This window comes from the organism of the source record quoted next, unplaced genomic scaffold (assembly GCF_019419815.1).
Source record: "Pyrus x bretschneideri cultivar Hongxiangsu unplaced genomic scaffold, Pyrus_bretschneideri_v1 Contig17, whole genome shotgun sequence".
In the NCBI taxonomy this organism is placed as follows: Eukaryota; Viridiplantae; Streptophyta; class Magnoliopsida; order Rosales; family Rosaceae; genus Pyrus; species Pyrus x bretschneideri.
The window spans coordinates 3,025,765-3,169,943 of NW_025999468.1; the positions used below are offsets into that span (position 1 = coordinate 3,025,765).

Below are 144,179 nucleotides of genomic sequence, written 5' to 3' on the forward strand. Positions count from 1 at the left end.
CGAGATCGCCAGAAAATGGGCGATGGTGCTAGTTCCTAGATTCGAGGGACGTAGAGTGAGATGAGGAAGAGAAAATCATGGTAGTAGGTGACGTGAAATTACCAAAATGCCCTTCATGTTTGTAGTTTCGTAATATCTCCATCGTAACTCCAAATTTGAATCTGCTTGCGCCCACACATTCATACCATTGTGTAATTCGAGAACGATAAAATAATAGCTCATACGCGTCACGAAACGATGGTCAATGAAAGTCATCAATCTCGCATCCAGGGGCATTTTCATCAATTCACTCTTTTAAATCAATAAAACGGAAAATTAGGGACCGATTGTTACACGTTATGGGAGTGGAAGCATTACACTAACCAAGATGCACAAGCACCACAACAGTAGCTATTTTATTTAGCTGTTATGGACGAATAAAATATTTTCTTAGTATGTAAGCGGATTACAATAATATATTATTTAACAGTTATGGACGCCTAAAATAGGTTCTTAATTTGTATCCAGATTAAATATTTACTTTAAGAATTTATTTGCTTAATTTGATCTATCTTATATGGACGTTTTAAACATCATCTTTAAATATTTTCTTAGTATGTAAGCGGATTACAATAATATATTATTTAACAGTTATGGACGCTTTAAATATTTTCTTAATTTGTATCCGGATTAAATATTTACTTTAAGTATTTATTTGCTTAATTTGATCTACCTTATATGGACGTTTTAAATATCTTCTTTAAATATTTTATTTTCTTACTTTAATAAAAAAAAAAATAGTCAATAATTTTTATTTTTATTTTTTTAAATTACACAGATACACTCGACGAAGGTTGTTTGTCGCAGAAAGAGTCTTTATGCAACAAACTACCCATTTGTCACGCAAAGAGCCTTTACATATTGAACTACACATTTGTCTCGCAAAGCTTCTTTACGCGTCGAGCACTTTGACTGTCACATCCCGACCCGGGGCGGATCACTTCCCGGGCTCGCTTCCACTACCGTAGCACGATATTGTCCGCTTTGGGCTTACCATTCCCTCACGGTTTTGTTTTTGGGAACTCACGAGCAACTTCCCAGAGGGTCACCCATCCTGGGAGTGCTCTAGCCCTCTACTCGCTTAACTTTGGAGTTCCTACGGAACCCGAAGCCAGTGAGCTCCCAAAAGGCCTCGTGCTAGGTAGGATGGGAATATACATTTAAGGATCAGTCCCCTGGGCGATGTGGGATATTACAATCCACCCTCCTTAGGGGCCCGACGTCCTCGTCGGCACACACGCGACCAGGGTTAGGCTCTGATACCAATGTCACATCCCGACCCGGGGCGGATCACTTCCCGGGCTCGCTTCCACTACCGTAGCACGATATTGTCCGCTTTGGGCTTACCATTCCCTCACGGTTTTGTTTTTGGGAACTCACGAGCAACTTCCCAGAGGGTCACCCATCCTGGGAGTGCTCTAGCCCTCTACTCGCTTAACTTTGGAGTTCCTACGGAACCCGAAGCCAGTGAGCTCCCAAAAGGCCTCGTGCTAGGTAGGATGGGAATATACATTTAAGGATCAGTCCCCTGGGCGATGTGGGATATTACATCGACGCCTAAATGCAATTAGGGTTATGTTTGGTATAGTCGACGCCAATTACCTTAGGCAACAAAGGCTTCATCGCACAAAGGTTTCATGATTATAATCAGAATACCCATCCATGAGAGGCGAAATTGCAAGCTTCATACTTTGCAGCTGCTGTCTCTCCCAATCTTTCTCCATCTTCTTCATATGTGTTCATATCTCTGTTTCCATCTCCCTTTCTTTTTATCCCCTCTCCCTCTCACATCAAGTTTGTCCATCCCCATTTTCTTTAGGAATTTCAACTCCAACTCCATCTTCATCTCCATATCATCTCTTTATCTATCCCTCTCTATACTGCAAGCAATTTGATTGTGTAAATTATTATTGGGTAAATTATATTTTACCGCCTCAAATTTGGAATCAATTACAGCTTCATACACCTTTACAATATTTCAAATAATACATTTACTTATTATTTATTTCAAATTCATTACTTATTATTTATTTAAATTTCATATATATGTTAGAAAATTTGTTAAGTTAACTATTAAGTCGTGACGTGGAAAATATAGGATCTACATTTGTACTGATGTTAAGTCCAAGTCCAAACGATAGATGCACTAATATTCTGATCTGCCTTATTTTGGTTCAAGAAAATTCATGGTCCCAGTATCCGATTTCTTGATATTCTAACCAACCATAAGTTAATTTTAGCTGGCTGGACAGGGGATGAAGTTCTGAGCCGACATGATGTTCTTCCTTCAATCTTCGGACATTCAGTTGTTATCTCCAATTTAATGAGTTCGACACTTCTAAATGATCAAGCCATGTTGTACAGTAATAGTGCGTGGGATTTATGTCCTTTATCAAGACACATACTTCCTTTGTGGTTCATAAAGGTCAGGTCGACTCTCGGGCTTCTTTTGGGATACTTAGGCTATCTTCAACCAATGGCTGGCCAGAGGGCTCGTTTTAGCCCTCTGGCCCTTCAAGATTCTCCAAGATATTAATATTTTAATAAACAGTACAGGGCCATATTTGCCTCCGTCTCCAACCGAGGGCAAGAGGGCTCGTTTTAGCCCAGCCACAAAAAACCGTCTCCAACCGAGGCCTAAAGGGCCATAGGGCCAAACATAATTTATTATTTAAAAACTACAACTTAAATTCAAATCCAACGGCTAAGTGACGTTAGCATTACGTCAGCTAGTTGTTGGATTTGAATTTTTCTGTTGCTATAAATAGGGTGGATATTGGGCTATAATTCACACAACTTTGAATTCAATCTCTTTCAATTCAAGTTTGCAATGAATTCCAACTTTGGATCTTTTTTGGATTCCAACTGGGTCCTCATCCAATTCCAAATTGGAAGCAAAATGGGCGCAAACGAGACGAGAAGATGAGGAGTGTGATGAAGAAGTTCAAGTAAGGTGCAACAAACAAAACATGGTTGCGGCCATGGTGTATCAGCCTACTGAGGAACAACCTCAATGGGGTGGCTCTATTGCTAGTCGCTTTTACAAACCACGAAACAGAGCGATGTCGCATGCCAATCTGATGAACCACTACTTCAACCTCAACTCGGTGTACACAGAAGAGGATTTCAGACGTCGCTTCCGGATGTGGCGTCACGTCTTCGAGCGTTTACTTCGTGATATCCAGCAAGTCAATCCATACTTTCGACAGAAGCTAGACAGAGCAGGCCACCCTAGTTTCTCACCTCATCAGAAGGTTACTGTTGCACTTTGAATGATGGCTTATGGCTCCCCAGTTGATTCGATGGATGAAACCCATGGTATGTCTGAGTCTACATGCCTTGATACTCTTCAACAATTCTGTGACACAATTGTTCAAGTTCACAAAGACGAGTACCTCCACGAGCCAAATCAAGAAGATCTGAATCGGCTCATTCGCAAAGCTGAAGACCGTGGGTTTCAGGGCATGATAGGGTCATTAGACTGCATGCATTGGGATTGGAAGAACTATCCCACCAGATGGCAATGAGGCTTTAGCGGAAGGTCGAGAAAGCCAACTATTGTGTTAGAGGCGGTTGCCTCATATAACACATGGATTTGGCATCCTTTCTTTGGAGTCCCTGGATCCCAAAATGACATTACAGTTCTTAGGCATTCACCCATCTTCAATAACTTGATGGAAGGTAAAACACCTCAACTTCACTACTACATCAACAACCGTCAATACAATATAGGGTATTACTTGGCAGATGGCATCTACCCAAAGTGGGCGACACTTGTCCAAGCAATTCCAAACCCTAGGAATGATGCAGAAAAGTTGTTTACCTTACACCAAGAGGCATACCGGAAAGATGTTGAGAGAGCTTTCGGTATTCTACAAGCACGGTGGAAGATTATTAGCGAACCGGCAAAAGGGTGTAGTCGAGAAAATTTGGACTCCATCATGATGTCTTACATCATATTACACAATATGATAGTGAAGGATGAGCGAGATGAGTATATTGATGGAGAGTCCGATGACGACCAAGAAGATCCAAATAGGTTAAGAGGGGCTTGTGCAAAAATATATGACGGGCCTAATTTGCCCTTCAATCCAAGAACATGTAGTATCTCTATAAATGAGTACATGAGGCGCTATAGAATGATATGTTCTCGTGCCACAAACAAGTACTTACAACATGATCTTGTTGCACATCTTTGGGCCAAAAGAAGCATGGAGTAGGCGTTTAAGTTTTATGTTATTAAATGTTTTTTAAAATGTTGTTTAAGTTTCATGTTGTTAAATGTTTTTTTTTATGTTGTATAATTTGTATGTTGGTTAATGTTATTTAATGTTATTTCATATTGTTTAATGTTGTTTCATGTTACTTAATTTAATTTAATGTTGTATAATGGCTTAGGAAGTTATAGGAAAAAAATATAATTTATAAAAAAATATGAAACAAATTTTGTGAAATAGAAGTTATAGGATAAAAATAGAATTTAAAATAAAACAAAAGCAACTATGTGAAATAGAAGTTACAGGAAAAAATGGAATTTAAAAAAAAATGAAACAAATTTTGTAAAATAAAAGTTATAGGAAAAAATAGAATTTAAAAAAAATATTAAAAATAGAAGTTATAGGAAAAATTTTGTAAATAAAAAATAATAATTCAAATGCAACGGCTAGCTGACGTCAGCTAGCCATTGCATTTGAATTTTTTTCTTAAGCATTCATGTCGGTTATAACTGACAGGAAAATTGAATTTTCTGGCCAGCTCTCTAGCCCTCTCCGATTCCGTGGGGCCCTCTCAGATTCCAGAGCCTTTTGGCCTAGCTCTCGGTTAGAGACGGTTTTTGGGCTATTTTCGATCCTCTGGCCCTCTGGACCCTTCGCTTGGAGATGGCCTTAAGGCCATCTCCAACCGAGGGCTAGCACAGTACAGGCCATATTTGCCCCCGTCTTCAGCTTTATAAGAAAAAAAAAATAGAATTTTTAAGAATTTGAAAAAAAAAATTGGGCCAAAAAACCAAAAAAAAAAAAAATTTTGCCGTTGTATTCAAATTTTTTTTAAGCAATCCTGTCGGTTATAACCGACATGCAAGCTATATTTTCTGGCTAGCTGCTTGCAGCCAGCCTTCCAGCTCTCTATCCCTCTCCGATTCTGTGGGGCCCTCTCAGATTCCATAGCCCTCTGGCCTAGTCCTCGGTTGGAGACGGTTTTCGGGCTATTTTCGGCCCTCTGGCCCTCTGGACCCTTCAGTTGGAGATGGCCTAAGGCTGGTTTGGTTTTGCTGTGCTTTGAAAAAAAACTGCTTCTGCTATGCTGTGAGAATAAACAGCTGTGAAATAAAGCAGCAAAATGTTTGTTAATCTTTTTTGTAAATGTGATTTTGGAAAAAAAAAAAAAAAAAAAAAAAAAGCAGTATCATAGTATTTGGTAAACTTTTATGTAAAACAACGGTGACGGTGTAAAATGACTAAAAAAAATATAATATTATATGTACCATTATTTTAATTTTCTTAACAAATAAATGATAGGAAATATAATTCAATATCTAATATAACTTATTTTATTCATTTATAATTTTTTATTTTAATCTCTCTTTAGAATTCTAGAAGCATCAGACTCTCTGTTTATAATCTAACCCATCCTCTCCATCATTTTCACCATCCGATTCTCATGCAACCTCTGCTCCCTCAATGTCTCCGTCCTCACTTCCATTTTCTCCATCACCACCTCCACAACTGCCACCCAGTCGCCACAACCGCCTCAATTTCTCTCCTTGGTTTCTTTCATTTTACCATTCTGCTGTAAAAGATTGAAGATTTAAGATTTAAGATTGAAGCTTGAAGGTCTGAAGGGAGCTGAGCCCAATTTGCAGATAATCCATGCCTATAATTCAAACCCCCACACTGCCAAATAGAGCACGCCATTAACGGATTCAATACCCACCAGCCCAGTTGCACCAACCAATTCTGGGTAGCTCAGAATTTGCTCCGAGCTCCCTCCTCATCAATTTCGTCAATGGGGTGTGACTGGCTTGGGGTGGATGGGTGTGGCAGATGGGTGGAGGGGGCGATTCTCACTCGGATTCTGGACTGGTTATTGCTCGGATTCTAGGTTGATTCTCACTCGGATTCTAGGATTCGATCCAATTGCCAAATTTTCAAAAATGGTTTCTCAAAAAGATTGAATCTTTTTCTTATTTGTGTATTTGGAGGATCTGTAAGGAGAATAGGGATGAATGTTGGTGCAGTGGTGGTGGTCAGTGTTGGGCAAGGTAGAGAAATGTGACGCGAGGGGTGAGGGTAGGATCGCCATTTGAAAACTTTCATTAAAGTCACTGTTCACCCATGTTGCTGTGGTAAAAAGCCGGTTTTTGAAAGCGGCAAATAGCTGCTTCCACTTTCTAGCTGTTTTTCACTGCAATTTTGGAAATAAGTGTTTTGTTGCTGAGTTTCCAAACACAATATTGAGCTTAACCTTTTTTCATCTTAGCTTTTAAAACAATTTAAGCAATATCAAACCAGAACTTAGCCAACATGTAGTCTTCCAGATCTGGCCTTGTTAACTCCAAATAGCGGTAAGTTAACAAAGGACCTTGATGATTATTAACGTGTGAGATGAGTGAGATGGACAGTAAAATGAACACGGTGCTATTGCTTCCCCCTAATAGGGGGGGGGGGGGGAGAAGAATGATTGTGTAAGAAATTAAAAAAAATATGCATATGTTATAGGTATAATTTATTGAATAATTATGAAGGCTTTAAGGGGTGTAGTAATAGTAGAGAGAAAGAGAGAGATGTGTAATTGTGAGGTGTGTTCTATTCCGCTCCATTGTGTCTTTATTTATAATAGTAGGGAAGGTTAATTCCTTACTTTTTTAGGATTACAACTCTAATAGGATATTAACTACTAAATGGAATATTCAAAGATATCTTTAGATACACTAGGATTTACACAATTACGTTTCTATTCTAATAGGACTGCAACAGCATAAACTATTTCCCCTTATGCAACCATTTTTTTCTTTTATATGCATTTTTTAGGTGCTTTTAAGAGCATCTTCAAATGAGATGTTAAATTTTAAACTTCAAAAGATATAATTTAGTATTACGGTGTAGTGGTATACCTTTTCACTAGTAAATAAGAGATCTTAAATTTAATTCTCACCAAAAGCGAATTTAAACCACATTATATTTGATAGTTTATATGGCACTTTGACATTTTGTACAATTTTTTGCTCCACTCGATTGTTAAATAATAATGTCATCCTATAATTTTTTTCATCTCTTTATGTGGTCCAATTATGGAGACAACAAATCATATACTTGGAACACACAAGAACAATTATTATATATTGCGCCATATCTATTAAAAAAAATCTTTATTTGATAGTAAAAGACTTTGCCTTCAATTGTCTCAGTGTCACGTAAGAAACTGAAGACTCGGTTGGAGAGATTTTACTGCTATTTTTTACTGTTGTATGTCTATGTATCAGTTTTAACATATTATTTAGAAATGCTCTTAAAAAATTATGATGACACTGACCTCGAAGTTAATGCCTGACCTTATAATAACAAAAACTACTTGCTTCTAAGCACACCCATACATACATATGTTGCTAATATTATTAATAATAACAACAATCTTACGATCTATATATCTATCGTTATTTTTTATTATCTCAGCAATATTAATTACCGAGATAATTTACCACGTTGCATATATAGTGATTTAACTCTACATAGATGTGTAATTTGTCACCTTCCAGCTATCTTGTATTGTCTACCAAATGATCCGGAAAGTCATCTTGAATAGACACGCCTGACATTCCAAATTTTGCAATCTTATTCCATTTGAATACAAGTTGATCAAAGCCCATGATGCAGGTCGTTGTTATCTTTCATATATCTAATATAGCCAAACCAGGAGATCGTTATGGCTGCCTGCAATGAGATAAGGAAACAGGAAAAGAAAAATATAAGAAAATACAAAACAAAGAGGACTCATAAAAAAGAGGACTCAGAAGATGTCCCGTCATTATCACATCTCGTTCAATAATGTAATATTATAATAAATATTTTTTCATGTAACAATGAATCTGTTTCATGTAAATTGTTTTTTTGATTTTTGTGTAGTTGTTTTTATGCATTTAATTTAGTGATGTATCCAATCTTATTCATTTTAGAACGAAAATTTCTTAGTACTGAATATGCGTTCTAATGGTTAATTCGAGAACAATATGTGTAATATTAATTTTTTAGAACAAAAATTGTACTTAAGGGTAAGAGGCTACTTTCCGAAAGAAAAAAAAAAAAAGATGACAAGTTAGTTAATAACTATCCCACTTAATTCTGATTCTTTGTTTAATTGTATTTCTTTGTGCATGATTTACTTACTTTTCTTATGACCGAAAAGATGAGTAAATTATATTTTAACTCCTCAAGTTTAATTGCCATTGTAACTTTAAACAATATTTTTATTTCTCATTTTGCAAAAAACAAACATATATATATATATATATATATATATATGTAAGAGGCTACTTTCCAAAAAAAAATAGATGACAAGTTAGTTAATAACTATCCCACTTAATTCAGATTCTTTGTTTAATTGTATTTCTTTGTGCATGATTTACTTACTTTTCTTATGACCGAAAAGATGAGTAAATTATATTTTAACTCCTCAAGTTTAATTGCCATTGTAACTTTAAACAATATTTTTATTTCTCATTTTGCAAAAAAAAACATATATATATATATATATATATATGTAAGAGGCTACTTTCCAAAAAAAAATAGATGACAAGTTAGTTAATAACTATCCCACTTAATTCAGATTCTTTGTTTAATTGTATTTCTTTGTGCATGATTTACTTACTTTTCTTATGACCGAAAAGATGAGTAAATTATCTTTTAACTCCTCAAGTTTAATTGCCATTGTAATTTTAAACAATATTTTTATTTCTCACTTTGCAAAAAACAAACATATATATATATATATATATATATATATATGCGCTCTCGCGCAATACAAGAGATAAAGAGTGAGAAAAATGATTTTTAAACAAAAACTCGGACGAGCAAAAACACATCATTTATTGGAATAGATTCACACTGTGGTACTCGCCTGATTTGCTGACAAAGGAAGCTTTTCAATGTATGGAAGTGTGTGCAAAGATGATAATATCTAGATGAGACGATCTAAATCATCTAATTATATGTTCCTCTTGTACCGTATTTTGGTTGAAGTTGAGATGCTGCACATTGTCTTAATTGCTTACATTAGTCAGCAATGCATGACAACAACATACATCCAGAACAAATTGCAGAGAGTTTGAATATTCAGTAATCTCGTCCAATTTAAATATTACAATATACATCCATTGCTTTAACTCTTTCTTTTGTCACATCTATTAACTTTGTTATTTCAACAAAGACAGGCAAGCCGTTTGGTCTCTAGATAGCTGTAATATTCGATATTTTTATAAAAACATATCCATCATTGTAAGTCTCGTTTCTACATTTGACTCATGTATTTGTAAACCATTGAAAGATTTGGTAAGAACTGATATGCAGAAAGAGAAGAAGAAGATTGGGAGAGTTTAGAGAGAGAAGAAATCTTTGGAAATGTATTGATCTTTCTTGTTAGTTACAAATGTTTATTACAAGTTATATATAATAGCTATTGGAAATGTATTGATCTTTCTTGTTAGTTACAACTGTTTAGTACAAACTATATATAATAGCTATATTAGCTTGCACTCTAAGTTACAATCACAACAAACTTAACTAACTTCTTAATCTCCTGACACATGTCAATTTCATAGTCATAGGATCTTAATACTCCTAACATCCCCCCTCAAGCTTAGGAGCAGAGAAATTGAGCCTGAAATTGGCACAATGTGTCTGAAATAGTGGTGCAGAGAGTCATTTTGTAAGTATATTAGCAAATTGTTCATTCGAAGACATGAAATGCACCTGCAATTGCTGTTTTGCTACCCCTTCTTGAACAAAATGCACATTAATCTCAATGTGCTTAGTGCATTGATGTTGAATTGGATTGCAAGTAAGAGATATTGCAGATAAGTTATCACAAAAGAGGAGTGGTTTATCAGAAAATGGAACATGCAAAAAAAAACCAACAGTTGTTTGATCCAATTGATTTCAGCTGCTGTAGTTGACCAAGCCCGATATTTAGCTTCAGTTGATGATCGAGAAACACAACCATTCCATTGGTTGATCTTCTATCATTAGGGTCCCCTGCCCAATCTGCATCACTATATGCAGTGACATCCAGTGAACCTTTGAGATAATGATTACCACAACCTTGAGTAGTTCTTAAGTATATGAGAATTCTTTTAGCAGCCATGAAATGTGACTCCATAGGGTTTTGCATAAATTAACATACCTGATGCACTGTAAAAGCAATGTCAGGCTTAGTGAATGTTAAGTATTGGAGGGCATCAACCAAACTTCTATATAGTGCAGGGTTATTGTAAGGCTTTCCATCATCTTTGAGCAATATGTTGTAGGGCAAGCATGAAGTAGCACATGGTTTAGACATCAACATTTCAGACTTGGTTAACAAATATGTGACATGATTGTTTTGAGATGGGAATAAACCATCCTTCTTCTGCATAATTTGGATCCCTAAAAAGTAGTGAAGTGGTCCCAAGTCTTTTATATCAAATTCCTGAGTAAGAGATTGAATAACCTCAGTGATTGCTTGTGTTGCATTTCCTGTTATAATGATGCCATCAACATATAATAGCAAAATTACCACAGAACTGCAACAGTTTTCACAAACAATGATGAATATGCATATATGGATTTGAACCCCACAGATGGTAGAAAACTAGTGAATCTCTCATTCCAGACCCTTGGTGTTTGTTTCAATCCATATAAGGATTTATGTAATATGCAAACATAGTCTCCATGTTTGGTATCAACAAATCCAAGTGGTTGTGCCATGTACACCTCTTCTTGCAAGATGCCATGTAGAAAGACATTTTTCACATCCAGTTGTCTCAATGTCCAACCAAAGTGTGTAGATTAGGCTAGAACTAATCTCACAGTTGTAGGTTTAACAACTGGGATAAAAGTCTCTCCATAGTCAATACCTTCTTCTAGATTAAACCCTTTAGCCACCAATCTTGCTTTATATCTCCTAATCTAGATCTTAAAGACCCATTTACGACCTTCTAAATTCTTATGCTGTGGAAGAGCAACCAATGACCATGTATCTTGGTTATGTAAAGCTGAAATCTCATCTTTCATAGACTCATACCATATTGGGAATTTTAATGCAGACTTATATGTTGTAGGTTCAACTTGATTCAAATCAACTCCTCCATTTTCATGTATAGCAGCAAGTAGAGCAATTTTCTTTGAGATGCCACTTTCTGACCTTCTCTGCATAGGGTAAAGATTGATTGGAGTAATAGATAGAACCACTTGTAGTTAGAGTGTAAAAGACAAGGGCTGTGTTGTTGGTGCAGCAATGGATTGACTGGAACTTGAATCTTTTGAATTTGAACTTAAAACTATAACTGAAATTGAAGTGGAGTCTTATGAAGCTTGATTGATAACAGTATTTTCCATGGAACTAGGTATATGAGCTGAACCTAATTGTGTGGGACCTGGTGAGGAACTCAATGTGGAGTGATTTTGTGGTTTTGGCAAAACAAGGACATTATTGTGATCTGGTATTGGAATTGGTGTTTGTATGAGTGATGGTGGTGGTCTAGTAGTGACATAGTGATGTTTGGGAACCAAAAATTGGTAAGAAAACTCTATCTCATCAAATATTACATGTCTAGAGATATAAATTTTCTTTCTAGATACATCATAGCAGAGATACCCTTTATACTTGGATGCATACCGCAAAAAGACACACTTTGTTGTTCTGGGTTCTAATTTGGTGTTGTTGTATGGTCTTAACCAAGGGTAACAAGAACAACCAAATACTTTCAAATGTTGGATCTCAGGTATTGAATTATGTAGCAATTCAAATGGTGATTTATTGTCTAATATAGGGGATGACATTCTATTGATTAAGTATACTGAAGTTTGACAAGCAAAAGACCAAAACAAGGATGGTAATGAAGCAGATTGTAACAAAGTGATGGATGTTTCAATAATATGTCTATGTTTTCTCTTTGCTATCCCATTTTGTTTTGGTGTATGAGGACATGACATTTGATGGTTCGTTTCTTTATCAGAAAGAAAACTTTTGAAATGCTTTACTTATATATTCACCACCACCATCACTTTGGAGAGTTTTTATGGATGTATGAAACTGGTTTAAAATGAAATTGTAAAAGAAAACAAATGTTGCAGAAATATCACTTTTATTGCATATGGGGAAAATCCAACAATACTTGGTGCAATGATCAATGAAGGTCACATAGTATTTGAATCCTTCTAAAGACACAAAAGAAGTAAGGCCCCACACATCACTATGTACAATATCAAAAGGTTTTACACACTTTGCAACTGAAGGAGAAAATGGCGGTTTACTAAATTTACCCTTTAAACATATTTGACATAGTGAAGGTATACTATCAGCAACATATGAGACATTTGAAGTTCTTAAAACTTGAGAGACTATTGAATTAGAAGGATGATCTAGTCTCTTATGACAAATGTTGATTGTAACTTGTATCCCAAGAAAAGCTACAGGTTGCCCTTTATTGATGACTACATGAGATGATGATGTACAATCCATTGTTACACAGCCCTTTGTAGAATATTCTCCCTGTTGCCTTGTCTTAAATCCAAAACGAAAATGCATCGAAAATCAACCAATAGTTAATCCAAATAGATCCTATGCACTGACAATAGGCTTTGAGACAGTTTTGGTACATAAAGAATAGAATTAAGCTTAATATGTTTCATTGGAGTTGTGGGGAGAGATGAACCAATGTGAGAGATAGCTAAACCTTCACCATTAGCTATCTGGATTGTCTCATTTGATGGATATGGGGTTGCCAATGAAATATTACTCAATTCTGAAGTCATGTGACTATTGGCATCTGAATCAGTAAGCCAAATATTTTGCTGTGATGGTGCAGATGACATTGAGAATTGAGAGTAATGACCATTAGGTTGGCAGTATGCATAACATTCATTAGAGAAGTAGAAGTCTTCTGAAAACATGTTTCTACACTGTGATAGGGATTCCCACATATTTGACAACCTGAAGAAACATCTGTATTTCTGTATCTGCAAGTATCAGCAAGATGGTTGTTCTTGCCACAAATTTGATATCCCTACGATGATTTGTATTCCTAAATCGACAAGTAGAGGCTAGATGATTGTTTTTCCCACAAATTTGGCAAGTTTTAGTCTGAAAGTTGTAGTTTTGTTATCTTGGTGGTGATACCAAGAATTCCAGGAGCAGGATTTGACTGAAAATTTTTGTTGTTGCCAAATTTCGAATTGAAATTTGAATTGAACTGATTTCTGCCAGTGTTGCAGTTGTTGAAAGACTTGTATGCATTAGAGTTAGGACTAACATGGTTGCCACCAGAGTTGGAAAAAGATTGATTCTTGGAAGTAAAACCATTGTTTTATGCCATGAGTGCAGATAACACATGTGATTTAGTTACATTTTCAAGCAAAGTTTCTTTAGCAAGTAGTTGAGATCGAAAATCTTTCAATGATATAACAGTTTCACGACCCCTAATCACATATATTATTGTATTGAAGTCAGCATGCAAACTATTTAGTGTAAGAATCACAATATCATCATCCTCAAAGAATACACTAGTAGCAGTCAAGAAATTTCTTGCTTCTTTAATTTTCTGCAAATATAGTGTGATGGAATCATTGCCCTTCTTTATAGTCTAAAGCTTGAATTTGAGTTGAAAAATGCTTGTTCTTGTGATTGTAGAGAACTATTCTTTAAGCTGAGTCCACAAATCTTTGGAACTGGTACTGCCAATTGCACAAGAAATTGCAGCAGGAGACAAAGTTGCAGTGATTAACTGCATTAATGCTTGGTCATGCATCTTCCAAATCTTGTATTCATTTGATGGTACCCTTGTGGAGGAATCACCAGATAAGAGTGCAGAGTTATCAGAAGATTCTTGACTAAACTGGGCAGGACAGGGTGTTGAGCCATCAACAAACCCAATGATGCTATGACCTTCTAGAAGTAATTGCATCTGGAAATGCTAGGCCAAATAATTCATATCATCCAATTTCATGTTTACCAAGCTGGAAACAGATGAAATCATTGAAGTGATTGGAGATTAGAGAATCTATAATTGAGAAGTTGTCAACAGTGTTCCATATTGCGACGAAATCATGAAGTAATCTTGACATAGTACAAACCAAAAACGCTTGGTGTGTACACTTTGTAGAATGCAAAATCAAAAGAAAAGGTGAAGACGAAGCATCCAAATTTACCAGAAAGAATCACAATATTACAGAGGAAACTTGAGATGCAGTAAAAGTAGATGAAACCAAGATCGAAGAACCGTCAAGCTTCTATGTTTGTTCCAGCGATGATACCATGTAGAAAGAGAAGAAGAAGGATTTGGTAAGAACCGTTATGTAGAAAGAGAAGAAGAAGATTGAGAGCGTTTAGAGAGAGAAGAAATCTTTGAAAAGGTATTGATCTTTCTTGTTAGTTACAACTATTTATTACAAGCTATATATAATAGCTATAGTAGCTTGCACTCTAAGCTACAATCACAACAAACTTAACTAACTTCTTAACTCTTGACACATGTCAATTCCATAGCCATATGATCTTAATACTCTTAACAGTATTATCATCCTAAATATTTTACTTAGGTGAGGACTAGTCAAAAGGAAAAATTCATGGATTTGGATTCAAGATTCTCTTTGTAAGTCTCGTTCCTGATATTCTATCCATTCATCATACATTCTGCAGTCATAAATTATTTTGAATTTTTTATTTAAAATTAAACACAAATAGTACCTGACGAAAATTGGTCACATGATGTATGATGAACGGATAGGATGTGAAGATCCAATGAATCCTCATAAAGAGAATCCAAAGAGGATCTTCATCCAAAATTCACCACAGACATAAAATATTAGGGTTTTTTATGAACAAAATTACGACGAAAATCTCCTTAAATTTTCTAAAGATAGCTACAATCAATTAACACTTAACATTATAAGAGGGAAACGTTGAAGACAAAATTTTAGTGTTTGTGATCCAATGTTGACCCTTACTAGCAAGATTTTCTCATTTCTACACTAGGATATCAACCTAAATATTAGAGCTTGTTTAGGTGAGGACTAGTAGTCAAAAGCTAAATTACACAATATAGAATATTAGCTTTTTCTCCAACTAGAAGAAAAATATGTATACCAATAATTTCTTCCCATTTCTTTTGAAATTTTATAAAAGTATAAGGATTAGTCTACAATACCTTATAATAATAAGGCTTTTTAGCTAAAATGGTCCATGAGATTGGCATAACTTTTCACTTTGGTCCTTGAGATTTGAAATCGACAGAAGTAATCCTTGAGTTTGTCCACCATCAATCATTTTGGTCATTCCATGAAAAATCTCCATTAAATAACGATAAATGATAAAACTACTCTCATATTTTGTCAAATCATTTTGGCCCATTGTTTATTGAGTTAAGGGTATTTTTGTCATTATGGTCCTTATTTAACAAAATATTTCACAAAATGATCAAAATGATTAATGGTGGACAAACTCAAAGACAACCTTTATTGATTTCAAATCTTAGGGACCAAAGTGAGAAGTTATGCCAATCTCAAGACCATTTTGGCTAAAAAACCTAATAATAATAGGGTATCGGGACATTTTTTTTTTTTTTTTTGAACAAACAATGATATCCACACTAGTGGGTGGGGAAGTGGGTTAAGCCTCACAATAGTATAGCAATAATGTGGTTCAAATTTTCCTTTAGTAAGAATCGAATCTAAAACCTCTCGCTTACAAGTAAAGAGGAATACCACTAGACCATAGTACTAAGTGAATTTGATTTTGATGTAATGCAATCAAGGACGAACCTAGAGATTTGTATGGACTATGGATGGGTTCATCCTACATAAATATCAATGTTCTAAAAGACGCTAGGCGTTAGTCGGGCGGCAGGCTGGGGCCTAGCGCCTAGGCAGATGAGGCAGATTTACCTGAATCTAATATATTTCGTGTAATAAGTGTCTGTTTATACTTAAAATATATAAATTTCATCATAAACTACAAAATAAATGACATATATATTATGTAGTATTAGAGCATAATGAAAACATGGAGAACAAGCATATAATGTATGTTCTTTTAAGTATTTAACAAGTCTCTTACAATTTACTAAAAAAATAAAATGCAAAATGAAAGTTATCTATTTTCTGTCTAAGTGAGATGCTATCTAGGCGGGTGCCTAGGCAGGTTTGGGTGGGTTAGGCGGGTGCCTAGGCGGTCTAGCTGGGCGCCTCAACAAGTCTAGGCGCTTTTTTTTTTTTTTTCCAAACACCTAGGTAGTAATTGGGCCATGGCCAGCCACCTAACACCTAGGCAGCGCTACGTGGGGATTTTTAGAATACTGATATATATTAATCCCATTATAGGTTTTTCATACATGTTACAATACCACACGATGCGTTCTTATATTTTGAAAGCGTTACATGACAATTTCATAACCATTACCATCAAATACCTTTCTTTATAAAAAATAACCATGTTATCATTCATCCATTGATCATCCCATTTCTCACTTGATTCTTCGTAAATTTCATGACAAAAAAATGCTTTTTCAACGATGATAGTAACAACTGAAAGAGTTAATGCTATTGTTGTGTCTATCACGTGGGTTTGCATATGCAATATGTATATTTTTTCCAAATAAAAAAAACATTGTGAGGGCAAAGGTATTTCCGTGATTGAATGCACTTACGTACACGTATAATCTATATTATATCTACAATATAATTTGACGTTCACAATGTAAAGGTCAATTTTGTTATAGTAATATCAATATCATTGTGTGTAATTAATTATGCTATTACGATGCTGTGTAACTTTTGTAATTCACACGTTTAATCTGATATAACACTATTGTACGTTAATGCAAATAGATCATAAGTGAACTACGATCAGGATTTTAAGAATTAATTCCTTGTATCGTCTCAATTGCTCACACTTATAGTAAATAAAGGCTGGAAACCAAGATTGACCTTTATTTCCTAAGAATATTAGAAACGTCCACATTTTCATGATCCCAAATTAATGAGTCAAATACAAAATCTCTCTTTAACTTTGATAGTTAAAATTGAGTAATGAAAATTACACAAATGAGAACCAATTTTCAATACGATTGTTAAAGATGTATATGTATGCCATTGACTATTCAATAATCTTGTGGTATTCGAATTTCGTGAATGACAAATTCGATAACAAATTAGACTGTTCATTATGTGGTTTAATCAAACTCACCCTTCTTTTAATATAAAAATATTGTTGTATTAAAAAAAAATTAAATAAAAATAATCATAATCGTACGCCTCATGATGATGGCCACCTCCACTACCCTTGGTGTAAACGTTGCTAGACGCGGTCACACTCTCTGTGTCACTACCCATGGCATATTTGCTAATTGCTACTCTATTTTAAATGCAACTATGTCGATGTGTATAAAATCAAAACACTTCGTCTAACTCTTTCTTTTGTCGCAACCATCTACAATATATATAGATTACTCTTAACTCTTTGCGACCATCTACAATATATATAGATTACTCTAACTCTTTCTTTTGTCGCAACTATCTACGTTGTTATTTCACTACAAAGACAAACTAGCTAGCCGTTTGGTCTCCTAGATAGCTGTAATAGTCAATATCCTTATAAAAACGTACCCATCATTATATTATTGGATAAAGTACAAAAGACTACCTCAACTATTGGTGTCATGACATTTTCATATCTCATCTTTTAAAATTGACAATGTCATACCTTATCTTTAGAATTTAGTCCAATATTATACCTTTCGTTACTTGGCCGTTTACTTTTCAGTTAAATGCTGACGTGGCTTGATTCAGAACCCACTTTCTATTAAAAAATCATTAAAATATTATTAAAATAATAATTAAAAAAAAATAGCAACCCTCAGTTCGTCCCTCTCCCTCCCTCCCCCTCCTCTCTCTTCTCCCAATCTTCATCTTCTTCCCCCCACTTGCAACCCCCCAAAAAAAAAAAAAAAATCTAATTTGTCTTCCCCCCGCACCCAACCTCAGTTTGTCTCCCCCCCCCCCAACCCCTCTTCTCCCTCCTACAACCCAAAAAAAACCCCAGATCCCGTCGGCGAGAAGATGGGTGCGCCGAGAAGGTGGAGGATGGGTGCGGAAGAGGATGTGGAGAATGGATGTGGTGGATTTGGGGTTGGCAAGGGGTTGAGTTTGGGAGGGGGCACGGACTGGGTTCGCTTTGGATTTGTTTTTTTTTTTTTCTTTTTCTTCCCCTTCTCCTTCTTCTTTTTCTTTCTAGGTTGCACCCGCGGGGTGGGGGTGGACGAACTGGGTTGGGTTGGATTTTTTATTTTTTATTTTTTCTTCCTTTTCTTCTTCTTCCTCCTTCTCATTTTTTTCCTCTTATTCTTCTTCTTCCGCGGGGGGATTTTTGGGGGGGGGGGGGGGGGGGGGCGGGGGTAGGAAGGGACGAACGAGGGATTTTTTTAATATTTTTCTTTTCTTTATTATTTTAAAAAATATTAAATATTTTTTTTAGTTTTTAATACTATTTTATTAATTTTTTAATAAAAAGTGGGTCCCGAATCAAGCCACGTCAACATTTAACTGAAAAGCAAACGGCCAAGTAACGGAAGGTATAACATTGGACCAAATTCTAAAGATGAGGTATGACATTGTCAATTTTAAAAGATGAGGTATCAAAGTGTCGTGACACCAATAATTGAGGTAGTTTTTTGTACTTTACCTTATATTATTTTTGTAAGCCTCGTTTCTACATTAGACTCCAATATTACCAATCCAAACTTACTTAGGTGAGTACTGATCCAATAGCAAAATTCACCAATGACAAATTAAATTAAATATTTGGTGGTTTTTTTTTTTTTTTTTGAACAAAATTACAATGAAAATCTCCTTAAGATTTCTAAGGAGAGCTGTAATCAAAGTACACTCAACAATATCAAAGGGAAGTTTTGAAGACACATTTCTAGTGTTTGTCAAAGTCTTTATTATTCTTTTATTTTCTCATTAGTGAAAATCTTTAGTATATTTTTCTAGTTATGAATATGGTTTGTTAAAATTTCAAAGAGACGAGGTTCACATCGATATTGTTCTTAATTTACTTAATTACATGTGCAATCCAATATGTGTGTAGTTTCTTCACAGATTCACAGCCAATGATGCAATTAGAAGGGAAAACACTTGATACAAGTTGTAAATTTTGTTTTGAAGTCCCCATTATAAAATGTTTGAATTGTTGGGTGGATGTGTTGTTTTTGTTGTTATATTGTCCGCAAGTTTTAGGAAATGTTATAGTTTTAGGGGACGTTCTGCCAAATTTTCGGTAGAAAATAGAATTTGTCTAATGTTTGCTTTGTTTATTTGGTAGTTCAAAAAATAAAAAGTAAAAAAAAAAACCCAAGAGCCCACTCAGACTTCGAAAGATGTCATAGACCACTTGCACCACCACCATTATGTGGGATCCTCGACATCGTGCGGCTGCAACAAAGAAGCAGCACAGTGCATTGGGCAGCGACATTGGCTCGGTTATTAGGAATCATTGCCCCCTCCTATGGGAGTCATAGAAAGCTGTCCCACCAGAAGTCAAAGAAGTCATTCTTCATGAATTATCAGCAAGTATTTTAAACCTCAAATACTAATTTTTATTAAAGTATACAAATATAAAAAAATTTAACTACTATTTATTTGTTGAGTTTTGTAGCATCATTATGAGCTCACGAACCTCGATGCCAATCAAAACCAGTACATCAACGAGCTTTGCGCCAGTAGGTTCACTCAATGGAAGAGAGACCTCCACAAGTATTATGAGAAATATGATGGTGCAGAGGTCACTCTAGCAGTTGGGTGCCCTATAGAGTTGGTGGACCGCTAGGATGAATGGGAGTGGCTCTACAGCTATTTTTAATACGAGAAACACCTCATAAGTGTAATATATATTTCAATAATATTTAATCAAAATTTTTTATATTTTTTAATAATATTTTAATATTTTCATTAATTTGTTATAAATATCTAAACTAATATATTTTATTTTAATTTAGCAGAAAAAAGTGAAGGCAAACTCGATCAATCGGTCGAAGAAGAAACTTCTTCACCGCTCTGGCTCACGATGTTTCTCTTATAGGTTGGAGGAGCGACGTAAGGTAACCGTATATTTATTTTAAGTTTTGATTTTTTTACTCTCTATTACACAATTGCTAATCTATGTGTTAATATTTTTTTTATTTAGAGGGTCAAAGTTTCCTGAGATTGACATGTTCAAGGAGGTGTACGTTCAGCTCGAGCATGAGTTGACGGAGCAGCTTTGTGACATCCCACATTGCCCAGAGGTGTGATCCTTATATGTATATTCCCATCCCTACCTAGCACGAGGCCTTTTGGGAGCTCACTGGCTTTGGGTTCCGTAGGAACTTCGAAGTTAAGCGAGAAGGGGGCTAGAGCAATCCCATGATGGGTGACCCACTGGGAAGTTGCTCGTGAGTTCCCAAAAACAAAACCGTGAGGAAATGGTAAGCCCAAAGTGGACAATATCGTGCTACGATGGTGGAGTGGGCCCGGGAAGTGATCTGCCCCGAGTCCGGATGCGACAATTTGGTATCAGAGCCTAACCCTGATCGTGGTGTGCCGACGAGGACGTCGGGCCCCTATGGAGGGTGGATTATGACATCCCACATTGCCCAGTGATGTGATCCTTATATGTATATTCCCATCCCTACCTAGTATGAGGCATTTTGGGAGCTCACTGGCTTCGGGTTTCGTAGGAACTCCGAAGTTAAGCAAGAAGGGGGCTAGAGCAATCCCATGATGGGTGACCCACTGGGAAGTTGCTCGTGAGTTCCCAAAAACAAAACCGTGAGGGAATGGTAAGCCCAAAGCGGACAATATCGTGCTATGGTGGTGGAGCGGGCCCGGAAAGTGATCTGCCCCGACCCGGGATGTGATAAGCTTCATGTAAGTTATTTCAATTTTTTAATATTCAATTACTATTAATATTAATTACATGTATATTAAAATTAATTTGTTTGTTTTCATTTTTCTAGTCCACCATGGTGGAGAAAAGCCAGACCGTTCTAAAGGAGGTGGCTTCCTAACTTCCCCCAAAGACACTGATCGAGGAGGTGTTTCCCCCTAAGGAGGCGAGTTTTCAGATAATGACGGACACACTCAATCAGACCCTCAGTCGTAGGCAGAATAATGTTCACCGGGGGCTTGGGAAAGCCCACCCTTAGCACCCGTTTGCCTTATCCTTCAGGCAGAGAACAGAAGTGGTCGAATCACTGACATCTGAAGTGGTAGACCTAAAGGAGTAGATTGCCACTTAGCAGTCTCAGCTTGCGGCCCAAAGCAGTTTGATGAACCAAATTCGTCTCGCCCTTCAAATCTCTAACATTCGGTTCTCTGACGTTGAACCACTTCTAGCTCCCCCGCCGCAGCAGCTACGACCTCCCAGCTTCCCCAACGCAGCAGCAACACCACTAGCAGGCGATTGTGACGTAGACAACTACATATTCTAGTTTTTTTTTTAAATTATTTTTAAATAATAAAATATTTCTTTTCGTTGTATATACACTTTCAATAATTTTTTAATTCAATATTCTTCTTTACATTTGCTGTTTTTTATTTCATTAAATTAATTTATACATAAAACAATATTATCAACATTTAAAAGGAAATAATAAATAATAAATAAATAAATAAAAATTATTTAAAAAAATTAATTTTAAATCATATTGCGATGCCTTATTTCCGTCGCATAAGGTTTTAGAGGTCAAACCCTATTTTCGTCGCTCGAAGTATCATGTGCAACAACCACCAATTTCGTCGCACAACATTTATTTCGCACGACGAAGCACTTTCCTCCATCACGCAATGTCTGACGTCACACTAGTGCAAAAAATACTTTGGGTGATGTAGGTCCTTCGTCGCGCAAAGTCAAAAAAACGTCGCGCAAAAATTTGCGTGACGAACCTTCGTCGCGCTACAGGCGTCGCGCCACGCCTGTGAAAGAAGGTTTTGCGCGACGAAGAAGTTACATGCGTCACACAAAGTGTCTTTGCGTGACGTAGTAACATGCGTCACACAAAGTGTCTTTGCGTGACGTAGTAACATGCGTCACGCAAAGTGGGTTTGCGTGACGTAGGTGTGCGTCACGCAAAGTGGGCTTGCCAAGTAGTCTTCTAGGTTTGAAAACTACTGGGTATCGGGTAGGTGAGGTGGCTGGGAGGTCGAAGGTGGAGTAAGATCAGGTGCTGGCAGCTGGATTTGGAGACCGGACACCGCTAAGGCCTGTACAATCATACTCATCTGGGCCCTCATCTGTTCGTTCTCAGCTCTCATCTGCTCGTTCTCCGCCTTTATATGCTCACTCTGGGCCCTCATCTGCTCACTTTGGGCCTTTATCTGCTCGTCCTGGGCTGCAAGCTGACCTTTAAGGGTTGTCACTTCCTCCTTCAGGGCGTTGGCCTCTCCTGTGGTCGATTTGGAAGAAGAGGCACCCGTCTCACGAACCCGCGCCTTCCCTATACCCCGAACAACCTTGCCATGACGACGACCGTACTTTTGATCCAGGACCTCAGTCATGATCTGAAAACCTACATCCTCGGGTAAAGTGACGTCCTCCATCGGGGTTTCCAAGGGAAGTTGCGATGTTGCTTCTTGGAGAACAGCATCGCCCTTTTCCACCATAGTAGCCTGTAATAATAAAGAAAAAACGTATAATGGTTAATAACAAAATATAAATAATACTTGAACGATTCATAAATATAAGAATAATAACAATTACATCTACTTACATGAAGCTGCTCAGCGATCTCATTGCCAGGTCGAACGTAAACGTCCTTGAACACGTCGATCTCTGGGAACTTAGAACCCTCCTAAAAAAAAAAAACCATTAGGAAAATTTTATTAATCAATAATAAAAATTAAATTGTATAAAATTTCAAAATTAATATACTTTTACCTGACGTCGTGTCTCAAGGTTATACGAAAAGGGCTTCGAACCGGAATGGTGGAGAAGTGTCTTAGAGTCCCGAGCTATCTTGCCAGCAACAGATTTCTTCTGTTAAACACACAATATACATGTTAGTGCGACTATTTGAAAGAAATTATTTTAAAAAGCTTAAAAAAATAACTAAAACTTTAATGAATTATTATTAAAATATTAAGTACATACCACAAATTTTGAGTCCGTAAAATGGTTGCAGAGCCATTCCCAATCCTCTGGCCGATGCTCCAACTCGGATGGGCAACCCTCTAGGCGAGCAACCTCTGGATCATTAAATTTCTTAAAATGCGCATGAAGATCGCTCTTCCAATTTTTGTACCGATTTGCGAAGGTCTCGTCTAAGTAGGTGATGACCTCAGGGGATATGTCCTTAAAATCAAAATTGACCTACAAATAAAACAACAAAATAATAGTAAGAAATTTAATAATATTAAGATAATATACTTTGGTTTATAATATTTGTAAACATAATTAAAAAAATGATAAAAGGCCAAAAATTAATATACTAACCGACAACTTGTCTCGCACCAGTATCTTCGTCTCCTGAGGAATTTGTGCCCAAGTCTCCCACTGCATAGGACAACAATTCCAAATAACACAACCACAGCTAGTAGCGACGATGCTATGTTGCTGTGAGGTAGCCGCTCCACGATGTCGCGAGTCATATGCAATCTTGATCAAGGAGGCAGACAGACGTACATTCTGTGCCGTCTTCAGCATTCGATTAGGCCCCCTGGTTTTTTTTTTAGCTATCCAAAAAAACTTAAATGGTGAAAATCCTAAGCTTAAATTTCTATAGAAAATTTTGCAAAGCCTCCCCTAATAGTATATCATTTCCCAAAACCTTAAAAAAGTAAAATAACAGTAATTCACAACCCGCAACAAATTTTCACAATCATAAAAATAATAGTTTTAAAATGAAAAAAAAATACAACGTAGTGAGAATTAGGAAAAAAAAACTACCTGGCTGGGAGCCCCCATCCTCAACTCTGGATGATGAGGAAGTATGAACAGAAGGCTCCAAATCGCGGCGGTGCCGATGAGGCCGCCGCGCACTGAGCGACTGAACCGACACTGATGACGTCGATGATACAGGCACCTGGGATGCCGTAGCAGTAGCCTCAGTAAGGGGTGTAGTCTCCCCAATCAATGGAGCACTCACGGATGGAGCAGTAAATGGTGATAATGCGGGAGGCGCATTGGTCACACTCCTACGACGAGCGATCAACTTCGACATCTATACACTTTTTGAATAAAGCATTCAACTCAACATCATTTGACAGACAAACTTATTAGTAAGAAATTTAACAAAATAATAGAAAACAAAAGGCGAAAGCATAAATCTTTTCTCGCTAAAAAGAAGGTAAAAGGCTTAAAAGCATGCCACACAAAATGCTGAAAGAATACCTTTTCAGCTTTTATAATATTTGCTTAATGGAATATAGGATTTCAAGGTTCAACCACCAAGTTCTTGATGAGAAATACCGGCAAACCACCACAAATGGTAGAATCATATCATCTCCCTTTAGTTTTCTTTAAGCCAATAGCACAAACTAAACAGGAATTGGACCCACTCACCCTCAAACCTTATAAGGAGGTGGTGTTATCAGACCCAAAATATCACACATATCTTATTATCCTTGGTACTTACTGTTTTTAGATTGTCATGAATTTAGCACAAAAAGTTATCAGCTTGCGCCTCTTTTTCTATCACATACAAATAATGAGGGTATACAAGTATGAAATATTTGGTTCCACTTTAATCAACAACCAAATTAGGATTACAAAAGGTTAGAATATAAAGGTCAGACATCATATGTTCGTAAAAGCCAGGTTAAGCACCCATAAGTTCCTTTTACAATTGAATGATTTTATTGAAACAGTGCCTAAGGGGCACAACTGGTTAACTCAAGGCAAAAGATGATGCTTAACTTGTAAAGCTTATTGTCATCTGTTCGAGAGCAAATAAAGAGTCAACTAATGGATTGGGAAGTTGTAAAGCAGAATAGCTAGGCTCATAGCATGCAAAGGTCTAATTAAACCAATGTCATAACAATGGAACGAAAAGTTTCACATGCCGAAACTGAAACACACACTACACTGCTACAACTTAGAAATTAAAAAAATAATTTGCTTTTACCAATTGTGCAAAGATCTATATCATGAAATAATAAAATAAAAAATAAAAAAAAAAAAAGGTGCACGAATACCTTTCTCGGCTAGTGTTGAAGTGTTATTTTTCTTCTGGTTGGAAAAGTTGAATTGTTGTTAAGTCCAGAGGGATTGAAATGTCCTTCTCTCGACCTAGAACCTGAGGAAATAAAAAGTGAGATGTCAAAGTAATTCTTGTCAACCAAGAATGCCATATTTCAATGAAAAAAAACTATGCCTGCGCAAACAACAAGAATGAAATGAAAAGAATAAAGCATTACCTTAACTTCCCGGTAGTGGACGAGAACTATGTGTTGCAGAGCCCTGCAGCAATGACCAAGTAAGTCAGACGTGAAAAGAAAATTTCACAATAAATTACTTGAATCATTAGCATGTGAGACTAAATGTTAATTGCATTTGGGTTTTCTTTAATTTTATTAGACAGGTATTAAAATGAACAGGCAGCCGTGGGTGCCTGCTTGTACTTGCAAACACATCCACAAACACTGCTAAGGCTTTTGAACAAAAATCTTTGATAGATTTGTAGCATATAACTCACTCTTCAAGCATCCAATAACTGCGCCTTTGGAAATTTTCATTTTCTTCTCCATGTGCATAATAGCAGTGCAGCACATCAACGCTTCCAGCCTGAAAGGATGTTCAATTATTATTCAACCACTTTGATTGAAAACAAAGGCTTTGTCAACAAATTAACTCTTGACACAAGCCACAAAAACTTGAGAAATAAAGTTTGATTCTTTCTACTGCACAAAGGCACTTCACCCATAAAATTGTAAATTGAAAGATATCAGGAAACCGAAAAACCAATGTTTGAATTCATCCGTATCGAATCAGCGTAATAACAATTCCTCACCAACCCATCAACAATCGAGTGTGCGTGCAGCAAAATCACAAAGTGAAACCCTACACTGAACTGCAATTTCACCCTAATCCCTAAATAACAAAAACCCATCGCAAATCACAAACCCTTACCTTGATTTTGGGACTTGATTCCCGTTGGCTTCGACATTCGTGTGGCTACCCGTCGTTTAGAACGAGAAGGAAGAGAGAAGTCTATGGGAAAGAGAGAGGAAGACCGAGAGGAAGAGGATAAGAGGAAGAGGAAGAGGTCTGCAATTTAAGCAAAACCGAAAGTCTGCAATCTCCAACCAAAACCGAAAGTCTGCAATTTAAGCAAAACCGAGAGGAAGAGGATAAGAGGAAGAGGAAGAGGTCTGAAAAGAGGTCTACGGAAAGAAAAACCGAGAGGGAAAGAAGATAGGATATATGGTTGGAAAACTTGGAAAAATTGAAAAAAAGCGCCTATTTTTCGCTAAGGACCGCCAAAATTATCAATTTGCGCGACGCAAGTGCACGTACGTCGCGCAAAGATGTTTTGCGTGACGCCACATACGTCACACAAAGATGTTTTGCGCGACGTACGTGCACTTGCGTCGCGCAAAGCTGTTTTGCGCGACTCATGTAGCCCTGCGTCACGCAAAGTCAACAGAAAAAGCGGTAAACCTTACTTGGTTTAGCGCCAAAATCTTGCGGGACGCACAAAACGTTGCGCAAATGGCCTTTGCGCGACTGCACTTTGCGCGACGAAGATTGGCATCGCGCAATACCGTTTTGCGCGACGTAGGTACCCTTACGTCACGCAAAATGGTATTGCGCGACGCCAATCTTCGTCGCGCAAAGGCCATTTGCGCGACGTTTTTTGTTTAGCGTCACGCAAACATACTTTGCGCGACGCAATTAGCTGCGTCGCGCAAACATGTTTTTGTACTAGTGTCATCAGTTTTGCACAACAGAATTTGCCGACATCCTCTTCGCTGTCCAATATTTCCAGCAACCGTATTTGCCTTTGCGCGACGGTTGTCCTTTCGTCGCCCAAGCAATTATGCTTAGTAGTGAATACAACAAGTTAAAGATGTCTATGTATACCATTGACTATTAAATAATCTTACGCGTCTTGGTTGGCACCTCCACTACTCTTGATGTAAATGTTACTTGACGCCCTTTCTTTTGTCACACCCTCGGCGTCGCTATCGATTACTCCATTATTTCACTCTGACATAGCTGGTTCATTTCTTGCTCTCTCCTACCCTACAACACTTAACGTAACAGTGAAACACATATTCATTACCGGGCCGGTCCTGTGATTTCAGCATTTGTGTGAAAACCTCCCGTGGATGCAAATGGAAACCGATCATGCTGAAAAACGTAATGCTGCCATGAAAAAGCTCATTCTCATTATAAGCTGCATACTTTTATTTATAGGCACATGTGAAGGTCCATTGGTTATGCACCTCTACTTCATCCATGGAGGCAAACGTGTGTGGCTTTTGAGCTGGCTTGAAACTGGCAACTGGCCAATCATCTTCATCCTCTTAGTCATGGCTTATTACCACTATTGCAAGACTGAAGGCTTATTAACAAAAACATTTTCATGAAGCTCCCACTCTTTATAGCCTCTACCATCAATGGCATCCTCACCGCCCTGGATGACGAAAATTTGATTTCTATTCCAAGCCAAAATACTGATGCCACCACCATACTGTGTCATTAGACTTTTACCTTTCTTCACCATGCATAATACTTTATGCAGTTGAATGGTATTATGTATGACATTGAGAAATAATGATAATATTCAATAATTTAATAGAAAAGAAGATTTGCGACTAGCTTTGTTATTTAAGTCTCCATGCTTTTATCATGCTAACTAAACTACTAAGGTTGCTACAAAACTACATACAAGTCATCAGTTCAACCCCTTCTCGACCTTTGTGCATAATCAGTTGGTATAATTTTAGTAATCAGTTTGTACATTTTCAATAAAACTACATATGTTCCATCGGTCCAACCCGTTCTCGATCATTTTTGCAAAATTAGTGTCAAAAACATGTAGAATCAGTTTTGTATCCATTGTTTTCCTGGAAGCATGAAGTCCATCGTACTCGAGATGAGAGGGAAAAAAAGAGTAATTTAACATTGCCTGGTCTAAAGCCTGCCTACTTGCTAACTCGGATTCACAGATTCATCAAGAAGAACACTAAAACCTTGTTTCATTTTTTAATACTAGATGGCAGAAACATACATTTGATGCAAAAGATCAAACTAGCTTGGACTTGTGACGCAATTATAGACTTCTGAAACTAACTTAGACCATTCAAATGGGATGCGAGTAAGAGAAAAACGAAAATAATAAGAGAACGAATGACATTATCCCCCCACATTCACAACATTCAAATTGAGTTATTAAATTATGAACAGGTTATTGGTGGCTACAAATTAATGAGCTTTGAGTTGTCTCATAGAGTGAATAAGAGATAGGTTAATTTGTTGACTTAAACATCAGATTGGGGATTTCAAGAAGCCTTTTTTTTTTTTTTTTTACTCTTAATTAACAATTTAATATATTGTAAGATATAATAAAATTAAAATAAAATAAGAAACAGGTTGATATACATTTGAGAAAAAATGGCAAACATTGTATACAGATAAGAAAACTAGGTGTGTCGAATTTTGGGAACCCTAAAAGTTACGTTTCTAAAATTTCCTTACTTCCATTGCAAACTCAACGATGATCTCTTGCTTGTGGCTGCTCGGCTTTCTTCTGATCTCCCAAGACAAAAACTTGTTTCTCTGCCTAATCTTTCCTTTGTTCAGCCAACCGAATCTGGTGAATAAGGTATGAGTGTGAAAAGAGAAAGAAGGGAGCACAGTGTGAAAAGGCTTCACAACTATAAAGGGTATCTTCGTAACTTAAACTCCAGAAAAAAAGAAGGCAATGATGTCATCTTCCAGATGTATAATTTTATCCCTCCTTAAAATGTTTAAAAAGTGTTATCTCAATATAAAATTAAGTATTAAAAGTATACTCTAGTGTAATTTTTCCTTTTCCTTATGGATCCATTTCCTTACCTACTCTATGGTTAAGAATTTCAAATTAGTTGGACTGAAAAACCTTAATTGTTTACAATTTGGTTTTCTTTGAATTTAGACGATGGAGATAAGAATTTTGAATTTCCATGATTACATTGAATCCAGGCAATTAATGTAATATCCCACATCGCCCAAGGGAGTGGATCTTGTAAGCCTTATATGTATATTCCCATCTCTACTTACCACAAGGCCATTTGGGAGCTCACTAGCTTCGAGTTTCATAGGAACTCCGAAGTTAAGCAAGTTCGTGCGAGAGAAATCCCAGGATGGGTGACCCACTGGGAAGCTCTCGTGTGAGTTCCTAGAAACAAAACGGTGAGGGTGTGGTCAGGGCAAAGCAGACAATATCGTGCTACGGCGGAGTCGAGCCCAGGATGTGGTGGGGGCCCAAGCCAGGATGTGACAATTTGGTATCAAAGCCAATCCCTGGTTGGAAGTGTGCTGACGAGGACATTGGGCCCCTAAGGGGGGTGGATTGTAACATCCCACATCGCCCAGGGAACTGGATCTTGTAAGTCTTATAGGTATATTCCCATCTCTACCTAGCACGAGACTTTTTGGGAGCTCACTGGTTTCGGATTCCATAAAAACTCCGAAGTTAAGCGAGTTCACGCGAGAGCAATTCCAGGATGAGTGACCCACTAGGAAGTTCTCGTATGAGTTCCCATAAATAAAACCATGAGGGCGTGGTCGGGGCACAAAGCGGACAATATCGTACTACGGCGGAGTCGAGTCTGGGATGTGGTGGGGATCCGGGCCGGGATGTGACAATTAATATGCCAATTAAGTGAGAAAATTAATTATCTTGAAAGTTCAGCTTTTTTTATTTAAAAAAATGAAAAAATTGACATGGAAATCTATTAATACTAATTTATGAAAAGTTGAAAACCAATAAAATTTCAATCAAAGAATATTAGTGGCTACGAATCGCATCCAAAGTCTCCCCATAATATATTAGTTTTTTTCAAATAGAAAAACAAATATAAATTCCAGAAGTTCCAACCAAATGAATAATTTCTTCCTATTTCTTTTGAATTTTCATAAAAGTATAAGGATTAGTCTACAGTACCTTTTAATAACAATAGGGTAAAGGTCCATTTTGTCATAGTAATATCAACGTCATTATATAAGTAATTAATTATAATATATGCTATTGTGTAACCTTTAATTGTAAATTTGAAAAATTATAATACATATATTTTTGTAATTGATATGTTTAATTTTAACGTCATATTGTAATATCATTATACGTTAACATACATAAATCATAACTGAACTACAACTAAAATGTTAAGAATAATACTTTGTATCATCTCAATTGCTCACACTTCTAATAAATAAAGGCTGGAAACCAAGATTGACCTTTATTTCACAAGAACGTTAGAATCGTCCACATTTCCATGATCCCGAATTGATGGATCAAATACAAAATCTCTCTTTAACTTTCATAGTTAAAATTGAGGAAAAAAATTACACAAATGAGAACCAATTTTCAATACGACAAGTTAAAGATGTCTATGTATACCATTGACCATTCAATAATCTTACACTTCATGATTGGCACCTCCACTACTCTTGATGTAAACGTTGCTCGACGCCATTTCTTTTGTCATACCCTCGGTGTCGCTGTCCACTGCTCCATTATTTCACTCCGACACAGCCGGTTCATTTCTTGCTCTCTCCTGCCCTACGACACTTAACATCGCAGAGAAACACATATTCATTACCGGGCCGGTCCTGAGATTTCGGCCCTCACGTAGATACCAATGGAAACCGATCATGTTGAAAAACGTAACACTGCCATGAAAAAGCTCCTTCTCATTATAAGCTGCATACTTTTATCCATAGGCACAGCTGGAGGTCCATTGGTTATGCGCCTCTACTTCATCCATGGAGGCAAACGCGTCTGGCTTTCGAGCTGGCTCGAAACCGGGGGCTGGCCGATCATCTTCATCCCCTTAGTCATGGCTTATTACCGCCGCCGCAAGACTGAAGGGCCATCAACAAAAATCATCTTCATGAAGCTCCCACTCTTTATAGCCTCTGCCGTCATCGGCGTCCTCACCGGCCTGGATGACTACCTTTACGCCTACGGCGTTGCCCGACTTCCGGTCTCCACGTCAGCCCTAATCATCGCTGGCCAGCTAGCCTTCACTGCCCTTTTTGCCTTTATTCTTGTGAAGCAGAAGTTCACCTCATTCTCCATAAACGCCGTCGTGCTGTTGACTATTGGTGCGGCTGTTTTGGGGTTGAACACCAGCTCTGATCGACCAGAGGGGGAATCGAATAAGGAGTATATTGCCGGGTTTTTGATGACGGTGGCGGCGGCTGCTTTGTATGGATTTGTGCTGCCGTTGATAGAGTTGACATACAAGAAGGCCAAGCAGACCATTACATATGCTTTGGTTATGGAGATTCAATTGGTTATGTGTTTGTTTGCTACTCTGTTTTGCACTGTGGGAATGTTTATCGACAACGACTTCAAGGTTAGTTGTATCCGGCCTCTGCTTAATTATCATCATCCAATTCTACTTCACATGTTACTGGTATCTTGCTTGTTAATTAGTCACATATGCTTCTCTTGTGTGAGTTTTTAGACCCCAAATTTTCACAACAACCTACTTAACAGTCGTACAAATAGACAGTCTAACAAGAAATATTATTTTCGACCGAAAAAAAAAAAAAACAAGTGCTAATGTAATTTCCAGATATGGATAAAGAGTTGGCAGGTAACGTTTCTCTCTTCACTAGCTATCTGGACCCCGTTTATTTGGGGTAGATCACTCCTATGTGAGACCAACTTGTAACAAAACGATGATCAATACAATATAATAAGAAGAATGCTAGTTATTTTTGCGGAACCTAGTAGTTTAGGAATACAGTTGCGTAAATTATATTGTGTTTGAAATATCCTTGTAGTTTTTATCATATTTTTTAAATTAGATATTATCATATTAGAATTGTAATTTTATTAAAGATAAAGAATTTATTATAAATAAATGCAGATGTCACACATTTTATAATTACATGTCTCTCTTTGTCTCTACTGTTGTGCACATCTTCTCTCTTTGTTTTTATATTATTCAGTAAATCAAACATACTTTCTACTGATCTTTTCTTCATCTTTTATTTTTAAGATTCTACGTGATGATTTGAACTGCCTTCTTAGTCACTTTTGAATCTTTATCTTTAAAAAAAATTAGTTACACTTTCTGTAAAGATAAAGACTTGATGATTTGAACTGTCTATAAAAAGAGATCATCCGAGTAAAGTTGTAGAATCTTAAAAATGTAAAAGAAAAGCGACACGTATTAATTAGTTAATATATAAAGTGGCTTTTATTTAGAATTTCGAGGAGATAAACTTTGGCTGGCCAGCTTTCATGTTTATGAAGTCCAGAAAATCCACCAGGTTTTTTTACTTTTCCTAGGCCTATATCCTCAGTCGGTGTATTCAATTGGGGATTTTAAATTATTTTAATTTTTTTAATGAATTTAGATATATTTGATTAGAATTTTAACCAATTATTAAAATTTAATATGTATTCATTTAGAAGTTTAAGATAATTTATTAAAATTTTTAAAAATCAGGATGTATTCAATTAGGATAACATTTTATATGTATTCAATTAAAATTTGATTTTAAAGAATTTTAGAAAGTTAAGGAATTAGAAAGAATTTGAGAGATTTTATGTGTATTTTAAGTATCTACAAATCTCACATCTCTCTATAAGATTTCGAGGGAATTGAATCAAAATTTTATGTGAAGTCTCTCAAATTATTAATTGAATACACCCCTAAAGCTTGATCACTTCATGATTTGAATTAATCTAAAAAGTTACTGTACCAACTACCAACTAATATAATAAGTGTGACTTTATTCTACTTTATTGGTTCATATGTATTGATTTCGCACTAGATACCATATATTTTCAACGAACTGTAGCATCAGCCATGTCATAAAATTGTGAAATTTTGGTATTTTTAATTATTTTATCATTATTTATAAAAGATTTTTGTTGCACATGAGATCTTACTTACGTTTTTGTACAATTTAATCTCATAAAAAGAAAATTAATAAAGGGATGAATGAGCGTAGAAAATCAGTGGTATATAAAACAGATATTTGCTTGGTAAATGGTCTAATTTATTTACCACTTTTTTCAGGTTATTCCAAGAGAAGCAAGAAACTTCGGTCTGGGGGAAACCAGTTACTATGTGGTGCTGGTATTTAGTGCTATAGTGTGGCAAGGTTTTTTTCTGGGAGCCGTAGGAGTCATCTTCTGCGCCTCATCTTTGCTTTCTGGAATTATAATTGCCGTTTTGCTCCCCGTAACTGAGGTCCTAGCAGTTATTTTTTACCAAGAAAAATTCCAAGCAGTAAAGGGAGTCTCTCTTGCACTCTCTCTCTGGGGATTTGTCTCTTACTTCTATGGTGAGATAAAACACAGCAAGCAAGAGGAAAAGGGAAAGGAAGCCGAAATTTCAGAGAAAAAGAAAGACACACCAGAAGCAACACAGGTTCCTCATCAACTGGAACCCTAGCTTGAACCCTAGCTAGTCTGTAGTCACAAACCCTAGTTGGAGTTTGAGAACGCGGGAAAGGCCACCTCTGCCGTTTGGCATTTACAAATTCGCCTATATTTCGCTTTGTTTGAATCATTTTCCTACAGTGGTGTTTATATATTAGTTGATTGTAAATAAAACTGTTATTAGCATTCTAAAAATCTCATTATCTACTTTTTACAAGTATATTTTTCTTTCGAATTATAAAAAATTTAGAATGTAAAATAAGATTTTTAAAATACCAATAATAATTCTCATTATAAATTATAAATTATTAGTGAGCGTTGCATGCGTTAAAGAACATGGAAAACTGTCAACTTTTTAAGCTTTACTTATGTGTACAAGTTTTGATTAATTATGAAAAAAATATAAAAATTTTCTTTGCCGGCCGTATCCTCATTAATTTCTCAAAAGAGTAATGCCATGTTTCGATTCTTTATCTTTTTCATTTACTTTTCCTCTCTAATCTTACGATGACCGAGGTCAAGTCTTCAAATTGCTCAAGACATTTATTTAAGTTAGCTACCAAATCAGTAGTTAGTATTTTAGTTTAGTGATAACAATTTTATAAAAAAAATTTGACAAACGATAGGATGTACCACTAAATAGATCTGAAATAGGCCCTATATTCTAAGTTAAGATCCAGCCAGCTATAGTCGCTGAAGGATCACTTCTAGGTTTTAATATAACTAATACAAAAAGCATAGATCCCCATCTCCCATACAATAATGTATTAGTTCGGGCAAAGATTTCTCCGGAGATGGCTCCTCGGCACTCAACACAACTCCCTAAGGGATTGGCACTTTAGATGTGTAGTCGAGCTCTTGCCTACTAATGTGTTGCAAGAGGAGGACAAACTTATTTTTGAAAGGTGCCCTTGTGGGGCCTTAGGTGTAAGCCTTAAGACTCACAATCAAAACCAACTAAGTGCTAGGTATGCCACTACTATCTCAATATAGCAAATGTAGAACAAGATTGTGTTTAGTCGATCACTTGCGCCCCAAGTTACTCAGACTTCTTGTTATCAAAAGATTGTCGTGGATGAGTTAAGTCCACATTAAGTTCTTTTTCTTGTCTTGTGACCAAGGACTTTCAATTCATAGTCTTGTATATTCGAATGAGGGCAGTCCAAATCCCTTAAGTCATTTGTTTGGTTCTAGATTGGTTTTAAATGAAAGCATATCCATTAAACTGACCAGATCCCGATATAAATAAGACTTTTAAAGTAGGAAACAGGCAGATATGACTTGAATACATACTGTAGAATGAATTAAGTAATAGATCTACAAATTCAGAAAGCAAACAAAGAGCTTCGGGCAAGATTTCACCTTGTCTGGCAAGGTTGAACCTTTTGCAATCACTTCTCTTTGGGTTTATAGAGGTTTCTATGATAAAAATGGATGAATGGTAAACCAATTTACACAAGGGAATCGATACTACGCCACTAGGGGTGATAGCAGAGCTTTTAAACAAGACAAAAGATAGCTTTTGTGAGGGAGATATCCTGAAAAATGACTGAGATTTGGGCTGATTACAGCTTTTAGATGCAAATATGGCTTGAGAGTAAAGTTTGTATGTTTGTTTGTTTGATTGGTTGAGTGTCCTTGTCTTTGGGCCCTTTTCCTCCTTTTATAGGCAAATTAGCCCGACTGCAGTGACTTTACTCTTGCCCAAAAGCACTTGGAGGGTAGTGAGTCATCAGCTTTTTACTTGTATTGCCACTGAAAAGTACCTTTTGGCTGATTGTGAGTTAGTCCCCATCACTTGACATTTAAATCATAGGCATATGGCCTATGCATTAATGAGAAGGCGCCAATTTGTCTCTGGGCTTGATGCTTGGGCTTGAGACAAGTCTTTCTTTTAATTGGCATTTTTGGACTTCCACACACTTATAACTCAATGTTCAAATATTAACCCAAACAGTATTAATGCATACCAATACAACGCCAGAAAGGATTCAATCTCGTAATTTGAACCGTTCATTTTTCATATTAATGTTTGTCACTGTTGTCCAAGTATTAACGGTCAATGATACAATGATACATAGATATCTACAATGAGCACTAGTCTCTTTGTTTTTTCTCTCCGTGTTCTTTTTTTTTTCGGTCGAATAGGGAGGTTTGTCTAAAACATAAAACTGATTTTTTACAATGCCCTAAAGTTTAAGTGATGGGCGTCTTGCAAAGAGACTATTTCAAGTTTTAGTATCATTTTGTTGTGCATCTAGAAATGGCGTTTATGAGCATGTATTTCTTACATAAGCATTCCCAAACGGGTTCTTCGAAGCTACAATCAATGGCAAAATAAACACATGCACCACTCTTATTCAATAACTTTTTTTTTTGTCAAGGGCTCATATATACTGCCCGAACTTGTGTAAACGTATGTTAAACATTTAAAACAGGGCATATCGTTTTTCAATTATAGGTCATCAAAATATTTTGCAATATACATTTCCTTTACGTAAATCCTCAACAACTCCTTTACGTAATCCTCAACAACTCCAATTAACTTGTACGAACTTTCATCCTGCAAAAAGAGAAAGAAAAAGGAAAGAAAGCAAGTTAACGATCAACTTAACTGCTTTCATAATCACCCAGCCCAATCCGACCGTGAGCTCTCACTACGACGAAGATACTAAGTCGAAGCTAGCCTTTTTAACACGTTTTCACGACGTTGATGACACAAGTCACCAATACACCACTGCGAAAGTGGCTGACATGTCAGCCACAGAAAGCTGCTACACAAGTAGTAATAATAATGACTACAAATACTAATCTTCAGTAAACATGGAAACACTTCAACATCAATGAAAGTTCAACATATTTTAACCTGTAAGACCTATACGAACATATTTTAACCTGCATAATTGGCTAAAGGGAATTGGTAGGACAAAGAAGCACTTCAACAAATGGTGAAAGCATACATACCAGGGCCCGTTTGATAATGAAGACACCACCTAAGTAAATTACTTAGCCTCATTGGCATAGGAGAGACTGGTTCAAAAACCTAATTTTAAGCTAAGGGCCCATTTGATAACCATTTCGTTCATAGTTTTTGGTTTTCACTTTTTCTACTTGAGATATGGGGTAAGAAGAAGGGATGGACGAAGAATGATGGGAGAGAGGGGAAGAAAAAGGAAGAGTGAAAGAAAATAAATCAGTGAAAAGTAAGAACAACTTAAAATAGTTTTTGGTTTTTGATTTCTAGTGTTCGTTTTCTGTGCCTTTCCTTGTTCATTTCTTCTACATCTCTACCACCATCCTTTATTCCATTCTTCTTTATCCCTGCTTATCCCCATGTAGCTCCCCTCTATCACTAACACAAAAAGTGAAAACCAAAAACGAAATGGTTAACAAAAGGGCCTGAAGCTTACTACCAATATCAACACCAAAGTATCTTAAATGCTTGTTACCAATCTCAATAGCTCCTTATCTGGCTTGATAATTATCTAACCACTAATAAAAATGTTATATATACAATAAAAGTGACCACTAAAAGAAAAAAATTCAGTGTGAAGATTGAAAAGAAGTAAAGCCAATAATTAGACAACTAGAAGTAGCACTTCTATACAACCAATTGAGAAGTAAGATTAAAAAGGAAAGCAGTAAAAGGGTGGGGAATATATTTACTAGTCGTGAGAAGATTGGTACCTTTAATTAACAGAACTCTGAAGAATGGGAAAGACAGCATTCTCCATATCACTGTAAAGCGGTCTATGTGTCTCGATCAAAATTGCCTGGGGCCAGCATTCAGCCCATGGATTTGTTCAGCAACAAAAGGATCAATACGAATATCGAGAGTTGAAGCATTAACCTAGGCTCCGAAATACGTTCAAGGATTCTCTGAAACCTGTAAGTTCAACCAGTAGATAGCTGCTGATAAAGCCTGTTATCCAGTTAAAGATAATCATCATTATCAGAAAGTGACTAAAAGATTCACCAAGACTTAGCCCGTATTTCAGTTAATTGATGTATGCTCATTTGACTTCACCAAGCCGTTTTGAACATAAAATTCACATGTTGAGCATTTTACAATGCCTTCCACCAGTCACATTTAACGAACATGAATATAGGATTCCGATTGACACAAATTAAGGACATGAGGTTAAAATTCTTCATATTAGAGAAGCAGGAATTTTGAAACGGTTAAGAAACTAAGGGGGTGATAAGTGTATCTTACCCTAGAATCTTATACGTGGCTTAAACACTATCACATTACACAAGCAACCAAGTACTGTTATAGATGTTTATGTTTCTGAGAGGGAAAAAAAAGCATCACATAACAAGCATTTTATGAGTAAATGGCCTACCAATCTCTTTTGTTGGAATTGGAAGTACCATCTCCATCAATAATTTCCTCCTCCGCAAAGTCTTCTAATATAGCATTTTGCCGTTCGTTGATTTCACATTGTAAAAAATCTAAAAAAAGATGAATGGGATAAAAGCATTCTTGTAGCTCACAAATGTAGAACTAACTGCAATGTCAAAAAACCATTAAACCTAGAACCGCAGTTCGTTAAAGTACAGTAATATAGAACATGATATCAGTCTTAAAAGGTAATCATCATGCAACAATAGGGCTTCCTCTACATGTCTGTAAAGACTATGTATACAGCTGTGTAGAAATTAATCTAGAAGCCCTACGACAGCCAACACCAGGAAAAGAAATTGACTGAAAAACTGTGTACAAGTTCCAGTGAGGCCTTAGCCTGTGGGCCAGTAAGATTTTGAAATTAAAAACTTAAATTTGTAATATATCAGTTACAAGTTTAACCAAGAGTATGCTAGTCATTGACAAAAAAAAAGAGAGTATGCTAGTCAGTCGTCTCTATCAGATAATAACACAAATCATTCACAGAGCAAACCAGCGTTGGTTGTTAACTTTAGTTCAACTTAGGTTTCTGAGCACGGGGGTAAACCAGCAAGTAGAACAGTTTTCACTTGATCAGACCAACGCGCATTTTCATAATTTTAAACAGTTCTTTAGGGGAAAAAAAGGACAACTCCAAGTATAAACAAACACCAATTAAAACAAATGTTTGGTCTAAATGATCTAAAGGACTCAAGTAATAATCATATTACAATGTAATATGTGAGTAAACAGTGCCAAAAACAAATGTGCAAACAACAAAAAAGGAAAGTAGTAAGACATAAACGTATGATATACATAATTATAAAGACAGCTTACGTGGGAAATTGAACCCGGAATCGCACATATTGATCTCCATGCTTAACTAGAAAACCATGTTTTGGCAGTCCTGCAACAACCCTCTGGCTAAGCAAATTTCAATAAAAAAAGGGTACTAAATTTTAAGCATTAAAAAGAATGATATAGTTACCTTTGCCTCTGAGTACCAGATGTTGTCCAGGCTGAACCCCCTTTGGCATCTAACAGGTCCATAATTACAAGGAAGAGTCAATTCGATGTAGGATCAAGAAGAAAGTGGAACAGAGAGAAATATGAAGACAAGCAGAATTGAAAGAGAAAAGTACTCAATAGGCAAAACTGAAATCTAATCACAAGAAGGAGCCAATCTATATGGTAAGTCAGCTAATAAAGTCTTATTAGGAAGCACCAATAACTAACTCACTAAAATAAATATTCAGCCTAATTCACACTCAATCATCTGCCCTAAACAAATAAGAATGTCACCATAATGAACGTCATCATAGTGGGAACTGGGCGGTGGTAATATTAGGCAATGCATGGATGATCAGTTTCCCGATTTAACTACATTTGTTTCTTTTAACATACAGCATATTGAGTTTTACTCTCATTCTTTAGTATTTGTTTTAGTACTTCAATCCTCATATAAAATTCAATAAACGCCCCTACTGAAGAAGCAAAGAACATAAAAAGCTGCCGAGACTGACATACAACACATTAGATTCCTGACCTTAACAATATTTTATTTTATTTTCAAATCAGCAGGATGGAGAGACTTCAGCTATGCTGCACGGACACTCCGAAACCCCGAAGTGTCAGACACCCCAACATGGTCAAGACATGGCAGGGGTTTTTTTGTAAATGTCAAAAACATTTTCGGGCAGTTTTGTAAATATTGAAACTTCTAAAACCTAAAGTTTGCCGACCTCCTCTTCAGTCCTCTTTCTCTCCAATTAGAGGCCATGATCTTTAGTAATGACGACAATGAAGTTCACGAGAAAATTGAAGGAGAGACTTGAAGATCATTGAGACTTGAATCCTGTGTTGTTTAATTATTATGTTTGTGTTGTTTTAATTATTATGTTTGTGTTTTAATTATTATGTCTGGTGAATAAATTTGATGAACACAAGTACTTTGTTATCTATGAATTCGAAGCATTGTTTTTAATATATGTAATATTTTTACTATATTTTAATCGCCTTGTCCTAGCCATATCCGTTCCTTACTTTTTGAGATTTGCCAGGTCGCCGTATCCGTGTCCTTGTCTGTGCAACATAGGACTACAGAGCTATACTGCATCTTATACTTAGCTTATACCATATCGTACTTGATAAAGTAGTCAAGATCCCTGAACCCCAAACTCATGCCATGTAGTTGAGCGTACTTCATAAACTATGCAAGTTGCCTAACAGAACTAACAAAGACCACTTATTCGAGTGGCTACACAGAGAAGTATTCGCAACAAAGTTTCAAGTTAATTAGATACTGGAGGCTTAAAATAAAGAGAAAACTCTTACATTTACTTCTATCTTCCCAGATAAAGCTGGTACCTCAACCGTACCACCAAGAATAGCCTGAAATATTAAAACATTCACCATCAAAAGTAATATTTAATGCCTGTAAAAAAAAAATTATTTACACGGGACAACCGGACAACGAAATTTGCCTTCAATGCCTACTGGAAAATAACTTGCATCAGATACTTTATCCATTATTTTTTTTTGAAGTACAACTAAAATAATTAGAGCAAACATGGAAGTCCCCAAAAGAAACAGATAGTACTAAGTTTTAGAAAGACAAAAAGAAAACAATAATGAGGATGCTAAAAGAATGTTGGAAAAGATAAAGACAGAGATGATGTCATATGGTACAGAAAGGAAAGCACCAGACATTGCCAAAAGAAAATATCTCATGATGTAGAGTAGAAACAAGGTGGCTATTAGTCATATGAATGCAAGGAATCATCCTCACTTGTGTAAAGCTAATATTCGAGTCCACATAAAGATCTGCACTGTCTCTAGCAAAGATAGGATCTTCGTCAACCTACACCAAAGAGAAACAGAATTTGACAGGGCATATCAGGATACGCATTCACAACCATACTAGCTTCTATACAATGAGTCACTTGAATGCAATTGGGTCAAGTTTAAATTATCATATGCTGTGAAAAAATTCCAGAAGCTTGACACAATTCCAGTTTGTCCTCTTTTTAAGGGTGAGCAAAGGATTAAGTCCTCCACAACACTTAGATTATTAGAACATGCTATAAAAGAAAGAGTAAGTTGTGCCTTTAGTTTAATGTATAGCCAGCCTGCCACGCTTCCTCGTGCCCCACTATTCCCAACCTCTGGAACACTGATTGTATCTCCACACCTTTTGAGAGAGAGAGAGAGAGAACTAAGGTAAATAATGAAAGTTCAATTTGAAATCACAACATATGATAATATCTGAACAGTAAAGCGAGAGAAGCTTCTTGTAATGACTCGAAAGTACAATACATAAGGGCAAACAAGCATAGCAAAGTAGCTTCTTTCGTAAAAACTCTTGACAAGATTGTCATGTTTTCTGAACTTGTATTCAATTGACCTTTTAACTCTGTCTACCTATATAAATATACAATACAAGTTTTCTAGAGCCAAATTTTATTTATGTAACACAAATAGGAGAGTATACTGATCAGAAAACCCATTGTTCAACCCCCATTAATCAATTCAAACAATCTATTACCAACCTGCTGGTATGGAAACTTCAACTTGTCTAACACCTTCAATAATCCCTAATCCTCTGCATGACAAGCAATATTCCTGCAACAGGTAGATAAATTAAACACCAACAGTATTACTTGCATCCATCTATTAACCAAAATAGTTTTCTCATTGGGAATCAAGTTAAACCTTGATTATTTGGCCCGATCCTTTACACGTACTGCATGTTGATGTGAATGGAGGAACTGTAACCTGGTAGGAGATTAAAATTCAGAACAGACTATTGTAGTTAATAATTTGTCACACTTGTAGAATGACAAATATAAAATAACATAAAAATCATCTGCTCAAACTGACTCCTTTTGAGAAGAAATATTTCCATAATCATCATTAGCGTAGATCTTTAAGACTTACTCTCCCAATACCTCTGCAAGTAGGACAAACTTTGGTCTTGGCATTTAGTGGATACCCACGCCCATCTGCATTATGAAATATAAGGTACTAGAGAAATTACTTATAAAAGGGGACAAATTGTTACATGGAAATCATGAAAACGAACAATGCAAAATAATGAATCCAAAATGTGTGTAAACTTTTCGACAATAATCTTGTTTGAACTATTGTTTCTCATTGGGATTATAGAGTGGAGTTATTCATCACTCTCCTGACAGCAGGGTTTTGCTTAATGCCATCCAAATACAATTCTTTGTCATAATGGTTCTAATCTACAGTCATTTCTTCTTTCACTCATGTTCTTTTCTGTCCTAAGTGATAGCATGCTGCTAGCGTACTTTGTTTGGGAACTTATCAGATTTGTGATTTGGGGAGGGAACCTTAAAATGGATTCTAGAGTCCAAAATCTTGGTGTTAATCCGGAATCAAAGATAATAGAACTTCAAAAGCCAGAACCTTGAACTCTGACCAGACCCAACCTTGGACTCTGACCAGGCCCAAACAGTACTTCAGATACAAACCCCGACGTCCAGCCACAGACCCCTGAACTGGAACACATATTCTAAACCCCGTAACCTGGACCCTAACAAGAACGAGAAATTCCACAATTCCCAACGTGAAATATCATAGTCACACATAATGAAAAAATCAGAGTCCAAAAAGTGGTTCCTTATACGACTAACCAACAGAATTTATACTAAACATTAGTCATGATTCTTAATTTCTATACAACCAAATTATATAAAATAAAATAAAAAAAGAGTATAAAAAGAAATTCATTGTCATATAAAAGAGAAAATAAATAGATAGTCATCTATATTATGGTCAAAGGTTTCCAAAACACACAATAGTTTTAATTTTTTAGATATATGTTATATTTAAGAGATTTCCTATTAAAAACCACAATCGGATCTTCAAACATTTAATCTACTCACAGCACAAATCACAGGGAACATGTGAAATGACAGAGAGATGCTTTGTGCATCCTTTAGCAGCTTCAGTGAAAGAAAGTGATAACTCCACCTACGAAACACATTAAAAACATTAATCCTTTCAGCTTGGAAGTACAGAACACGAACCACATGATAAATGTAACCATAAGCGAACGAAGTTTACCTGGATATTTGATCCAGCTTGATCGAACTCATGTTCAAAGATCTGCAGTATCAGATGTCTATCAGAGTAAAGATTAAATTGATTAATGATTTCAACAAGCTGCAGTAACAAGCTGCGTTAAGTTTTATGATAGAACAGGCACTGAAATGCCTCTTGAAATATTTTATGAAATGAACTGGAAAAATTAGTTTCAAAACCATATCTAAACCCCCAGCACTACCGTGACTTTGATTCTCATTTCTAAACCCCTCTGCACCTCCAGCAGTATATCCTACATTTTCTGATCCACTTGAGCGCACCTTCATTGAACAAAAAGAACAACTGAGTCAGATTAAAAAACAGTATATGTGATTAAGGATTTTTGATTGCAAAGAAACTATTAAACTTTTGATGGCACAAGTAGAACATGCACACCACATTCTTCCAAGTAGAAGCAAAATAAAAAGTGAAAAAGGGAGTAATCACAACTGAGTACTTACCAAATAGATTCAACTTTTAAACTACAAAAACTAGCTAAAACAATGTGGAGGTGTTTGCGTGTGTACGAGAGAGAGAGAGAGAGAGAGTGAAACCGAGTTTTACCCTGTCATATTGTGCCCTCTTTTCAGGATCTTGCAAAGTCTGGAATTAACAAAGAAAAAAAAGAAGATTAACGCAAACCCTACACACCAAAATTTATGATTGCTTGGCGACAGCTCCCTTAAAATTCATACAGAAATAGAAGTTTGGTAAAATGTGACCCGGCCACAAGTCAAACCTCATAGGCATCTCTTATCTCTTGAAATTTTCTTCTAGAAGAAGGATTGTCCCTATTTGCATCTGGATGGTATTTCTTGGCAAGCTGCATTCATAACAGTGTCAAAAATTACCGTACTGTTTATTATGGAGAATCCCTCAACAAGTTACTCTATAATCAGATACGAGGGCAAAGAAACACGAATAGGGAAAGGACATGACCAGCATTATTGCACATTTCACATTCCAACTTAATACTTCCTACAATATTCATTCGCATTGAAAAAGTTCCTCTCACAGTCCACAACCAACCAGAAATTTTTCTTTCAAACAAGCAAACTCATTTTAAACTGAACCAGACGCTGAACCAACATATTAAGTTTCATTGTATATGGTGAATCCTATATGCAATGCAATAGCCTTAGCCACAACATTCTTTCTATACAAACTAGACCTCAAAATCACACCCAAAATCCTTCATACATGCAACTGAAAATCCGAAAACTGACCGTGCGAAAAGCATTTTTAATCTCTTCTCCGCTTGCATTTTTCGAAACACCGAGAGTCTCGTAATAATCTCGTTCAGGTGCGCGGCAAAACCCTGCAAAGATAAGAACTTTAAGCCATAAACCCACAAAATTCTGGTTGCCACCACTCCAGAGCTCGAACCAACAGACCTATAACGTGTGAAAACCTGAGGCATGGAAATAACGATTTCCCAATGAGGTAGCCAAACCAGCCACCGCACCGCCAGAGCTCGAACCTAAGTTCAAACACTATAGAAATTAAGAACGGTTCCAACTTCTCCTACAATACCTACAAAACAGTCAGGCACGAGCAGTGAAAGCAGCAGCAAATAAGCTCACCAGGTGTTGGATACAATGCCTTATTGAACGAGGAGAGGCCCCTATGCCAATCAGCTTGAACAATAGGCGACTCTGCCGCCACCGCCACCGATGACACCAAACGCCTCCGCAGCTGCATTCCAATACATAAATTCTATGAATAAAGCAAAATTCATGAAGAAAACAGAATCAGTCTTCGAGCTTCGCGTCGCTCACCAGGCCGAGGAAGCTCCATTTTCGCATGTTTTTTTACAGAGGTGTTTGATTCGGCTACTGTGATCGATGACGCTCCAGAAGTAGCAATCCGGTAATTTCACCGCCGCCGACTGGGTTTTGTTTCAGTACTTTGCGTGCCCCGGGGGTTTAAGTCTTTAACGAGCACAAACGGTGCCGTTTTAGTGTTACAATTCATTTCAGATATTCTGGGACTGGGACCCACCAGTTACACTACTGGATCTTCCTTAAATCCTGCTGTGAACTCCGCCGTCCTGGACTTCCATGGCTTGGCCGTGTACTCGTCGCCGGCCTGAGATGGTGGTCCCGCATTTCGCAAGCTCGGCAAGGCGGAGGCATCTGTCATCTCTCTGCTCTTGAAATGATGGTCGCAGGGACGACGAGCTTCAGAGCAAGGTTTTGGGGCTGAGAAAACGGGTTTGCAGCGCGACCACCGTAATTCAGAATTGGGTCGACGGAGGTCGCAAGGTCTGCGTTTTCTAACTCCGCGGCGTCTCCGTTCAGCTCTTGAAGTCTAAACGCTTCGGCCACGCTCTCCAGGTTTCAATTCTTGTTCTGTTTGCTCAAAAATGTTCTTAAAATTTGTAAATTAGGACATTCTGCAGAGTTTTTTTTTTTTAGATTAAAGTTCTCAATTTCAAATAAAAGTTTGGAAATTTAGTGAATTTAGAAAGAGAGGGGTAATAGATTGCTCATCTCCGTAATGCAATGGTTGATGGGGTTAGTTTTGAATTTGTAGATTGTTCTGTTGATATCAGGTGCTAACATGGATGGAAACCCGAAGCGATTTTTGAACATCGCCAGGTGATCATGCAATGAGGTTGCAGTCAACCATAAATGTGAATGGTATGTTGGAAGCTGAAGAGTATTTTGAGCAACTTTGCACTGCTTTAAAAAAAGCTGCTTGTCTCCCTCTTCGTTGTGGCTATGTTGTGGGGAGGGACACAGAGAAAGCTGAGGCGCTTATGCTGAAGCTTGGCGGTTTGGGGCTCATTGTGAACCCTAACTCGTATAATGAGATGATGAACCTGTATATGTCCACATCTGAATTTGGGAATGTGCCCCTTGTTGTACAGCAGATGAAGAAAAACAAGATACCCTTAACTGGTTTATCCTATAACCTTTGGATGAATGCGAATGCCAAGCTATCCTGGTTTGGTTTGGTTTGGTGGAGATGGTTTGTAAAGAAATGTTGAATGATAAGAATGTCAAGGTTGGATGGAGCACTTTGTCTACTTTAGCTGGTATCTATACGAAAGCAGGCCTTGTTGAGAAAGGCAGTTTCACCCTGAGAATTGCTGATAAAACCGTGTAATTGCATTCGCCTTGGTTGTTTTTTCCTCATTACACAATATGCGTCTGTAATGAGTAAAGAGGACATTCTGCGACTTTGGAAAGCTAGTAAAGCGGTTGCTGGGAGAATTCCGTATACCAATTACATGCAGATACTGTTGTGCTTGGCGAAGTTAGGTGATATTGTAGAAGCCGAGAGGATTTTTATGGAGTGGGAACCCAATTGCTTTAGGTATGATATTCGAGTCTCCAGTGTCCTTCTTGGTGCATATATGCGGAATGGAATGACTGAGAAAGCTGAGGCCTTGCATCTGCACACATTGGAGAAAGGCGGTCAACCAAATTATAAGACATGGGAGATCCTTATGGAAGGAAGGTTGAAAAGCAACATGGACAAAGCCGTTGAAGCGATGAAAAAAGGGTTTAGTGTGTTGCAAGATTGTCGTTGGAGGCCATCAGATGATACTGTAATCACCTTTGCTGGTTATTTCGAAAAGCATAGGAACATTGAGGATGCAAATTGGTATATCAGAGTTATCCATTTATTTGGTTTTGCAAGTTTGACATTATACAAATCACTGCTTAGAATGCGCCTTTCTGCTCAGAGATCAGCCTCTGACATCCTGAAGATGATGGAGGAGGACAAAGTCGAGATAGTTGAAGATACTTATGCCCTGGTTCAAGCCTTCAAGGTGTGACTAATTAATTGTAATTTTAATATTTATTGATTTAACGTATTCATTTATGTTATTTTATTCAAAAATATGGTAAAAATACGGGTAGAATGCATGAATTTTATATGTATTTTTGAAAAATGTTTGTAAATGGCGTGTTTTAAACATGAAAAGCATGTGCTTACCTGTATCGTACATTAGAGTTTTAAAAATTGTACAACTTAACGAATCATTAATACGTTTATGGAAGACGGCATTTTTTTTTTTTAATTCATACAAGTGCTTGTATAATACGCATAGTATACGCGATTTACTAACTATGGAACTGTTGTGCATGGTAACTTAGGCTTCCTATGAAGGCTCACAGGACAGGTTAATGCTTCTCTGACTGTTGGTTGGTGAATCAATGACTCGAAGGAGCAATTGTTCATGAAAGATATAGGTCCACTGATTCAGGGAAGTTGCTTCTTTGTTACTTAAAGTGGGAGAGAAATATTTATCCAATAGTCTCTCCTCCTCCAGTTTTCTAATCCATACAGTAAGGGACGCAGCACCTGTGTCAGTGTGTAGATTGTTATGGAAGATCGCTGCATCTTGGGTCATTTTCCTTCACTGCGACCGAGCAATCAACAGATGAAATGTTTGGTCATGATTTTTAAGGTATTATTTTCCCTGATATTATTTCTTTAAAGCGCTGCTGAAATGCAAACATTTTAATTGTATTTTACCAATTTATTGATCTATGATATCATGAATTGAGCTGATGCTCACTTTATTCCTCGTACACAACCATTTTTGTGAATAAAATGATGATAAAAATATGCAGGGACCATCGAGAGATGGCACCGAACACTTCAACTTGATGCTGCTGTCAAAATCTTGTGAAACCCTCTGTTGTGCTCCAGCAATTTATCTCGAGGGGGCACGCATTCTTTGAGAACAGGAGCCTCGAGAACTCTTCCAAACCAAGCGTTGAGCAGAGGCATGGTCTCGGCATCAGTCAGGTTTACGTCTGCTATCTCCTCGACGATTCTAGCCCACAATCCAATCAACCCAGCAGCTATGTCCACAAAGCCAACGGTTTCTCCTCCGAAGAAGTCCTTTCCCCCAAGTGCACTTTCCAACGTCTTAAGGTTCTCTCGCGCTTCTTTTGCCGCCTTCTCTTTCTCCTCCCCTTGGTTGGTGAATGCACTCATAATTGCCGGCACGCACTGAAACAAACAACAAAAAATGGTCCGTTTGAATGCTAATTCACCCAGTTGGTGCTTGTGAATATTATGAATGAAAGATTCCTTGATCAAGATAGCTCATTCGATTACCTTTTCATCGATGAATCTGGCCCAGAAGCGTGCCTGTGCCCTTTCGTAGGGATCTTGCGGCAGGATCGGATTGTGCTTCCACGTCTCATCGATGTATTCGAGTATAATGAGCGATTCTGCGACCGGCTTCCCGTCGTGCACAAGAACGGGTACTTTTTTGTGCACGGGGTTGTAACGGAGGAGCAAGGGGCTCTTGTTTGGGAGGTCCTCTTCAACATACTGGTACTCAATCTCCTTGATTTTCAAGGCCCATTTTACTCTGAGAGCGAAAGGACTTGCCCAGTACCCAAGCAATTTCACTGATTCTCCAGACATTGTTCGAGTTTTATGGCATCATTTTCCCAATTCCGCATGCCAATTTATAGACAGAATTCAATGATGACGTCATTGCTGATGTCACGGAAGCCAATGCTTGACTTTTCTTTATTGTTTTTTTTTTTATTTTTTACATTTTCCTTCTTTTTTGACCAGACGAATTTTCTTGCAGTTAGAACTTTGAGTTTGACCTGCAACGTTTGAGATGGAGACGGCTTTGACTTGTCGTAAGCGACTTTTGTCTTCTAGCTTCTTCTATTATGTTCTTCGGATATATTATTATTGCAGTGGTCCCGTTTATGTAGATAGATGTCTTTTGGTCGTTGGTTATTGTGGAATCAATGTTACATCAGTCAAAATTTTAGTATGATTGTTAGATGGTTGAATGAGTTGTATTCTTCTGTATGTAACGTAATTCAACTTATAAGTATAAGTTGTCGTTTTCCTTAAATTTACAGGACTTTCGTTTTTCCCAAAAAAAAATCTCTCTCTAGTTCTTCATTTTCCTCCATCTTGTCTGTTCTTTAATTCTTCTCAATGTAGTTAACAGTTCAATAGGGTAGTGATGTTTTAAATTTACTCACATATCATTGTGTTATTAAAGCAGGGCGCTACCATCGGAGTATATGCGGTCCATAAAAATCCTTGTTCTTTCAGATTTAATTTTACTTATTTGTCATTGTGTTATATAAAACACAATGATACAATAAAAGTATATGTGGTCCTTCAAAGTCCTCGTTCTTCCGGCTTTAATTTGAATGCCCCAACTCTCCTATGCAATTTTTCATACATGAGTCGTAGATTGGTTTCCCATGTAAGTCTAGCAGGTCAAGATATTCATTTTGAAAAGAAAAAAAAATTACTTATTTACTAATATATGGCATATGTTTAAAACTATTTTCACACTCCTTTATGTCCTGTTTCATTTTTTTTGTTTGTTATTGTCTCGATTCACCGTTGAATTGTATGATTTAATGGCTAAAAAAACAAGAGGATAAAGACGGAATATTCAAATCATTTTCCCATATGTTTAGAATTAGTGCTTTTTACGCATCATTTTTACCTTTCACGCATTCATTATTTACCTCTCACATGCTCTTATTAATTTTTTGTCGTTAATTATTTTTAATTCATTCAATCTGACAACAGAAAATTGATAGAAGTGTATAAAAGTAAAAATATGTACTTCAAAACTAAAGCAAGGGAACAAACGCAATTAATAGTTGATGCATCTACTTTAAATGACATTTCTATAAGAGGGAAGGGAGTAAGATGTATACCATTGGTGGAGAGCAACGCAACGTGGAAGTTGCAGATGTTGCCTGGAGTGTTTAATTTTAATTTTAATTTTTTTTATTTTATTTAGCATTGATCTTTTCATATTTCTTAAAATAAACATGGTTTTTAATAATTCAAAATGAAATATTTAACAGTAAAATAACGAAATTGACCACATTGGCTAACAGTAACACAAGGACAAATCTGCCAAATTGAAAACTTAGGAACTAAATTGACCAAACACGTAAAACACAAGGACCATTTTGACATTTAAGCCTTTGTTTTTGGACATTCTCTCTCAAATTGGATATGAACATGCTTATTTCTTTAGAAAAACTAACCAAAAGGGCTTCAAAATTTTAAATTTTAACCAAAAACCATATACAAACTTTATTTAACGATAAGGACGAAAAATAAAAAATAATCCAACCCAACCGCGCGTAAGCACGCGCCAACCAATTCAAATATCAAATCAAGCCTTTGCTGTAACTGTGAGTAGATAGAACTGATAAGAAGACTAACGTGCAGTGCAAAATAAGTAGTGGGAGTAGTACAATGAATGATGAGATGAAATGGATGAATGAAATAAATTATTTTTAAAACATTTCATTGGGAAGGAAAACGTGAGAGTGAAGCTTCAATGACTCTTTTTTCTTTTAGAGAGGGAGAGAGAAATCTGTTTATGTACAGAAAGAAAGAAAAGAAAAGTGGTAATTTTCAACAAAAAATCAACGGTGCAAAAGCAACACCCAAATTACTTTTTAAATATTTCATCGGGAAGGAAGAGAGGGAGTGTGTAAGGAACAACCAAATCCTTTCAAACTGACATCAACAAACTCTAAAAAAATTTAAAAAGAGATAGAAATTTGAGATAAAAAAATATATTGCTGACATCAATACATGACAGTAATTTGTAAGGAAATAGCTTAAAAAATAGTGATAGTGCTAGTGTTCGATTTTAAGAAATAGTCAGTGTTTAGTTTACGAAATAGTTAGCTTTTTGTTTAAGAAATAGTCAGTGCTTAGTTTACGAAATAGTGACAGTACTAGTTTACGAAACAGTGATAATACTAGTGTTTGGTTTGAAAAATAGTCAGTGTTTAGTTTACGAAATAGTGATAGTACTATTACTTGGTTTAATATATATATATATATATATATATAGTCTATTGTGTTCGGTTTAAGAAATAGTCAGTGTTTAGTTTACGAAATAGTAATAGTACTAGCGTTCAGTTTAAGAAATAGTCAGTATTCAGTTTACAAAATAGTCAGTGTTTAGTTCAAGAAGTAATGATAGTATTAGTGTTCCGTTTAAGATATAGTTAGTGTTTAGTTTAAGAAATACTGTTCAGTTTAAGAAGTAGTCAATGTTTAGTTTACAAAATAGTGTTTGGTTTAAGAAGTAGTCAATGTTCAGTTTAAGAAGTAGTCAATATTTTGTTTAAGAAATTGTCACAGTATTAATGTTCATAAACTAAATAATGAAATTTTTCTTTATTTTTAATTTTGTAATATTATTACTTACTTTGTTCTAAAACAATTGAAAGAATAATCAAATAAACAAATAATAAAATAAAAATAAAATGTTTATGGAGTGAGGTGAAAGGAAAGAGAAGAGTGGGGAGAGGTGAAAAAATAAAAAATAAAAGTGAAAAAGTTGATGTGGATGGATGAGGCGAAAGGAGAGAAAAAAATGGATGTGAACATACAAAGAGGGAGAGAGAGAACGAAGTTACATGGTTAAGTGGGTAAGAGAGTGTGTGTGTGATGTGACGCGCGATCCTGCGCATTAGTATATGTTTTTTTTTTTTTTTTCTGTTTTGTTGTTATGTAAAACTTTTGTCATTTTCATTAAAATTTGAGTCATTTTTATTAAAGTTTAAGTCTTTTTTATTAAATAAAGTTAGTATATGGTTTTTGGTTAATTAAAAGTTTTGAGAAGCATTTTTCATTAAAATTCCTTATTTCTTTCCCAAACTTGATATGAACACAAGTTTTATAGGCAATAAGTTCCTAATCCATCCATTTATAGGATTCATTTTTTGTTATTGAACAATGTACAGATGCATAACGTCAACTCTGTACGGTCAGAAAAACAAAGGTTAATTTGGTAGTGAAGACTAACGGATGAAATTTTAGAGAATAAAACATAAACTAGACCATAGCGTCCATAAAAAAGGGATCAACTTATATGGAACAGGTTCACCGTCACTTAGCATGCCGATCCAATAATACAATGTCATGTGTTAAAAATCTTACACCCATCATTGTTTTAAAAGTAAATAAAATTTCATATCCTTTCAAATAATAGTTATAAGCACACCATCAGGCATCTGCCGATGTAATGTGGTCTGATTACATTTGCACGCAAGCACACTTTAAGCAAAATGGCAGCTTAAAACGCTTTTGGCTTAATTATACCAAGTACCACCTAACCTGGTGTTGCATACAAGCCACTGTTTAAACACCTAACCTAGAGACAATATCCCAAAAACAGCACAACAAACTGCATTCCAATCATTTCGGATGCTTTCCTCTTTCCGGTGGAAAGGAAGGGTTAACTAAATTCCAGCATAAAATTTGTGCTTCACAGTACAAAGTTATCGAGTCAGAGATGACAGCGCCTGTGCAACATTGCGTGATATCCGATCATGTATTGGCTCCTGAATGAAAAAGCAGAAAATTATGTTACAACAATCTCTACACAATACTCTCAATATGTCAATGACGTATTTTTATCTCTAAGTCTTACCTCCGTGGAGGGCAGCTTGAATTTTGATTTTGTTATTGTCTCGTACAGGAAAATGTATCTGTCATCAAAGAATAATCTCAGTCCAAGTAGTGGTAGATACAAAAATCTTCAAACTTGGTCGCTTCTGTACGGATCTTATCAAACAATAACACGTTAAGGGCAAGGGTAGTTCTATTTAGATACATGGGGAAGCCAGATAGGGGAGAGGAGGGGGAGGGGGAACCCAGGAAAGCGAGGGAGGAGGGAATGAAGGATGAGTTGTCATCAGCGAAATATTCCTAATCACAATATGAACCGGGGGAAATGAAGGATGGAAAGACACATTAACATTGCATCTCCAGATACCCCATTCCCATGTTTTGCTTTAGACAGAATATCCTAACAAACCGCATCATAACCAAGGCGGTAAAGCCAGATGTCTTTCAAATATGATATTCCATCATAAAACGCACTACCAAGTACAAATTTCTAACAAGTCAATTAGCAGTTTATAATCAAGTATTTAGGTTTCGAGCAGCTCAAAATGCGCCTACGGTGACCCGCCCCTGACCTGCTGAGTCGGGTGGCCAGGTTAACACTCCTTGTTTACATCCATGAAGCATGTTGAAGGCATTATAATATAGTATACAATAAATTATGTAAGGCACAGTAAAGAAGTGGCATACCGCCAAGCTAGTTCACAAACGAGTTCCTCAGGAGCATCAGGGAGGACCTAACAGTTTTAAGCATCAGAGTGAGATTTGAAGTTTATACATGCTCAAACGCAAAAAAGAAAATATATTGAACTTCATGTGAACTACCTCATCTTTGTAAGGATTGCAGTGATCTTTGAACCACAACCTCAAGAACTCCTAAGAATTAAAGATATAAATGTCAGATAAAACGTAATTTGTCTATAAGATCATAAGATTAAAAGGGCGAAAAGAACATAACAGTATAAATGCATTGCATACTTTATCAACATTTTCGGGTTCAAGACCATTCTGAAATCGCTCCTCATAAGTATGTGCAATCCAATATCTGCTTGAATCAGGTGTATGCACCTGGAATGGAAAGGAGTGGAAATCAACTCTCATTACATTATTTGAAAAAGTGTATTATTATGAGTCAGAAAGAACTATTAAATTTTTACAGATGAGAATGCTAAACCTCATCAATCAAAAGAATGGAACCATCCTGGCCCTTTCCAAATTCATATTTTGTGTCTACCAATATCAAGCCATGTTCCAAAGCCACACACTGCAACATGAAAGAAATGGTAAAACTGGTAAGTTTGGGTGATGGTTACTATTTAAATAAGAAGTTGATTCGGTCAGTACCCGAACTCAAGTCAATTATGATAATCTCCCCACAAACATATACAGCTGGTTACGTTGGCAAATATATTTATTTGGATTGCTCAACTATGTATGCTCGATAAGCTTATACACACACAAATCCTTGGTCGTGTCCAGGTATACAAAGTTAATGTCCAAGATCAAAGCATTTGACACAGTTTTCAACCGTTCAAAAGAATTTGTTCAGGCTTTTCCAACTTTTCATCATTGTAGCCTTTCTTATATTCCACTTTTATGCTAAAATAGTAATCTCATTCAGAAGCCTATATATTTATCAAGTAGTCCCAATTTCCCAATATGTTTTCAGATAATTACATTTTAAAATGTTCATTGCAATAAGACAATAAGAATAAAGTCAAGTTACCTGTCCATACTCAAACAAGCTCAGTGCTTTCCTGCTTACTTCATCATACTCGGCTTGAGTCATTAGTCCACGTTCAATTATCTGCGAGAAAATTGCATGAAGCAATATTAATACATTCCAACCCACTAGGAAATCCAGCACAACGTAATGACCTAATTCCGTCTACAACACAGACTGATTATCGCTACCCTTTTCTCCTTCCCTATTTTTCCCCTGTTAGGTAGCAAATGACATCAAATTTAGCAAACCTCGTCTGGGGTAACAGGAACATCATGATCTGCAGCCTTAGTTGTTGGTGTGAGTATATTTGCAGGAAGCTTTTGGCTTTTTACCAAGCCTAGAACATGAATAGACCATTAGACAAAAATTGGTTTGACTTTTAAAAATGGTTTACAAAACCAACTTATTAATTAGAAAGCACACCATCTGGGAGTACATTGCCACAGTAATTTCGAACACCATTTTTGTAGACCGTCCATAATGATGTATCAGTGCTTCCCGTCACAAAACCTCTGACTACAAAATGAGCAGCAAAAGTAGCGTAAAGACTTTATACTTAATGAACTTATGAATGCTGCAAGTACCCTCATTCAAATAAACCATTATCTTCGAAGATAAAATTCCATCTTTTACAACAAGAAATACGATGGACAATGAAAATATTAAATACTGTGGACTATGAAATTTTTTTACTCAACAACTACTGACTTTCCGTGATCAGGAAAGAAAAGAGAGCAAGCCAATAAACTCATGAAAAGATGGATTGTAACATTAGGTTTCATAATTTACTCTGCCTTTCTGTCATACGCTTATTATGAAATCTTCATGGTTAAAATTTTATCTACAGTACCAGTTAATCTACTTTCCTTCATGAATATGAGAAGAAGAAAATAAAAAGATTTAAGCTATCATACTTTTCCTCCATGATTATGAGAAGAAAATATAGGATACCTCTCTATATAATTGTTTCCTCTCAAAACTTCCATTTGCATAATATACAGCTACGTTATCCTCTCAAAAGACCAGGTAGATGCATAAATATCTAATTTTTCTTAAACGAAGAAACAGTGTAGGTAACAGCAAAACAAGCTACCAAAACATAAATTCTTTAAGTAAAATGGAGGCTTCCAACGCCAAAATTCAGAAAATAAGAAAAATGTGGGTGAATAATTTCTTTTACAGAAAGTTGAATCCATGAACCAACGCCCCAAGTACAATGCTGGAACATTAAGCAATTGCTCGCTAGGATACAAAATGAATATATCAGAAAGTCCATCTTCCACCAGTTCTTTTTATTGTTTTCGACCATTGCGTTGATTATGAAAAAAAAAAAATTAAGACAAAAGTTATTTCTTTTACTAAACCTCGTAACATCTTCCCTTACTCAAAATTGAAAGATTATGAATTACAATGAAAACTCTAAGAAACATGAATCACATTGACAGTGAAATAACTCACTAGCCAGTTAAAGAAAAATGCTAAACACAATTAATGGAATCTCTTACCCACAAACTCAACGGGAAAAACAGAGCATTTCTTTGCAATTGTTACATTTTCATCCGGAGCCGAAACAACTGCATTTGAAGTTATATGTCGAGTTTTGTCAAACCACCATAAACTTGTCTCATTAAGGACCTAAATATCATAGAAACAATGATCATGATTTCAGATACTACTACTAATTATCCATCAACCATGTAATGAATACTGTATTTTTTCGATATCGTGATTTGTGACCGTTCTTTTTCTATTTTTAGTAAGAAATTCAACTAAACACAATACAGAAAACTGATATTAAGAAATTTACTTCCTTTGGGGTAAGAACTGAGGACAAACCTGGCCTTTGAAGGGAATAGACGCAAGAATTCTGTCAAATGCACTCTGCCTATCCGTCGTAACCATAACTAGATAATCCCCACTGTCGTAAACATCTCTAACCTGCAAAACACAGAAAATTGCAAGTCCTTCTCCAGTCAAATTAAAAACCCACAAGTGGTTTCTTGAGAAAAAAGCTCCAACTTGGTTGTCAATCAAAATTTACCAAACGTATTGGGAAAAAAAAATTAATTAAAACCCAAAATAATAACGTGTTCTTTTTTCATTTGGGTTTCATACCTTGCCTCTGGTTTTGGATTTGAGGCCAGGAACTGTCAGGTGGAGGTTGGTTTCGGAAAGGCAGTGCGACGACGAACTCTTGATAACTCCAAGCACCTCTTCTTTGCGATCACTGTTGATCAGAGCTTCCAAGGATGGCGGTTGCTGGTGGTGCTGCTGGTTTTGGGCCGCCGTGACCGAAATGGAGAATTTTGGGAAGTTTATGGATTTGGGTTTTGGGATTGTGAAGGTAGAGAATGAAGAGAACGAGGGATTAGGATTTGAGAGCTTGGGGATTAGGGTTTTGGGAGGGTTTAAGGTTGGTGTATACTGGGCCATTTGCGGCGGTTGAAATTGGAGCCTCACGGTGGCCGCTGATTCAGCTGTTGGCGCCTTTATATACTGTCGTTGGTTTTTTACTTTTTAATTGCGTGAAACATCAGCCGTTCGTATTCAACGGTTAGATTTGCATGTTTTGATCTAACGGATCAGAAAATTTGGAGGAAAAAACCGAATAAATTCCATTGAAAAAGCTTGCCACGTGGTGCAATCTGCATATCCACGAGGCACAATCTGGTGCATCCACATGACGCGATCTGGCACATTCAACTCTTATAATTTCCAAAATCAAATGTCATAATTAATACAACGATAAAAAAAATACCGAAACTAAAAATTACAAAGTCCTATAAATCGTTAACTATTTTCTTCATTCCTCAATCATCTTACAAAGTTCACATTAAACAAAATTTATAAAGTTCACCACTTAAACAATTTTACAAAGTTAACACACTAACAAACTTACAAAGTTCAACACGGTTAAAAAAAAATTGAAACACACTACAGAGCATACTTCAACATAATACGTATCTTTGTCATTTATTGAAAGCATAAGAATGAGCTTCAGTTATTTTGAGCAAGTTTCAACACCCACAATTGCTCAATCAAGTGACGGTGACGTTCTTTGTAGATGTAAGTCGAATGTACAGTCTACAGATGCCCCATAAGCGGCATCCACAAGGCAACCGTGATTTTTTGCTCATAGCATTCTCAACATCCTTCTTTTGAACAAAGTAATTATCACGATTTCAAATAACAAGATGATTTTATTGAACAAATGTCATCGCATTCTAAATCCTCTACGAAAATAATTTGCCGCGTACAAACTATATGGAATAAGGTGATCTTCCAATAGGACCTCACATTGGTTTCCCCTACGTAGTTTGAGGTTAGATGCACAACCGGTGCTTGAACCAACTTCTTCTTTGTTGTGTTGATTGATTGATGCAACCTCTTGCACCACTTGATGAATTGGTGCTTCTCTTCCTATGATGTTAGACACACCTCTTTCTTTGTTGTTCATCTTCTCACTCGTTTCTCGCCTTTCTTGTCCTTGCAATTGCGTCAGGTTATCCATTGTTGAAAGAACTTTCTTTTCTAAAAATATATGAATTGTAATGTGCAGGGAAGATGGAAGAGGCTTGGTGTGAGTAGATGTGGTGGTTTAAAGAGTTTTTTTATGGAGAAATATGAGGAAATCAGAAGATTGGATAAGGGCTCATGAAACTGCATGAATGGCTGCGAATCTTATAAAAATATGTGCATATATTATTAATCAATAATGACACGTGGTGCAATGAGAGTGGTTAAAAATTTCATCGAAAAGCTAAGGCGATAGTTATAATGGACGATAAGGGAATTGGATCCACTCCAGACCTTAGTGTCCGGAACCTAAAGATCAATCCATCTGGGTTGCTGATTGGTGTGTAAAAGAAATCAGAGTTGTTGGTTTGTGTGTGATGAACCAGGAAAATGAGTTTATGGAAACCGTTAGATTCAATTTGTGTGGCCCAGATTAATTGATCCTTAGGCTCCAGACACTAAAGTCCGAAGCAAATCCAATTCTGAGGATAAGGCCAAGAAAACATTAAAAAAAAAAAAGAAATTCAGATTTGTAAATAGTAATCGCCTTACTCTTCTTCTTTTCAAACGAGTAAACTTGCATATAGACAAGCACAATTTAGAGTTAACTAGTAAATTTTACCCGCATGTTGTTGCGGGAGCGAAAATATAACCATATATTATATTTTTGACATATAAATATGCAAAGAGTGAGATAAAATTAAGCAAAAAATGGAGCAAATATTTTTACAAAGCTATCTAAGTTTATATAACTTACGGAAAGACATTATCAAATGCCTTATCATTGATATACAAAAATGGGTAGCCTAGTATTCCCCTTGACAATCATCCTTGTCCTCCATTGGTATGGCTACTTGAACATAAAATATCCAAAAGAGCACATTGTTTATATACACAAAAAGAATGGGGAATTCATGTTAGGATCAACTATTTACATACACAAAATATTAACCAACACTTGTCTGTTTTGGATAACACATGACAACATCCCTTAACAAATGAGCAAAAGTTTTTTCCTTGAAGCAATTTGGATAATTAGAAAAAAAGAAGGAAGTTAAAACTGAAAGAAAATGTTAATACACTTGTAATAAATTTTGGAGATAAAAAGATTTATAGTATGGAATAACCAGTAATAAACCAGAGTTATCTATTTTTTTTTTTTTTGTCCGGAGCAAGGTCTATTTTTGAGCTGGTTAGCCAAGATTTTCTTTTCAACAACTGATCGAAACCTGATCAGGATCTTGTGTATCTGTTTCAAATATTTCTTCGCGTTCACTATGTCAAAGATATTAAAAACATTGAAAACATAAATTTAGATTAGATTGAGATCAATTTGTGATGGAATTAAAAATATTGTATACAAAGTACAACCTTTTTTTTTCAGATGGTATAAAAAGGGCTCTTCTAACTGATTCTCTCTTTCTTTTATGCGATTCCTTAGTTGTGTCAACAGGGGTAGTGGAAGATGAAACTGTTGTAGAAGAGACTGTAATTTCTCTATCAAAGATTGTGGAGTTGCTAGCTAAATAGTCAGGTCCTTAGAAACGTTGTGGATGAGAAAATCATTCGAGTTCAATGAATTTCTCTTGTTTCCAAATCGAAGGTTAAAATTTTTTTTTCTGCCCTATAAGCCTAAGAACTTGGCAACTGTTTTTGATCTGCTGATTTCTGATTGAAAACCAAGTCTTTAGGGGGCATGCCAAAAACTTTTTCACCTGATTTGCCAATAATGAGAGCATTGGTCTCGTTTGTTTCATCTTCAAGGACGAAGAACACTTTGTACCTTCATTTAAAAACATACTGCATAAATTAGAAACCACGAATTGTTTAATGAGTTTAAAGCTTGATTCGTATTAAATTTTTAAATGTTGTACTTTAATGTTAAGATTAATCATATGATAAAATTGAAGTATACTATGATTCTTTATTTCAGTGTCCTCATTATATCTAATTCTTTTTTACTACCTTTTCTTTCACGAAGGTATAATCATTACATTATTTTTTAACATAAAATGTACATCAAATAGACATTTAAAAAAGTTCTCATCTATGAAAGTGCCTGACAATACAATAATCCTTTAAACAATCACCATCTATCAAAGTAATAAACAACAGCGAATTATTTTCCAACATTGTATATATAAGAAAGTTTGGATTTAATATAATCTAAGCTTGGGAATATTCAAAAGACACATAATAATCCGTTAAACAAGCATCATCTATCGAAGTACTAAACAACAGCGAATAATTTTCTAACTTTGTGTTCCTAAAAAAGTTTGGATTTAATGCAATCTAAGCTTGCAAGGATTCAGAAGACACAAAAATTGAAACACATTGTTAGAGTTATTATCATGAAGTGGGAATCTGATTTGGATGCTTCTGGCAAATTAGTTTACCACTCGTTGGATCTTTGTATATTTGTTTTGTGCATGTAGGGCAAACGGTGTACCATCATTCATACCTCGTGTTATATTGCTTGATTGACACTTTGCACAAAAAACGTATCATTCTGCAAAATGTTTAAAAAAATTATATTTGCACAAAACCAATTATTAAATAAATAACTTTTATCAAATGAGTCAAAAACAATTGAAAGGGTTTTGTGGAACACAATAAAATAAAATAAAATAAAAAAGTATTGCATACGCCTTATATAAATAAAGGATCCAAATACCTTAACTCCTCAATTGTCACATTTTTTCCAGTTTGCAAAATCTCTTCCTCATTGGCTTGCTTGGAAGAAGGAAGTAGTGTTCTAATAGAATGAGGCCAGCCTGAAAACCTGTAATAATTTAGATTGAACATAGGTAAAATAGGTAGATAAAAATAATAGTTTTTAAAAAAATAAAATTACCACACGATGATTCTCATTCTATGAGAATGAATGGACTCACACTGATTTGTACGTATTCAATTCTAGAATGTCTAAATCTATTAAAAAAAGTGTTGAACCAGTGCTATTCAAGGTGATGTTGTTTGTGCATTAAACAAAAGTAAAGACAGAAAAATGTAAAAATGATGTATTAACTGACATTTCAAATAGTTTTCCATCTAGCCAAACAAAAATTGTAAATTGTAAATTATAGACTTTAGGATAGCTCTATAGATTTCAGATATTGTGCATCACAGTAAATGATATCTAATTCAAAAAGAACAGGATGAAAATTACGTTTCATGTATCAAAAACAACATGTGTAATATGTTTAGTATGACAATAACATCTTTTTTGTGAAGGTGATGTGGATTTCTCATAAGCTGTATTACTCTTTTATCTCAGAAACTACTTTTGATGATTATGATTAACTAAAATATATTTATTAATGTCTAGAAAAACTACTAATTTATACTTGTAATAATCTTCAAAAATGAAATTAATAGAAAATCAACAAATTAGATACACAAATGATAATTTGTGTTAATACAATATCATAAGATAACATTTTTTTTGTTGTTCATCGGTCTTAACACGAGTCATTAATGCAGTCAATGTTTTAACACATTTCTAGAAACACTTTAACATAAAATAAAATCACCTAACATCGTTTTGCAAGCGTAGAGAAACATAATAAAAGCCAATTTAATAGCTAAATAGATTAGAAAGAAAATAGAAAATGAATAAGTTTTTTTATTAAAGTAAATACCTGCAAACAATTTAACCCTCAAGCTTGTAAAAAAAATAATGATTGGCCGGGGAGGCTGTTCTAATGAGAGAGCAGAAAAGCCATGTATAACATCTGACCAGTGTAATCTGAGCCACTTTATTTCTGTAAAAAATCAAAAGCCCAAAAAAAAAAAAAAAATTTAAACTCATGAAAATCTTAATTTTTATTTAAAATTGTTCAAACTATTTTTAAGTAAAGAATATGACTATTAGACAACTCAGATGGAATTGAGATGCAAAAAAAATTTTAATTTTATTATAGAGATGAAATGACCTGATATTTTGTATGACCAAATCACATTTGTGATCAATTCTCTTATTGATCTGTATTGGTTTTAAAGGCTGGACCGCAACCAGGTGGCCAATGACATCTTTAAATTTGAAAAAAACAAATCGATAAGTTCATAGGAAAACGTTGAATAAAATAAGCATCAATGCATATTATTTTGCTTATTTATGTATATCAATACCTGTTAAGATATCAAGCTTGTTTAATCGAGGATACAATATGTTATAAGCTTGCAAGAAAAATGTTGTGCAATAGGCGGAAAGACACTTGCCAACTTCTTAAAAACTGTCTTGGAAGTAAACATGATGTGGGTGTCATGTAGAACAACTATGTATTGAGCTCTTGTCTTGTTTTAGTACAAAAATTCATGATTTCATATGAAGCAACCGCTTCAATCTTTGGAACTATTATTTCATAGTCCATTTCATCAAAAGACGCTTCAATAGCTTGTTGCTTGACAATTAAAGAGAAAAAAAAAAAAAAAAAAAATTGAAAATGTGACATCCCGTCCCGAAATTATCAAAAACGTATGTGTGAAATGACTATTTTGCCCTTAGTTCGTTTCGTTTACGTTAGTGGTTGTTTTGGTGTGGTGTTGGCATGTGTTGGGCCACACACACACTGTCACTCTCCCAGACCCCTGTCCCTTTCCCTGTCTCTCTCTCCCGAGTCCTTTTTCCTTCCTCTTCCTTCTGAAAACGTACGGACACACACAAACACACTCAAACCTTAGCAGATCGAAGGAACCAAGGACATTTTCGAGCTCGTGAGACTCGTGCGAGTGCAACCATACCATTTTCAGCTCGTAGGTGACTTGGTGAGGTCCCAAGGAACCTCGGAGTGCTTCGTTTGAAGAGTTTTGACGTCGGAATCACTACGTTTGGAGTTGACCGGAGTTGGGAGGTTTGGACAGGTGATACGTATCCCGAGGACGAGCGTGCTCACTCGAGGCAGGGGGGCTACAACCCCTCCACATACCAGTGAGTGGGCTTTTGATTTCCGTATATACCTATATACATATAATTCCCAGAAATTAATATAAATGCTTATTAGTTATATGCCATTCCTTTTATGTTATTGGTTGATATGCATGATTAGTGGCATATATGTTGCTTTACATATTCATTCATATGTTATATATATATATATATATTGGTGCTGTGGAGGCACAGGTAAGTGCCAGGTAAGCGTTATTTAACATTTGCATTAAATAGTGATTAGAGGTGCTTAGAGAGCTCATAACCTGCACCCCCGGTGTTAGTGCTCCCGCCCAGAGTAGGGCACAGTCCTTCAAGTGTTGTTCACCTCCCGCACCACACGCTCAGCTTGGATCCAAGTTAGGTGCGCAGTCCTATCGTACAGACCACTTTAGGTGGTTCCGACTTGTAGGTGACCCGCGATTATTCGCACAGCCTTCACGTGATCGTAGCACTAGAGCGTATATATATGTTACACCCAGGCCTGTCGTACAGACCACTTTAGGTGGTTCCGACTCGTGGGCAGGTTCAGTTATTTAGTTTGAGATTTGAGCTCTATATGCAGCCATACAGGTCACGTTAGGTGACTCCGGCTGCCAGATTATATGCTATTGATGTGATTTATACCTGAGCACTTGTAGTTCTTTGTGAGGCTTTGACATGGCATATCCTTGAGCATGATTGGCATATTTATTATATACGTACATATGTTTATTTTCTGGGAAGTATACAGGTTTTACGGCGAGGGGTTAGAATGTATTTTATTAAATGGTTTTCAAAGAGCTTTGTTTTTGCCCACTCACGCTTTTGTTTTGCGCCCCTCCAGGTTCTAGTTGCTTAGCAAGTTCGGTGGTTTTCCCAGAGGGCGTCCCGGCATTTTTGACAGACACTCACCAATGTAGGGTCACCTTCGGGTGTACTATTATCGAGTCACTTTATTTTGGACTGCTGTAGACTTATTCTCTGAATTTAGCGTCTCACATTCGCTAGCACTTTTTACTTTGACCTTTTGTATGCTAGTTTTTAATTATTCGTACTTTCATATTACTACTTTATTAGCTTTCGCACGGTGCACATGGCTACGTCACTTCCACGTGACGGCCAGCACGCCCTGATCTCGGTCGGGGTGTGTCAGAAAACACTGTGGATAAGTAAATCGCTAAGTTTTATAGTTGAAATAACATGAAAATAGGCATAGATGACAAATATTAAACAGCAACATGGATAGTAAATTAACAGATGTAACTAACAGTTTAAAGGAGATGGATACGTATAAAAAAAACTATGTAGTACACATAGTAAACGCAAAAACGAATGTATCATTTGACAACATAAAATTGGAGAATAAAGTGTCACATCCCGGCTCAGGCAGGACCACTTCCCGGGCCCGCTCCACCACCGTAGCACGATATTGTCCGCTTTGGGCTTACCATTTCCTCACGGTTTTGTTTTTGGGAACTCACGAGCAACTTCCCAGTGGGTCACCCATCATGAGATTGCTCTAGCCCCTTTCTCGCTTAACTTCGGAGTTCCTACGAAACCCGAAGCCAGTGAGCTCCCAAAAGACCTTGTGCTAGGTAAGGATGGGAATATACATTTAAGGATCACTCCCCTGGGCGATGTGGGATGTCACAATCCACCTCTCTTAGGGGCCCGATGTCCTCGTCGGCACACCACGGCCAGGGTTAGGCTCTGATACCAAATTGTCACATACCGGCCCGGGCAGGACCACTTCTCGGCCCCGCTCCACCACCGTAGCACGATATTGTCCGCTTTGGGCTTACCATTCCTTCACGGTTTTGTTTTTGGGAACTCACGAGCAACTTCCCAGTGGGTCACCCATCATGGGATTGCTCTAGCCCCTTTCTCGCTTAACTTCGGAGTTCCTACGGAACCCGAAGCCAGTGAGCTCCCAAAAGGCCTCGTGCTAGGTAAGGATGGAAATATGCATTTAAGGATCACTTCCCTGGGCGATGTGGGATGTCACATAAAGTGTTTAGAAATAAATTGTATACAATATTTACTATGGAGAGTATAAAAACTATGTCATGTGCATTAAAACAAATAACTCATTGTTAAGACAGAAGATCAAATGTTTATAAACTAATTTTATCAAAAAATGATCACTAATCTTTTCATCAACCAATATACAATGTAGGCCTGTATATTTATCGCCCATGCCTGGATACTTCGGTCTCCATATTCTACAAACACGCACTTTAATTTTGACAACTTTTTTATATGCCATCAATTGATCAAGTGGTGTTGGACCTTCATCTTCCATTTAATCTATACAAATGAAATACAAAATTTGTAAATTTATAAATGGCGCATAGAAAAAGCTTAAAATACCAACCACGCCATAATATCCATTTTCATGTTCCAATGCAAGTGAATATATTATGAATCCTTCGACAAATCAACAAGTTGATTTAAGAATTAGAAGCTTCGATAAAGCAACCATTTCAGTGTTTCTTCGACACTTTGCATAAGTAGGTTAGTTATATGTGCTAATTAATTTTTGTCTAAAACTTTTTCCTAATTTTAATATATTTGCAGGTTAGTTAGATGTGCTAATTAATTTTTTTTTCCTTCAGAATATGACTCAATTTGTGACCGTGGTCCACTACAGACGGAGAAGGGTTTATAGCCAATACACAAATGGTCAAGTGAAAGCAATGGTAGTGTCAACCAAAGTTACTCATCAAGATCTTATAAATGTCTTCGTATTAGTCCGAGTGAATTTAGAATCTCAACTAATTGTTGTTTTTTCATGGTTAAGAGCAATGGAGAATTTTTTGTCATTAAGGATATATTAATACTTTTACATCAAATTTTGGTTAGAATTATCATAAAACTAAAATGGTGGTTATAATTCTATATGGAGTATAAAATATGGTTACTTTTCCAAATTTCCCATTAAGAACCGGAGAGATAAAGGAAAGACTTGTTAGTTTTTCCTATAACCAAGTAACAACACCATTTAATTAGTAGATGGAATTCATTCATGTCATTAAAACCAAGATAAAATGTATTTTCACACTTTATAAACGAATTGGCAAAGGATACTAAATCTTATTAGCTTTGATCCAAGCAAACTAACAAACAAATTATAATTAAAAATTGATGACTCATAAGCTAAACTAATCCATGATTGCATCTAAGGAAACAATGATCATCAGTTGTCCCTAGTTTTATCTAGACACTTTAATTTACACCACACCAAATTTAACTACCACAGTAATATAGTCAGAGAGCCAACTAAAAAACCTACATGCCATATAACAATAGCAAAGATTGGAAAAAACAAAGATCAACAACACCAACAAATGTAAATATAGACAACCTAGTGAAATCTAAACCATAATTGATTTATCGATTATAGGACAAACTAAACTATGTGTTTATACAAAGAAGCAAAAGACAATTAGCCATCCCCATTAACCTACATTACACTCAATTAAACCACAACAACAATATAGCTACACACTCAATCATAGATTGGATCAAACATAACTGGACGCGAACAAACCAAACACAATTACTTGCCTCTGGTTTTATCTGAAGACTTTGAATTATGCTTTACATGACTTATCCACCACAACAACACAGCCACAAAATAAACATAAAAATGAATCCATGATACAATAATAGGAAATCTACAAATTTTCTAAAAAGGAAAGATCAAAACAAACAACCAAATTCGATAAAAAAAAAAAAAAGGCAAACAAAGAATAATCACCAATTTATCAATTGTAGAATAAATTAAAACCTCACTCACAAACCACAATTTCGACGTTAAAAGCAAGCAAATTGAGGTATGTTTACAACATATTGATTCTTAATCATAATAGTTATCATCGATGTAATTAATCTTTTACACAAAAAAATAAAAAAGAAAAAAAGCAAGTGCTTCCCAATCTAAAGAGTCAATGACAATAAAGCAGTAGATTAGCAAACAGTTAATTATGACTTCTTTTGAGCCCAAAGAAACCTTATCAATGATGGCGAATCAATATGAAAGTAGCTTTAGATTAGTCATGGTGATTTCAAAATGGATACTGAAAAGCCATTCATTGAATGAAGTAACTAATAAATTTGTTAAATTGCAGCAGGAGAAGCCTACTATACACTCTTAGTTTTTTTTACTACAAGAAATTGGAAAGTCCTCCTCAATAAAGTTAGTAGCATCAACATAATTAATTAAAGGATCCCTTAACACCCAAGGTTCTTTCCAAAGCTTGACACCATCACCTTTCCCAATTCTCCATTTCATTCCTTTGCGCAACAAGTCAGTTTCATAAAGAATTCCTTTCCAAGTGTAGAAGTAGTCAGACTTCTCATGTAATTTAGTATCCAAAATAGAGCTCCCTTGCAAGTATTTCGCCTCATAGATTTTTGCTCAAAGACCTGTATTCTTAGCATGAATTCTCAATCCAATTTTATACAACAAAGCTTGATTCATTTCTGCCGTTTTCTTAATCCTACACCTCCAACGCATTTAGGCCTGCAAACAAGGTTCCGTTGATATAAATGGATTTTTTTTTTCTGCTGAGAGTCCCTCTAAAAGAAGTTTCCGTTCAACTTATCCATATGCTCGCAAACACTAATTGGAAGCTTAGTAGTTTGCATAGCATACACCGGTATTGCAGAGGTGACTGCTTGGATTGAGGTGGCTCTTCCAGCGACTGAAAGGATAGTACTCTTCCAAGAAGAAGTCTACTCTGAACTTTATCAATCACACCCTTGTAAGTTGACTTAGAGACTCTACATTTGATCAATGGCATCCCCAAATAATTTCCAAGATTATCAGATAAAAGAGATCCACAAATAGCACTTGTTTTTCTAGCCTCATTTACACAAGTATTAGGAGAACAATACATCATAGATTTCTCAAAGTTAACTGGCTGGCCAGATGCTAAGCAGAATTTGTCAATACATCTCTTCATCACCCTAGCTTGTTTTGGTATTGCATCTGCAAAGAGCATAAGATCATCTGCGAAAAAGGTGAGAAACGTCGGGACCAAATTGAGAATCTTTAACAAGCTTTCTTTGACTAGAATTAACTTAATTAGTAATAATGTGAGATAGCTTTTAGAAAAGAGTAATGTATAGAAAATTTTAAGGTTTGTTTGGATGTGCTTTTAAAATGACTGAAAGTATGTTTCTAAAAAATTTTTTTGGATTCCAAAAGCACTTGAAGTGCTTTATACAAGAAGTACAAGTTATGTACTTTCTTCAGGAAGCATATTGAGTATTTTTTCAGGATTTACTTACATTTTTACCAAAAATTAGTTTTAAAAATATTTTCACTAAAAATATTTTCAATTTTTTTAAAAGCACGTATAAATGAGTTCTTAGTTCTTTGTCCTTAACTTTCTATGGACTTGCACAAGTAACATATACTGTTCAGGGCTACGACTACGCACCCATGGCAAACGACACATCACATCACATCACATCACATCACATGCGTCAAAAGTTCACTGCTAGTCTTTCCCAAAGTGTCGTCAAAGTCACACGGTGGCACCAAAGTTCCACCGCCTGATTTCCCAGCGTCCAACTCCATTTCGGGTTCCGAAATCAGTCGTATAGAAAGAGGACACGTGTTGATAAAAAATGAAAAAAAGAAAGAAAGAAAGAGGATACGTCGGCGGGTGAAAGGGCGCAAAACACTAAAACCCCGACCAAACCTTTCGACGTCAATAATTGTAAAATAAAACACAAATCAATCTTCTCTCTTCTTCTTATTTTGTTACCGTAATAAATAAAACAATTGGGAATTTTCCCTCATCAAATCTTGCAATCGGGGATTTCTAGGGTTTCTGGTTCGATCGAGTTCTCCATTTGCATTCGCGGGGGTTCGCTGCTACTCGTTGACGATCGCCGCTGGCTGTCTCCGATTTGTTGGTTTCGTTCCGATCTTGCTGTACAGCTCTGAAATGTGAGGGATATTGGGTGAGTTAACTCAAAGCTTCGTTCTTTTTCCCGATGGTTAAATTTTTTTCGATTTGTTGGTCATTTGATGAAAATCGTGGGTTCGGATTTTGGTTTATATGCTCGGAGTTTTTTGTTTTTTGTTTTTTTTTTTTTTGGCTTTGTGAATGAGGTTTATTTGTTGGATTTACTGGGTATGATGTAGTCGCGGAGTTTAGTGAGTTTTTTGTCTGATTTTTACTCGAAATTTGTTGCTAAGATAGTGGAATTCTTTAGCTGTTGGATTTCTTTTCTGGGTAGCCAAAAATTTTGTAATTTAGTTGATTGCACTGAATTTTGTATTGAGGAAAAAAAAATGGAATTTTGGTTCTGAAGGAACAAAACCTAAAGTGTGAATTGCCATTTCAATGTACTGATAGTGTGCTTCTGGATTAAAGTGGTTGGTTACTCTGAATTGATGAGGAAGAAGAGGAAAGGCGGTGAGGACCCGTGCCCAGATCTTCCAGAAGATGTGGCATCAAAGGCGTGCAATTCAAGATCATCGGCCCTTAAATCGCACTATTCGCTAGAGGATTTTACAAGGTTGAAGAAGCGGTGCAAAGAAGATGATACGAGCACCGAACCTGTGGTTTCGCATACAAGTAGGCTTGTTGGCATTGCCACTGCTCCGCCATGTGGGACTTCGTCTTTGGTTGCACCCGGAAGAGGTATCAAGAGGAAGATAGGTTGTATAGATGTTGCCACCCAGATGGGTAGGAAGAATAAGATTGAAGAAGATTATGCGTCGGGTGAAACACTTGGGCATGGAAAGTTTGGGTCGGTTTGGTTGTGTCAGTCCCGGGTTAGTGGCTCAGAGTATGCATGTAAGACTTTGAAGAAAGGAGAGGAGACTGTTCATAGGGAAGTGGAGATAATGCAGCATTTGTCTGGTCATCCAGGGGTTGTGACATTGCAGGCTGTGTATGAGGAGTCGAATTGTTTTCATCTTGTGATGGAGCTGTGCTCTGGAGGGCGCCTAATTGATCAAATGATTCAGGAGGTTCAGTATTCGGAGCAACGGGCTGCTAATATATTCAAGGAAGTGATGCTGGTTATCAAGTATTGTCATGATATGGGGGTTGTACACAGAGACATAAAGCCTGAGAACATACTACTCACAAAAGCAGGAAAGTTAAAGCTTGCAGATTTTGGGCTGGCCATGAGAATATCAAACGGTGAATACCTTACCCCTACTTTCAAGGATTTTATCTATGCTGTTACTACATGTTTTTTTTTTTTCCTTTCCTGTTTACTGATTGTAGAGCATCATGATTTTCTATAAAATGTTTTAAGTGCACTGTAGCATCAACAACTATCATGAGCACAGATTGTAAGGGTGTGAGGACAGATTAATCAAGGATCCTGTTCAATAGCAGTATGATCTCCAAGGAAGAGTAGTTACATTTAACATGACTCAATAATGAGATTAAATCAGCATATGTATCCTTCCCGAGGATAAACTAAACTTCAACCTTTATAATAAGTATCTATGCAAGATCCATAACTGTGCTTGAGCTGGCCATATGACTGTATCATGTTAGACAAAGAAGTTCTGTGAGACTTTTAGTGCTCTTATACAGGTTCTTATCTTCTGTTTTGTATATAGATTAGTTAATCAAAATGGTTTCTCGTGCTTTCTGCAGGTCAAAATCTGACTGGTTTGGCTGGCAGTCCAGCTTATGTTGCACCAGAAGTTTTGCTAGGAAAGTATACTGAGAAGGTGGATATCTGGAGTGCTGGTGTTCTCCTACATGCACTCTTGGTTGGTGTTCTTCCATTTCAAGGGGACTCCTTGGAAGCAGTTTTTGAGGCAATAAAAAACGTGAAACTTGATTTCCATTCAGGGATATGGGAGTCAATTTCGAAACCTGCGCGGGATCTTATTGGGAGAATGCTGACAAGGGATGTTTCTGTACGGATAACAGCAGATGAAGTACTAAGTAAGTTTCTGGTCCTGCCTAATAGGAGAACTGTTAACTATGTGCAACCTCTTTTATTAGGTGTATGCAACCCCTTTCACATGTTTGTAAAAAGTATCATCTTCATTCTCGGGGAGTTGCTTATATGTGATCTGTTTTGGTGTTGGAGAGAAAGTACAACTAATTAGCATGTCGATTGATGTTTACTTTTATAACTTGTCAACATCATCTTCTATATGATGCTTGTGCTCAGATATGCATTATTTTTGAAATATCTTATGATGCCTTTCTTTCCCACCTCTATTTTTCACAATCCCACACGTGCTGGTTGATCAGTTACAGTAGTACTTTTGGAGTTTTGAAGGAATGACCCTAGCAGACTGAAATGAAATAGTTTATGGCAATTTTTCATTATAAATATAGTTAGAAATCATTATATTACTTGTTATTACTATATTGATTGTGCCTATTTCTTCTCACTTGCAAAGTATTCATTGTTCATTTTGTTTAAATACTTCAATTCGGCAGCTTTTTTCACATTTTCTCGTGGACTAAAATTCTTATCAGTACGAGTGAAGGGACTAAACCCTGAAGTGTTAAGCCATCCCTGATTACTCAAGATGTCTATACTTTGTCATCACAGACAGTGTGCGCATACAGTTTTGTTTTTTCTGGTGATTTTAAGTTATGGGTTTCTTTTGCAGGTTTTATAGGTGCAACGAAATGACATATATGTGGCTTTTTTACAGGGCATCCATGGATATTGTTTTATACTGAGCGAACACTCAAGGCACTACCCATTAAATCAAGATTGAAGAACCAAGCAGGAGAACCATCTCGCCAGCTTGTCATTCCACCTAGACTTAAGGCGTGTCTAAACCAGTCAGAAGATGGCTCTCTCAGTGAAACTTCAGGTCTCCTTTCGTCTTCTGATAGCTGCAAGTCAGAAGATGATGACGATTCTGGTTTAGTGGACGCACTTGCCACTGCAGTTTCACATGTGAGAATTTCTGAACCTAAACGGAGCAGGGTATACGGTCCAACAGGTCGTCCAATCAAGCAGCAGTGTTCATCTAACATGAAAGCTAACAACCTCTGTAAAGCATTTTGATCCTGCTGACAAGCTGACACCTTCAATATCTTTACCTCCACTGTTTTTAAGCTGGGGAATTGAAACTAACCTCCCTGGTAATTTTCAGTGAGCAAAGATAACCACTTGACATATACCGGCTGGATCGAGATGGTAGTTTGGGTGTCGTTTACATATCGCCTGTGAAAATCTCGCCGCAACTCTTCGTTCTCTTTTCATATTTCTTTCCCTCAATCTAATAATGATTTTAACCCGATGAAGTGAGAGAATCCATGTACAGAATGAATTTGTAAATAGAATGCTGCTTTATATTCTTGGTGTTTGAAAGGGTGTGTTTTTCTTGAGCAATGGCCTTTCCACCCTGTGAATTGTTCACAGATTGTAGTTAAAAGATCTCATTTTCCTTATGTTATTATTAGTATGGAACGGGAATGCCAAGGTGGCGGTACAAGAAACCATTGATTTAATGCCACCAGGAAGATTAAATTGCAAGGCATGTTGTCATTGGTTCGGAAGGCCACGGTGGATCCCGGGGGTGTAGGTAATGATTTTCCCCTTCCATTAATGGTCATTTCCATTTTCTTTGAGATCTGGTGATGAAGTCACCCATTGTCTACCATCTTTCTTGTTTGTATAATCATTGATTTACATCATATTCCTATGGGTTTGTAGCATGTGAGGACATGATTGAGAAAGAATGAACATAAACTAAGGACATGACAATTTGGGTTAGCCAGGGTTAGAGCCCTTGTTCGAAAACTCCCTGCCTAGCGTCTAGGTGGTGGTCACCGCCCTATTAATTTCTAAACGTTTTAAAATTAAGAAAATGTGCCTAGACCTCCTTAGGCATCTATTAGCCTGCTAGGCTCCCGCTTAGCCCACTAGGCACCCGTTTAGGTCGGGACTTGCATTTAGGCAGAAAATTGATAATTTTTATTTTGGATTTTATTTTTGTTCAATAAAATTTAAGAGGAATGTTGAATATTTGGATGAACATTCATTATATGCTTGTTTCCCATATTTTAAATATGTTATATTCCTTTAATCTATAAATCATTTTATTTTCTAATTTATGTATCACACCACAATTATGTGTTTTTGTAAGCATAAATAGACATTTATTTATAAAATATCTAATAAACTTGCTTAAATCCGTCTAGTCTGCCTAGGCTCCCACCTAAGCTCTGTCTAACCGCATAGGTGCTAGACCTCAACTTACCACCAGACTAGCGGCTATAGCCTTTTATAACTTTAGGTAGAGCATTACGTTACATGTCATTCTTATGTACTTAAGTTTGAATTTCTCTCATGTAATTTAGATAGATTAATTAGACTATCGTTTTTGGGCTAGACAAGCGCTTTAGCCCTGATCACATCTTCTCAGCATTATCGTTGTACCAGAAAGAAAAACAAAAAATGTTTGTTGCAACAAAATTATGACCGGTGCCAATCAGTGGATGGAACATCCAAGTTGGAAAGATGTCGGGAACCTATGACAAAGGGTTTTGGAGACCAACTTTGGGAAAGGAGCACCTTACAGTCTACAGATTGATTACAACAATGCTTCAAAAGCAACGTGGACATGGCGGATTTCGTTAATTTCGTTCGGTCTAATTGATGAGAGTTTTTTGTTGTAGAAAAATAGTATAACCTACGTACGTACTCTTTATCAAGCCGGGTGATATATACACAGAACGCGGCATTAAAGCTTATTCTTTAATTCAAGACAAGTTTGTATGTTATTATGCGTATAAGAGCAGGATTATACATACTAACTTACAAGCTTGTCTTGAACCAAGACATGATAAATATACTCATTTTTAGCCGGAAATGTTATAAAACTACAAATTTACATCTTCAGGTGAGTACATTCAATTAAAGAGAGAAATAGAAACGTATAACTGAACCCCAAAGTTTACATTTCCTCCGTTTGAATAAACCTCCCATTTAATTACATTTTTTAGGAAATATAAATAAGATATAAATATAATGCTTCAACCAGAAAAAAAAAAAAGATGTAAATATAATGTAAATATAACTTTTACATCTTAAATTTGCATTTCTTCGTTTAATATGTTATTAAAGAGGAGATAAGTTGTGGGTGAAGTCGTCTTTTTGTTTTCGTCGGGAATATGGACATGTGAACATCAATGCAAAGTGCAAACCTAGTATTTGTCTGGCATTATATGACCATCTTGTGGGGCTTTAATCGACCAAAATTAAGTTTTGTGTAATTGGAGACGACAAAAATAGTTAGTTATGATGATCACACTAGGTTAGAGTAAGACTTGTCAAAGTTTTCAATGAATTTATCGTCACATATGCCCCAGCCATGATTCATCAATCATCAACTTACTTAACAGTGGTTATACAGATGACAAATTCTGCTGCTGCCAAGACGGTCCACAACTGGATCGGCTTCAACTTTATGCTGCCACTCATAGTGGCCGTTGTTATAGACCCCAGCTGGGATCGGTATCCGACCATCCTGGCCTCATATATTTCCCACGTTACGGCAAGTATATAAAAGTAGAATAGTGAATAGTGCTATTTGTATCATGTTCATTAACCACGTCTCTGATAGAGGTGTATATATGGGGTGATGCATACAAGGGCTCTAGAATATTGAATACTACGCCACTTAATTAGAGCATTTAGATCCAAAAAACTTAGGCCATCTGTAACAGAAAGCGCTAAATAGTCACGTCCAGAATTAGAGCCCTACAAAAAATTATTTTCAAATAAACAATGTTAAGTCATACTCATATACCATCTTGAACCAAAGAGGCTAAATATAGCCCTCTTAATAATTTATTAGTTTTAAGTTTATACTTTAAATTTAAGGAAAACTAATGAAAATGACTTGAAAACTGAGTTTTAACGATAAGGACAAAATAAAGGGTAAAGTAAATAGTACCAGGATTGACTTTTGGTGTAAAAATATGGTTTTTCGTTAAAGTGAACAGTACCAGAAGCTTTTCGTTAAAGTTCCCTTAAATTTATTGGTTATTTTGGTTAAACTACATTTGAATGTTTTCAAATCTAGCCATTGGATTTGAATCAATCATTGCAACTGAGAAGCTCGGCCAAAAAAAAAAAAGGCTAAGAGGGGGGCTACATTTGGTCAGTCTGGCGCCCCTTTGGCCAAATAATGGTCTGTGGGCTCCATAGAATTATAGCTCAGTCATCGGTTGAAGATGAATTTTTTGACAAAACAGACCATTTTTTGGCTTTTGGACCTTCAACCCTCTCCATTGAAGATGACTTCACACAAATGAAGTTTTTTCTCATGGCCTTGGTAGTGAGGTTCACCTATATATTATGCACTCCCCTAGCTATCTGTTCCCGATATTGACATTCTTCTTATGGGTTTGTTGGGCTTGGCCCCATAGTGTCACAGCTCAACAAATCGACTTAGGATACCGTGTACTGGAGTTGGCACCTTCTCCTTTAACTGGGCTGGGATTTCAGCTCATTGCACCTAGGTCTTCTGTTCTCAACACTGGCATTAGATTTGTTATGTTCATCTATGTCATTGTCCCTATTTATTACTGGAGGTTTAACACATTCAATGCTAGAAAATTCCCCATATTTTCCAACAATCTCTTCACCTCCAGTGCACAAAAATATGATATTGAACGGGTCTTGACACCCCAACATGACCTTAACATTGATGCCTACAATAGTTATTGAAAACTCTATCTTAGCCCTCTTTACACTTTATCCCTGTGAATATGATTTGAAAGATTCATAGAAACCCTTAGTCATATGGCACTATTTTATGGTGGATGTGTACTTTCAATTTTATGTAGCAATGGAACTTAAAATTTGAACTTACAAATTGAAACTAGGAGTAAATGTTCATACATGCTGACGAAGTGACATTGATTTTCTTGTCCTAGTGCTTTGTTAGTGCAAAGCAGATCGACAATGAAGAAAGTGAAAGTGAATATCCATTGAAAAACTAATTAAACATTATCAAAAAGTGGTGGTTTCTAGTTTTTTTTCAAAATAAAATCTTTTATTTTTATGGGTATATTATGGATAAAAAAAGCTGTGGCTTCTCATTAAAAAAAGGTTACATTTTACATAAAAAAATTGGTACATTTTCACATAAAAAAATAGGTAGATTTACCTTACATAAAAATATTGAACATTGTACAATTTGCATAAAAAGTTGGTACATTGAACATTTTACATTAAAAAAAAAATGGTATTGTACATTTTACTTAAAAAATTGGTACATTGATACTTTTTACAATAAAAATTGGTACATTGAACATTGGTACATTCACAAAAATAATGGTACATTATATTGTATATTGTGTATTTGTGCATTGTGAATTGTACATTGGTACATTGTACATTTACATAAAAAATTGGTTATCCATAAGACATATAAATATATTCGTAGAGTTGATATTCCACAAAATATAGCTATAGCCATAAAAATTGTAACTAATAATTATCTTGTTGGAAATGTTCTACTAATATGCACAATGTATCATTATACAATGTACAAAGTACAATGGTACAACTACACAATACAATGTACCAAATTTTTTTGTGTAAAATGTAAAATGCACCAACTTTTTATGTAAAACATGCAATGTACAATTTTGTTTATATGAAATGTACAACTTCGACATATATAAAATGTACCAAATTTTTTACGTGCATATTTTTTATGTGCAGTGTACCCATTTTTTTAATTTTAAATTTCTTCCCCTTTTTAATCTATAACTTACCCATATTTAAAAATAAAATAAATATATTTATTTTTAAAAAACAAAAGAAGTTATCTAGTTTCATACAATTGAAATTTGAGGAAAAAAAAACTAAAAATTCCTCTATCTTAGCCCTTTTTCTAGACCTGACAATTTTTTACACGACACGTAAACAACAAGAAAATAACGGGTTTCGGGTCAACACGATAACTAATCGGGTCACACGATAATAACCCTTTAATAACGGGTCCTTAACAGGTTTACACGAGAGTGACACACGGATAACCTGTTTCAACACGATATGAAAAAAATTATTTTGATGATTTTAATTTTTTAAACTACTAAAAAAAACTTACTATAAAATACAATAGATATAATGAATATGTATATATTGTTTATTAATTATTATTCTATATAAATTTTAAAATTTAAGTTTTATTTATTTATTTATTTTTATAGTATATTATAGGCAAAGATTGAGATTAAAAATCATAAAACACATTAAAAATAAAAATATCAAGTAATTAAAAAATACCAAACACCTTAAAAAAATTATAATAATTAATTTACATGTGCGAAAAATATGAAAAAAAATATGCAGTCGCTCGTAGTCGCATCCTCTACGCTTTGAGGATGGGTATATGATCGTTTGAATTTTTAAAACCGTACAAACTCTCATGAATAGTATTTTTAAGGGAGTTCAAAATAAACAAAATTCATAATCATTAATGTATAAGTCTGAAAAATGTGAAAGCATAATAAACATTCATAATTGCATCCTCAATGCTTAGACAATGGTTACATGGTCGTTTAGATTTTTAAAACCCTCCAAATCTCATGAACAGTGTTTTTTATTTGAGTGCAAAATTAACAAAATTAATAATAATTATTGTAGAAGTGTGAAAAATGTAATCACTCGTAATGAAAAACTTTACAACTTTCATGAAGGGGTCAACTCCGAAATTTAGTATTATGTTTTACATTTTTTAAGGTCAAATTATGTTTTTCATTTTCATTTTTATTGATTTAAAATATATTTTTCTTAACGGGTAATGGATTGAGTCATATTACCTGATAATATTAATGGGTTGATTTCGGGTTGGGTCATATTACCCGTTTACTTTAACGGGTATTACACGACACGACCCATTAAACTATCAGGTATGACACAAAAACGACACAAACACGAGAAATACGACACGAATGCCAGGTCTACCTTTTTCGCTTTATCCCTCGGAATAGGATTTGCATGATTCACATCAACCCTTAGTCACGTGGCACTATTTCATGACAAGTACGTACTTTAATTTTACATAGCAATGACACTTCAAATTTGAATTTACAAATTGAAAACTAGGAGTGAGTTACATATTGACAAAGTGATCATTGATTTTCTTTTCCTAGTGTTGTGTTAGCGCGAACCAGATAGACGATGAACAATGTGAAAGTGGATATCCATGAAAAACTAATGAAACGTTACCAAAAAATGACTTAGTGGTGGTTCCTCATTGTGTTTATAGTGAATGTTGCACTGTCTCTATTAATGGCTTTTATATGGAAAGATGCTATGTAGCTGCCTCAGTGGGGGATGCTATTAGGCTTTGCCTTGTCCTTCATTATCACCCTCCTAATTGGTGTCATTCTACCAACCATCAACCAAGTGTGCAGTTTTCTATCGTCTCAATTATTGTTTCTTCATCTTCATTTAGTACTTATGAGGGTGCACAACAATTTATTTGCAAAACAATATCATGCATTGTGGGAGTAGGATTCTCTCCCCTCCTATTTCCATCCCCTTCCCTCCCCTCCCCTCCCATCACACTTTGCCATTTGTCTTATTGTCTCTATAAAAATTAGTATGAGATGTTGATGTGGCTTAATCGTAACTGTTCAACTAGGAGGGGAGGGAAGGAGAGAGGGATTACGAGGGGAAAGAATCATCCTCCTGCATTTTGATGTTCGTACGTCCAAATTAATTTTATATCATGTTTCAAATTCTTATGGATTTTTTGTGTGCAGCAATATGGATTTGACATCATATTTCAATTCATTATGAGGTATATGCTACCAGGAAAACCCATTGTAAACATAGTTTTCAAATTCTATGGACGAATCACCATTGTCTAAGCTCTTTCTTTCTTAGCTAACCTTAAACTTGGGCACTACATGAAGATTCCACCTCGCTCCATGTTCACAGCTCAGGTTAGTTCACATATTATGTTATTATGTTAAACAAGATCTTTTTCCAGTGTAGTAAAACTAAACTAATGCATGCCGAATTCTTTAGCTTGTGGGAAGTTTGGTTGCCGGTACTATCAACCTTGCAATTGCATGGTGGATGATGGAGGGCATCATCCTAATAGCCTATGGACTTGCTCGAAACACAAATTCACCTTTAGTGTTTCTGTTCTATGGGGCCTTGTTGAAACAAGGTGACTGTTTGGACCTTGAGGATTGTACCAAAACTTGATACGGTTATTTCTTGTTGGAGCTATTTTGCTAGTTCCCATTTGGATATTGACCAAAAGATTTTAAGAAAAGAAGTGGATTTCATTGAAAAATATCCTGGTCATTACTTATGGTTGTGCTAAGATGCCGCTAGCTATTTCTACTAGCATAGCGAGCTAGCTTGTCATTGGAACCATCTTCAACTATTGTGTTCATATATCGTAAACGCTGGTGGCAAAAATACAACTATATTCTATCTGCAGCATAATCTAACAAGACAAATCCAATGCCAGTGTTGAATGTTTATTTTTATTTTTGAAGATGATTACATTAATTATAGATTTTAAAAAAACAACATAATCTATCAAGATAAATCCAATGCCAGTGTTGAATGTTTATTTTTATTTTTGAATATGAGTACATTAATTATAGATTTTTTTTAAAAAAAGTGGTGATTCCTCATTAAATCGATGGGTACATTTTACATTTAAAACTTGGTTCATTTTCACATAAAAAATAGGTAGATTTTACGTAGAATGACACATAAAAAATTGGTACATTTTATACGAAAAAATTGTACATTGTACAATTTGCATAAAAAGTTGGTATATTGTACATTTGGCATAAAAAAATTGGTACACATAAAATTAGTATACTTTTCGATAAAAAATTGGTACATTGGTACATTCATACAAAAAAATAAGATATATTATATTGTGTATTGTGTATTTGTCCATTGTGCAATGTACATTGGTACATTGTGCATTACATAAAAAATTGGTTATCCGTAAAATCTATAAGTATATTGGTTGGGTTGATATTCCACAATATATAGTTATAGCCATACAAATTGTAACTATTAATTATCTTATTGGAAATGTTCCGTTAATATGCACCAATGTACCAGGTTTTTATTATAAAATGTTTCAATTTCTTTTATGTACTAATATACCCTTTTTTTTATGTAAAATGTGCAACGTACCAAATTTTTATGTAAAATATACAATGTACAATTATATATATGAATGTACCACTTTGTTATATATGAAATGTACCAAAATTTTCAATGTACCCATGTTAAAAAATAAACTAAAATATTTATTTTTAAAACTTAAAAACTGTTATCAAATTTCATACAATTTAAATTTAAGAAAAAAAAATTAAAAAAATCTTATTTGCTAGTAATTTTGACATGATTTTAGGAAGGAATAATTAACTTCGATGTTGCCGCAGCCTTCATCTTCCTTGCTCAACTAGACTACCATGGTTACCACGAGAATCAAGTTTGCCACTTGTGTTTCAATTATATAACCATATAAGGCTAACATTAAATTGTGTAATTGTATTGAAATCACAAGTTAGATATATAGACAATATGTTGTAACAACCCGTTCCGTAATTTACAGAACGAAAGGGCGTTTTTGTAAATTCACTTAGTGTGGGATATTTTTCTTTTAAAAATTGTTTTTGGGTCTTAACGGGCATGCCAAGGGGCCCACCCTTGATTTCTTTGTCCCCCGGCCCAACATCTCTCTCTCCCTCACCTCTCCCGGTTCTCTCTCTCTCTCTTCCCCCGAGCACCAAACACACACACACACACACACACACACACACACACGTACCTTTACAGTCTTACACACAAGTAGCCATCACCACGATCACACCACCACCTACCACCTGGAATGGACCTTTCACTCCTCGTCATTATGCAAGCATCTTCCCGACGAGCTACCATTGTCTTCAACGAAGGTAAGTCGAACCACCCTTCAATCTTCCTTCTTAGTAGTCTAGAAGGCTTAGTGGTTATTAAAAATGGTTTTTGGTGAAGGTTTAAACATGAAAACTGCTCGGGGAGCTTTCTCCATATTTTCCGGCAAATATCCAGTGGCTTCAAGCCCTTTTTCGGCCAACTCCTGCCACGTTTATGGAAACCAAAGCTATGGTTTGATTCCTTATTTTTTGGGCTTCATTTTGGTATATGGAATGACATGTTTTGGTTGAGTTTTGAGTCCATCGAAGCTCTAGAATTTCCCGGCCAAAAACTGGCTTTCTTTCTCTTTAGTTCTGACGACCTATCTAATGAACGGGTCAAAAGCCGGCCCAAGTAGCCCAGCCCATTTGGGCAACCTAAGCCCTAGTTTAAACCCTTAAGACCCCAGGCCGTTAGGCCTTACTGACACGAGCCTTCGACCTATTAAACTACCCACAAGCCTTCAGCCCAACCCATCAACCCCAAAAACCCATTGGACCTAAACCGCAGCCCGTGACCCAAACCCTGGATCCGTTGACCCGCGTTGACCCAACCCGAGAGGAATATTATTGGAATATTCAATAAAGTTTTATAAAAACATTTTTGAAAGCGTTATAACCCTTTGCCGTAAAACAAGTATAGTTTCAAAAATATACTTACTATATATAGTGTGAAAATACCTACCGTAGCCTGTAGAATCACAAGATTGCCATATGTAGCAACATTACGTAAATGAAAATATAATAACCAATAACACATTATCTCGCTTAAGCAAACATATCATATTAAGTGCTCATCGACATATGCTAACACACGAGTTCATGCAGAGGTATTCTGACATGAACAGGACTAGGTGTAATAATAATAATATACACTCTAGTGATATAATCACACGAAGACTGGCGCTATTCGCGGTCAAATACGAGTAGAAATTGCCTATTGCAACATGTACGACAGGACTGGCACCTACTTGGATCCAAGGCGAGTGTGCGGTACGGATGTGAACATACACGTGAAAGACTGGCCCTGGCCCTGGGCTAGCACTAACACCGGGGTGCAGCAATGATAAGCAGACTACATAAATACAATCATGCCATAACGATTCAATAATTCTAATCAACATAGTAAACTTACATGCGCATCCTGTAGTATTAAGCATTTGGAAACTATAAAATATATAAATATATATCTGAAAAAAAATGCCCGCTCACCTTTGTGTTTTCACCCCTCTAGGTTTTAAAACTGAACTTTTGTATCGATGAAGATTCTTGGCAAATATGGTATTGGAGACTACCTCCGATGGTATAATTCTCAATCCACTCTACTGTACTTTACTTATACTCTAACATCACATGTGTTATGGGTTCATTCCCACTCACTAGCGCACTCTTATACTTAGGAACTTTTAGGTTTAAATTTATTCACATTTTCCACATCATTACACTTTATGGCTTCGTCACCTTTTAGGTGTCGGCCAACACGGCTCGATTTGGAGTCTTAGTGGACATTCCGGGTTGAGGTGTGTCAATATGATAATAGTATTGGGACCAAACTAATTTTATTACTAGAAAGAGGTTATTACCAAGTAGAGGGATAATTAAAAAATTATTTTTTGATTTATTATCCTTATGAAAGTTGTATGCATACAAGGAACAACATCATTAGTGGAGCATGTCAATGTCCAATAGCTAGTGCATGCGTATGTATGTAATTCTCTCTTTAAAGCCAAAAGTTTCTATACAAGAAGTTGCACCGAAACAATTTGGCTAAGCTTTAGCGGCAAGGTGTCCATATTGATGAGTTATTCCGTACTCGCAAGCTGAAAGACATGACATCAACTTTAAAGAATAAATCATTTCCTGAATAACTTTAGAGAAATATTTAATTTCATGTTAATGTTTTATTTTTTACCTTGCAACAACATCGACTCTACACCTAACCAACTTACTTAACACACATCTGCATATGCGAGATGATATTTTGGAATTGTGTGGGTGTACAAGTTAGAGACATTATTGGTTCCAGGAATATTATTAAAATGAAAAAAATTTCCTTAGACGAAAGGTTTCCTTAGGACAGAGCTGCTCTCCTAAGGTCCTCATTTTGAGGACCTTTTTTTATATGATTTCTTAGATTAATCTTATAGAAAATTAAGTTATTAACTTAAATAATCCCTGTTATACGGAAATAAAATACTAACTGATTAAAAAAAATTAAAAAAAAAGAAAAAGAGAAGAGGTTTCGCATCATGTCGAAACAAATCAAATTGTATAAAACCCTATAAGATTTACACATCCAATTCCATCCCATCTTTTATCAATAATAATTCAAACCCAGTTAGTTACAAAGCACCAAAAAAATTAAGATTGTGTGGTGTATAAAATTGGGATTTCTTTCTTCTTAGACGCGTGAACCCTTTTTTATATAAAACTTTTCGACAACGATGAAGATTTTGAAACATGTCACTTTCCCTTTTCCATACACGAAAAGAAAAAAAAAAATCAGAAGGAGAAAAGGAGAGTGAACAATCGAGAGAGAGAGAGAGAGAGAGAGAGAGAGAGAGAGAGAGTTGGAGAGAAGAAGGGGAAGTGGAGGAGAGAGATGGTAGGAAAAGAAGATGAAAGGTTTCATGCGATAATATTTTTTAATTTAATCATTTTACAGAAATATTGTGTTTCGATTGAACAAAAATTATTTAAATTGATAACTTAATTTACCATAAGATTAATCTTAAGACTCATTTAAAAAAGGACCTCACAGGTCCTTAGGATTATAAATTTGTTTCTTGAAATGAAAGATTGCGTAGGCATAAAACATCTTTTCTGAACAATGTTCACCTCTTTGTGGTGTCTAAAGAGTAAGCCAAAGTGGATCGTCCTATTATAAAGTTTTAGATTATGGCTAGGGAATTGTTCTATTTATAAATCTAGACTATGGTAGAGATATTGTCCTATTTATAAAATTGACTATGTGTTTAGGCCCAAAATGATATTATTGGGCCGAGTGTAGGTTTATGTTTGGCCCAAAGCTTTTCCAAATATACCATGGGCTGCTTGGTGGTCTTGGGCCGTTCAGTAAAGGTGGTTGAGTCCTATTGCAAGAAGGAGTAATTTGGATGAGCGGATGGGTCAAAGTCCCAATACGATAAGGGGTTCTAGTGCAATATGGATTCTCGGGCGGCAATGAATACGACCTGAAAAGGGGGGGTGAGTTCAAAGTCCTAATGGGAGTAAGACTAGTTGAGATAAAGTTGGATCAGAATAAGAAGTCCTATTCTGAATGTGGTTTCAACTTGATCTTAAGGAGGGTTTGATGCTATAAATAGAGAGCAGAACGCATCATTCAAGACTCTCCAATTCAACACACAAATTGCCCTGTGCAAACCTCTTAAACACTTTTTATTTTCTTTTTCTGGCAACACATCTTCAGTTTGGATAAACAGCACTGTGAAGGCAACCAGCGAACATCTTCAGTTTGGATAAACAGAATTGTTGCTATAGAATCAGCCAACCGAGGAGCACCTTCAGTTTAGATAAACAGCACTGCGACGAGGCCGACTGGTTACCTATCCAAGTCTCAGTCGAGAAAGGTTTTCAAATCCTTATTGGCAGAGGTCATCTCATTAGCCTTCTCGGCGAAGTGAGGTGTTACAAGTTACTACATTCGGCACATTGAAAGCCGAGTGATTTTATGATTGGATACTCACAAGTGAGTTTCAAAGTTTGGCATTCTGAAAGCTAAACCACATTTACCATCAAGACATACATCTCCTTTGAGTACTTGTGTCCATATAATCTGGTGTCGATTTGACGTGCTTATACTCTTACAAATATAATCACTGTGACCAAATTCAGCATCGACGATTCATGAACTTCGCAGAACTAGCAGCCTTGTCTTCAGGCTCGAGAATCCGAAGGCCGAGACTTGTTCCTTCCTCGACCGCAATCGCAAGATCAAGAAGTCAGCAACGCGCTCAACACAACATCAATAAATTGTACTCCTCGGCTAGGCTTGGCCGACGAGTTGGCATGCCCCGCATCAACCGAATGACGTAGTTAGCTCATTAGTTACTTGGCTTGCGCGCCACATAGCTTTGTAATTTTTAGGGTCAACATTTTGGCACGCCCGATAGGACCTTGTGCTAGACCTTCGGAGTTCATGACCATTGAGATACGGTCCGTAAAAAAGAAAACAATCATGGGAAAGTCAACAACCGACTTCCCAGTACAAGGCCCTGGACAAGATTTGTCACAGGTGCAAAATCCCTTCATTACTGTGCCACCCGAGGCTACAAGTGCGACACACCGAGAAAATGAAGTTTGCCTCGGCAGCCAGCCTTGCAGCGCAGAAATTCCCAACAAAACTACAGGCATTTTCATCTAAAGAATAGTGAAAGATTGCGACGAAGATGGTGGGGAAGGTTCTAATCCCCCGACTAGGTCATTTCTTCAAAGACGACTTGATAAGTAATCTCGGCAGGTCGAACAGTCGATTGGCCAGAAAATGAACAATTTACTTAAAGCAATACAAAGTAATGGTGATATGCATACCATATTGCTTGAACTATTGATCAGTAAAGCCTTCGAAGATGGTCACGTTGGCCAACCTTGACAACTTCCATTTAAGAATGTTCCAGTACAAGCTGAGATAGGATCCGTTCGACTCCAACCTAGCGACTTGGAAAAGAAAGGAAGATCAAGCAGTAGATCAGACGGACTCGACTAGGGAGTGGAAACAACATCTGTCAATATGACCGAGGTCCAAAGGATGATCGATTCGGCCTTAAAAAAGGGGCCGAAGTTCCCAAAGTTCATCCATCCGTACCCGGCTTATGTGGAGAAATTCGAATATCCTAAAGGCTTCAAAATCCAAAACTTCAGTCTTTTCGCTGGAGAATCGTCCTTATCTTCGTTATAACATGTGGCTCGGTTCACTGCGCAATGTGGAGACGTTAATAACAACTTCCATAAACTACGACTATTCAACTTCTCACTAACGGGTTCAACATTTGCTTGGTACATAAACCTCCCACCCAACTTCGTCCAAAGTTGGGAGGAATTGGTCAAAAAATTCCATGAACAATTCTATCGACCAAGGATGGAAATGTCAGTTTCATCATTAGCTAGGATGGCTCAAGCTTCAGACGAATCGCCAATGGAATATTTAACAAGGTTCAAGTCGCCCAGGAATTGGTGCCGAGTACTTCTCCCTGAAGTTGAAAACAGCCTCGACGTGGAATACAAAAAGAAATTCCTGGGGGCAAATATCCGAGATATGTACGAACTGGCTCAGCACGTTGAGCAATATGATTATTTGCTCCGAGAGGAAAAGATCTCAAAGTCTCTGTCCAGGGGAACGATATACAAGAATCCCACGGTTAGCTACGCATTGGCTGAAAGCGAGGATCCCCAATATGCCAGTGTGGATGCGGTCGAAATAGTAATAGACAAACCATACGTTTACAAGGCATTAGCTTAAATCAATTCTAAGGATGCCAAAACCTGCTCGGCCTTTGAAGAGATGAGTAAAACGTCAAAAGTTTACATTTTCGAATCACCAAGGCCGATGCAATTTTCGACCAGTTGGTGTTAGCAAAGATCATAAAACTTCGGCCAGGACACAACATTCCTAAGCCCGAAGAGTTGAAAAGCAAAATGTATTGCAAGTACCATAATTCGAACAAGCATGCCACCAATAATTGTGTCGTGTTCCGTGATGCGATTCAAAGTTAGATTGATAAAGGTAAGTTAAAATTTCCTGAGAAACAAATGGCTGTTGACGTTAATCCCTTCCCTTCGACTACAATTAGCATGGTAAACGCTCATCTAGCTAAAAACAAAAGGAAAGGGAAGGTTAAGTTCGTTTCAGTACAACATGTCCTTAAGTGGAACTCCTAGCCACGTCTCAAGACTGATTAATTCTCCAATGAACCACCCACGAAGTTTTCATGGCTAGCCATAGTCGAATCCATGTCAAGTTCCAGCTCTAAAAAAGCTGACGGACCAATGATTTTGTGCAACTGTAATAAGACACGCGTTGTCCTCATCGAACCAAAAGATAAAACACCTCAGGCTCCAACTTCATGACGACCGATCACGGCCGCAGCGACACCTCCGAAGGAACTCAGTGCCGACCAACGTCCGAAGGTGTTCGAGAGACTCGACCCTCAAGTACAACCGAATGCCCCAAGCTTAGTCAGACTACGTCTTGATTTTGACATGCCATTTTCTAATGAAGATTATTATTCGCATAACTCCAGCAGTTCGAGTTCATCAATGGGTCAAAAAACCTTTAAGCCACCTAAGCCACTCGACCAACATTGGTATAGTTACAATTCTCCTACCGGTATGTACACGACGTTATCCAAGTCTCAAAAACGTCACCGTTAGCGGATAGACTGCATGGCCCGACGACAGGAAGCATAAGCTAATTCGACCACCCGGTGGTAGCCAAAAGAGGCAGCAAGAAGCGGTGACGATCGACCTACCCCGACCACTATGGCCGAATTACTTCAAGAAAAAAAGACAGTTGATCGCGACTTTGAAACCACCATTAAAGAATCCGAAAAACGCATCAAACTCCCTCTTTGACCTAGAGAGATGAAAGCTCGCCTTGAGCATTTCAGACAAGAAGCCGAAAGCAGGCTTCCCCCGTTACCCCGACAAGAACCGTTAATAAAAGTCCAACGAAATCTACACCCTCCATTTCTCGATGAATCTTTGGAGTACATGCGAGAATTTCATAAGAAATATTCCGCGAACGACTTGTACGGACTGCCCAAGGTCTGTCAAGAAGCCCTCGACCTAACACTAACTTATCCTGATGCTAAACAGATTATTTAGAAAACCATCGATCCAACAATAAAAGCTAGGTTCCAGCATATACATGAAGCTCGAGTCCTCGACTTTGAGGTCGACCCATACAAAGATATAGACACCGCCGAGCTACATTTTTCCTTCCCTTTAGCACTTGCGATATCATTTCAAAGTTTTCTCGGCTATGTCTCTTTTCGGCCTTACGGCTGATGAGGAAGATCGTGTGGTGCTTTTAGATGCATACCTGGACATAAGGAACGCCCAAATCCCCTACGAAGAACGAGCCCGTAAAGCACTCCAAGAACAAAATCACTCTTTGGCAACAAACAAGTTCGAGGACGACGACCAGAATGAATAGGTTCAGTCAACGCGCCACAAGAGTAAGTACATAACAAAGTGAAAGATAATCCGGTTGAAAACACTCCAAAGACTGATACCACACTTGCTAACCTGGAAGATGACAACTAAGACCCGATAGGTCATTCGGTCCTCGAGCATATGGAAATCAACATGGTCTATATCCTACTGGCTGAATTTCAACCAACCACCCAGCAGTCAAATTTCTTGGATGGGTACGTGGTTGCTAAAGAAGCGACACAAGTTGATTTCATCATTACTTAGGAGGATGCGGAAATTAGTAAAGATGATAAACTTAAAGCAGCCATGGCCGAATTGTTTCCTTGCTCTCCTTCTGTTAATCTCCAACATCTAAAGTCGTTATACGTCACGGCTCATATTGAAGGATACCCCATTTCCAACGTGTTTGTCGATTGTGGAGCCACAGTCAACATCGTGCCGATTTCCATCGTGATGGCATTACACCGCTCCAATAACGAGCTCATACCGTCAGGAATAACGATGAACAGCTTCATCGGCGAGAAGTCCCAAACCAAAGGAGTGCTCCCGTTAGAAGTAAGTGTTGCAGGTCGCAACCACATGACTGCATTCTTTATAATTGACTCAAAGACTTAATATAATGGATTGCTTGGCCGCGACTGGATACATCAAACGAGTTGCACTCCATCGCTATACCAAGTTCTCATCTTTTGGGACGGTAAATCGGTGGTAGTCCATCCAGCTGATAATCAGCCGTTTAAGACCAACATGATTCGTGCTCGCTAGTATAACGATCATATCGGTTACATTACCCTACACGATTTTAACGAGGACAGACGACCGACTTGGATCTTAGTCCAGAAAGCCATCGAGGTAGGCGCTGAGACTGTACATCAGGATTCGGCAAGACTCAGCTTGGCAGACCTAATTATCAACACCGATGACTGACGTCGCCAAACGAGAAAGGCGCTGGGCCGTGATTTCATCCACCATAGAATGTTTACTGGCTCATTGGTATGCTATTTCCAAGCAATCACACTTGGGCATAAACTTGATCGAATTTTTGGCCGAGGAAGATAACGGCCCAATTTTATCGTTAGACAAGGTTCAGGTTATATCGGCCAAACTCGAAGATGATCGAGCCCCAATTCTGACGAAGAGCAGCATCTTCACTTTCATTCCATGCTGATGTTGGAAGTTTGATGAAGCTGGGGTGCTCTTGATGATGACACACTAAAAAATCATCGTCAGAGAGGACATTTAGGCCGAAAAGATATTTGAAGACTTTTTCGGCTTGGTGAGGAGGTACTGACCGGGATATCAACTGAAGGCCGAACGAGGTGGTGGGTTAGAAGTTGGAGATCTCTAACCAAAGTGTGGCGAAATAGACCTGTAGCCAGAGTTGAAAGACTTAGAGAGGACCATTCTAGTTTGGGTCAATTTTATCAACGGTCGCCTCGGCCAGGCAGCGAAGAAGATTAGCGAGAACGGCTGAGCTGAGCGCCAGGTTGTGACCACTAGCCAGGGCTTTGGCCACTAGCATATTTTCAATTTAACTTGGTACAACAAATAAATTTGTTGTACCAGTAAAATAAGAAGGCTTCGTGTTCTCCCTTCCGTAGACTCGCATCTCCTCAGCTAGGGAAGTGGAGGATGAGGGTGCTATAGTTAAAGAAATTCTTGTGTAGCTTCTGAACCTCTTCTTTTGAAGGTTCTTGACCGTCTCGACGGCTCGTTTGTCGAAAAGCGCCTTGAGGTCGAGATTCGACGGGCATCCAAAGAGGGCGGCATCTATCGGGATGCCAAAAAGAGAAGTCCCAAGAATAGCTGAAACGTCGAGGATGGTGGGGCCGAGAAGGCCAAAGGGAAGGATCATGGTGTTGGTGGCCGAACACCAGAGACTTAGCGATACCATAAGAAGTTCCTTGTCCATGATCAGCTCCATAGTCGATAGTCTAATGGCATCATAGAAACCAAGAGACTTCCATTCTTGACCAAAGAAATTTTCCATTCGGATGACCTAGGCTGCCCAATTGACGATGAACAGCTTCATCGGCGAGAAGTCCCAAACCAAAGGAGTGCTCCCGTTAGAAGTAAGTGTTGCAGGTCGCAACCACATGACTGCATTCTTTATAATTGACTCAAAGACTTAATATAATGGATTGCTTGGCCGCGACTGGATACATCAAACGAGTTGCACTCCATCGCTATACCAAGTTCTCATATTTTGGGACGGTAAATCGGTGGTAGTCCATCCAGCTGATAATCAGCCGTTTAAGACCAACATGATTCGTGCTCGCTAGTATAACGATCATATCGGTTACATTACCCTACACGATTTTAACGAGGACAGACGACCGACTTGGATCTTAGTCCAGAAAGCCATCGAGGTAGGCGCTGAGACTGTACATCAGGATTCGGCAAGACTCAGCTTGGCAGACCTAATTATCAACACCGATGACTGACGTCGCCAAACGAGAAAGGCGCTGGGCCGTGATTTCATCCACCATAGAATGTTTACTGGCTCATTGGTATGCTATTTCCAAGCAATCACACTTGGGCATAAACTTGATCGAATTTTTGGCCGAGGAAGATAACGGCCCAATTTTATCGTTAGACAAGGTTCAGGTTATATCGGCCAAACTCGAAGATGATCGAGCCCCAATTCTGACGAAGAGCAGCATCTTCACTTTCATTCCATGCTGATGTTGGAAGTTTGATGAAGCTGGGGTGCTCTTGATGATGACACACTAAAAAATCATCGTCAGAGAGGACATTTAGGCCGAAAAGATATTTGAAGACTTTTTCGGCTTGGTGAGGAGGTACTGACCGGGATATCAACTGAAGGCCGAACGAGGTGGTGGGTTAGAAGTTGGAGATCTCTAACCAAAGTGTGGCGAAATAGACCTATAGCCAGAGTTGAAAGACTTAGAGAGGACCATTCTAGTTTGGGTCAATTTTATCAACGGTCGCCTCGGCCAGGCAGCGAAGAAGATTAGCGAGAACGGCTGAGCTGAGCGCCAGGTTGTGACCACTAGCCAGGGCTTTGGCCACTAGCATATTTTCAATTTAACTTGGTACAACAAATAAATTTGTTGTACCAGTAAAATAAGAAGGCTTCGTGTTCTCCCTTCCGTAGACTCGCATCTCCTCAGCTAGGGAAGTGGAGGATGAAGGTGCTATAGTTAAAGAAATTCTTGTGTAGCTTCTGAACCTCTTCTTTTGAAGGTTCTTGACCGTCTCGACGGCTCGTTTGTCGAAAAGCGCCTTGAGGTCGAGATTCGACGGGCATCCAAAGAGGGCGGCATCTATCGGGATGCCAAAAAGAGAAGTCCCAAGAATAGCTGAAACGTCGAGGATGGTGGGGCCGAGAAGGCCAAAGGGAAGGATCATGGTGTTGGTGGCCGAACACCAGAGACTTAGCGATACCATAAGAAGTTCCTTGTCCATGATCAGCTCCATAGTCGATAGTCTAATGGCATCATAGAAACCAAGAGACTTCCATTCTTGACCAAAGAAATTTTCCATTCGGATGACCTAGGCTGCCCAATTGACGATGAACAGCTTCATCGGCGACAAGTCCCAAACCAAAGGAGTGCTCCCGTTAGAAGTAAGTGTTGCAGGTCGCAACCACATGACTGCATTCTTTATAATTGACTCAAAGTCTCTAGTGCTCGGCCACCAACACCATGATCCTTCCCCTTTGGCCCTCTTGGCCTCACCATCCTCGACGTTTCAGCTATTCTTGGGACTTCTCCTTCTGGCATCCCGATAGATGCCGCCCTCTTTGGATGCCCGTCGAATCTCGACCTCAAGGCACTTTTCGACTAACAAGCCGTCGAGACGGTCAAGAGCACCCCAGCTCCATCAGGCTTCCAACATCAGCATGGAGTGAAAGTGAAGATATTGTTCTTCGTTAGAATTGGGGCTCGATCGTCTTTGAGTTCGGCCGGTACGGCCTAAACCTTGTCTAACGATAAAACTGGGCCGTTATCTCCCTCGGTAAAAAATTTGATTAAGTTTATGCCTGAGTGTGATTACTTGGAAATAGCATACCAATGAGCCAGCAGACGTTTCATGGTGGATGAAATCGTGGCCTAGCGTCTTTCTCGTTTGGCAGCGTCAGTCATCGGTGTTGGTAATTAGGTCTGCCAAGCTGAGTCTCGCCGAATCTTGATGTACAGTCTCAGCGCCTACCTCAATGACTTTCTGGACTGAGATCCGAGTCAGCCGTCTGTCCTCGTTAAAACCCTGTAGAGTAATGTAGCCGATGTGATCGTCATAATAGCGAGCCTGAATCATGTTGGTCTCAAACGGCTGATTATCGGTTGAATGGACTACCACCGATTTGTCGTCCCAAAAGATAAGAACTTGGTATAGTGATGAAGGAGTGTAACTCGTTTGATGGATCGAGTCGCAGCCAAGAAATGCATTATAGTCGGTCTTTGAGTCAATTATAAAAAATGCAGTCATGTGGTTGCGACCTGCAATTACTTCTAACGGGAGCACTCCTTTGGTTTAGGACTTGTCGCCGATGAAGATGTTCATCGTCAATTGGACACGTCCCATCCATCTAACGCATTTATGAAGCACGATTGCACGATCTGAATTCCTCTGCACGTCTTGCCGCATGTCACTCCCTTGGTTAATATAGCAGCCCTCAATTATGACCCTCGAAAACATGCGCCAGCCGAAACATTTCTTCCACATTAATGCATTGATTCCGCCGCAACACACAATCATGCATCCTTAAACCACGAAAACTTTGATCCTATCCTTGGGATTCCCTCGGTTCCCAAGATATCCATAATGATTAGTGATTTTCGTTCAGTAAAGGTGGTCGAGTCCTATTGCAAGAATGAGTAATTTGGATGAGCGGATGGGTTAAAGTCCCAATACGATAAGGGGTTATAGTGCAATATGGATTCTCGACCGACAATAAATACGACCTGAAAATGGGGGGTGAGTTCAAAGTCTTAATGGGAGTAGGACTAGTTGAGATAAAGTTGGATCAGAATAAGAAGTCCTAATCCGAATGTGGTTTCAACTTGATCTTTAGGAGGGTTTGATGCTATAAATAGATAGCAGAACACATCTTTCAAGACTCTCCAATTTAACACACAAATTGTCCTTCGCAAACCTCTAAAACACTTGAGATTTTTTATTTTCTTTTTCTGCCAACACATCTTCAGTTTAGATAAACAGCATTGTGAAGGCAACCGGCAAACATCTTCAGTTTACATAAACAACACTATTGCCGTAGAATCAGTCGACCGAGAAGCACCTTCAATTTGGATAAACAACACTATATCGAGGCCGACTAGTTACCTACCTATCCAAGTCTCGGTCGAGAAGGGTTTTCGAATCCTTATTGGCAGAGGTTATCTCATTACCCTTCTTGGCGAAGTGAGGTGTTACAAGTTACTACATTCGGCACATCGAAAGCCGAGTGATTTTATGATTGGATACTCACAAGTAAGTTTCAGAGTTCGGCATTCTGACGGCCGAACCACATTTACCATCAAGACATACATCTCATTTGAGTACTTGTGTCCATATAGTCTGGTGTCGATTCGATGTGCTTATACTCTTACGAATATAATCACTATGACCGAATGTGGTGCCGACGATTTGTGAACTTCGCAGAACTAGCAGCCTTATCTTCAAGCTCGAGAATCCGAAGGCTGGGACTTGTTCCTATCTTGGCCGCAATCACAAGATCAAGAAGTCAGCAACGCGCTTAACGCAACATCAACAAATTGTACTCCTCGGCCAGGCTCGACCGATGAATTGGCACGCCCTGCATCAACTGAAGGATGTAGTTAGCTCATTAGTTACTCGGGCTGCGTGCCACGTAGGCTTTGTAATTTTTAGGGTCAACACTATGACACGGGTATTAACTATACATATAAATGAAATTGTACCAAATATTATTAGGATCTTGCTTATAAGTAAGTAAATTTTGTATTTTTACCTTTCAGTTGGTTGGATTAGATAAATTTTCTTCGTTAGATGTTTTCCTTATAGGTTATATGTATATTTATGTACTAGTGCTTTAGTTAGGTTGTGTATTTTTGCAAATTAACATATGGTAAAAATATTTTTATTTTATTAAAAGGTAAAGAATTGAAAGCTTTTTTTTTGAAAATATTTAGTAGATTGCAGATGTTTAAATATTCAAAATTTAAAAACAAAGGGTAAAATAGGTTTTAAAAATAGTTAATGCCCCTATATATAACTAAAGGCATATATGTTACATCTATCTAATTACAAAATATATCTTATGACTATTTGATTATTTTCGATTTTTTTTAGTACATCGATATTTTTACACTAAGAGAAAGGGGAGTTCAGCTAATCATATAATGGGCAACCTAGTTTAGTATCGAATTCGTCATCCACAATATTCAAACTTAAGACCTCTCACTTCTAAATGAAAAGGAATATTACCGTACCGTAGCACTGAGTGACTGATTATTTTCGATTAACGGTTCACAAAATAATGTGAACTCATGGTTTTAGGATTCTAGGGATACGTTTTTTTTGGTATAGCATTAGTGACCAAATAAACACCAAACGCACTTATCATTTTGAAAAAGTTAAAACACAAAATATTTTGAATCACTTAAATTGTAGGTATAATTTTATGTGATGTCTTTTTCACTTTAATTTGGACAGTTAGATTATAGTTTATGATTAATTAGACCAGAATTTGTAAATTCAGTTACAAACACATGGTGAACACTTAATTATCAAGAGAATTCGCGTCCACATAAACACAAAAACGCTTATCGGTTGAAAAATATAAACACCAAAAATGTTTTGGATCACTTAAATCGTAGATATGATTTTATGTGATATCTTGTTCACCTTGATTTGGACCGCTAGATCAATTATAACTTATAATTTGTTGGACAGGAATTTGTAAATTGGGGTATAAACACATGGTGAACACTCAAAACGATTGGGAGACTCCGCACCCGCTGATCACCGCGAAGTTCAAACTCCAACCACCGATGATGTCCCACTATCCAACAAGTTGCCATTAGCTATGGACTTGTCTTTCTCAATAGGCTAAACTAATCCTACAGGAATCACATGGAACTGATCCACATCACAACTAAGTTGAATGATTTGCTTTCGTTTTTATGGAAATCACTTGCCTATATTAATTTTTGATACTTAGACATTTTCCTTTTTTTGTTTTCGTTTTCAAAAGTTTTATTATTATTATTGGGAAAAGGGATAGAGTTCGAAACTATTATAATAATTTAAAGAAGAGGGGAGTTTTGAATCTGGAATACATGGTTGAAAACCCAACACCCTATCCACTAAAACATTAGGCCACATGCATGTTTATTATGTTTTCATGTTTATAACTTGAGATTTGTGTTTGTCGTTCAATCTCTGAACATACATAGGTGATCCCCTTTCCATTGATAATCTTAACTTGGGAATAAGGTATCGAGGCCTACCAAGCAGAAGGGTATTTTGAAATTGTAACCTACAAAAAATATGAAGTTTGGTACCGAACAAGCAGCATCACTAACCAGCTTGAGACCTGCATTAGGTTGGAGGCTGCCCAAAACCCCCATATCCGTTTCATTATTGCGCGACTCCATGTGACTGCTGAATTAGGCTTCTCACAGTTCGGCCTACAAATTGGGTTTGGAGAGGAGTCCAATCGGTTGTCCTCCAATCTCTAACATCATGGCAGCACGATATGGGCACATGCTTTAGTAGTTGGTGGTATTTCCAATCATACCAAAAAAATGGATAAAAAAAGTATCTTGTGTTGCAGTTTTATTAGATTAGGAATTTGATTGTGTAAATCTTAGTGTATTTAAGGATATCTTGGAATATTCTCTAGGGTTAGATATTATCCTATTAGAGTTGTAATCCTATTAGAGTAAGGAATTAACCTTCCCTACTACTATAAATAAAGGCACAATGGGATGAGATAACACACCTTACAATTACACATCTCTCTCTTTCTCTCTACTATTGCCGCACCCTCTCTCTGTCCTTTATATTATTTAGTAAATTAGGCTTACAACACGTTATCAGCACACTCTTGACGTTGTGCTAAAGAGAGTTTATTATTCAATTAGGGGAGTATTACGTTTCAATCATTCTTTTTTATGATTAATTTATTATTTTATTGAATCAATCTACATGCTATTGATTCAATTTAATTTTTCTGTGTTGAACGTGATACACACATTGGAGATACAATTCTGGCTTTCCGGGAAGGACCTTTTACAAATTCAAAGGCTTTTGTTGTTTTCTGTCTATCAGGTATGCTTAAAATAAAGGAAGATATTTGAAATGACCATGAAACATGAAACATTCCCCATGATATATGAACCCCCTACATTTGTATTTACCTTTCAAGATATATATATATATATATATATTGTATATGTTTCATGTATTTGTCATATACATATATATACACACACACATATATATACACACACACACACATATATATACATACATATATAAACATATATATATAGACGTTTATGCATTACAAATATTTTTTTGCTATGTGGAATTTGTGAGTCAAAGAAGCAATTAGGGTTTTTTAAACCCTAGCAAAAGTCGGAAAAAAAGGGATTTTTATAGCATAGGCCACGGCTCATCGCCACTAGCACCACCAAGCCGAGTCTCACTGTTGGCCTGCAATCTAGCCGCATGAAGGTCCTTGGGACAATGTCGTTTGACGTTTGGACCACACGACAGAAGCCCTTTGGGCTTTGTTGCGCATGCAAGACACACTAGGCCTTCGGCCTTTTAGGGTTTCCTTAGGCCTCCAGCCCAAGCCAGCCCAACTTTAAAGAGGCCTACAACTCTCTTAGATCTGTCCTACCGTGTCTGTGACCCAACAACCAACAGCCCTATGCTGTTGGGCTTTCGTTCTCAAACCTGCTTGCAGTAAGCTAGAAGCTTGTAGGGCTTCGCCCAAGCCTTTGGCCTAACTTGCCAGCAACCTATGTTGCTGAGCTTGCCTTCCCCACCCCTCCCCCCGGTCTAAAATTCAAAAGTCAGCTTCAACTGGGCTTCCCTTCACACCCAGGCCAGCCCTCTGCTAGGCCTCTACCCTCGTGCCTTGTTTTGGCCCAAACCAGCAGCCCATGCTGCTGGGCTTATCCCAACCCATGGCCCAAAGACTTGCAGCCTTCCCATGGCCCCTAAAGGCCTGTAGCCATGTTACAGGGCCTTGCCCCGTGCACTGCAACCAGCCCAATCAAGCTAGGATGCATTGTTTTTTCGACCCAATGCTAATTTTTGGCATCCTCTGCTTTTTAACCATACCCAAATATTTTGGGACGTTTTTGGTTAACGCTAATAAAGTTATAATTCACTTATCACTTGGTCCCCAACAATTGAAGCTAATATGACCCGCATGTCATTATTTTGCTTTCACAATCGACCCCAAATGGTCCCGATCTATTGAATTAATTAAAAGTGACCAGCAGTCCATTAATCTGACAAGACATCCAAAATTATTGACCTGGAGATCACTTTTGGACATTAACGATTCAATAATTTATTTCTCTTCTTTGAATCATTGACACCCTTCCGTACTCCCGAAGCGCTCACACTTGAGTTCCTGAAGCAACTCAAATCCAGTATACTTAAATCAGCATATTATATTATGTGTTCTTGCAAGAACTTCTTTTTTATGAACTAACCATTCATAAACTAAATTGAACTTATAGTTTTGAATTTAGTGCCTTTGAAACCCGAGGTTTTGCATAAAACAAATACATCCATGAAAACCCGACGTTTTTCATGAAAACCATGTCTTAGAACTCGAATGTTCTAACTTTGATGCTTATGGATGATTCATTCTTATAGCACCAATCACAATCTTGTTCCCTCCAATTCAGTGGATTGTCGAACCATCACAAGTTTAATCTCACTGATTTGGTTGTTTCTAAAAGAAATCACTTTATGTGGGTACAAGATGTGAATCTCCAATTGACTATCAAGAAGTTGAGAAACCATTGAAGCCAACAATGGCATGGAAGAGCTGAAGAATCCCTCACCATGTTCTTCATTTGAAGACTTATGCCCGAAGCATTACAAACGGAAGTAGCTCCCGAACGAGGATTTCATGGCTCTTTGGCTCACTCCTACGAACTGTCTATTCATGAAAGACATTGCCTAAAGCACACCATGATTACATCCATGAATAAGTACGATTCTGAAGTTATAAATCCGATCAAATTTTGACAGGAGAATATTTTTCTCGTCTTTCCATGTTTTTAACTCGCTTCTGAAGCAGCAATGTAGAAAACGGAAGTTTAACAAATTCTTGAATCTAATTACTACCACAAACGTGAGAAAAAGGTATAGACCCAGCTTCGGCTAGAGTCAATCGAACAGTATATATCCAGTTCAGCTGGAGTCTATCGAATGGATTAACCCAATTCGGTCAAAACCTATCAAATGGTGGTGCCCTGCTTTGGAAGGGATGCATCGAATGGTATTGCTCTGCTTCGGCAGAAGCCTAGCAAATAAACCCTTCATTCGGTTGGAGCTTACCGAATCCAATTTTGGGTTTGTCTCTCATAATCCAATTTCGAGTTTATTTTTACAACATATGGTAGAATCAGGGCCTGCCAAGGTAAGGCATCATGCCCGACACATGATCCTTGGCACCTAAGACCTAAAACTTCAAGAATAAGGGATAATGTTCCCGAACCTTTACCCTACAAAATCTACTTCCGTCTCGATGGAATAGATCATTGGTTATGCACCTGTTCGTGCCCTTACCATTGTTGTTGAGGAATACCATTTTAGTAGTCAATATGTGAAACTAATTTTGCTCCACCAAATATCGTTAGAAGAGTAGAATTTTGACATGGATAACCTTGTTGGCCGAATCCCCTTAGTAAACCATTTACTTTGTGAACATTTTTCCATGTTCTGGGATTCAAGTTTGGTGTTTGTTTTTCGTTATGGATAATCTTAGTGATATTGTCCTCGAATATGAGTTAATTGAATCATGTTTCTTGTATACATGTTACCGAATTCAATTAAACACGTGATTAGATACGAATGTGGGAAAGTTAGTTGTATGGATGAATGCGATACTACGCACACTAACTTTACACCTAAATCACATCTCTAGTAACAACTTCAGGTCTATCCAACTTGATTAAGAGCATTGGCACGCTCCTCGTTGTATGAATGGTACTAAATTACCATGTCAGAGATTGAGCAATTTACTTGCCTTGGCATGACCATTTAGGACACTTAGGTCGAACAATGAGGCTATGACGCAATGACGTATCTCCTTACCCGAAGTAAGGATTTAGTGCATACAAGCACACTTTGCCAAGCCTGCTCATTGGGGAAATTGATTTTCTAAATCATTCCTTGCAAAGATACGAAATCACCCTTTTTCACAATGGATTCAAGGGAATACATATGGACTAATCCAACCAAAATGCAGACTATATAAATACTTATGGTTTTGGTTAATGAATCTACAAACTGGTCACATGTTTGTCCATACACAATGGTGCTAAACCTCCTGGTCAATTTTAAGGGTTCACCACCCCACTTATCCCTTAAAGTCTGGAAGACTAGATAATGCCGGAGAGTTTATATCGACAATTTTCGATAAAGTATTGCATGTCTTTTGGGTTATAATGGAACATCGAATTCCCATGTTCACCCCAAGCCTCACATAGTGATCATAAAACGAAATTTAAATGATCGCCAGGACCTTGGTGAACGTACCAAGTTTTCAATTTCTGCCTAGGGCTATGCAATCTTATACGTAGTTAGTTGGTCTGCCTTGAGGCCTATTGCCACCCAACCTATTCAACATTACAGTTGGTTACTGGGTGCGAACCTGATGCTTCGTATTTACGCATTTGGGTGTGGATTCCATGTGCCAAGTTACACCGCCGCAATGTACCAATATAGGTTCTCAAAGAAGGATGTGAATCTTTGTCGATTACGATTCTCCTTCACACTAGTTCTCTTAGAGCCCTTGCATGCGATCTCTTTATTGCTCATTTGTAGGTTGTCGCTTCAATGAGATAGTCTTCCCATCGTTGTCTGAGTTCAACTTTGTGCTTCGTTGTATTTAGCTCATTGTATTAGACAGGACACCTCCTTCGCTGTTAATCTATTGGTAAAGATGCAGCACCGCTCCTACATGCAACCACTGAATTGGTATTAAAGATGTTTCCTGAAGGTACTACGGATTTAGGCTAATCCTACCGCATCTCGAGCAGATCCGACCCTTATGATCCTTGAAATGATGCGTACTTTATTGTTATGCTGACACTGGTTACTTATCAAACCCGCACAAGGTAAAATCCCCGAATGGTTATGTCTTTACCATTAGGGATATCGCAATATCTTGGAGGTCCACGATATGACCTTAGTTGTGAAATCTTTGAATCATTCCAACACTCACCTCACTTCACTACGCCACACATGAGACATAGTTAAGAGTTCTTGTTGAGTATATTCGAAGTACTTGCTGTGTTTTCATCCATTGTCAAGTCTCGATGACGATCCATGAAGATTATGCCGCATGTATCAACCTGACCAAGACATGATACATCAACGAAGTCAACACCAAGACATATTGTGTCAACATCTACATTAGCAATGCATCAGGAGATTAAAGTCATGCAAGTGGATCCCAGATAACCTTGTCGATCTCTACACGACGTCACTGCCGAAGTCAACCTTCCAAAAGCTTGTTCGAGGAATTGGTATGCCTAACTATTCATATGCAATACTTGTAGTTCTCATTTGGAAGTTCTGTCAAACTTAGAGAGAGTATCCAGAAGTGTACTTACTTGATCTTAATGTAGTTTTTTTCCTTACAATTAGGAGCATTTTTCCCACTGGGTTTCTGCTACCTAACTAGGTTTCGACGAGGCACCCATCTTGGGCTAATCATACCCTTGTGAGCTCTTCTACTTGCATCCAAAAGATGTATAGTTTTGACTTAATGCAACTTCTCACTTTTCTCCTTAGCCTATGGGTTTTTCTCCCACCTTGTGTTTTACCATAACGAGGTTTTATGAGTTTTACCTTTTATGCATTATTCCCGTTGTTTTGAGACTCGCATTTGCTCATTGTGTCGACAACTTCATCAACTGTACTTACTTCATCACTGAAGACCTGATGCGCCATTTGTTTGAGTATTTACACACTCAAGGGGGATTGTTGCAATCCTATTAGATTAGGAATGTGATTGTGTAAATCCTAGTGTATCAAGGATATCTTGGAATATTCTCTAGGGTTAGATATTATCCCATTAAAGTTATAATCCTATTAGGGTAAGGAATTAACCTTTCATACTACTATAAATAAAGGCACAATGAGGTGAGATAAACACACCTCACAATTACACATCTCTCTCTTTCTCTCTACTATTGCCGCACCCTCGGTCTCTCTCTATCCTTTATATGATTCAATAAATTAGGCCTACATCATTTTGATCATTGTGCGAGAATTTTTGTCCACTGACAGAAATAAATAAGATTTTATAATGGATCAAAACAAACACTACAATATTCAACATACATTTTTTTTTAAATCTATTGGTGACTTTATTGTGACAGTCTACTATTTTGAGAGCTGAAAATTTTACAAAGGTATTTCAACCTCCTCTAGGCATCATCGTGCGATTCACCAGAGTCAGAAATTGAACTAGGACGTGCTGCGTGAAATACAGACTTGAATTTCGTCCCCAACATATATGAGTTGACTCAATGAATTTGGATCCCTCTGCATGTTTTACCTAGAAGACTATACATCTTTATATATAAAGCCACACAACCCCTTTTGGGGTCACAAGCTTCACCAAAAAATAAGTGGACATAAATGCTCCTCAAACAAAAAACTTCAAAAGCAGCCCAAAATAATGCATCAAATGTGGCAGTGGTATTTTCGTTGTTTTAATAGTGTTTTTTTAATAATTAATTTTTTTGTACAACTTTATTATTATTATTATTTTTATTATAATTAGGACTTCACAATAGGCTAGCAGCAATGTAATTCAATCAGTTGTTCATTAAATATTAATTTCTCTATTTTTGAACATGTTCAAAACATCTTAAGAGGCGTGTAATGCCGGTTATAAAAAAAGGTCTTTCACATGCACATAATAATGTGATTAAATTAGTTGTCAAATGATTTTTTTTTTTTTAACAAACGATATTATCTACACTAAGGGGGAGAGGGTGGGCTTAGCTTTACAATAGGCTAACAATAATGTGATTCAATCAGTTGTTTATTAAATATTATTTTCTCTATTTTTAATGTAAATTCAATAGAGACCAATTTTATTATGTGAATTCAGCTGCTTTAATTGGTTTATGAGGGGTTTATTCTAGCATAATCTAAGATTATTCATTTACTTCGAATATTTGACTTTTCTTTTGTCAATTTACGCATAAAAATACATTTAAAACGTGTAAGTCGCGCATAGCATGCCGTGATTCAAAAAATGTCTTATGCACGCTCTTGAGCACGTGCTTGAAGGCTAGTGACTTATAATCCACACTGTCCAAAAGAATTGAAAGGTTATCAATGTGCAACGTATTTAATATTCCAAGTTTGATTCCCACCCCTCCTTCCTCATCTTTCCTCCATCCCTACTTCATGTATAGTTATTGAAGAAATTTAAGAGTCATCCATGGATAAATCAATCGCACAACCATGACGGAAAGTTCACAGTATTGTTAATTTGTTACCAAGCTGGGTCAATCACGTGGGTTTGAAGGATGAGGAGCGACGAGAATGGTGGTGTGAGTGATGACTGACGACAGAGGAGGGAAGAAGGGGTCGGTGGAGGCGGCGACAGCCATACGCGATCTTGTCACACCTCAGAGAAGCCAAGGGACTTGGGCTGGGAAAGGTTATCATTAAGAGTAGTGTTAGAGAGTCCAAATTTTTTAAACCAAATTTGCAAACTTAATGATGTGGTTGGAAATGATTGGATTATTAATTAAATGTCGATTAACGTGCTCGTTTCTTATTAGTAACACATTATTTTGTTTGCAATTTAGTTTAAAAAAATTTGGTCTTCCTAATTACTCTATCATTAAAGCTGAGAAAAAAAAAGTTATAAAACTGAAACACTAAATACGTGGCACATTTATAACCTTTGGATTATTTTAAACGATATGACAACTCGTGTATAGTCTTGTACGTAAAAAACATGCAGAGGATTCGAATCTCTCTCATTGCAAACTTATAATTTACACTATGGCTAATTGATTTGCCCTAGAAGTGTCATTTAATCTCACTTATATATCTGATAATAAAAAATTAAAAAAAAAAAAAAAATCTCACTTATATCTAAAATGGTTGTCTCACTTTGTACAATAAAATTGTCATTTTCGTCTCATGTAGTCTCAATTCACCCCATTTTATTTTGACACAATTTTTTGTCTCCAACTTACCTACTAAAACAATCTCAATTCCATTTTTGGTAACCCAAACCTCTATCTGTGTCTCTTGCGGATTGATGCGTAGCTGTACTTGCAGTCGTTGGATCAATGAGTGTGTTGAATTAGATTTTGAAACACAACCCATTAGTTATCGAAAATAGAATTGGGATTGTTTTAACAGAAAATTTGAAAGCAAAGAGTTGTGATACTACACTTTAACTTGACGTTTATTCATTCAATGAAATGGACGAGAGTTAAGTGAACTAAGACCAAATATGACAGATACGACAGTTTCATAGGGCAAAGCGGGAAAAAATCAATTTTATAGGATAAAATAAGGGAATTGTTACTGGCACTTCAAAAATCTCGCTCTCCACTCCAATTTTTTATAATTAGAAAGAACAATACACTTGTGAGAAGTGTAGGATAAAATTTTTGATATGCTAATAATAGTTCCCTAAAATAAAACTAAATGACAGTTTTAGAGACAAATTAATTACATTAAATCTTCTCTATTTAAAATGAGTGTGGCCTTTCTGTAGCTCGAATAAATTTTACATTATTGCCAACATAAAAAACCAGTGTCAGATTTTTATTTATTTTTTAAAAAGTATAAAAAAATAAAAATGATATCGCTATCATGGGCAATACCGACGCGACATTAGAGCAACTCCAGCGTTATAAAGTCCTCCTAAGGCAACTCACTATTGAATAGCCTCCAGTGAACAGTAACTGCCTTTTGCATCTCCACCCCTAAACTGAATAGCCATGGCAATAAGCAATAAAATATTAGTATTTTTTATTTTATAAAATAATAAAAAATAATTTTATTTGTAATTTCAGATATAATTTTTAATCGATATCATTATAGCACGTGTCATTAAATAAGAAATTACAACCCAAAGTATTTGAGAAAATATAAAATTATGGTGTAAGTTGGAAGATAATGATAACATATTTATAGAAAAATTTATTTAATTTTTAATTTTTTTTCGGATTTTTAATTAATTTTTTACTTTTTTTATTAATTTTTTACATTTTTTTTTATTAATATTTACATTTTTATTAATTTTATATTGTGGCTAACATCACTTTGTCGTCAGTCATTCATCACTTGGGCCTCAGGCTCTCGGGCGATGGATTCCAGCCTGGCCTATCCACCGGGCCTCCCCCGAGCCCCATTGCTTACATGGGCTGGAGCCAATTGTTGGGGCAATTGGGTGATTGGAATCACCGGTCCATCGGGCTAAAGAGCACGCTGGACTTGCTCTTATCCTGCACAAGAGTGAAGCCCCTAGTTTTTTACTAGTTTGTTAGACGCGTATCTTGTTTTGGATAACAACTCATGCCTAACGAATTTACTATTTTTGATCTAATAATAAGATGTTTGGATAACAGCTTATACGCAAGGAATTTACTATTTTTGATCTAATTATAAGGTGTCATATGAATAAAAAAACATACATATTATTGGTTTATTATTTGAATTGTATACCACTGAAATGACAATAACGATGAACTCGTTGAATGCCACTGCAACGGTGACGATGAACTCGTTCGATATAGTTGCTTTCATAATAAATGGATCACATGTACACGGACAAGATTTGTCCTAGTCGTTGGCTTTTTCTTTCCTCTCTCTGCTTTGCAGCTCAGCAGACCAATAATGTAGCTTTTATCTTTTTGCAAGAATTTCTACAAATACTATTGAAGTCTCTCTTTCCTGGAAACCACTTAGCTTTCCGTTCACATCACACTTGAATTCCTCGCTTTTGCTCGGAAAAACAAAGACTCTCACACAAGATATATATTCACACACACACACACACACACACACACACACACACATATATATATATAATTGGAATAAGAAGCTCAAGCATTCAAGGTTTCTCTCATATTCTTTCTTCTACCATTTCCTTCAGATTATTCTCTATTACCAGGTACGGACTAGAGGAGCAACGCTATTGTTTTTTTTTTATTTACATTTTTTTGATCACTTGGTTTTCTTACGATATCAAAACTTTGATTCAGTTTATGTTCATTTTGTATATTGTAACTTGGTGGTTCGGACTGGTGGATTATAATAAGACCTGTGTTTAATGAGCTTAATCAAAGTTTGAAATTTGGCTTGTGTTTTTATCATAAAACCCCATCAAACTGATTGAGCTTACAACAGCAACCAAGTCATATTGTACTAAGTGAGGTTGGCTGTATGAGTTCTATCACTTATTGCTTTGGTTAGACAATGGATTTCGAAACGAAGAATAATAGTTTTGCAGTTTCATATATTTTGTTGGTAATATTATGTAATCTATTATTTGTAATTGATGATTAAGCAATGTGTAAATCTTCGCTCTGTTTCTTTATTTTATTTTATTTTTTTTGTATTTTATTTTTTTCTCTTTCTATATAACTTGTTAAAATTTGATGTTTGTTCTGATGGAACTGGATCTTTTGACTCTAAGAAATATCAAGGGTAACATTTTGGTTGCCCAAACCGGTTTGGAAGATTTGTTTTCGGCTAAATGTATTCGGGTTTTCGTAGGATCTTCACACCATATGGTACCGTGTTTGTGTATTTGTACATGTTCACCTCTTTGTGGTGTCTAAAGAGTAAGTCAAAGTGGATCGTCCTTTTATAAAGTTTTAGATCATGGCCAGGGAATTGTTCTATTTATAAAATTTAGACTATGGCAGAGGTATTGTCCTATTATAAAACTGACTATGACACGGGCATCAACTATACATATAAATGAAATTGTACCAAGTATTATAAAGGTTGTTGGTTGTATGACCTGGGTATAATATGTGCATTAGTTCATTTGGGTTATGATCAGGTTATAGTGGGTTGATAAATCAGGTTGGGCATGGACAGACAACGGATCAATCCAACCCAATCCAATATATGACCGAGTTAAAGTTGGGTTGGGTTGGACTGCATTATAACTATATAAAAAAACCCGCTTGTTAGAATTTAAATTCAAGTTGGACATAGACAAATTCGGATTGACCTACCCTCTAGTCCAAACAAGCAAGAAAAGATTGTTTTAGTAAATATGTATATTCCATAAATAAAAAAAGTAAATACGTATTTCCTATGAGACTACAGTAAATAGTTTCCTAAAACAGGTTACTACTGGTGCGTTGTGGCCATTGAGAAATAAAAAAACATTAGTGCTAATTGTGCAATAAGCGTGTTAATCGTGCAGCTCACGCACTTTAATCCTGCTATATATGGACTTTGAACGTGTAATGACCCTGTGAAATTACATTATTTATTAACGTGGCCATGGCATTAATCCTACTTGGCAATGCACCCTGAAATTAGTCGTCCACATTTTGCCAGTCGGGACCATAAGCACGAGCAAGGCACTCGCATTTGTGCGCAGAGCCGCTCGACGGCAGTAATTGCCACATGCGCACTAAATTTGTACAGTTTTGTGCGTTTAAAAGCTGGCCGCCGCCACCACTTCTGTCACTGTCTGTTTTTGAAGAACCTAGTCGTCATGGATCCCGAGAAAATTGCTCATGGGACTTTGTCGGAACAAGAAGAAGAAGTTTGCCCAACCGCTATAGAAGAGGTGGCGTTGGTGGTGCCGGAAACTGACGACCCAACCCTACCGGTGATGACATTCCGGGCGGTTTTCCTCGGCATATCGACATGCACTCTATTGATCGTTCTCAACACATTCTTCTCATTCCGTACGCAGCCGCTGACCATTGCCCCCATCTTAATGCAAATCATCATTTTACCCTTGGGAAAGTTGATGGCTTCCACTCTCCCGACGCGGGAGTACAACCTCCCCCTCCTGAATTGGAAGTTCACCCTGAATCCTGGGCCGTTCAACATGAAGGAGCACGTAATCGCCACCATCTTCGCCAACTGCGGGTTTTCTCCCGGTGGAGGTGACGCCTATCCTATCGGAGCCATTACTGCTATGAAATTGTATTACAAGCAGAGCGTGACTTTTCTTTGCGCCCTCTTCATGGAATTAACCATAAAGGTTGTCTTCTGTGTGTGTATTTTTGTGCGTGCGTAAATATTACAAGGGTTTTCATCTATCTTAATTTCTGGATTTTCTCGATTTTAATTGCAGATATTGGGATATGGGTGGGCCGGAATACTTAGGAAGTACCTGGTTGACCCTATGGAGATGTGGTGGCCTTCCAACCTCGCTCAGGTTTCTCTGTTCAGGTATTTTGCTTTTAGTTCAGTTTAAGGTTTCCCATGTTGAGATTCTTGAAAATACATAAAAGTAATATATAGAAAATTTTATTCCAACCCATATTACGCATCTTTACATTTAATTCAGATTTTAATTGATTTTACTTTCTATGATATATACGTTGACGTTGAAAAAAAATGATATATATACATTGACATTTTTTGGTTAAAAAAATACACTCATGAAATTAGTCAAAACAATTCCAAACAAAAAGACAACAAATAACATTTCACTGCTCACTAGACTTTGTTTATCTAATTTTTTTTGTTCTTCTACGAATAAGTACATTTATTTTCCAACCAAATGGAGTGATTAATTCCGTCATAACGTATAATATGCTAACTATAATTATGGATTTTATGATTTTCTAAAATTGTTTGTTTGGTGTTCCAGAGCACTGCATGAAAAGGACCACGGATCCAAAGGCCTTACACGGATGAAGTTTTTCCTCATAGCCTTGGCAGCGAGCTTCACCTATTACGCACTCCCTGGTTATCTGTTCCGGATATTGACATTCTTCTCTTGGGTGTGTTGGGCTTGGCCGCACAATGTCACGGCTCAACAGATCGGCTCAGGTTACCATGGACTCGGAGTTGGCACCTTCTCCTTTGACTGGGCTGGGATTTCAGCTTATCACGGCAGCCCCCTCGTTGCACCTTGGTCTTCCATTCTCAACACTGGCATCGGATTTGTCTTGTTCATCTATGTCATTGTCCCTATTTGTTATTGGAGGTTTAACACATTCAATGCTAGAAAATTCCCCATATTTTCCAATGATCTCTTCACCTCCAGTGGACAAAAATATGATACTGAACGGGTACTAACACCCCAGTATGATCTTAACATTGATGCCTACAACAGTTATGGCAAGCTCTATCTTAGCCCTCTTTTCGCTTTATCCCTCGGAATAGGATTTGCAAGATTCACAGCAACCCTTAGTCATGTGGCACTGTTTCATGGCGGGTACATACTTTCAATTTTACATAGCAATGACACTTAAAATTTGAACCTACAAATTGAAAACGAGGAGTAAGTTACATGCTGACAAAGTGACCATTGATTTTCTTTTCCTAGTGCTGTGTTAGCACGAAGCAGATCAGCGATGAAGAATGTGAAAGTGGATATCCATGAAAAACTGATGAAACGTTACAAAAAAGTACCTCAGTGGTGGTTCCTCGTTTTGTTTATAGTGAGTGTTCCATTGTCCCTATTAACGGCTTTTATATGGAAAGACGTTGTGCAGCTGCCTTGGTGGGGGATGCTATTTGGCTTTGCCTTGTCTTTCATTATCACCCTCCCAATTGGTGTCATTCTAGCAACCACCAACCAAGTATGTAGTTTTCTATCTTCTCGATGGTTCTTTCATCTCCATTTGGTACTTGTGAGAGGGTGCACAACAATTTATTTACAAAACAATATCATGCATCGTGACGTTTGCATGTCTAAATTAATTTTACATCATATTTAAAATTCTTATGGCTTTTTTCTGTGCAGCAACCTGGATTTGACATCATATTTCAATTCATTATGGGGTATATGCTACCAGGAAAACCCATTGCAAACATAGTTTTCAAATTCTATGGACGAATCACCACCGTCCAAGCTCTATCTTTCTTAGCTGACCTTAAACTTGGGCATTACATGAAGATTCCACCTCGCTCCATGTTCATAGCTCAGGTTAGTTCACATTTTATCTATTATGTTAAACAAGGTCTTTTTCCAGTGTAGTAAAACTAAACTAATGCATGCGAATTCTCCAGCTAGTGGGAACTCTGGTTGCCGGTACTGTCAACCTTGCAGTTGCATGGTGGATGATGGAAGGTATCAAGAACATATGCGACATTGAAGGGCTTAATCCTAACAGCCCATGGACTTGCCCGAAACACAAATTCACCTTTAGTGTTTCTATTCTATGGGGCCTTATTGGACCAAGGCGACTATTTGGACCTGGAGGATTGTACAGAAACTTGTTATGGTTATTTCTTGTTGGAGCTATTTTGCCAGTTCCCATTTGGATATTGACCAAAAGATTCCCAGAAAAGAAGTGGATTTCATTGATAAATATCCCAGTCATTACTTATGGTTGTGCTGGGATGCCGCCAGCTACTCCCACTAATATAGCAAGTTGGCTTGTCACTGGAACCATCTTCAACTATTTCGTGTTCAGATATCGTAAACGCTGGTGGCAAAAGTACAATTATATTCTATCTGCAGCATTGGATGCTGGCACAGCTTTCATGGGTATCCTAATCTTTTTTGCCTTTGAGAATCGACACAAAAGTATTGACTGGTGGGGCTCTGAACTTGACCACTGTCCTCTTGCAACATGCCCTACTGCACCTGGTATTGTGGTTAAAGGATGTCCAGTTATTTGAAAATATAGCTAGTTTTGTATCATGTTTATGTTTCTGTTGTCTGTTAAGTTAGTAGTAGTAAAATATGATCATTTCTTTATTTAGGTATAATTTGGCAACTGTTAGCCTTTCCAATGTGTTGGTTTTGTCTATTGAGATTATGATTTGTTTATCACAACTAAATTTTAGTGTATTGCTTATCATCTCTTCTATAACATATTAAAAAATCACCATTATCCGATCTATGTTGTGACTTCAATTTAAGTAATTGATGTACAGTGGGGCTGCTCTTCTCGGCCAACCTCAATATGTTGGCAAAAACATAAAATTCTATTGCTCAGATGAAAAACTATTCTTCATGCGAGTTATTCATAGCCCTAATTTCGCTCCAACATTTTTTTCTTGGAATTAGAAGTGTACAACGGGTTGTGCTGGTCTGTACAGTATATGAGCACTGCTCATAAAGTAGGTGTTTGGGCTTATATTTGACACCAGGCTTTGTAACGATGGAGGCCCAAAAATACAAAGGCAAAGAAAAGACTGGGCTCGGATAAGTCGATAGGCCTGAGAGGGATTGGAAGTCATTTCAGCAAGGCATAGGCCACATGCCTATGTTTGAAGTGATGGGCAACAAAGGGCACCTCACCATTAGCAAAAAGCAGTTTTCAAGGGTATGGATGAATAAATAAGTGATGACTCACTGCCCTCCGAAAGCCATTAGCTAAAAGCAAAGCTTGGACAGTCAGGCCAAATTATTTATAAAAGTAGAGAGGGACACCAAAGACAAGGACACTCAACCAATCAATCAAAAGACATCCAAGCTTTGCTCTTAGACAAGTTCGTACCCAAAAAGTTGCATTTTGTCCAAATTTCCCCTTTAGTTGTAGATTCCTCATAGAAAGCCCTATTTGTCAAGTTTAGAAGCTTTTCTACCTTCTCCTGGTGTTGTAGTATCGATTCACTCTTGTAAAACCTATTTACTTTTCATTCCCCAATGACTACAACCTTTGTAAAACACAAAGAGAAGTGGTTGCAAGAAGTTGAACCTTGCCTGACAAGGTTATATTTGCTTGAGTCTCTTTTGTTTGTACTTACATATAGTAGATATGTTGTTTAATGCATTTTCCATCATGTTTTAAATTATTTTTGACTATTTCTCCACTCAAAAGTCTCGTTTGTAATCAAATTTGGATAAGTTAATGAACCTGTTTTCATTAAAGCAAACTTTGATTAAGGAAATAGTTGGAAGAGCCTTGAACTCCCTCCATTTTGGACATACAATATCATGACTAAAAGTCCTTGTTTACAAGGCAAGAAAAGAACCTTATACAGACTTAACCAATCTATGACAATCCATTAATAAACAAGAAGTCTAAGTAACTTGTGGTGCAAGTACTCAACTTAATTTACACTTGTACAACAATCTGTTATACAAAGATAACAGTGGCACGCTCAGATCTATGTTAGCTTTGATTGTGGCTCAAGGCCTAAATAAAAGCCCTACAAAGGCACCTTTCAAACTAACGGTAAACTTGTATTGCAGCATACCTTGCTCGACAGGCAAGAAAGAGCAAAAGCCCCGGAAAGCTGTGCGAGGGACCAGATCCAAGATCTAGCCCAAAGAGTAAGCCAAGCACGAAATGATGCAAATTGTAATAATAATGCAAACCAAAGTGCAATGTTGTAATCCCTTGACAAGTTATCCCGTATTTTAAGCTTTTGTAATTAAAGGCAGCCCTTATGCACATATTTTAGCCTTGTATCATTGTAACCGGCAAAGATAACTGAAAGAGTTTGAACCAATGTCCATATTGTCCAATGTCGTTAAAACATCAATCAGTCAAAAAACTTTTTTTTTTTTTAACAAGCAACGATAACATGGTATTTTATTAATCAACACAAACAATTACAAGAGTGTCATTGGGTACATAGCTCTATTGACTAATAAATTGATCTGGAGTGAATTTGCACAAACAGACAAATAAGAGTAAATCCCTAGTAAACTACCACAAGCACAAACACATAATCGCCAAGCGCACAAGTGCCACCAGTACAGATTTGTCACAATAAACGATAGATGCAACAGAGAAATATGGGCAACCACAATGGTCATCGCTGAATAGTGAGGCCACATATAGAATGAGACCACATCAAGTCATCGTTGATAGATGAGACTACATAACGCATTGCACAAAGGCGAAGACCAATCCAGCTAAAACAACAACGCCACCACGGTGCACGTAAGGCTAGTGAAACATAACTACACTACTCCAATAAGGGATTCGTTTGTCAACTCTTCATAATAGGGGATGAGGCACTTAGGCCAAGGCCACCTAATTGTTCATTGGACAATGAGGTACTGGCATCCACATTAAACACCATAAAAGCTAGCTACAATAGGCAGCGAAGCCGCCAGGTCTGAGACATACAAGCCGAGTTGCCAGATCTAAGTGTATATGTCAATGCAGCCGCCACAAGAACCAGGTGAGAAAGGTGGCACCACCATAGGAACGAGTTGGCGAAGGTGGATTCAACCCACCTGCAGCATGAATCCAACCCCACACCAAGATAAACGAGCTCCAAATCAAAAAAATCTTGAAAGGGCATGGCCCGGATCAGGGTATAAGGCATAAATTCATGGAAGCTGCTCACAAAATGGTGGAAGAGAAGCACGAGAGGGGAGATGAGGTAGGTAAAAGCCGGGAATAAGTGGTCGGCGTGAGGCTAAGAGGGAAGAAAGTTATGTATGGCGAGAGGAAAAAAGGTTAAGATAGCGAAGAAGGGAAAATACGAAGGGAGGAAAGGCTATGAGGAGAAAGGGAGAAGCTGCCATTGGGAACCAGCCATAGCTAGAGGCCGACGATGATGGAGGTAGCCGGCTAGGGTTTTGTTAAGATAGAGCTTTAGGATAGAGAAAGGAGAGAGAGATTTTTTTATGGGTGCCTTTGAGCTTTTTTCAGTCAATAAACTAGAAACATCAAGGTGGGTAAGCATTTTATAGGTCATAACTATTGCTTTGAAATCTTCATTTATAGACTCACTATTGGAGGATAAAATAATATACAGTTAATATATGGGAGATTCCACCCCTAATATCACCAAGACATTTGGTGATAAAATCCAACACCTAGTAATAGTTAATCAAATAAGACAATATCAGTGATGTTGGTGATGTACCATGATGGGCCTAAAAAAGTTTATCATGATATTATAGTAGGTTATTCTCTCAACATGTTCTGGCCCGACTTATTTAGCTTGAATCTGCTTCCTTAAGTTGGGTTTTCATAAAGATATGCTAGCTCCAACTTAAGGTATTGAATGAGGCTTTCGAAAATATTAGCGTTGGCTCTAGTGATTGAAAATACTGACAGACTAAGCTCTCAAAAAGATTGGTGTTAGATTCGATATAATAACTTGACCAATTCCCTGTGTGGGAATCCGTTTCCCTTATAATCCTATGTGAGGTCACTCATGAGGAGCGTGTTGGAGAATAGGATCCCACATCAGCCATATGTCAAAATATATAATTAATACACAGGCAATTCTACCACTAACATCATCAAAACCTTTTGTGATAAAACCCAACTAATATAAGTTGGAACAATTTCAACGATCTAATTGATGTTAGTGGTTGACCATGTTAAGCCTGAGACAATTTATCAACTCACAAGAAGTTTCGGGCAGTTCTTTGACTCAACCATTAAGTACAACCACATGATTGTATGCATCTCCACCATTGGCCCCAAATAATATAATGGTAATCATTTGTTGCTTGTCTTTCTATTTAAATATAAATCAACACCAAAATCTCAATCTCTAGATCCAATTGTTATTTAACTCCTCTAAATGTGCCCCTTTCTGGTCATTCGCTTTGAACACAAGAAAAGAAACCATGGAAGTGGAAAGCAAGCCCAAGCTATTAAACAAAAAGAAGAGCGTTTCTCACTCAACCGTTCTCATCGCCATTTGCATCTCTTCACTCTTTCTGATTCTTATCCTATATCTTGCACAACCCTCTCCTTCCTTCTCACCCGCCTTGAAACTCCGAAACTCGGTTAAATTTCTTCCTCTCAAAGACACAAGGTTTGCCAACACTGCAATGAAGGGAAACACTTGGTTTATGAGTTCCTTGAGCGACACATATGAAGAAAATGAATCCGAATACCTTTATTTCCCTTCGGAGGCGTCCAACGGAAGGCTATTGTGCATCAAAGGGAATGACATAAGCGACGGCACTAGAAACTCATATGCCTTGGCATATCCTGAAGGCCTACCAAACTCCACCACATTCTTGAAGGGTCTCGCGTTCGTGTCCGACACATTCTATGACTACGGAAACTTGTGGCACGGGTTAATGGCCATGATGCCTTTTGTCGGTTGGTCTATGAAAAACGGATGCGCAAAGCCGGCAAGGTTGGTGCTTTTCCATTGGGGAGAGCTTAGAGTTAGAGAGAACATGGGGCTGTGGATTCAGAACGTGATGCAAGCGAATTTCGGGCAAGTTCCGGTTGAAGAATTCAAGAAAGGAGAAGGACCTTATTGCTTCGAGAAGGCGGTTGTGATGAGGCATAATGTTGGGAAAATGGGGAAGCAGAAGAAGCTTCAAGTGTCTGACTTGTTGAGATGTAAAGCAAGACAGTATTGTGGCATTAACCCTAATGGCAGAGGCAGAGAGGTCAATCTGAGAGGGGAGCCAAGCATAACGTTGACCTTGCTAATGAGGAATGGATCAAGATCGTTCAAGAATCCGACGGCTGTGATTAATGTGTTCTCAAGGGAGTGTGCAATGGTGGATGGGTGCACATTAGAGGTGGTTCAGTCTGAAGATCTAAACTTCTGTGATCAGGTTTGCTTCCTTTTTTTTCTTTTTTTCTTTTCTTTATTCTGAAGAGCCGAAGTTCTAGGGTTAAACGTGTTTCGTTGGCAAGAATTAGGTGAACTTAGATGGGATAGATGACAGCTATTTCAAGATTAGGTTTGACTAAGATTACGTGTTGTAATTACATATACTGTTATAAGTGAGAATTCTATATTTCAAGTTAGAAGAGTGTTAGCGTCAACCAGTCGTGTAAGTGCATGACATGTTAAGAGAGCGACATTCGCCCATTTCCAATTCCACGCACTTCCTAGTCAAACTTTGTGGCTTAACGTACCAAACTTGGTGTTCTTGAACAGGTTAGACTGATGACAAACACCGATATCCTTGCATCCCCACATGGAGCGCAGCTAACAAACATGCTCTTCATGGATAGAAACAGTAGCGTAATGGAGTTCTTCCCCAAAGGATGGCTGGAGCTTGCAGGGGTAGGTCAGTATGCTCATCACTGGATGGCCGACCTGTCCGGTATGAAGTACCGGGGTGCTTGGTGGGATCCCTATGCCGAAAAAGAATGCCCGGACCCTAAAAAAGAACTGGAATGCTTTCTGTTTTACAAAGATGGGAAAGTCGGTCACAATGAAACCTTCTTTGCAGACTGGGCAAGAAATGTCCTCGAACAAGTACGAACAAGCAAGCTAAAACAAGACATTGAGAGTCCGCAGAGAAATTCAAATGTTTGCCAATGCTAGCTGGCTGAATCAGACAAATATTTACCAACAAACAAGCCGAAAGATTTCACTATTTTGTAACCATATAATCTGTAACAAACTTTTGACGAGAAGAATCGCATCGTTTCATTCTCCACACAAAAATTGAATATGGTATAGAGAGACCAAGATAAAAAACAAATGCCACATACTGCTTACATGATTAGTGGGGTTGTTGCACAATGACGCTCTAAGCACAATCCTTTGAGAAACTCGAACCAAGATTGTTAAGATGTTCAACTTGTTTAGTGAACATGAACACGACGATAGCTTTACAATGAAACAAGTATTTGTGTTGTCGATGAAACCTCTTTTAGCCTTAAAACACAGATGTCTGTAAGGCATGAAGTATCCGAAGTATCTGATCTTCATCTGAACAGTTTGGACCAAAAGTATACCACAAAGAAACAAAGTAGTCCAAAAGCCACTACGTGGACAACATGGTTTGATCCACTCCGGACGATGCTTCTGTTCAATCTCCTGACATTGTTCTTCAACCCTGCTTGACCTTTCAACAACGTCATATGCTGTAACAAAAGAGACAAAGATATGTTTCAGAAAGCTGTGCACGTACCACCCATCATACTGCCATTAGATTTCGTTATTATTCAGAAATTTTCTATCCATCCTCTAACTATAGATTTTCAAAGGTATGGATAGGGTCTTGTATGGGGGAAAAAGGGTTTTTCTCTTTTAAATTTTTAGTTGGTGTGACTTTGCATTTTCCTCGGCCATCTTTTTTAATTTGAAGAATCATGTAGCACTTTAAGCAGTGTATGATGTATAACCAGTGTAGATTGTAGTAGTAATCCATCTTATCCATCATCCCCCTGCAATTCAAAATAAAGTGAAATATGCAAGCAACAATGTCTAGAGTATGATGGCATACCAGCTGATCCAGAAATTCATTCTGGAATTTAGCTTCCGTACCAATAACTTGAGCTACCTGCGCCAAGATAAGAGAACATTTCTTTATTCTACGTAGATTTCTATTGCAATCGAACTGCTGAAATCAATTTTACAAGTCATGATGCACCACAATTAGGCTATAAGATGAATTATGAAACAAACAAATGTACAGAGGCCAAACATGAAGGCATTCGAATTTATGCAAAACTCATTTAGTTTAATCAGATGCCGATATTGAACAGGCTTCAACCACTAAATTAGATATCTATAACCAAGCAAAGAAGTAGATTACAAGCCCACCCCGCATGAAAACCATCCTCTCAAAATCAAAAAAGAGGACACAATACTATACACAATAGATACTTTAACAAGGTTCCTTAAATACTTCTATAATAATTTTAAGGCTGTCACAAATCTAACACCGGTCGCTGAAACCATAGACCAGATTCCAGATTGAGAAAAGGAATGCACTGCACTGAAGCCCTCCTCAGAGTAGAGGAATTATGTAATAAGCAATGTATTAAAAGCGTGAGGCGTGGACGAGGCGTCGGAGGCGAAGCCCGGCCTAGGCGTGAGGGTGAGGCGTGAGGTGAAGCCTTATAGGATTAAATTTTTTATATATATATGTTTTATATATTATACATATAAGTGTATAAAAAATAATACTATGTAAAATAAACATCCATTCTCAATTTTATCATTCAAATCCATAGTCATTCAAAAGATAATATCATCTAAATTCATCATTCAAAGGTAATATCATCCAAATTTAAAATTGGAAACCTTACTATAATTCTGAAACGAAAAGACCTATATCCCATTTTCCATTAAATAGGCAACCTCATTTGTCAGTTTCATCTCCTCTCCCTCATTAGACAACTTTCCAAACAAGTCCCGACTCGGGTCCCACATTCCAATATCAAACCCACATTAAATAGGTATCCTTCTCCCATCCCCTTGAGCCTTTAGCCTCCTCCCTCCTCTCTGTTTTTCTGCTTTCCCCAGAAAAGTTTATCGCCCAGATTTATTTCCTACTCCAGAAAAGCTTCCCCAGTCCACTGCTCCAGATTTATATCGCACCCAGCCCTATCCCAGAATGCTCCACAGTTCACACCAGTTAAAAAAATAAAAAAAAAAAAAAATCAAAAAATCAAATCCCTAACTTTTTCAGAATTTCAGAAACCTTAACCTTCAAAATTGGGGATTTGTGGGCTTGCTGACGGTGGCAGGGTGATGACGGCGGCGTGGCGACTGGGAAAGGACGATCGACTGGGGTGACAGTGGCTGTGTGTTCTGGCACACGGGAGAAGTGGGTGAAGAAGGCAGACGATCGAAGGTATGGTGGAATGTGGATTAAAAGTGGAATCTAGACTAAAAACCCTTACCCAAACGGCGTCATTTTGGATTGGGGTGGTTTTTTTTCTTTTTTAAAAAAAAGGGCAGACAAGGCGCCTGGGACGCCTTGAGACGCGCCTCCACCGCCTCGGCGTCTCTGGCGAAGCCTTTCGCCCACTCCAGTAAAACAGAGGCATTAGCCTTAGCGCCCAGCCTCAAAGGCGCCCTAGGCACGCCCCAAGGCTAGTTTTTTAAAACATTGATTCCAAATAAGTAAAAAAATCAATAACCAGGTCATTGGATCTACCATATCATAGCTATCATTCAGCAAGCACCAATTAATTTATGACCATGATAACAGGTGCAATGCAAGTGAATAATTACGACTAAAAATCCAAATGAGAAACATATGGCCCAACATTACATCCTTCAGCTAATAGCAACAAAGACTGAAAGTAAGAGCCAAACCGTGGTAAAAGGTTAAGTGCAAGTATTTAAATTCAGACCTGTCCTGGACCATTAGGAAAGATACATGAATCTGTTCCACATAGCAGGAATGCCAATATATAACAATGACGGGACCAAACCAATATATATTAACATTACCAAGGTGTACCAACATGAATTCAAATGCCCAAACAAAATACTCAAAAGTAAAAAGAAATTTGGAGTGCGTACATTTCTCAATCTTCTCACTTGGTTGTGGAGGCCGTTGATGTCTTCATCCAAGTCAGCATGCATTGGATCAATCCTCAATTGGATTTCGTCCATGTTAGCCGCTGGTCTTGGGTTAAGACCCTCCCTGAAGAATCATCATTAATACATTTACACTGAACAAATTCAGAAAAAATAGAAAACCTGTGTGAAATTAATACCTTGATCTGTAGGGGGCAGCATTTCCATAGCCTGCCATTAGAAACCCTAGAGTTTGTGTTTGGTGAGCTCGAGTAAGCAATCGTCTTTTATTTCAAATTCAATGGGTAAATATGTTTTCTTGATGATTGCCCACTGTTAGATTTTGAGTCTTCAATATCTGACACACAAGGATTTTTGTTATAAACCATAATTTTAGGAAGATGGACTGCCTCAAAATACATGTTACTTTCATCTTTAAGAGATTTATAATACGCCAAAAAAAGAATTTCCCCAAAATCTCTCTGATAATATCATGAACAATGAAGCTTCAACTACAAAATTGTAGATAAAATTCAAGAAGTATTTAAGTGTACATAAAAACCATGATGTGCATAGATCACAAGGTCCAGGTCAACCGGAATCCAGCCCGGAGTTTGCACCTAAATTCCATCATTAGAATTAATCTTTAAACAGGGTACCAATTTAAATTACCCAATAACAAAACCATTAGGTTAACAGGGAAGTCACATAATTTCCTATATAACATAATGATAATTTGACTGAACCAGAAAACCCCCAATTTGGATGACTGAACCCAATACCTCCACAACCAAATCTCCCATCGGAAACCCTAATCAGACTTATTACCCAAACAAAGGCTGATCAAAACCCCCAAAAAACTAGAGCTCTGTTTCAATCAAATCTCCCCCCCCCCGCCCCCAAAAAACAATTCCTAACCAAAATTACCACCGAAATTGCAACATAATTTGTAACTAATCACAAATGAAATTCAAATTGGGAAACTGGCAAAGGAATCTGATGGAGAAAGAAAAATAACATAATTTACAGAAGAAACGAAATAAAAGAGGCGAATGGCAGTACCTTCGTCGGCGATTAGACACGCCGGCGGCGAATGATGACAGCAAAGAGGTTCCTGGACAAGTTGGAGAGAAAAGGAGGAGCCAGAGAAATGGAAAAATCGGCAACCTCGCGTCGGACCAAGTATAGAAGCTGCTATTTCGAGGAACGAGTCTCGAAACCATTTGGGTGTTTCCATTTTTTTTTTTTATATTGGTAATAGCATTTTGAATAGGATTTGGATCCTCTCCAAATGGTCCGAATCCTCTTGACCAGATAACAAGGATCGTTTGATTTTGATCCAACGGTTACAAATAGAGAATTCTTTTAAAAGTTATAATAATTGTAGATGTTGAATCAAAATCTAATAGTCCATGTTATCTGCTCAAGAGAGGATCCAAATCCTTTCGAATTGAATAGTGTTTTGCTGCTTACGCATGTCTACAAATCACAACGTGACATGTGATTTAAATAATTAATTGGTGGCTTTGAAGTTCAAATAATTCATGAAATTGGCATAATTATTTACTTTAATCCTTAAATTTTGAAATTAATAGGAGTGGTCTCTGAGTTTGTTATCCTTTAATCATTTTGATCATTCATGAAAATCTCCATTAAATAAGGATAAAATAACAAAAAATACGTTAAACTTTTGTCAAATCATAGTTGATGATGGACAAACTTAGAGACCACTTATCAATTTCAAACTCAGGAACCAAAATGAAGAATTACCAATTTGATCGTTTGGCTAAAAAACCTTAACTGAAACAATAGTCTACAAATAGACCATAACAGATTAAAAGGACCTTAAAATACACTACATATCGTGGCAAAGACATGAACAAGGTTTGTAAAGATTTAACATGTGAATTCCCCAATATCGATTGTTGTGGTTCTAAACCTAGTGTTTGGGCTAATACGGCTGAGACTGACACGACCTTGTTGACCGACCGTGGTTTGCTAGATGGCTATTTTGAAGCCAACTTGGAACCTTTTTTGGTCCAACTTGTGGAGCCAACACGGTGCATTTTCTTGTCCAGATTTTGGAGGCAAACAAGCATGGCGTCTTTGTGGTCTCTCTTTCAGAGCCATCTTTGTGGTCCATCTCTTTTAGAGTCATCTTTGTAGACGTAAGCAGATGTAGACAGGAACTTGGGTGGTCTCAGGACCTTCCGGAGTTTGGAAAAAACGCTTGTGAGGATATTCTGGGAACCCTTTCATCGTTTGGAGAGGTTGGAAGTTATTGACTGCAGGAGATTTGTTTAAAGGTTCATTCCTGGAGCAGTTTTAGCCTAACTAAAATTTTGGTATATCCATGGAGGAGGCGTGCAGCGGCATAATCGGTTGAAACCTTTTTTATTTTTCTCAATACCTCGTTGTTGCTTGCTTTTACTAATGTTAAATGAAACTAGTGTTTTGGATGTTGGGGTTCTTCAAACCACATGGAATCATTTACTCTATCAAATTTAAAAGGATTAATCCCACTAAGCTCACCTTTTTTTTATTGGGAGTTTTAACGAAAAACCCGCAGTACTCTTCACTTTAACGAAAAATCATATTTTTACACTAAAAAGTCAATCCTGGTAATATTCACTTTACCCTTTATTTTGTCCTTATCGTTAAAACTCAAAATTTTCAAACTCTTTTCATTAATTTTTCTTTTTTTATTATTTTTTATTTACATAACTTGAACGTTATAGCCAAAAATTCAGAAAGTGCTCTTTTTTTTTTTTTTTTTTTTTTTGTCAAAAAGAAAGAACTCTTTTTATTCTATGTGGAATATAGAAAGCTTTCAACCCTTATAAATAAAAACTAATACAGGCAGAGGCTGTCATGCATTATAAACTTGCACACTTCAAGTCCCAACCCTAACCTCAAAGGGTTGTTTGGTGTTCCAAATTGGAAGACGAGCTCTAATATTTTGTCATTGTCTAGGGTTGTTTGGTGTTCCAAGAATATAATGTTGAAGAAAGTTGAGATTTCACCATAAAATTAATTGGCTAAATGAAAAGTGGCCAATCTCGTATAAGCACATGCAAGATCCTTTCTTTCCCAGATATGAGATTCATTTTCAAGCCTATCACGTGAACAACATAAATTGGATGACATGAATCACGTGTGATCCTTAAGTTTCACGCATGGGATAACTTGCTTTGATATCATGAAGAAAGTTGAGGTTCCACCATAAAATTAATTGGCAATATGGAGAGTAGCACAATCTTTCATAAGCACATGCAGTGTTCTTCCTCGATGGATCATTTGACGGGATTGCCAACATTGGACAACTATAGGGGTCAAATTGTAAAAATAAATTTTATTAAATGGGTACTTTAATAGAAATCCAACCAAATGTTAAGGACCAATTTATAATTTAAATCGATCCATTTTTTCAATGGCGCGCACATGGAGAGAAGAACACACGCGGGGTCAAAGCTTGCGTTCTCAAATTTCCCTGACGATGACGTCATCCCTCGCCTCAAACACCGTTATTCACATTGAACGAGGGAGAGCCCCACACGACGTCGTCAAGGCCAAACTCGCCCTCAAACCTGGACCTGTTAAATCCAACCAAATTCCACACGCGTTCCATCGCTCCTCCCACACTACCGGAGCTCCCGAGAAGAAGAAGAACAACCTCGTCGACCGATCGGAATATTCTTATTCTCCTTATTATCTCCGAAAAACAGGAGAAAAAGAGAACATGGGAAGCCAAGGAAGCGAAGGAGGCGGCGGCGGGTGTTCGAGGAAACCCAGGTTTCTGTGCCTCCATGGGTTCCGAACGAACGGAGAAATCATGAGGAAACAAGTGGGAAAGTGGCCGGAATCGGTGCTGGAGAATTTCGACATGGTTTATCTCGATGCGCCCTTTCCGGCCCAAGGTAAATCCGAAGTTGAAGGCATTTTCGATCCTCCTTATTACGAGTGGTTCCAATTCAACAAGGTAAAAAAACAAAAACAAAAACAAAAACAAAACCAAATCCCAGATTCTTGTTCTTGCTTTTTGGGTTTTTTTTTTTTTACTTTTTTGTGGACTGTATTTTTTTTTTCCACAGGAATTTACAGAGTACACAAACTTTGATAAGTGTCTGGAATACATAGAGGATTACATGATTAAACAGGGACCGTTCGATGGCCTTGTTGGTTTTTCCCAGGTATTTATTTCACCTTACCACTTTAATCCTCTGAACGGTCACAAAAATTTGTAACTATTGTAGTGAAATCTGAGATGTCATTTTCGTTTCGGAAATCCCATGAAATGGAGGTTTGCTTTACTTTTTGTTCCTTATGTGTTAGTAACACGTAGCATAACTAACGTTCTGCATTCTCGTTCTTTGTGAGTAAATATAACATTTTTTCGTGTTTTAATCAAAAGCAAAACGTTTTTAGCTGTTTGAGTTATAAGTCGCTTATAATTTACAATAATTTACTACAGAATATTTTTAACCACCTGATCTATAAGCAATTATAATTTCTTTTATCTTTTAATATGGTTTTGATGAATACAGGGAGCAATAATATCGGCGGGGCTGCCGGGGCTGCAAGCGAAGGTACAGAGAAAAGAGCAGATATTTCAAGTGTTTAGTATAATTTAATTTAATGAAATGAAAGGTGACGATGGAATTGAAGTGCGGTCGTTTCGGTTTGCTTGCAGGGTGTGGCATTGACCAAAGTTCCCAAAATTAAATTCTTGATAATAATTGGAGGAGCAAAATTCAAGTCACAGGCAGTGGCTGACGATGCTTATTCCTCTTCCATTCAGTGCCCCTCCCTTCACTTTTTAGGTATTTTTCGTTTCCCTTCTTTGGTCAATTTCCAAATGCACAAAATAACTTTGTTAGGTGCACAATCAATCGACGATTCAAAGTTGTTCAAGTCTTTTGGTTCAACGAGTTTTATATTGTAGGACATTAAGTATAGGTTTTTTAGTCAAAATGGTTCCTGAAATTGACCTAACGTCTTATTTTGGTCCCTAACAACGAAAATCAATAAATGTGGTCCCTGATTTTGAACGTTAAACATCAATTAGTCATTCTATTATGATTTCGTCACACCCACACCAAGTCACCAACTGAGTTCTTAATCATATAGAACCGGGTAGGTGTGTGGATTTGGAGTTGGAACTATATTCATTTGTCAATTCTTATATGTTATAGGACTCACTTCAATTAACGATTAACAGTCGTTCAAGTGTGGGTGATTGTCAATTCTTACATGTCATAATTCTGATAATTTAGAGCTCGGTTGTTGACTTAGTGTTACGCGTATTTCCTCACCTAACAATTAGCATGCGCAATCTGCAAGCTGCAAACTGCAAGCCATATTATTGCAATCCTGGTCAAATTTGTATTGTTATTAAATGGATTTAAGCATTTGGTTGGTCGCATTTTCCGTTTCCATTGTTTAGTCAAACTGCAAAAGGAGTAGATCTTTGCTTAATTGGTTCTACATAGGAGGACAATGACTTGTTCTAATCAACGATACAAAATCATCTATTAGTGTTGACGGTCTACCTTCCAGTCGAGAGTTCCGCATTGTTAAACCTTCTTAATATGTAGAATCATCTACGGCCTTGAGATGTTCGTTCGTGGATTACATATTTCACGACTCATTTCAGTTAGCAGTTCAGAATCGTTGGTGTTGGAGTGACTTTAAATTCATATCCCAATTAGGCATGTTATGCATTGGACTTGATTATTTACCAGTGTGTTATGTATGTGTTGCAGGAGAGATGGACTTCTTGAAGCCGTACGGGCTTGAACTGTTGGAACACTGTGCAGATGCTTCGGTGATTCATCATCCGAAAGGCCACACTGTTCCGAGACTTGACGAAAAGGGTTTAGAGACGATGATGAGCTTCATTGACAAGATTCAGAAGATATTGGCAGAGAAAGACCAACACTAGCGGATACGTGTTCAATTTAAACGACGTCGTATTTATTTTTGTTGATATTATAATATTGGCGCGATTTAAAAGCCAATTTAGTTTCTAAATTGTGTCAAATGTTTTTAACAAGAAAAATTAGTAGAGAATTGTATTATGTTTTGTCTCTATAATTAAGTTTGAACTCAATATTCATACAGAACTCAATTGAGGCTACAATCGCTGATACACTACAATTTTAATTACAAACTTACCAGCAATATGACACAATTCTTTAGCGACGGATGACCGAAATCCAACCAACCTGAAAATTTTATGCTCACAAACACTAAACCTCGGAAGTTGTGGATGTACCACATGTTGAATCTCACATCGGTTGTAATAAAAAGATAAGTAATAGTTTAAATATCCTAATTCCACTTTAACGAACAGTGAGACATTTTATGATAAAACTTCATACCTGAAGTATTGTGCATCTGATGATTGACAAGTTGATGATGATATTGGTGCTGTTGAAAAAGGACATTCGGCCCGTCTCTAAAAAATGCACTACTAGTCTGATAAATGCTTGGCACATAGTTTATCTAGTGTTTTTTTTTTTACTGGAAGTGTATCATTAGCGACAGTAGTTCTTCACTGTGTCACGTTCGGTTGACACTAATGTGAACTTTGCCTGCTACCCGATCTTTGCCAATCGTCACAACCTCACACACAACTCGAAGAAGAAGAAGAAGAAGAAGAAGAGGCGAATCTGTGATGCAAAGAAAGCAAGCTCTGCTCGCAGTCGCAGACCAATGTGGTCATTGGCACGAAAAACCAGAAAAATGACACGTCTCCTCATCCTGACCCAATCACTCTCTTCTAATCCCATTCCCAAACCCACCATTTCCAACGCTTACACCTCTTTCCACATCCCTCCCTCCAGTCTCTCTACCTCTGTAAGCTTCTAACTCTCTCTGTCTCTCTCCAACCAGAAATTCAGTGAATTTATATGTTGTATCGTTAAATTTCCAGGCATTTCTTCAACCAGTTCGGAGCCCTGCAATTCGTGCGTTTTGTTCGAACCCCAGCGGTGCAGCGGGAGTTGGGTCAGTAATCGCAGCACCCAGCATGCAGAATCCGGAGGATATATCGTACCTGACGCAGCGTGAAGCTGCTGAGATCGATGAGGTTCTCATGGGTCCTCTCGGCTTCAGCGTCGACCAGTTAATGGTCAGCCACTCTTCTTTTTCCTTTTTTTTTTCGTAATTTTTGTACGATGGGTTCGGTTAATAGTGAATTGTTGACGATCTCATTTCTGGGTTTTTGTTCAATTTTGTAGGAATTGGCTGGTTTGAGCGTCGCCACTTCCATTGCAGAGGTAAATGCTTTTCTCTTTCTTTACAGTTTGCTATGTATTGTGTGACCAATTGAATGAACTAATTGTTTTCGGGTTTCGGATATTCGCATCCCACTTGTCTTCTTGTTTATTACAATTTTTTGATTGTTGCTGTTCTTGACGATGATCATGCACATGTACTACCAATTGAATTGAACTCATTTTTTTTCGGATATAAGTATCCCACTTGTTTTTTTTTATTTCATTGACTATTTCGTGATGCTTCTAGGTGTTAAAAATGTTCATTTAGTGGAGTGCTGAGGAACTGCAGTCGGGTTACATGATGGTTTATATTTGTTTCTATATATTTTATTTGACAGGTCTATAAACCGAGTGAGTATAACCGTGTCCTCGCAATTTGTGGCCCTGGAAACAACGGTGGTGATGGTCTTGTGGCTGCTCGTCACCTGCATCACTTTGGATATAAGCCGTCTGTTTGTTATCCAAGGCGTACTGCCAAGCCTCTTTATGCTGGTCTTGTTACACAAGTATGGAATACAACTTAAAGTTGAAAACTCTTGAATGCGGGGTTATATTATACATACATATATATGGGGGCTGTTGGATTTGTCTCATAATCATTATTTTGGAAGATGTTCTTATATGATGGCATAATTTTGCAGCTGGAATCACTCTCAGTCCCTTTCATCTCAGTGGAAGATCTGCCATTGGACTTGTCAAAGGACTTTGACATTATTGTAGATGCAATGTTTGGTTTCTCATTCCATGGTAATTATTACTTATTTCGTTCTGGGCAAATCGATTTTTCTGTAATTAGAAAGCATGCCAATACAAATTTGTTGACACAATCATTCTGATTCTCCTTCAATTGTTGTCCCAAGTATAAGAAACTGACATGGTAAGTCGGAAATAATTTACATCCTAAACATTCTAAACATATGAATAGTGGCACCTAAGATAACTTTGCTCTGCTGTCTGTCAAAGGAATGTCTGGGTTGTTATTTCTCTCATAAAGTGTCAACATCAAATTTGCTCAACTGGATAGGAAGACTTAACAGACCTCATCCGGTAGGATAAACTATACTATTCTATGGCCGTTCAGCTTGATGGCATCTCAGTTATGTTGCTATTGGATCATTATATTGGAATCAAACATAAGTACTTTTCTCCGACCAAGAACAAAACAGAAGAAAAGACTAGGTCTTTTCTATGAATTTATTGGTCATAGTCAATTCCCACTTCTTTAGTTCATTCATGTTCAAATCACATGTTGCCACAATTATGACAACTTTATAAGAATTCAGTGCAAAAGTTAGTTGTGGTATTCATGATGGGGTCCATTAAAATTTCTGAAAATGTTAGGATTAAATCTGACTGCTCAATTTTCTCAGATAAGTTATAGGCCTTCAACAAAATCTTAACCCAACAATTGATTTATCAGTCTTTTCTCCTTTTTATATGTGCAGGACCCTGACATCAAACCACTTAATAATTATCATCCTGATTAGAGTTTCTTAACTTGTTGATGATTGTGGTTTATTTTTCGTTGGGTTATATGATATATCTAACTGCAATACTTTTGTAATACTTCAGGTTCCCCAAGGCCTCCTTTTGATAACCTGATCCAAAAGCTTGTTTGTGTAAATAAATATGACCAAACTTGCGAAAAGTCGTCTGTCATTGTTTCCATAGATATTCCATCTGGGTGGCATGTCGAAGGGGATGGTGGTGTTGAAGGCATTAAGCCTGACATGTTGGTATGTTGTAATAACTCTCAATGTAGTCTTGGCTACAAATAATTGCGCTTTGTGATTGGTTTTTTAAATTTACATCTATTTATATGTACATGTGTATTTCTTTATATACAATAAGCCATCCTGTTGATGCAAACTTGCTACTTTCCAGGTTTCTCTGACTGCTCCAAAGTTGTGTGCGAAGAAATTTTTTGGTCCACACCATTTTCTGGGTGGTAGATTTGTCCCACCATCTATTGCCGATAAATATAAGCTTCGCCTTCCACCATATCCAGGCACTTCTATGTGTGTCCGTATTGGAAGGCCTCCACAAGTTGATATATCAGCTCTAAGAGAGAACTATATTTCTCCTGAGTTTCTTGAGGAACAGGTGGAGGCTGACCCCTTTGATCAGGTACAGATTCAATGTCCAAGTCTAGCTGGTTTCAATTATGTCAAATTTAGTTGGAAAAGGTGTCCCTCATTTTTTACAGTAAGCCTTTAATTATTTTACAGTTCCGCAAATGGTTCGACGATGTAGTGGCTGCTGGTTTGAGGGAACCAAATGCTATGGCATTGTCAACGGCTGCCAAGAACGGAAAAATGTGATATCTGTTTCCTTTGTTACTAACTTACTATGTATCTTTTATCAACAGTAACTTATGTTTCATATGTTATTACATGTTGGACATGGCTATTTTATTGCTTTCATCATAGGTTCTTAAGTTTCGTTCTTTGCATTTTTCTTTTTGGATATTAAAATGATTTTTCTCATACATGTATTATAACCTGTTAATAGTTTACTCAACATAAATTAGTTTCTTCTACAGCTCGTCACGAATGGTATTGCTCAAAGGATTTGATAAGAACGGTTTTGTCTGGTTAGTATCCGACTGTTATTATTGAGGCTGTACACATATCAACAAGGAAGATATGATGTTATTAATGAAAATGCTTATAATATTCTCAATTCAATGGTATTAATTTGTACAGGTACACAAACTATGAAAGTCGAAAGGCACATGAATTGTCTGAAAATCCTCATGCATCTCTTCTTTTCTACTGGGATAGTCTTAATCGGCAGGTAAATTTTTTTTTTTTTTTTCACTTTGAGGCTAATGCTTTTAGAATTAGCCTATAGTGCTTGTGTGCCTAGGTTAACCTACTTTTTTTTGGCCGTACATTGGTTTGTACTTGGTGGCTTCCTAATAAATATTTTAGCTTCTGACATCAGAAAAACTGGATGGGGGCTTCTGTTTTGATGATCTTCATGTATGAAGATCGTCTCATAACATCATCTTTGGTTTATAGGTAAGAGTAGAAGGGTCTGTGCAGAAAGTTTCTGATGAGGAATCTGATCAATACTTCCATAGCCGTCCTCGAGGCAGTCAGATTGGAGCAATAGTTAGCAAGCAGGTTTGTTTCACCTCTATCTTCTCTTATATTTAATGAATTCACTACCCTTGATAGGACACACGTTCTTTCTCGATTGCCGCATAAATTTTGTATAGATTTTGAAGGCTCGCAAATTTTCCTCCAGAATCAGTGGAAGTTATATGTAATAAAGTTTAAACTGATAATATGGGAAGTAATTTCCTTGCACCTATTGTCACCCCCTGCATACCCTGTATATTTCTGGTCTTTGGATTGAATAGATTAAGGGTGAGTCAAGGGACAAAAATAAACATGGGTGTGCATAAGGAGAAAAGGGGTGTGAGGAAATAATTTTTTGATAAGTAACTTCTTTCACTGAGACTCTTCTGTAGGTTGCTTTCCATTTTCCAATATAAATTTACCTATATTATCAACCCAAATTAGTGTAACTGTATGGCCAGTGGTAGATTAGTTGTTTGGTGGAATCTTAAACTGCGAGCTAGACTAAATTGTAAAATCACTTGAAAGGTAGAAAAAGGTTATGCAATTTATGGGAAGTAAAAGGTGAAAAATTTACAGTTTGATTATCATTTGTGCTACTATTCCATTTTCTTTCTCTATTTTACCGATAGTATAAATTTTCTCTAAGGAATTTAAATAATTGGTATATTCTTACCCAGAGCACTGTTGTTCCCGGAAGGCATGTTCTGTATGACCAATACAAAGAACTAGAAGAAAAGTTCTCTGATGGGTAAGTAATATGGATATCTAAGAGCTTTATGCAAATATTCACAGATAATTGTCCTTGCCCCAATCCCTATAACCATCTTATATGCCGCATGGATCATAGGTGCAGCTGTTTGCAATAAGTTTACAGTCTTCTCCGAACAACCTTAAAATAGATTGGAAACTAACTTGCATTCTATTTATGTACTCTGAAATTAGATTCCGCTTGTTTTTTCTTGGTGCAGAAGTTTAATTCCAAAACCTAAAAACTGGGGAGGATACAGACTTAAGCCAGAGATGTTTGAATTTTGGCAAGGCCAAAAATCTCGTTTGCATGACAGGTGGTTTCTATCCCCTTTATGATGGCTCGTTCTTCCATTTCTTTTGCTTGAGTGTCGACAGATAGCCTGTAACAAATGCATGGAGCAGATATGGGCTGAAAAAGGAAAAATTAAAAAAAAATTGGTTCTGGATCCTGGACACGTATAACTGTTTAGAAATCTGTACTATTTTCCTTCCACTGGCTTGGATATGAACTTTAGCTCAGATATAAGTTTGGTTGACGGATTGACTTGGTACTAGCAACTATTGGTTTTTGAGTCTGTTAATAAAAGAATTTTTCTTAGTTGTGTTTTGAACAATGATGTGATGGAATAAGAGTTAACTATATGGATGTGCAACTGAAAGGAACATAACATATTTTGCTCAAACGTCACAACGTATTTTTTCTTGATAGGTTACGATATTCTCCTGAAGAGATCAATGGACAACAAGTGTGGAAAATTGAGCGGTTGGCGCCCTGACAAGTACTTTCAGCATCTTCATCGTGAAGTTCCATCATTCAGGGTATTGTATACTACATAATTACTTGCCCTGTTAGTTCATTATTGTTCTCCTTATATTGGCAACCAACATAAATGTTTGGCACACGGTGCATAGCTTGTCAGTTGTCACGTACGATTGGAAATCCACATGCAATTGAATCTTTTTGCACTGCAATACTGTGCTCTAGTATACCACTTTTTTTAGTGAAATACATTTGTTACGGGTCAATATGGAAAGTGATGTCAAAATCTGTGATATAATGGCATTGCTTTGGCAGGCAGGCAGTGTCAAAACAACCACCCGAACATTTGCAATCTTTCCTTGTAATAATGAATATTATTGGAAGAAACAGCTGAGTTTATGTTCTTCAGATAAACCCTTTTGTGCTAGGGTCGTAGTATTCCCTATATCTCCCAGTCGTAGCTAAAGTTCATGTTTCCTCTCCTGATATTCTTTCGTCTAGCGCCTTATTCAAAGCACTACATGTAAATTCTGGATCAGTTTAAGCCCCAGCTCAACTTTTTGTTCCTGTTATATGAAAATTAAAAGGGCGATCGTGGGATGGGATGTAGGAAGGGTATCTAAGTTCTGAATGGTTGGTAGACCCTTGTTTTTCAGATAAGGAGGCTGAAGGGGAAAGAGTAGGTTCGAGCTTAAGTGTAGGGTAAATTGTCGCTGTCATTGGAATTACCGGAACTGTAAGCTGTCTTATGTAGCAAATTTGTAGGATAAGGCGAGCATGCGCAGCGACGGAAACTGTGAGAGAGTTTCAACTTTTCTATTGTCTCCTCACGAAGGTTTGTCGAGGTTTAGATGTGGTGGCCATCATTGAACACTACCACCCTTCCTTCGGGCCGCAGTCGTGTAGTAGGAGTTCGAAGTGTGACACTTTGTCACATGCAAAGATAGAAATTGCTTTTGTTAGTGGATCAAAAAGTTGCACTGTTTTCATAATTGGCTAACAAATTTTCGTTTGATATTTACAAGTAGACTTTGGCAACGGATCATGTTTGTCTTGTTTGTCTCTTTTTTTGTGTCATATCCGTTATCTTAGCATATTGAGTCGTGTCAAATCCATTATCTTAATGGGTTCTTAATAGTGACTCGATAACGGCTCGACTTGTTAACTAGTTGACCCAGAACTGGTTAACGGGTCATGCAAAATATTGTCATGCCTAATATCTAGACCTGGTAAATGGGTCAAATCGTTTACGTTTCATACCATTATCTTAACGAGTCCTTAACGGAAGACCGGATAACGACCCGATTCGTTAACAAGTTGATCCAGAACCTATTATTTTCGTTTCATTTTGTGTTGGATTAACGGGTGAGGCAAGAAATTGTCAGGCCTATCCACAAGTAATAGTGCATAATAAGTTAATAAACTTGTTAATTTTAAAGCGCACACCTTTTTTATCACACACCTTTGTTTAATTATGTCCGTTGATTATGTATAATTTATTGAATCTGACAATAAAAATTAAATAAGGATAGTAAAAAATAATGTGAAAATCACCTCCCATTTTAATTTCTTTTTTTTTTAAATTATACCAAAAGAAAGTTGAGCTTCTTTTTGCTCAACCTGAAACTTCTTTTTTTTATAATGTTTATTTAATGCATGCTTCTTCTGAATTCTTTAATTACATTTATAATCATGCTTTTCTAAAGTTGGACACTTATTTGGCAAAAACTTTTTATTAGTTTGTGAAATAGTGGACAATGAATTATTGAGATTTCTCAAGCTTAAACACTTGAAAAATGCTTAAAAGCTTCCTACCTTTAATTTGTAGGTTTCTTTAACCCATGCTTCTCTTCATAATATAAATTAATTAATATTGCTTATAGATTTAATGATCACGATTCATGACCAAATCGGGTTCCACCATGAAAAATTTTCAAAAAAGAAACTCAAATTTCTTTCCATGGATCTTTTGACCAGCTGAAGAAAACTGAAGGCTGACACTTATTCATCTTTCGAGGGTCAATTTGATGGAAGATGACCACACCACTCACTTTAGCTTTTAAGAGGGTTGTGGATTTTCCTTCTCTATAATGTAGGGGACTGCATCGGAATTTCTGGTTGTTCGATTTTTATTCGTTAGATGTATTGGAATTTCCGATTGGTTAATTCTTATTCGTTAGATTTTACATTATAATTATTAATTGCTACGATACATGTCACAGATCGTAATATAGTAAAAGTTTTGCTATCATGTATATATTTATTGAATGGAAGAGTAAATCAAAGGGTGTATATACAAGTAGATATATCTGGACGACACAAAAGATTTCTCGTCCATGCGGCACGTTACCCATCGCCCGTATCAGAAAGATCCTAAAGAAGAAGTAGAGGTAGGGAAATATATTTAAAAAGAATTCTAGAGGAGTATTGATTTGAAGATTCCCTCCCTCCCTGTCTCTTACAAATCATGCATCTAAAAAGGCCTGTGTTCCTCGAGTTGGCAAATCTGTCTGATCAAACTCATCGAACGGCCCTTGAAAATTCTGATATGCTAGGATCTATTTGAAGGCCATTTGATCCCCTGAGGATGTCACTGTTTAGTGAACCCATGGGCAGGAATCAGGAGAGAAACTGTCATACAATTAATATGTTGTTCGAGTAGCACCACAGATGACACAGATGATTGACATGTATGTAAATAATACATACATCATTTGTTAAATAGTTGTTACGTGGTATCACCGATTATACGAGAAAATCACAAGCAAGATAGGAAAGCCATCTAGGTTGACCCGGTTGGTCCATTTGCAATGCCAGTGGCCTCGTCCTTAACTAGTTGATTGGAATTCGAATAGTGTGTAAGCAAGCACCTACGCGATATGGATAATCCCATTTTAGATAACTATAAGCTTCTTGGTGCCTTTTGGGATTATACCAAATTCTTTTAGGTCATGTTTGATTGAGGGAGATGGAAAATGACTTCCCATAAAAAAATTTCGCAGTACCAAATCCAACCATAAAGGAGATTAGAAATGAACTATATAATCAACACAAGACACGCACGATGATTTGTAATTAACTCATTTTAAGTAGTTATTTGTACATCTCTCTTACGTGTCTTTTGAATGCTCAAGAACTGCATTTTTTTTTATCTAATTTATCTAATATTTTGTTGTATATTTTTAAATCTCTCACTCAAACATAACCTTAGTGCGTTCTAAAAAGCATCTATATCTCATTTATAATTTTCAAATAAACTGTTGGCCAAATGAATATGTAAGCGCTTGAATTTTAAAGAGTCTTTCCTATATGCTTCTAACAAGACGTTATAAAACAAAAGTTAACCAATCAATATTGGGATGTTTGGGATTGTTTTTGGAAGAGCCAAAGTGTTTCCTGGCAATAAAACGTTTATGGCTACGTTTGGCAATAAAAGCTTAAATGTGCTTTTGGTCTTATAAGTGTTATTTTAAGAAGCACTTGGATTTTTATAAAAATTTCAACAAATTCCTAACAATAGAAATTCAAGTAGATGCAGAAGTTTGATAATTGGAGCCTTAAACACAAGGATAATAATATTCTCTTAAGTAACTCCCAACTAAGCATATTTCCATAACGATAATGGTTGGATAGGTTCAATCTTTTCGATCTAAGTGTCGCAAGCAAGGAGCTTAGGTCCGAGAAAGTCGGAGTAAGGGGTTTGTGTTGTTTTGTCTTTGAAAACCTAGTGTGCAGCCGCCGGTGTGTTCTAAGACCTTCTCCAACAATGACCTAAAACCTAAAATTTCCCTTCCCCCCCCTAACTGAGACTGAAACAGGGGCTGTGAAGCCCACTGCCCAGCTTCCAATCGCCCACATAGCAAAATCATCCCTGCACGTGCCAGAGAGGGAGATAAGCCGGGTCCACCCACGTGAGGTTGTCCCCCGAGTGTTAGCCAATTATGTAGCCCAACGGCTACTTTTTTCAATCCAACGGTTGGATTTAAATGGGCCATTGGTTAATCCAACTGTCCAGGTTCAAATTATTTTTTTTTAGTTTTATATTTATATATTTATTGAATCCAACCGCTTAGATCGAATATAATCAAATCTAATGTTAAAAAAAAAAAAAAAAAGATCTAACAGTCCAAATTTAAATCCAACAGCTAAAATAATTTAAAACAATTATTTAACTTAAAATTCAACCAAAAACTCTATAAATACCTATGTATTTGTTCAAACATTCACACAAAACTCACTTTTCTCCTACAATTCTTCCAATTTTTCTTTCTACCATTTCTTCTCATTTCCAAAATTTTCAAGATGGCAAAAGAGCATGTTAGAGGTCGTAATTGGACCTTTGATGAAGATATTGCTTTATGTTTGGCATGGATTTCTGTTAGTGAAGATGGTGCTGTCGACACGAACCAAAATAGAAAGGTTTTGTGGGGTAAAATCGTTGATAAGTTCCATGAAAACTCGAACGCCGGTCGAAGGGAAGTTGGTGGTGTTTATGATCGGTGGAAGATTATCAACAAAGCGTGCACTTTGTGGAAGGGAAACTTGGAGAGAGCCATGGTTGGCATGCCTAGTAGAAGGGGCGCCTCAGAAATTGTGAGTTTATTGGTTGATATTTTAGTTGTCATGTACATAATAGTATTTTGCAACTAATTGTTTTTATGTATTTGTTGCATAAGGTGACAAAGCAATGGCAATTTACAAGACAAGAACTACACCAAAAAAATCAAGCTTTTAAGTTGCATCATGCTTGGAACATCCTCAAGGATTGTCCGAGGTGGGGAACCGATGCGAACCAACAATGTGGAAGATTATTTCATAGTGAAGCCCCACCACCAAATGATGTCAATGAAGGTGTGAATTTTGATGACAATGAAGGTGTCAAACAAATGACCCCAACTTCTTCTTTTGCAAGGTCCTCGGGTAGAGATAAGCAAAAGGAAGCAAAGAGAAAAGGGAAGTCCCAAGATCCGACACGTGCACAATTTGCTAGCAAAATGGCAAGAATGAACGAAAACCAATGTCGTCGGCAAGAAGAATTGACCCAAATGCTTTTGGACATGAAGGAAGAAGGGGATAGGGAGCAAGAAAGGTACGAAACTAATTTGATAATGGAGGACCTTGACAAATCCAGAGAGGAAGAAATACTTACGTGGTAAGCAAATGTCACAAGGAGTATATTTCAAGATGATGATTCATCTCAAGACTATCACCCAAGTCCATCACCAAGTCGAGATGATGGATATCATTATTAAGTTTATGTAGTCTATGAGTTTTTGATTGTATTAAGTTTATGTGGTTTATTAATTGTCTTTTTTCTTTTTTCTTTTTTTTTTTTTAAGTTTATGTGGTTTATTAAATGTTGTTGGTATTAAGTTTATGTGGTTTATCATGATTTTCATGTATTGATTTAGTAATTTTTCAAAATTTATTGGAATTTAAATATTTTTAGGTTAAAATGTTCATAAAATTAATTTAGGATAGTCTACATAATTTTTTTTTTAAAGTTAATTTAAAAAAAAAATAGCCTTACTTCATTATTTGATAATGTGGGGCTAAAATTTTAGGTCAAAAGGGTTGGAGTAGAAAAGTTGTTTCTGGGTTAAATATTTTTAGGTTTTAAGGTCACCATTGGAGATGGTCTAAAGGGTTAGACTGTGTGGCGTTGGGCAGTAGTTTGATTGGGTTAGGGTTGCAGAACTATATCAGGTTTGCAAAATATGGAGAGTTTGGCATCGAGGTTTGGAAGTAGTCTTTCTTTATCAGAGAGGGAGAAGGGTGGGATCAAGATTGAAAAGAAGAGGGTGGAGGGAGCTTTGTTAAGGTTCTACTATAGTATTGTAGCAGAGGTTTTCTCACTGAAACCTGTCAACGAGAATGGATTCATTGATCAATTTACGAGCCTCTGGAGAGGAAGGGAATGGATATCCATTAGGGCTTTGGGTGGAGCGCGTTTCATAGCCCGGTTTGTTGGACGACACGATATGTGTCATGTGCTCGAGGCGAAGAAGCCTTGGTTATTCCGGGATGACTTGGTTTTGGTAGTCGATGGTGCTCACCATGGGCGGTGGGCTAATCCCCATTATTTGGCTACAATGTGGGTACAGGTGCATAATGTGCCGTCATTAAACATGACTGAAGCAGTGGCTAGGGCGATTGGTGGGTTACTTGGTTCAGTGGTTAAGGTGAATAAGGATGATGGAAGGGATTTCATTGGTCGATTCCTACGTGTGCGGATTTCTTTTGATGTATAGGAACCACTTATGCATGGAACAAATATGGATTTCCCTGATGATAGAACACTTTGGGTAGATTTTCGTTATGAGGGGGCTGCCTAGCTATTGTCTTATTTGCGGCAAGGTTGGATATATCACTCGTTGGCGTAAGGCGGAACTTCTCGGGGAAGGGGCTTCAGAGGTTAATACGGAATCGTTATTTGCTTTCAAAGGGCTTGATGTGGCGTATGATCTGAGAGGGAACTACCTCGCTGGTAGAGGAGATGGGTAGCGAGGATTGAGGGGACGGGATGTTACAACCTTTTTGTCTACTGGAAGGCGCCATGAATATTCAAATGTAGAAGATTTACGTGCACGGCGTGCTATGGAGGCGGCGGAAAAGGAGAGGCAACGGATGGAAAGGGAAAGAGCCTTTGATGCGGGGCTTATTAGGCTTGAAAGTTTCATTGCACCAGGGGCGAGATCAATAGAGTTAGTGAGCCACCCAGAGGAGATTAAGGGTAATGGGGAGAGTAATAAAGTGGTGCAGCCAAGTCGAGATATTGACCTTAATATGCCCTTTGTGGGAGACAACTGAGGAGGTGTTGGACAGTCTCCGTGGAAGGGACAATATAGATAGGGATGTAGATCATGGGGTATTATCTCAGGATTCTGATCCGTTTAACCTCCTCCCCATCATTGAGGCTGTTTCGAGAGGAGGGATGAAAAGAACTCGTGAAGAGGAAGGTGATGTAATGGCTGTGATAGAAGATGGTTTGAACCATGTGCACAAGACCCAACATTCTGTAATAGATCAAGCAGAGGCCATCTATGAGAGGTCATCGCGTTCACAATGAAAATCATATGTTGGAACTATCAGGGTATCGAGGGAGACCTGACAGTTGATGATTTGTTGGAGCAAAATCAGCTTCATTCCCTCGAAGTTGTGGCTCTTTTGGAAACTAAAAATAATAGTCGAAGGTATCGTTATTTGAAACGTAGGCTTGGCATGCCTTGTATGCATGCTATTGAGCCTCGAGGTATTACTGGTGGTATGTGTGTTTTTGGAATGATGCGAAGGACGTGGTGTCGATAAAATATGGTGATTTTTTCATTGAAGTTTTAATTAAGGATGGGCTGCGACATCTTAAGTGGCGACTGGTGGTCATTTATGCAAGTACGGATGAGGGTAAACGGGCACAACAATTTGAGGTATTGTTGACACGTATTACAGGTTACATTGAGCCGTGCTTGTTAATGGGTAATTTTAATGATTTATTATTGGAATCGGAGAAGGAGGGGGTAATGGAAGAACAGTTGCAAGTATGCGGTCTTTCCGAACGTTTGTGGCTCAAGTGAGACTATTGGATTTAGGTTTTGAAGGGTATCCTTATATGTGGGGGAATAGGCGATGAAGGGTTTATCCAAGAACGTTTGGATCGTGTGCTTGCTACACATAATTGGGTGAAAAAGTATCATCAAGCTATAGTGAAGCATGTTGTGTTGGAGGGGTCAGATCATGCCATGTTAGTGTTATCTACAGTTATCGATCAACCTAGAAAGACAAAGAGGTTTATGTATGACCCAAGGTGGAATTTGGATCCAAGCTGTGAAGAGGTTGTGTGTGACTGCTAGGGTGGTGCGCACGGGGTAATGCATGCACAACAATTAGTGTGTAATCTTCCTAAGGTTAAATATGGATTGTTGGCATGGCGGAAAAAAAAGGTGCTCAATGAACAAAGAGAGATTTGTCGATTGAAGGACGTGATTCGTGATTCGTGATGCGTATCAACAACCGATGTTTGATGGTCCTCGGATTAGAGGTTTAGAGAAGGAACTTATAAGAGCAGTTCGAAGGGAAGAAGTTTATTGGCGTACGAAGTCTCGCATCCAGTGGTTACGTGACGGGGATAAAAATACACGATTCTTCCATGCCCAAACTTTGAAACGAAGAAGAAGGAATGTTATTCGGGGACTTGAGGAGGATGATGGGACGTGGTGTACGAAGGAGACCAGAATCCACGACATTGCTGTGGATTATTTTATATCCTTATTCTCTACGGATCGACCTAATACTTTCTTGGAGATATTGCAGTGTGTGCCAAATCGAGTTGGGGATATGGATAATAATTTGTTAACTACTGCAGTGACGGATGTGGAAATTGAAATTGCTTTATTTCAGATGCATCCAATGAAGTCACCGCGTCCGGATGGATTTAATGCGAGATTTTTTCATCATCATTGGCAGAAGGTGGGAGGTGTGGTTATTGGTATGGTTAAATCTTTCTTTTGTTCAAAAAAAAAATGTTAAAAGAGTTAAACCATACAAATATTGTGCTTATTTCTAAAGTGGAGAATCCCACAAAAATGTCACAATTCAAACCAATTTCGCTTTGTAATGTGGTCTATAAAATTATTTCGAAAGTTCTCACGAAAAGATTGAAGAGAGTTCTTCCTAAGGTGATTAGTCAGAATCAATGTGGGAAGGCAAATTTCTGATAATATTTTACTGGTGCATGAACTCCTACATTCTATGCAGTATAGAAATGAGGATGGGGTTAACTTTATGGCAACGAAATTGGATATGGCAAAGCCTTATGATTGGGTTAAATGGTCTTTCCTGAATGCTATGTTACATAAGCTGGGATTCGCTGAAAATTTTTGTCAATGTGTGATGGAGTGTGTGCAAACGGTATCTTACAGCGTGGTGATTAATGGTGTGACCACGGGTAATATTATGCCTAGTAGAGGAATACAGCAAGGGGACCCCTTATCACCTTTTCTCTTCCTTATTTGTGCTAAGGGTTTTTCATCATTAATCCGTAATGAGGAGAGGTTTGGTTGGATTAGGGGTATGTTTGTTAATGCTTCTAATGTGTCTATTTCCCATGTCTTTTTTTTGTTTATGATTTAGTTTTATTTTGCCGGGCTATGGAGAGTGAGGCACAAAATGTTCTATATTTACTCCAACGGTATGCTGAAGGGTCTGGTCAGTTTATTAATTTGGATAAAAGCTCCGTACATTTTAGTGTGGGGTGTTCACAAGTGTGTAAGGCTCAATTATACCAAATTTTGGGGATACGACATCAGGAAGGATTTGGGAAGTATTTGGGATTCAATCGGATTTTGGGGTTTCGAAGAAAAAGGTGTTCGAGGAAGTATGGAATAGATTAGATAAGAGGATTAATGGATGGGCGGAGCAATTTCTGTCGGTTGTTGGAAAGGAAGTGTTGATTAAAAGTGTTGCCGCTGCCATTTCTATTTACATTATGTCATGCAATTGCCAATCCAATTGGCTAAGGAGAACGAGCAAGTTATAGCTCGATTTTGGTGGCAGGATCAGAAGACAAAGAAAGGCGTTCATTGGATTGCCTAGAATAAAGTTGCAAAACCAAGGGCTTCTGGTGGGCTCGGGTTCAAAGAGATTATCGATTTTAACTTAGCTTTGTTGGCTAAGGTGGGCTGGCGGCTCATATGTAATCCGGATTCACTTTTGGCTAAAGTCCTTCAGGCTAAATATTAACCTTCTTTGGTTTTTATGGATGAGCCGGTAGGCAGAAGTACTTCTTAGGGTTGGAAGGGGATATTGCAGGGTAGAAAAATATTGAAAGCTGGTTTACGTTGGCAGCTTGATGATAGGAGGAGTATTCAGATTAAGCAGGATCCTTGGTTGCCTACACCGCGGACGTTTCAACCTATGTCACAACGTGTGGAGATGCCCAGTATGGTTGGTCAGTGGAAGAGGGAGATTATTGAATCGTGCTTTAATACAGAGGAAGCTCGTACTATTTTAAGCATACCGCTGAGTCAGTTTGGTTGTTCGGATCATAGGATATGGCATTACACTCGCAATGGGATTTATTCGATGAAAACTGGGTACCTAGTGGCTCAAGAAATGAATCGAAATGAGGAGATTAGAAGGAAAGGATTGGGTCAAGCGAGTATGGCGTGATATATAGAGGTTGAAGGTCCAGCCAAAGTTGTGTTATTTTGTTTAGAATAGGTGTTGGAACATCCTTGTTGTGCGTACAAATTTGCAACGTCGGGGTATTTGAATTGAGAATTGTTGTCCGTTATGAGAAGGTGAAGTGGAAACACAAGTACACATTTTCTTTAGGTGCCTTTTGCTCGGGTTTTTTGGTTTGGTTCTCCACTTGAACTTGATGTTGCCTTGGTGGTGGGTGAGGATTTCTTGGCATATTGGAAGTGGTTATGTGCAAAATATGGAAGGGAAGGGAGACTAATGACCTTATGCGATGGGTAGTTTGTGGGTTGTGGAGGATTTGGAAGTGTCGTAATAGCTTGGTGTTTGAGAAGACTGCGGTAGAGCCTATAGTTGCTTTGCAATTATTAAGGCAACATTGGGCAGAGATGGCTTTGTGTGATGGGGAGCCACTGCAACAATTATCCCGTGGGTAGCAAAAGAGGCGGATGGAAATGTATGGGTGGTTACGGCTACCTTTTGGAACAATTAAAATTAATTGTGATGGAGCATAGTGTAACAGTACTGGTAGGGGTGGTTTTGGTTGGGTTGCACTGGATTTTGTGGGCATTTTTAAAGGGGCTAGAGGTATGGGCAATATCATGTGTGTTTCGAGTGTTATGGCAGAAGCGAAAGCAGTGGGGTTGGTGTTGATGTGGTGTATGGAAGGTGGTTTGGAGTCGGTGCAGCTGGAAACTGATTCTCAGGTTTTTATTGATATGATTCGTGGAAGTTTGCAGCTAGAGGCAGTTTTGGATGGTATTTTATGGGATATTGCTCTTCTTAAACAACAATTATGTGATGTGGAGTTTCTTTTTGCTCCTCGTGCCTGTAATGAGGCCGCGCATCTGGTGGCATCTTACGTCACGCGTGTAGGGGGTTCATTCTTAGGGTGATCTAGAACCAAAGTGGTTGCTTAATACTTTAGCATTTGATGTAAACATTTCGATTCGTCTTTAATAATATTAAACATTTCGACAAAAAAAAAGATAATGGTTGGATTACTACATATTTATGAGTTCATTTTTCTCACCCACTTCACAATAACGGGCTTTTTTGTCAAACAATAGATTTTTTAGATTACATGTTAGATTAGCCATCAACGAGGTTTAAACTAAGCCGTCATGCAAGAGCTCAACACTTTTCCACCACTGTGGTAAAGGGCCACTTGCACTTAACAATAATGGTTGGATTACTACATATTTATGAGTTCATTTGTCACACCCCAGACTCGAAGTCGGGTGGAAAAATATGACCCCGCGTCTGGTGTGCAAGAAAAAATAAAAATAAATACGAAAAAAAATCAAACTTCTCTTATAAAAATAACTCTAAAATCCTTACATGGTGTACAAATTAAATCAAATCCTTAAATCTCTTATATAGCACGACCTCAGCTCGTCTATCACCTATCTTGCCAAGTAACTCATCTGAAAAATAATAGGGTCAGGGGTAAGCAACAACCACCGTTGCTCAATGAGTAGAATATGTAATATATCAGTCAAGCGATGTTGTTTTACACTCTACAAAATACGATAGTAATATCAAAGCTTTAGCCACATAGTGCCATATCACATCGTCCCTTTATGTGTTCATTATATCCTTTATAAATTGTAACTCACTACGTGACCCCTGTTGGCCATCTTGCCTTAACGTCTCCGTGTGCAGTTTACATTTATCCCTCGGATTAATGCAACACCAAAGTTCTCTTGCTCCATGAACATCTCAAACAATTCACCAGTCATATATATAATAATTCTGAAAGTACTTTACAAAATCCAACATGCTTGACTTGAAAGAAAGAAATATTTAGAAGCACCTCAAAACCCATGATATCTCATAGTTTTCATTTATAAAAAAATAAGAATATTTTGAAACACATTACATGAACCACTTACCTTGATAAACTGAACCTTCGCAAGACAACTCATCTACTAATGCCCATGTATCAAACCCCAGCTCCCTTTCTATTTCTGTCTCTTTCTTTTTCCCTCTCTGCCAATTTGCATGCATTGCAAGCGAACCCTAGCATTCATCAGTGCACTCACTTTTGGAAAAATGATAAGGCACTACTCTTATTTATAGTGAAACAGAACGGCTCTAAGACTTGATCAATAAGTCAAGTACTAGTAAAATATATTATAAGCAAGAATAGGCTTAAAACTTGTTTGCAGGTGTCAAATGGAAGGCCAAAAAGAGAACAACAGTCAGCAGTTATAGTACTTAGGTGGAAGCCTACACTCACGAATGAGGATCCTCTTCGTATCTTCTTTATAAGGATCCCGATAATCTTCCAATTACATTCATTCATCGTACATTGTGCGGTTAGTTTTCGTCAGGTACTGTTTATATTTAATTTTAAATAAAAAGATTTACAATGATTTATGGCCGTACGATATATGATGAATGGATGTGATTGGAGAATCCCCGAGATCTTCACAAAGAGGATCCAAAGAGGATCCTCATTCTACACTCACTAAATACTGCCACCTCATAGTTGTAGCTTTACACTTCCTACTTGTAGCTTTACACCTCCAATTAACGACATCTACCTCAATGCCTATAGGTATCAATACTCACCAACTTAAAGTGCTTACAAGCACCTAAACAAGATAGCTACAAACCATATTATGCCACCACACAAATCATAGCTGCCAACACTCAGCAAATAGAGTATTCAAAAGAGATATGATATTCACACATCTCATTTTACTTCTCACACATCTTTTTAATTTTCTATCGTCGGATCGGATGAATTGAAGAAGATCAACATATAGAAATTATCAAAAGGTGTGTGAGAAGTAAAATGAAGTGTGTGGATAACACACCCCTATTCGAAAAGCAGCTTACTTCTTCCTCTAGTCCTAGAATATGCCACGTCCAGACTAAATCCACCTCATGCCAACCTAACCTCTACAATATGTATATATACATATACATATGTATAAAACACACATATACGTAATGTACAAAAGGGAAATCCGTAAAAACACTTCAAATACAATATATATATATATATATATATATATATATCTAAAATACAGGATCTCACATCATTTTCCTCACCCACTTAACTCAAGGTGATCATTACCCCTCTTTCACAATTATGCCACGTGTCAAAGGATCTCGGGGATCGATTTGTGAATTGTGTATGTTCATCGTATATCGTGCAGTCAGTTTTCCTTAGGTACTGTTTGTGTTCAATTTTAAATAATAAAATTTAAAATGATTTTTAACCACACAATGTATGATGAACATACAAGATAAACGGATTTCCGGGATCCTCACAAAGATGATCCTTGTTCATATTTAATTATTTCTTATGAAAAATTGAATAATTAAATAAAAAGAACTGTTATTTGCACTCCAAAAATCTTATTATGCACTTCTTACAAGTGTATTGTTCTTTCTAAATATAGAAAATTTGGAGTGCAAAATGAGAATTTTGAAGTACCGATAACAATTCTCTTCAATAAATTACCATTCGCAAAGCATAGATTAATCGATTCAATGGCATGTAATTAATCCAATGAGAAATGTTAAGGAGACTCTTTCAAAATGGGACTCTTCATGTAC

General features: G+C 37.2%; 10 protein-coding genes, 2 long non-coding RNA genes and 3 pseudogenes across 15 annotated transcripts; 8 read left to right on the plus strand and 7 right to left on the minus strand.

The window, feature by feature from the left end:
• Window positions 1–22,412: 22,412 nt before the first annotated feature.
• LOC125476079 lies at window positions 22,413–24,481 on the minus strand. The gene is made up of 6 exons (XM_048581814.1): window positions 24,208–24,481; window positions 23,755–23,993; window positions 23,413–23,631; window positions 23,200–23,298; window positions 23,033–23,113; window positions 22,413–22,931 (listed from the first exon to the last, which is right to left on the minus strand). The coding sequence occupies exons 1-6, from the start codon at window positions 24,479–24,481 to the stop codon at window positions 22,431–22,433; spliced, it is 1,413 nt and encodes a 470-aa protein (XP_048437771.1). The 3' UTR covers window positions 22,413–22,430.
• A 1,000-nt stretch (window positions 24,482–25,481) lies between these two features.
• On the minus strand, window positions 25,482–26,048 carry LOC125476058. Its single transcript, XR_007257423.1, has 3 exons — window positions 25,955–26,048; window positions 25,677–25,719; window positions 25,482–25,555 (listed from the first exon to the last, which is right to left on the minus strand). It is a non-coding gene; the product is annotated as an uncharacterized LOC125476058 (long non-coding RNA).
• A 5,061-nt stretch (window positions 26,049–31,109) lies between these two features.
• Window positions 31,110–34,091, plus strand: LOC125475931 (purine permease 3-like). The gene is made up of 2 exons (XM_048581400.1): window positions 31,110–31,829; window positions 33,510–34,091. Exons 1-2 carry the CDS (start codon window positions 31,110–31,112, stop codon window positions 33,885–33,887), a joined length of 1,098 nt encoding a protein of 365 aa, XP_048437357.1. The 3' UTR covers window positions 33,888–34,091.
• A 2,113-nt stretch (window positions 34,092–36,204) lies between these two features.
• LOC125468169 lies at window positions 36,205–45,318 on the minus strand (annotated as a pseudogene).
• Window positions 45,174–47,157, plus strand: LOC125476080 (annotated as a pseudogene).
• Window positions 47,158–47,831: 674 nt separating this feature from the next.
• On the minus strand, window positions 47,832–48,903 carry LOC125475932 (glutathione transferase GST 23-like). Its single transcript, XM_048581401.1, has 2 exons — window positions 48,453–48,903; window positions 47,832–48,344 (listed from the first exon to the last, which is right to left on the minus strand). Exons 1-2 carry the CDS (start codon window positions 48,765–48,767, stop codon window positions 47,988–47,990), a joined length of 672 nt encoding a protein of 223 aa, XP_048437358.1. The 5' UTR covers window positions 48,768–48,903; the 3' UTR covers window positions 47,832–47,987.
• Window positions 48,904–52,312: 3,409 nt separating this feature from the next.
• On the minus strand, window positions 52,313–56,983 carry LOC125475933 (phosphoribosylaminoimidazole-succinocarboxamide synthase, chloroplastic-like). Its single transcript, XM_048581402.1, has 12 exons — window positions 56,614–56,983; window positions 56,335–56,436; window positions 56,004–56,133; window positions 54,922–55,014; window positions 54,747–54,835; window positions 54,499–54,579; window positions 53,947–54,036; window positions 53,751–53,840; window positions 53,598–53,648; window positions 53,463–53,509; window positions 52,798–52,855; window positions 52,313–52,708 (listed from the first exon to the last, which is right to left on the minus strand). Exons 1-12 carry the CDS (start codon window positions 56,929–56,931, stop codon window positions 52,646–52,648), a joined length of 1,212 nt encoding a protein of 403 aa, XP_048437359.1. The 5' UTR covers window positions 56,932–56,983; the 3' UTR covers window positions 52,313–52,645.
• An 11,637-nt stretch (window positions 56,984–68,620) lies between these two features.
• LOC125475934 (serine/threonine-protein kinase PEPKR2-like) lies at window positions 68,621–72,274 on the plus strand. 2 transcript variants are annotated; one of them, XM_048581404.1, is made up of 4 exons: window positions 68,621–68,899; window positions 69,298–70,092; window positions 70,561–70,857; window positions 71,586–72,274. In XM_048581404.1, exons 2-4 carry the CDS (start codon window positions 69,336–69,338, stop codon window positions 71,945–71,947), a joined length of 1,416 nt encoding a protein of 471 aa, XP_048437361.1. In that variant the 5' UTR covers window positions 68,621–68,899; window positions 69,298–69,335; the 3' UTR covers window positions 71,948–72,274. The 2 variants fall into 2 exon arrangements, with proteins under 2 accessions (XP_048437361.1, XP_048437362.1); XM_048581405.1 differs by having other exon boundaries at window positions 69,316–70,092.
• Window positions 72,275–75,077: 2,803 nt separating this feature from the next.
• Window positions 75,078–79,369, plus strand: LOC125476081 (annotated as a pseudogene).
• A 25,807-nt stretch (window positions 79,370–105,176) lies between these two features.
• LOC125475935 (oligopeptide transporter 3-like) lies at window positions 105,177–110,271 on the plus strand. 2 transcript variants are annotated; one of them, XM_048581407.1, is made up of 7 exons: window positions 105,178–105,388; window positions 106,795–107,452; window positions 107,546–107,643; window positions 108,068–108,637; window positions 108,749–109,004; window positions 109,169–109,351; window positions 109,435–110,271. In XM_048581407.1, the coding sequence occupies exons 2-7, from the start codon at window positions 106,955–106,957 to the stop codon at window positions 110,047–110,049; spliced, it is 2,220 nt and encodes a 739-aa protein (XP_048437364.1). In that variant the 5' UTR covers window positions 105,178–105,388; window positions 106,795–106,954; the 3' UTR covers window positions 110,050–110,271. The 2 variants fall into 2 exon arrangements, with proteins under 2 accessions (XP_048437363.1, XP_048437364.1); XM_048581406.1 differs by having other exon boundaries at window positions 105,177–107,452.
• Window positions 110,272–113,780: 3,509 nt separating this feature from the next.
• LOC125475938 lies at window positions 113,781–114,554 on the minus strand. The gene is made up of 2 exons (XR_007257286.1): window positions 114,194–114,554; window positions 113,781–114,122 (listed from the first exon to the last, which is right to left on the minus strand). It is a non-coding gene; the product is annotated as an uncharacterized LOC125475938 (long non-coding RNA).
• On the plus strand, window positions 114,547–115,648 carry LOC125475936. The gene is made up of 2 exons (XM_048581408.1): window positions 114,547–114,874; window positions 115,204–115,648. The coding sequence occupies exons 1-2, from the start codon at window positions 114,590–114,592 to the stop codon at window positions 115,594–115,596; spliced, it is 678 nt and encodes a 225-aa protein (XP_048437365.1). The 5' UTR covers window positions 114,547–114,589; the 3' UTR covers window positions 115,597–115,648.
• Window positions 115,617–119,759, minus strand: LOC125475937 (bet1-like protein At4g14600). Of its 2 annotated transcripts, none has more exons than XM_048581410.1 (5): window positions 119,596–119,759; window positions 118,734–118,882; window positions 118,537–118,660; window positions 116,504–116,560; window positions 115,617–116,141 (listed from the first exon to the last, which is right to left on the minus strand). In XM_048581410.1, exons 2-5 carry the CDS (start codon window positions 118,769–118,771, stop codon window positions 115,983–115,985), a joined length of 378 nt encoding a protein of 125 aa, XP_048437367.1. In that variant the 5' UTR covers window positions 118,772–118,882; window positions 119,596–119,759; the 3' UTR covers window positions 115,617–115,982. The 2 variants fall into 2 exon arrangements, with proteins under 2 accessions (XP_048437367.1, XP_048437366.1); XM_048581409.1 differs by having other exon boundaries at window positions 118,734–118,891.
• A 2,255-nt stretch (window positions 119,760–122,014) lies between these two features.
• Window positions 122,015–124,672, plus strand: LOC125475939 (esterase AGAP003155-like). The gene is made up of 5 exons (XM_048581412.1): window positions 122,015–122,512; window positions 122,625–122,723; window positions 123,078–123,119; window positions 123,224–123,353; window positions 124,296–124,672. The coding sequence occupies exons 1-5, from the start codon at window positions 122,030–122,032 to the stop codon at window positions 124,472–124,474; spliced, it is 933 nt and encodes a 310-aa protein (XP_048437369.1). The 5' UTR covers window positions 122,015–122,029; the 3' UTR covers window positions 124,475–124,672.
• A 515-nt stretch (window positions 124,673–125,187) lies between these two features.
• LOC125475940 (pyridoxine/pyridoxamine 5'-phosphate oxidase 1, chloroplastic-like) lies at window positions 125,188–130,624 on the plus strand. Its single transcript, XM_048581413.1, has 14 exons — window positions 125,188–125,391; window positions 125,468–125,665; window positions 125,775–125,813; window positions 126,152–126,319; window positions 126,455–126,560; window positions 127,386–127,549; window positions 127,698–127,940; window positions 128,042–128,130; window positions 128,356–128,406; window positions 128,519–128,609; window positions 128,837–128,941; window positions 129,580–129,650; window positions 129,871–129,966; window positions 130,362–130,624. Exons 1-14 carry the CDS (start codon window positions 125,248–125,250, stop codon window positions 130,426–130,428), a joined length of 1,632 nt encoding a protein of 543 aa, XP_048437370.1. The 5' UTR covers window positions 125,188–125,247; the 3' UTR covers window positions 130,429–130,624.
• Window positions 130,625–144,179: the final 13,555 nt, after the last annotated feature.

Coding starts and splice junctions, on each gene's coding strand:
- LOC125476079 (XM_048581814.1), bottom strand. CDS start 24,481: ATGTCGAAGTTGATCGCTCGTCGTAGGAGTGTGACCAATGCGCCTCCC. Junction 23,299..23,412: donor TTACGGACTCAAAATTTGTG/GTATGTACTTAA, acceptor TGTGTTTAACAG/AAGAAATCTGTTGCTGGCAA. Junction 23,114..23,199: donor ACCTTGAGACACGACGTCAG/GTAAAAGTATAT, acceptor TTTTTTTTTTAG/GAGGGTTCTAAGTTCCCAGA.
- LOC125475931 (XM_048581400.1), top strand. CDS start 31,110: ATGGAAACCGATCATGTTGAAAAACGTAACACTGCCATGAAAAAGCTC. Junction 31,830..33,509: donor TTATCGACAACGACTTCAAG/GTTAGTTGTATC, acceptor CACTTTTTTCAG/GTTATTCCAAGAGAAGCAAG.
- LOC125475932 (XM_048581401.1), bottom strand. CDS start 48,767: ATGTCTGGAGAATCAGTGAAATTGCTTGGGTACTGGGCAAGTCCTTTC. Junction 48,345..48,452: donor CCAGATTCATCGATGAAAAG/GTAATCGAATGA, acceptor TGTTTGTTTCAG/TGCGTGCCGGCAATTATGAG.
- LOC125475933 (XM_048581402.1), bottom strand. CDS start 56,931: ATGGCCCAGTATACACCAACCTTAAACCCTCCCAAAACCCTAATCCCC. Junction 56,134..56,334: donor CTATTCCCTTCAAAGGCCAG/GTTTGTCCTCAG, acceptor TATGATATTTAG/GTCCTTAATGAGACAAGTTT. Junction 55,015..56,003: donor TTTTCCCGTTGAGTTTGTGG/GTAAGAGATTCC, acceptor CTCATTTTGTAG/TCAGAGGTTTTGTGACGGGA.
- LOC125475934 (XM_048581404.1), top strand. CDS start 69,336: ATGAGGAAGAAGAGGAAAGGCGGTGAGGACCCGTGCCCAGATCTTCCA. Junction 70,093..70,560: donor GGCCATGAGAATATCAAACG/GTGAATACCTTA, acceptor TGCTTTCTGCAG/GTCAAAATCTGACTGGTTTG. Junction 70,858..71,585: donor AACAGCAGATGAAGTACTAA/GTAAGTTTCTGG, acceptor GCTTTTTTACAG/GGCATCCATGGATATTGTTT.
- LOC125475935 (XM_048581406.1), top strand. CDS start 106,760: ATGCACCCTGAAATTAGTCGTCCACATTTTGCCAGTCGGGACCATAAG. Junction 107,644..108,067: donor GCTCAGGTTTCTCTGTTCAG/GTATTTTGCTTT, acceptor TTGGTGTTCCAG/AGCACTGCATGAAAAGGACC. Junction 109,352..109,434: donor GCTCCATGTTCATAGCTCAG/GTTAGTTCACAT, acceptor CGAATTCTCCAG/CTAGTGGGAACTCTGGTTGC.
- LOC125475936 (XM_048581408.1), top strand. CDS start 114,590: ATGAGGCATAATGTTGGGAAAATGGGGAAGCAGAAGAAGCTTCAAGTG. Junction 114,875..115,203: donor ATCTAAACTTCTGTGATCAG/GTTTGCTTCCTT, acceptor GTTCTTGAACAG/GTTAGACTGATGACAAACAC.
- LOC125475937 (XM_048581410.1), bottom strand. CDS start 118,771: ATGGCAGGCTATGGAAATGCTGCCCCCTACAGATCAAG. Junction 118,661..118,733: donor GCTGCCCCCTACAGATCAAG/GTATTAATTTCA, acceptor ATGATTCTTCAG/GGAGGGTCTTAACCCAAGAC. Junction 116,561..118,536: donor AAGTGAGAAGATTGAGAAAT/GTACGCACTCCA, acceptor ATCTTGGCGCAG/GTAGCTCAAGTTATTGGTAC.
- LOC125475939 (XM_048581412.1), top strand. CDS start 122,030: ATGACGTCATCCCTCGCCTCAAACACCGTTATTCACATTGAACGAGGG. Junction 122,724..123,077: donor GCCTTGTTGGTTTTTCCCAG/GTATTTATTTCA, acceptor TGATGAATACAG/GGAGCAATAATATCGGCGGG. Junction 123,354..124,295: donor CCCCTCCCTTCACTTTTTAG/GTATTTTTCGTT, acceptor TATGTGTTGCAG/GAGAGATGGACTTCTTGAAG.
- LOC125475940 (XM_048581413.1), top strand. CDS start 125,248: ATGTGGTCATTGGCACGAAAAACCAGAAAAATGACACGTCTCCTCATC. Junction 128,407..128,518: donor GATAAGAACGGTTTTGTCTG/GTTAGTATCCGA, acceptor TAATTTGTACAG/GTACACAAACTATGAAAGTC. Junction 129,967..130,361: donor AAATCTCGTTTGCATGACAG/GTGGTTTCTATC, acceptor TTTTCTTGATAG/GTTACGATATTCTCCTGAAG.